At 38.2% G+C, this 130,851-nt stretch overlaps 17 protein-coding genes, 1 long non-coding RNA gene, 1 other non-coding gene and 1 pseudogene across 25 annotated transcripts; 10 read left to right on the top strand and 10 right to left on the bottom strand.

Moving 5' to 3' along the window:
- The first annotated feature begins 2,305 nt into the window (after window positions 1-2,305).
- On the top strand, window positions 2,306-3,238 carry LOC131317005 (S-protein homolog 2-like). The gene is made up of 2 exons (XM_058346587.1): window positions 2,306-2,709; window positions 3,232-3,238. The coding sequence occupies exons 1-2, from the start codon at window positions 2,306-2,308 to the stop codon at window positions 3,236-3,238; spliced, it is 411 nt and encodes a 136-aa protein (XP_058202570.1).
- A 4,726-nt stretch (window positions 3,239-7,964) lies between these two features.
- LOC131317004 (S-protein homolog 2-like) lies at window positions 7,965-8,585 on the top strand. Its single transcript, XM_058346586.1, has 2 exons — window positions 7,965-8,368; window positions 8,546-8,585. The coding sequence occupies exons 1-2, from the start codon at window positions 7,965-7,967 to the stop codon at window positions 8,583-8,585; spliced, it is 444 nt and encodes a 147-aa protein (XP_058202569.1).
- A 1,608-nt stretch (window positions 8,586-10,193) lies between these two features.
- Window positions 10,194-13,651, top strand: LOC131316424 (rhomboid-like protein 14, mitochondrial). Its single transcript, XM_058345779.1, has 2 exons — window positions 10,194-10,668; window positions 12,673-13,651. Exons 1-2 carry the CDS (start codon window positions 10,462-10,464, stop codon window positions 13,450-13,452), a joined length of 987 nt encoding a protein of 328 aa, XP_058201762.1. The 5' UTR covers window positions 10,194-10,461; the 3' UTR covers window positions 13,453-13,651.
- A 3,349-nt stretch (window positions 13,652-17,000) lies between these two features.
- On the top strand, window positions 17,001-33,554 carry LOC131316339 (protein BLISTER). Of its 3 annotated transcripts, none has more exons than XM_058345662.1 (14): window positions 17,001-17,501; window positions 20,745-20,864; window positions 21,066-21,426; window positions 21,518-22,113; window positions 22,214-22,333; window positions 23,129-23,194; window positions 25,069-25,179; window positions 26,339-26,415; window positions 28,144-28,211; window positions 29,059-29,169; window positions 29,345-29,538; window positions 29,790-29,858; window positions 31,339-31,494; window positions 32,983-33,554. In XM_058345662.1, exons 1-14 carry the CDS (start codon window positions 17,421-17,423, stop codon window positions 33,061-33,063), a joined length of 2,211 nt encoding a protein of 736 aa, XP_058201645.1. In that variant the 5' UTR covers window positions 17,001-17,420; the 3' UTR covers window positions 33,064-33,554. The 3 variants fall into 3 exon arrangements, with proteins under 3 accessions (XP_058201645.1, XP_058201644.1, XP_058201643.1); XM_058345661.1 differs by having other exon boundaries at window positions 20,745-21,426; window positions 21,518-21,988; window positions 22,061-22,113; XM_058345660.1 differs by having other exon boundaries at window positions 20,745-21,426.
- Window positions 33,555-38,206: 4,652 nt separating this feature from the next.
- On the top strand, window positions 38,207-39,432 carry LOC131316338 (uncharacterized). Of its 3 annotated transcripts, none has more exons than XM_058345659.1 (2): window positions 38,207-38,848; window positions 39,119-39,432. In XM_058345659.1, exons 1-2 carry the CDS (start codon window positions 38,446-38,448, stop codon window positions 39,361-39,363), a joined length of 648 nt encoding a protein of 215 aa, XP_058201642.1. In that variant the 5' UTR covers window positions 38,207-38,445; the 3' UTR covers window positions 39,364-39,432. The 3 variants fall into 3 exon arrangements, with proteins under 3 accessions (XP_058201642.1, XP_058201641.1, XP_058201640.1); XM_058345658.1 differs by having other exon boundaries at window positions 39,116-39,432; XM_058345657.1 differs by having other exon boundaries at window positions 39,113-39,432.
- Window positions 39,433-40,511: 1,079 nt separating this feature from the next.
- LOC131316337 (late embryogenesis abundant protein 7-like) lies at window positions 40,512-41,709 on the bottom strand. The gene is made up of 3 exons (XM_058345655.1): window positions 41,534-41,709; window positions 41,292-41,414; window positions 40,512-40,818 (listed from the first exon to the last, which is right to left on the bottom strand). Exons 1-3 carry the CDS (start codon window positions 41,579-41,581, stop codon window positions 40,723-40,725), a joined length of 267 nt encoding a protein of 88 aa, XP_058201638.1. The 5' UTR covers window positions 41,582-41,709; the 3' UTR covers window positions 40,512-40,722.
- Window positions 41,710-42,978: 1,269 nt separating this feature from the next.
- Window positions 42,979-50,727, bottom strand: LOC131316333 (beta-amylase 1, chloroplastic-like; annotated as a pseudogene).
- Window positions 50,728-51,469: 742 nt separating this feature from the next.
- LOC131316335 (bifunctional protein FolD 4, chloroplastic-like) lies at window positions 51,470-65,821 on the bottom strand. Of its 2 annotated transcripts, XM_058345653.1 has the most exons (6): window positions 61,813-61,984; window positions 61,535-61,692; window positions 53,736-54,061; window positions 52,728-52,964; window positions 52,430-52,597; window positions 51,470-52,209 (listed from the first exon to the last, which is right to left on the bottom strand). In XM_058345653.1, exons 2-6 carry the CDS (start codon window positions 61,662-61,664, stop codon window positions 52,039-52,041), a joined length of 1,032 nt encoding a protein of 343 aa, XP_058201636.1. In that variant the 5' UTR covers window positions 61,665-61,692; window positions 61,813-61,984; the 3' UTR covers window positions 51,470-52,038. The 2 variants fall into 2 exon arrangements, with proteins under 2 accessions (XP_058201636.1, XP_058201637.1); XM_058345654.1 differs by lacking the exons at window positions 61,535-61,692; window positions 61,813-61,984 and adding an exon at window positions 65,700-65,821.
- A 328-nt stretch (window positions 65,822-66,149) lies between these two features.
- Window positions 66,150-68,020, top strand: LOC131316336 (uncharacterized). The gene is made up of 3 exons (XR_009197074.1): window positions 66,150-66,352; window positions 66,990-67,097; window positions 67,687-68,020. It is a non-coding gene; the product is annotated as an uncharacterized LOC131316336 (long non-coding RNA).
- Window positions 68,021-69,674: 1,654 nt separating this feature from the next.
- Window positions 69,675-74,790, bottom strand: LOC131316332 (beta-amylase 1, chloroplastic-like). Its single transcript, XM_058345652.1, has 6 exons — window positions 74,217-74,790; window positions 73,081-73,373; window positions 71,761-71,971; window positions 71,002-71,112; window positions 70,052-70,892; window positions 69,675-70,012 (listed from the first exon to the last, which is right to left on the bottom strand). The coding sequence occupies exons 1-5, from the start codon at window positions 74,544-74,546 to the stop codon at window positions 70,095-70,097; spliced, it is 1,743 nt and encodes a 580-aa protein (XP_058201635.1). The 5' UTR covers window positions 74,547-74,790; the 3' UTR covers window positions 69,675-70,012; window positions 70,052-70,094.
- On the top strand, window positions 72,639-72,746 carry LOC131318238 (small nucleolar RNA snoR100). Its single transcript, XR_009197571.1, has one exon. It is a non-coding gene; the product is annotated as a small nucleolar RNA snoR100 (small nucleolar RNA).
- A 3,427-nt stretch (window positions 74,791-78,217) lies between the features above and the next one.
- Window positions 78,218-90,895, top strand: LOC131316331 (uncharacterized). 2 transcript variants are annotated; one of them, XR_009197073.1, is made up of 16 exons: window positions 78,218-78,562; window positions 79,759-79,908; window positions 80,065-80,181; window positions 80,298-80,382; window positions 82,141-82,249; window positions 82,352-82,419; window positions 82,506-82,631; window positions 82,705-82,804; window positions 83,141-83,819; window positions 84,110-84,313; window positions 84,398-84,458; window positions 86,265-86,378; window positions 88,097-88,210; window positions 88,304-88,390; window positions 89,286-89,362; window positions 90,317-90,895. XR_009197073.1 is itself a non-coding variant. In XM_058345651.1 (15 exons), the coding sequence occupies exons 1-15, from the start codon at window positions 78,444-78,446 to the stop codon at window positions 90,338-90,340; spliced, it is 2,157 nt and encodes a 718-aa protein (XP_058201634.1). In that variant the 5' UTR covers window positions 78,218-78,443; the 3' UTR covers window positions 90,341-90,895. The 2 variants fall into 2 exon arrangements, 1 of the variants encoding a protein (XP_058201634.1); XM_058345651.1 differs by lacking the exon at window positions 89,286-89,362.
- Window positions 90,896-91,615: 720 nt separating this feature from the next.
- Window positions 91,616-94,651, top strand: LOC131317003 (pentatricopeptide repeat-containing protein At5g16640, mitochondrial-like). The gene is made up of 4 exons (XM_058346585.1): window positions 91,616-92,336; window positions 92,419-93,557; window positions 93,653-93,744; window positions 94,542-94,651. Exons 1-4 carry the CDS (start codon window positions 91,728-91,730, stop codon window positions 94,649-94,651), a joined length of 1,950 nt encoding a protein of 649 aa, XP_058202568.1. The 5' UTR covers window positions 91,616-91,727.
- Window positions 94,652-95,284: 633 nt separating this feature from the next.
- Window positions 95,285-95,935, bottom strand: LOC131317001 (uncharacterized). The gene is made up of 2 exons (XM_058346584.1): window positions 95,696-95,935; window positions 95,285-95,602 (listed from the first exon to the last, which is right to left on the bottom strand). Exons 1-2 carry the CDS (start codon window positions 95,933-95,935, stop codon window positions 95,285-95,287), a joined length of 558 nt encoding a protein of 185 aa, XP_058202567.1.
- A 1,082-nt stretch (window positions 95,936-97,017) lies between these two features.
- On the bottom strand, window positions 97,018-97,552 carry LOC131316330 (S-protein homolog 5-like). Its single transcript, XM_058345650.1, has one exon. It carries the CDS (start codon window positions 97,546-97,548, stop codon window positions 97,123-97,125), a length of 426 nt encoding a protein of 141 aa, XP_058201633.1. The 5' UTR covers window positions 97,549-97,552; the 3' UTR covers window positions 97,018-97,122.
- A 5,499-nt stretch (window positions 97,553-103,051) lies between these two features.
- Window positions 103,052-103,609, bottom strand: LOC131316329 (small acidic protein 1-like). Its single transcript, XM_058345649.1, has one exon. It carries the CDS (start codon window positions 103,504-103,506, stop codon window positions 103,318-103,320), a length of 189 nt encoding a protein of 62 aa, XP_058201632.1. The 5' UTR covers window positions 103,507-103,609; the 3' UTR covers window positions 103,052-103,317.
- Window positions 103,610-104,796: 1,187 nt separating this feature from the next.
- Window positions 104,797-109,084, top strand: LOC131316581 (uncharacterized). Its single transcript, XM_058345998.1, has 2 exons — window positions 104,797-105,142; window positions 108,226-109,084. The coding sequence occupies exons 1-2, from the start codon at window positions 104,864-104,866 to the stop codon at window positions 108,721-108,723; spliced, it is 777 nt and encodes a 258-aa protein (XP_058201981.1). The 5' UTR covers window positions 104,797-104,863; the 3' UTR covers window positions 108,724-109,084.
- A 1,787-nt stretch (window positions 109,085-110,871) lies between these two features.
- LOC131317000 (uncharacterized) lies at window positions 110,872-111,303 on the bottom strand. Its single transcript, XM_058346583.1, has one exon. The coding sequence runs from the start codon at window positions 111,301-111,303 to the stop codon at window positions 110,872-110,874; it is 432 nt and encodes a 143-aa protein (XP_058202566.1).
- A 1,588-nt stretch (window positions 111,304-112,891) lies between these two features.
- LOC131316999 (S-protein homolog 24-like) lies at window positions 112,892-113,329 on the bottom strand. Its single transcript, XM_058346582.1, has one exon. It carries the CDS (start codon window positions 113,327-113,329, stop codon window positions 112,892-112,894), a length of 438 nt encoding a protein of 145 aa, XP_058202565.1.
- Window positions 113,330-121,887: 8,558 nt separating this feature from the next.
- LOC131316998 (S-protein homolog 29-like) lies at window positions 121,888-122,355 on the bottom strand. Its single transcript, XM_058346581.1, has one exon. It carries the CDS (start codon window positions 122,353-122,355, stop codon window positions 121,888-121,890), a length of 468 nt encoding a protein of 155 aa, XP_058202564.1.
- Between the last annotated feature and the right edge of the window lie 8,496 nt (window positions 122,356-130,851).

The raw sequence follows: 130,851 nt of genomic DNA, 5'->3' as shown, positions 1-130,851 counted from the left end.
TGAAAATTGATGTGGGGTTCGGGTTTGTTTGACAAATCACCGAGGTGTTAATCTCTTTGATCTTGTGTAGGTGGGAGTATCGCCTACCCACCACACATGATGCTTAGAACTCTGTCGCTCGAGGTATTTGTCAAATGAATTTTAGAGCAGCTTGGTTCGCAAATCATTTTATCTTCCGATTTGAGAACTATAATCAAGTATCTCAAATTGTGTAATTGGGTGCAGAGTGTGATTTAGCTCGGGTCTTGGGTGTTAATAATTCCTAGACCTAGCATATCTTTTCTCTAGTTAATTCGCTTTAATTTAGCCTTTTATTTCCACCGTTCAAAGTAAAACAAAGTTGGCTGACTAAAAGCCGAAAGCCCTTACTTGCATCTACAAATCCGATCAAGCCATATAATTATTCCCTTGGGTACGATCCCGAATTTCCGATTTATTATGCTTCAACCGACATGTTAAACCCTACGCTTGGGGTATTATTCCATAATATTGGAGCGAACGAAGCACCTAGGCTAGCCCACCCTTGGTTCCGCCCTTGCCTCCAAGCCTTAATAGGATTGCCAGAATAAAAATCAAACAAGCACCGAAAATAAACGGTCTACTCTTAAAGAAAATCGGAAGCAACCAAACGCATTCAAAGATAAGAACCCCTGCCTTTATCACCTGCAAAAAAAAACAATTAGAAAATTACAAGCAGAAGAAAGATACTAGCATAACGCATGAGTCCACGGTGTGCGGCTCTTGTTTACTTGAAAATGTCTCATACTCCATTTATACTTTATTTTAGATAATCACCCAAGAATGGCATTTGTTCCAGGAAAAATAGGGACCAATCATGTGTTCAAGATTTAGATCGTAGGGCCGTTCAAAAAAAAAAAAAATTAGAACGTAGGTACCAGAACAATAACGGAGGGGGGAATATGAGTGTTGTCAGCAAAGGTAAGGGAGGGTATTGTGATTTCAAAAAGCTCTGGCAAAGTCCTACGACTTGTCAGAAACATCAGGGGACCAGTATTGTCAACAAAAGCAAGGAAAATAACATTTGAGTTATTAAGCCGAACAAGCACCGCCGATTGGAATAAAGTTGGGGTTAGCCATGGCAATAAGGTTTTGTGTAAACCTTGGAATATCTCGGTAAAAATCTTGTAGATATGATGTATAAGGCTATTTGTCTTGTTTCTTTTGTGTTGAATCTCTGTGTAGTCCCTTTTGATTTTAGGGGTATGCCTCTTTATTTTACTTGTATTCGTCTCTTTTGGTAATAAAATCCTTCTTTACCAAAAAAAAAAAAAAGCACTACCCGATTGGTTGATTGTTATGTTTTCTACATATGTAATTGATTAGAATTTGATTCTTGAGATCAGTCGCAAGGAAATTACTAATTTTTTTTTTGTGAATTACCCACTCCAGTTGAGAAGCTTTTGACTAAACTGATGATTCGGATATTTGGTTATCAAAAATTAAAAAAAAAACAAAGCTTCCCCCCGCCCCCTTATTTATGTACAGAAAAATGTACAGAAAAACTTATTTACGGAGTTTTCCGTAAATAAGATTTACAAGGGCCCAATCTCACGCGTCCAAAGTGTTTTTGGATGCCCCTCCCCCCGATATGTACAGAAAAACTCCGTAAAGAAGATTTACAAAGGCCCAATCTCACGCGTCCAAAGTGTTTTTGGATGATTTAGATTGAAAATTAATTGTGACGGGTCATAATTGAAAACGAATTTCAGTCATTGATTGCGCAAATAGAAAGCTGAAATTGCTATTGCTATGTGAACAGAGCCTCCGTGACTCGTGTATGTATCCTTTTCTTGACAACCAAGAATCGAAAAACCCACGAAATGCCTGGACTTGCGAAAGCCCAGTAATCCCCAATTGGTACACCTGAGACAATTGCCTTCTCTAGTGCAGTAGAAGCACCAGCACCTACAGCAGCAGAAGAAGATGGAGGGAGGTGGGAGGGGGAGTTGGGGTTTGCTACCAGGATTTCTTTCTAATTAATAGCTTTACAAAATTACCAGGATTTCTTTCTAATTTTTAACCTTTATTTTAATTGGGAAAAAAAACTAATTAATAGCATTACAAAATTACCAGGATTTCTTTCTAATTTTTAATCTGGATCTGGATAAGCAAGCCCATGCTATCCATCATTAATGCACGTTTTCCATTATTGACAGATAAACTTTATCAAGTCAAGAATATCCAAATTAAATTCCCTTCAACAACACTTTATCCAGTCAAGAAAATAATCTGTATATATACCCATTGTTGTACGCACACAAAATTCACACCTTCAAATCATAAGATGGCTCTCTTCCTTCCATTTGCCATTCTAATATTTCTCCTCGTTTGCATGCAAACACTGTGTGAGCAAGGAGATGTGAAAGTTTTCTTTAAAACTACTGTTCACATCAAGAGCGACGTTGCGGGCCAACTACGGTTTCGTTGCCAGTCCGGAGACGATGATCTTGGAAATCAGATACTCAGCACCGGTCAATATTATGCTTTTAACTTCCATCCATCCTTTAGTACTCTGTTCTTTTGCCATTTTTACTGGAATTCCCTGGACGAAAGCTTTGATGTTTACTCTCAAAACTTGGAGAGCATTTGTGAACATAGTGTTGTGCATTATGACTGCTTCTGGCGTGTGACACCCATGGGTTTTTATTTTAGTAACAATGACAAGGATTACAGGTTCATAAGATCTTGGTAAGTGAGTCATTGTGTGTTGAATGTACACAACATTGAAATTTTAATATGATGCAAAAGAACATGTTTGTAACACCCCGAATTTTGGGTACGTTAAATAAGAAATTTTATTGAAAAATAAACTGAGTCGGGCTCTTTATTAAAACAAAGCTTAAAAGAAGTACTTTTATTACAAACGGAAGGGAATTAAGGTTCCTAACTACTGCTCCGCTTGTTCTTCCATCACAGCTAACTCCTCGGCTCCGAAGGCCTCCAAAGTATAAAGCTCACCCTGCTCATCTATGAGATCTGACATATTATACCAGCGTTGCCACCAATATAATATGCCAGGGTCACCAAAAAGGCAACATCGTGAGCTACAACGCTCAATAGTATAATCCAAACCCTCTAACCCTTAACTTATGAACAAGAGAATCATAAAAATAAGATATAAATCATGCGTAATGACAACAGTTAATCAAATTCACATTCTTTATTCAAACTAACGTTAACGTTAACGTTGACTTTTCTGACTCATCGTAGGCCATGACGTTATTTTCACCTTTCTTTTTCCAAACACCTTTCTAACTCACCCAACCTCGGTTCCGCCGCGCCGGGTTCCCGAGTATTCTCACAATGGTTCCGCCGCGCCGGGTTCCCATTGGCACACAATTGCATTGGCTCCGTACCGCGGATAACCAAGCCACACACCCCACCTCGGTTCCGCCGTGCCGGTCTCCCGAGTATCCTCACAATGGTTCCGCCGCACCGGGTTCTCATTGGCACACAAATACACACATCTCACATAATACCCTTGAAATGGTCATTATGTAGTTTCCAAAATATTTCCTCCCTCGGATAAACACATTTTCATCTTCGTTAACACACCCTAGGTGCCATGTCTCTACTTTCTTGGTTCTCGTGTCACGTTATCATGCATAGACTCCGTGGTGTAAGACTTTCCACATAAACAAGCATTTATCGAAACTCAAAATGAATCCAACAAGATCATCCAACTCTAGACTACTTAACATGCTTGAATCACCAATAACGAACATCATGCATTTCATACATTCCCAACAAAAGATAACCTTATCTACTTTAAATAAAATGATCAAGTTACTTCCTAATGAACTTATATTTAGAGTTAGGGTACAAAACTACTTTATACTTGGGATAGTAGATAAGGATAACTACCGTTCTTCTTGGCGGTGGTCGGCTACGAAGATTTGGTCGTCGGTTTTGAAATTCGGCGGCGTAACGGCGTTGGTTTGCTTCGAAAGGAAAAGAGATGTACTTTCTTTTCCTAGAAACAACTTACTAACTTTAACTAAGCTACTTTAAAGATCTAGAAGTGATTTTGAAAGTGGTTTGGTAGTTTTGCTCAAGAACTCAAGAAAAACTAGAACTTTGAAACAAAGAACTCTTGGAATTTCTAGAGAGAAGTGAGAGCAATGGTTGAAGGTGTGAGTTCAAAGCTTGGAGTGAACTTCTATTTATAGGCAAGCTCTCCCTCCCTCTCTCTCTTGGCCGGCCCTCTCTCTCTCTCTCTAAGTCTCATTTTTTTATTCCAAAATCTAAGCTTTCATGGAAGATCAATGGCTAGTTGCTAGGCTTGCATGGCTAGGTTAGTCCTTGAATTTGATCTTTAGAAGATTTTATGGTAGAAAGGAGGTTTGTACAAGATTCTTGTATTAAACAATTTGATACTTGTACAAAAGAGGACAATGGTGGTTATACCTTGGCTAGGAAGAGTAAACAACCAAGGATTTGAAGTACAAAGAAGGTCAATGCCAAGGTACAAATCAAATCCCTCTTCTTTCTCCTCCCCTCTCTCTCCCTCTCTTTCCCTCTCGGCTTCTCTCTCTCTCTCTCACGGCCTCTCTCTCCTCTCTCTCTCTCTCTCTTGTACTAGCTATATACATATATATGTACTACAATGCAAGAATACAAATAAAATATAGGTACTTTTGTACAAAAAATCAAAGTAGTCTTTAAAGATTAAGATTTTCTCCGTAAACTAATAAATTGGCACATGTGTACTAAGGCAATATTTAAATCATCCAAGTACTTATATAATATATACATGGGTACTAATGTACTCTAAGTAGTTCAACTTCCCATTAAACTAATCCAATTGGGTACAAAATTCCAATATAAAATAATAAAAAAGTACTTTAAGAATCTTAGGCCTTAAAGACTATTAAGTACTTACATAATAAAATAATATGTACTTCATCACATGGGTTTTAAGTAAAAGACTAGTTTAATAAATCCATGTACTTAGTTGAAAGAACAACCTATTACCCAATGGATAATAAATCTCCTAACTTTTATTGTCCAATGGACAATAGTAACTAGGAAACTTTTGTATTAAAATAATCAAAGTTGTCCTTTTAGAAAATTATAAAATTCCATTTATAAATATATATATATATATATATATATATATATATATGAGTACTTGATATTCTAACAAAGAATATCAAGAATATAAAATCTAGGGTTTCTATTGTCCAATGGATAATAGTTCCCCTAACATTTATTGTCCAATGGACAAAGAATAAAACCAAAATAATAAAAGAAAATAAATAAGTAATTCCTTAGTCTAGAGTTGAAAAGGTTCACAAGGTTCAAGATGGGTAAAATGGTCCATCTACGGTTAGGGGAAAGCAACTAGGTGGCTTCCTGGTTCGGTTCCTCCAACAAGCCGGTTAGAAGCTAACTAGGCTTGCTAAGTAGGGCTTAAAGTCAAGAAATAAATTTTTGATGGGCTAAAACGTAATTATGACAAATTACAGGAAAAATTAAGGCAATACAAGCAATTTAAATAATAACTTGAATAATAAATAACTTTTTATTTATTAAAATTCAGAGTTATTACAATGTTTGTGCCATCTAAACCATATATATGTCCTACACTTTTTGAATGTTGCGTATCTGACTTGAACACTTGTATATCTTGAAGAGTTTAAATTATTTCCACATTAGGTGGAAATCTGAAGGTTTCCACCCATTTTGTTCAATATGAATGAATATTGAGCAAAAATTAGACTACTGAATGAAGTACTTAACAATGGCGTACCCAACCTGTTGGTATCCATGGTCTAGTCGAATGCTTCAACATGTTCAAGTTGATTAAAAAAAAAAACAAATGAAAGAAAGAAAGAAAGGATGGCAATGTTTTTTGTTGTGAAACATGCAAAAAAAAATAAGTTCGATTGGCAAGTTGAGTAAAAAAAACAGAAAATGTCTCATATTATTTGTTATTTGATGGATCTACTCGAGATGCTCTTAAAGGCTTTTAAGCAATGACAAGGAATTTGTAGTTATTTCATGTAAAACTAGAACCCCACCATCGCAACTTAAATTTGGAGAAAATTGCAACAATACTTTCTCTCGCTTTTTTATCAAGCAAAAACGCTCTTGTTTACTTGAAAATGTCTCATACTCCATTTATACTTTATTTTAAATAATCACCCAAGAATGGCATTTTCCAGGAAAAATAGGGACCAATCCTGCGTTCGAGATTTAGATCGTAGGGCCGTTCAAAAATATATATATATTAGATCGTAGGTACCGGTAGAAGTATATTCCACATGAATGGTTTTACTTTCCTTGTCAATATGACAAAATGGAGAAAATTTTCGGTGTCGGGTGAGTATATCCCACGTGGTATCTACTAGGCACATTCGGGCCGTCCAACACTCTTTTCGATGGCTCGAATTGAAATTCTCTCTCTCCTTTCATCCCAACACTTTCTCTCTTCTTCTTTTTTCTCCAAATCCGAACCATCCAAAAATACAATGAACGACTCGAATGCGCTGAGCGGACACCATGTCGTCGCCACTGCAAAATTTTCCGACAAAATGAATCGGCAGGGATGAATGCTAGTGTTAGATAATGGTGACATCATTATGAATCTACAACTTAAGAATTCTAACAGAACAGTAACGGAGGAGGAATATGAGTGTTGTCGGCAAAAGTAAGGGAAGATAGTGTCATTTCAAAAAGTTCCGGGGAAGCTTGTCAGAAACATCAGGGATCTGTATTGTCAGCAAAAGCAAGGGAAACCCCTAGCCAATTGGTTGATGGCTATGCTTATATATAATTGTTTCTACATATATATACTAATTGATAAGAATCTGAATCTTGGGATCAGTCGCAAGGAAATTACTTTTTTTTTTGGTGAATTACCTACTCCAGTTGAGATGCTTTTGATTAAACTGATTCGGACATCTAGTTGTAAAAAACAAATTATGTATATATGTACAGAAAAACTTTTTTACGGAGTTTTCCGTAAAGAAGATCTACGGAGGCCCAATATCATGCGTTCAAAATGTTTTGGGACGATTCGGATTGAAAATCAATTATAACCAATAATAATTAATTCTGACCGATCATAATTAAAAACGAATCTCAGCCATTGATTGTGCGAATAGACTGTTGAAATTGCACTGCTCCATGAACAGAGCCTCCGTGACTCCTGTATGTATCCTTTTCTTGACAACCAAGAATCGAAAAACCCACGAAATGCCTGCACTTGCGAAAGCCCAGTAATCCCCAATTGGTACACCTGAGACAATTGCCTTCTCTAGTCCAGCAGAAGCACCAACACCAACAGCAGTAGAAGCACCAGCACCAACAGCCGGAGAAGAAGATGGAGGGAGGAGGAGTTGGGCTTTGCTACCAATCCTGGCGGTTCACGTCGTGAGCGAGTACAGGGGTTCTAATTAACCTAGTGTTTTATTCAATTTTTATCAATAATATTCTCTGAGTTTATCTGTGGATTTAAGAACTGCTCGTGGCTACAAATACCTACCTCATTTGAAATAGTACGCGAACTATTCTCTTCGTGAATTCTGCTACGTCATCTTTCTGGCATGTGTTTTGGCTAGTCAGCCAAAACAAGAAGGAAATCTTCATGTCTTATCTACATAACCTTTACTTCCATTGAAAAAAAAAAGAAGCTAATTAATAACTTTACAAAATTACCAGGATTTCTTTCTAATTTTTAACCTTTATTTTAATTGGAAAAAAAACTAATTAATAGCTTTACAAAATTACCAGAATTTCTTTCTAATTTTTAATCTGGATAAGCAAGCCCATTCTATCCATCATTAATGCTCGTTTTCCATTATTGACAGATAAATTTTATGAAGTCAAGAATATCCAAATTAAATTCCCTTCAACATACACTTTATCAAGTCAAGAAAATAATCTATATATATACCCATTGTTGTACGCACACAAAATTCACACCTTCAAATCGTAAGATGGCTCGCTTCCTTCCATTTATCATTCTAATATTTCTCCTTGTTTGCATGCAAACACTGTGTGAGCAAGGTGATGTGAAAATTTTCTTTAAAACTTCTGTTCACATCACGAGCGCCGTTCGGGGCCAACTACGGTTTCGTTGCCAGTCCAAAGACGACGATCTTGGAAATCAAACACTCAGCACTGGTGGATATTATGATTTTCACTTCCATCCATCCTTTCGTACTCTGTTCTTTTGCCATTTTTACTGGAATTCCCTGGACAAAAGCTTTGATGTTTACGCTCCAAACTTGGCGGGTAGTTGTGAACATGGTGTTGTGAATTATGACTGCTTCTGGCGCGTGACACCCATGGGTTTTTATTTTAGTAACAATGACAAGGATTACAAGTTCGCAAAATCTTGGTAAGTGAGTCATTGTGTGTTGAATGTACACAACATATTATGAAATTTTAATATGATGCAAAAGATCAAACATGTTTATGCCATCTAAACCATATATATGTCCTACACTTTTTGAATGTTGCATATCTAACCTGAACACTTGTGTATCTTAAAGAGTTTAAATTATTTTCACACTAGGTGGAAATCCGAAGGTTTCCACCCATTTTGCTTAATATGAATGAATATTGAGCAAAAATTAGACTAATAGATGAAGTACTTTAACAATGGCATACCCCAACCTATTGGTATCCATGGTCTAGTCGAATGCTTCAACATGTTCAAGTTGATTAAAAAAAACAAATGAAAGAAACAAAGAAAGGATGGCAGTGTTTTTTGTTGTGGAACATGCAAAAAATAAGTTCAATTGGCAAGTTGAGTTAAAAAAACAGAAAATGTATGTCTCATATTATTTGTTATTTGATGGATCTACTCGAGATGCTCTTAAAGGCTTTTAAGCAATGACAAGGGATTTGTAGTTATTTCATGTAAAACTAGAACCCCACCATCGCAACTTAAATTTGGAGAAAATTGCAACAATACTTTCTCTTTTTTTTATCGAGCAAAAATGCTCTTGTTTGCTTGAAAATGTCTCATACTCCATTTGTACTAATTACGAAAAAGACAACCAAAATAACCACCGATCGATGGAGTTTCCAACATCTAAATTTATCACTGGACTTGAATCCTTCATTTGATTTGGATGTGTAATTTGTCGCCAGTGTGCGATTGATCTTTTTACCAATTGTATTAGATGTACACTGTAGGTTATAATATTTTATATTAATGAATTTCTTGGTGGTTCATAAACAACAAAACAAGAAGGTTGAGACCAATTCCAAACAAAAATAAAAAAAGATGAATCTTCGCGGTTCTGAGGCTTCGACCCCGTTCCGCTAACAACCTTTTCTTTAGTACTTTTTGTTTTTTTTCAAATTTTTTTCGCGTTTGTTCATTTTGTGCCAAAAAATTTTAACTTTTTATTTTGTTTCGATAAGACGAATTGGATTTTTACTTTTTTTCAAATATTTTGGAAAATAACTTTTTTTTTGTTATTCTTCAAAATATTTGGATAAAAAAATTACTAAAATAAGTCAAAAAATTTTGACATGAAATTAACCAAAATAAAATCAAATCAAATAAGGACAGAAATAAAAAAGGCCTAAAAGCATTTTTAGTGCTTAGTTTAATATAATATAACATGGGGTCTTAAGTGGGTGTTCCACTTTTTAAAAATAAAAGATTTTAGAAAATGAAGGTAATTTTAAATTTAAAAATTATATATTTATGTAAATAATTTTTTTATTTATATAATCTTGTTTCATAAATCTCATTGAAATTTTTAATACTGAGAAAAAAATTAAAAAATTATTTTTATTTATTTTATATTTAAATTTAAAATTACTTTCTCTTTAAAAATAAAATTTAAAAAGAAAGCAGAACAGATAGCGGATTGATTGGTGGGTATGCTTTTTACATACTACTTCCTCCGTCCCTTTTTAAGTGTCCTGCTTCGTAACTCCAACTTATTAAAAAGACATCATCATTACACCTTTCACATCAACTTTTTCCTCCACTTTCCCTACTTACCCATCATCATTACACTTTTACTCACTAACTTTTCAAAATAAAATCTATTTTTAGGGACAAAATAGACAATATACCAACTTTTACCCCCCTAACTTTACAAAATGGACAGTTATTAAGGGACAGCCCAAAATGGAATACTGGACACAAAAAAAGGGACGGAGGGAGTAATATATACCAGAATTTGATTCTAGGATCAGTCGCGAAAACGAAGCTTCTCGACCGCTCTGGATCTCTCTCTCTCTCTCTCTCTCTCTCTCTCTCTCTCTCTCTCTCTCTCTCTATATATATATATATATATATATATATATATATATATATCCTTTTCTTGGCAACCAAGAATCGAAAAACCCACAAAATGCCTGGACTTGCGAAAGCCCAATAATCCCCAATCGGTACACCTGAGACAATTGCCTTCCCTAGTCCAGTAGAAGCACCAGCACCAGCACCAACAGCAGCAGAAGAAGAAGATGGAGGGAGGAGGGAGGAGGAGCAGGGGTTTGCTACCGATCCTGGCGGTTCACGCCGTGAGCGAGTACTGGAGGCTCGACCGGAAACCGCCGGTCACCGCCGCGCTCGTCGCCGCCAACACCCTCGTTTACTTGAGGCCCGGTGTCCTCGATCGGGTCCTTCCTACCATAGATCAAGTCTGGTTCAATCCCTACCTCATCCTCAAGGTACGAAATTTGTTCACTTTCTATTGTTTTATGGCCTAGGGTTGTCTTGTTCGTACGAATTCGTGGACCGGTTGTTTTGTTAGTGGAAATGCTGGAGAATGGAATTTGGGAATTTCGAATTTGTAGGAGTGCCTGTTCAATCGTTTAGAAAATGAGCCGAGCCGAGCCGAGCTCTGAAGTGTCCGAGCTCTGCTCGTTCAAAATTAGCTTAGCCCGTCCCCAAGGGGATGGCCTAGTGATCAAGCCTTGGATTCAGCGGTTTGCTTGGATTCGAGACCTCTCGGGTGCTATCAACTTTTTTAAGGCAGAGCATACGGAGCATTTGCTCCAGCTTCAAGTGGGCTCCGCAAGTAGACGGTGGATTTGTGGTACTCATGATTAGTCGAGGTGGGCATAAGGGACACCTAGTTATAAGAAAATAAAAAAACTAGCTTAGCCCGAGCTTGAGCGTGAGTCGAGCCGAAGTGATTGAGCTCAAGCTTGGTTCTTTTGGTATTGACATGTTCGAGATCGGTTCATTTACAAAAGGAGATGAGCCTCGAGTTACAGGCTTGGCTCGTTACCAAGCGAGCTTAAAACTCGAGCTCCACTCGTTCTGAATGGAAGCATGTTTTGAGAAAGGATCTTAGGGTGTTTAGGGTTGGGCTAGGAGGGTCTCTTCTTTTTCTTTTTCTTTTTTTCCCGAGGAGGGTCTCTTCTTTTTCTTTTTCTTTTTTTCCCGAGGAGGGTCTCTTCATGCCTTCCTTTTTCCTGTCATCCCTTTGTAACGATCATGGTGGCCATCAGTCCACACCGTTGTCCATGTATCAGTAGAAGATTCCACAGCTACCGCAGCCCCTGCTTATTCAGGTGGAACTCCTGGTTGAGTAGTTACTCGGAATGATGCCAAGATATCAGTATCATCCCCCCTCGGGAATGTAACTCTGTTCCCTGTCCCCACTTTCACTGAAAATGAAGAGATGAATTGATGTAATTTTTAAAAACCGTCGGGACTTATTGATGAGTCGAATCCTTAACGAGCCTTGAGCATCAGTTTATTGCAAGTGAACGGCCAAACCAAGGAATAATTTCTGGTTGATGTATGCAATCTTACCGCGTTACCGGGATGCATTTTCCATTACTTGAACTTGGGGAAGTTGATTATATCCTTGAGACATTGTGAAACTTTACTGGTAATTAAGGATTCTTGGGTATTTATGGTCAAGTGTTTGCTTGATTTCTAGAGTATGGTTTATAGGACTTGGAAACTTATTGTACACTTGCTAACAGTTTCTGTTTCGGGTTTGGTTTGGCACATGATTCGTGGGGAAGCAGGAGCCAACCTAGTTGCATGTTCTCCGCTTACGTGCTTGCTTCTCAAATCCATATTATGTCGATGTAATCATTTCCCGAGTTACTAGAATCCTTCTTTTGCCTTGTAGTCCAGCATCACAAACTAGTTTCCTGAAATGACTCCATGTTGGGAACAAACGTAGTCTCTAATAGCCTTTGGCATAAAATTACCGCTCTAGCCCTTAACCGAAAACAACTCTTGATTCGTAGTACATTGAGTCTCCAAGCAAATGAATATGGACAAAATTAATCATTTTGATCATCGAAATTGGATTCGAGCAAGCACACCCTCGGGAGGGTGAACAAAATTTTCTCATTGGGTACCAATCAGATGACAGATTTATAAAGCATTTTGCTTATGCATTCTTTTTTCTTCTATTGCTCTTCTTGCTTATTTGGCAACTACAGAAGTGTTCTGTAATGAAGGGTATAGGTAGGAAACGGCGTAAGGGGCACAGACCTCATGCTTGAATTACACGACACAAAACCCAAAAGATAGTACTAGATTTTTGCAAAAGGTCAAATTTGTTGTTGGAAGAGCTGTAGCTTTACTGAATCTTGTCTAAATATGCATTAATCTTTACGTACATTTGTCCTTTTAAGGTGTGATTATGAATGATATTTGCATCTGTTCCCTCATCTTTTAACATCTTCTTGCCTTTGGTTGAGCAGCACAGGGACGTCAAGCGCCTCTTCCTATCAGCATTCTACCACGTAGGTGAATCTCACTTGGTATACAACATGATGTCACTTTTATGGAAGGGGATCCAGTTGGAGAGTTCAATGGGGAGTTCCGAGTTCGCATCTATGGCAGTCACCCTCCTCGGCTTATCCCAAGGCGTCACTCTATTACTGTCCAAATCCCTTCTACTATTCTTTGATTACGGAAGACCTTACTACAGGGAATATGCAGTTGGATTTTCCGGTGTACTCTTTGCCATGAAAGTGGTCCTCAATTCCCAAAGTGATTACTCTAACATCCATGGACTTATCATTCCATCTCGTCTCGCCGCTTGGGCGGAACTGATTCTTATCCAAGTATTGGTTCCAGATGCATCTTTTATTGGCCACCTCGGTGGTATACTCGCTGGTATTCTCTATCTCAAGTTGAAGTCTTCGTATTCGGGTGGTTCCGATCCACTGACAGTTGTCATCCGAGGTCTTGTGAATGTGGTGACTTGGCCTTCAAGGTTTCTACGGCAGTTCGGTTTGTGCAGAAGGCGGCGGATTACGGGCAGAGGAACTGTGGGTAGAGATCGCGGGAGTGCATCCGGCGTGTGGAGATGTGAGGCGTGTACGTTTGATAACTCCACCTGGTTAAACGAGTGCGAGATGTGCGGTACAAGGCGCGGTGGCAATGGTTTGTCGTTCCTCGGGTCGTCAGATGACCCGCGTGTCGTTCCTTTAGAGGAATTACGGCGGAGGAGAGTTCAGAGATTTAATCTTCGGTGAATGCAATTCCACTGGAACAATTGTAATACTACCAAAAGATGAAATTTTTAGAGGGAGATAAGTAAGTCGTAGGTGTTATATTCCCACCCCACGAACCTGTCATGAAAATACCATATGAATAATGAATATCCAAGCTTTCGGATGTTTTTTTTTGAACGGCAATTTTTTTTTTATTATTAATTCTTGAAATTGTTACAAAGTTTTCGGATGTTGGTATTGCTTGCGTAACCATTCACATTTGAGTATGTGAATAATTGATGATTAAGTTGTTGCTTCACGCTATTCCACTAATGGGTGTTGTTGGCCCGATATAAGCCAATACAAAAGGGAGGTCTCTCATTCCATAACCCGTCACATTGAATAACCACTAAACAAGTGCATGACCTAAGCCACGTGATTCGTGAGCGGGAGTACGAATGCGAACATGAAAATGTTTTTGAAACACGTCTTAATCTAATAAAAAATTCGTGAGAGTGAGTGTTTAGAGTGTTAGACTGATAGCGCAAAATATTTTTAAAAATTATGAGACTAAGGGCATGATGTTGCCTAAATATACTCTTTCTGTTCCGGCCCATTGCCCAATAGGCAGAGTTCAAGCTTCTTTACTATTGAATCGCAAGGCCATTTTGATTATAGATTTAGGTCCTATATGGATTACACAATTTAATAATAGTCGACAACAATTGATACTCTTGATGATGAGTGAAGTTAGATTCTTTATTATCGCTTATTCTAGAGACGAGATGCAAGTATGACCCGTCCCACCCTTTTTTCTCTCCCATTCACACTAAATGGGTATGACATAAATTTAGGGGAAAATGACGGCCAATGACGTGTTTGATAAATAATACCCTCCAATGACATTTTCAGCATTAACAAATGTTCTCAGCATGTCCTTGGTTGGTATTAATCATCAAAACACGTCCTGGACCGTCATTTTCCATAAACATTTTTGTAATTACAAATAGAGGATCTTCTTCTTCTTTTTTTCCTTTCATATATTCCAGACTACTAGTAATTTGTGTAGTATCTTCTTTAAAATAAAATAGGAACATACTGGGTCATCAAGATAGAACCTGTAATGAACCCACTTTTGTGATTAAGCAGTACATCACTTCAGCCATTTTATGCAAAACTGTTCTCATTAATTTCTTTTATCTTCACTTGTATATTATTTATTTGGGAAAATAACCGAAATGGTCTTTGTAGTTAAGTGTTTGTGTCAACTTGATCCCTGTAGTTATAATTGACTCAATTTACACTCTGTACTTTCTATTTTGTTCCAATTTGGTCCAATTGCTAACTGCCGTTAGTCCGCCGTTAGTTCTTTTAAAAAAAGACAAAAATAAGCCAATAAAGACAAAAATAAGCCAATAAGTCAATTTTTTTGTCTTTATTAAAAAATGGATTTCGATGGTAATTTTTTACTTTTTAGGTTCCCCTCGTCATGACGAAGCAATAATCTCCGAAAATTGATAAAAAATTAACAAATGCAAAAAAAATTGAATAAGGACAAAAAATAAGCCACTTGACTTATTTAGCCGAACAACCCATTAGTTCATGTAATATTCTGACTTTTAGATATGGTTCTTTATCATGTTGTGACTTTTAGATTTATATCTTGTTGTGACTTTTGGACACGGTTCTATATGTATTTTTAGTACTATGCAGCAAAATAAGACATCTCAGTCACAAGTTGAACAGGTAGACAATACCAGTGGTTATGTTGCCTCATGGCTGATCATAAAAATGCGGAATTGGAGGGCAGCTTTTTGCAGAAAACTATAACCAAATTTCTTTTCAAGTGCCTCCTTATCAATGGAGAATGGAAGAATGAGTTGTGTTTTGATTCAAAGGTATATTAGGTAGGCCTGTGCAAAAAATCTATTCACCCGCGGACCCGACCCGACTTGACTCGAAGGGTCTCAGGTGGGGTCGAACATGTGGTTCGGAAGAGTACAGGTGTATTTTCTGTTAAAAATCAGATTTTGGTTCGGGGTCCGGGTTGGTGTGTTTCTTACCTGACCGGACCAATTCATAAAAATTAATTCAGTTTTTGGTCGGACTCGACCCGACGTAAAGAATCTGACTCGCGGACAGTTCTTACCCCTTTTCGATTCGGTTTGCGGGCCCAAAACATTTGTTACCTGACATGTTTTGTCGGGTTCGGGAGCAAACCCGACCCACCCGAACCATGCACACCCCTAATATTAGGGCAAGAGGGGAATGAGAGAATTACTATTTTAACCCCTAAAAAGGAGGCCATTTGATTTTGTTGTTAAAAGGACTAACGGCAAACTAACGGCGGTTAGTAATTGGACCAAGTTGAAACAAAATGAAAAGTATAGAGTGTAAATCGAGCAAATTACAACTACAGGGACTAAGTTGACACAAACACTTAACTACAGGGACCATTTCAGCTTTTTTCCCTATTTATTTTTATCTCGATGTATTCGGATAAGCTTAGACTCTGTTTTAGAAACCTTCTTAAAAATAAATAGCTTATTTCACATTTTCAAACTAAAAAATAATGTAATTGAAAAATAATTTTTTAATTTTTTTTGCACTGTTCAAAAGATCTCAATGAGATCTATCAAATAAGATCCATATTGCTAGAAAAATTATTTGCATAAACACATAATTTTTGAGCTTGAAATTATCTTTTTAAAAATATAAAGATTTATTTGTGTTTCTAGAACAGGGCCTTAGGCTCCGTTCAGTTGCCAGGAATATTGTACGGGAAAGTTATTCTCAGGAAAAGTCAAGTAAAGTGAAGTAAAGGAAAAAGAAAATTATTTTCCTGTGAGTGTTCATTTGACAAAAGAATTTTGCAAGAATAATTAAGGTTTAGTTGTTCATTTGTCAGGAAAAAGAAACTTTCGGGAAAATTTTGTGAGTGTTCACTCATTTTCTTTTTCCCGCGACGCAAAATCCTGTGTTTTTTGCAGGATCACTTTTGCAGGAAAGTAATTCCTGCAGGAAAACTTAAAATTATGTTTCCCACTACTTTCCTGCCAACTGAACACTACAAAAATCATGGGAAAGTTGATTTTTCCATCATTTTTTGTACTTTCCTGGCAACTGAACGGAGCCTTAGTGAACTCGACCAATCTCTGAGGACCTATCCCACTCAATTAACAGGAAGTAGGGCGGTAAACGAGGAAAAAACTTGAGCTTATGCTCGGCTCAAGTCTTAACGAATCGAGCTTAGTCATTTATTAAACGAGTCTTTTTAATCTAGCCGAACCATCCTTAACGAGCCGCACGGCTCGTTGAAACGAGCTGAAAACTCAAATTCGATTTGTTTACTAAACAAGCCAAACTCGCGAGCTGCTCGTTTCGTTTACTGTGCTAACGAGAAGGATGGATTTTTTCCTAATATTTTCCCCTTTCAACAATTTAGAAAAGAGAGGCTGTAATGAAGCCAAAGTAAAAACTTTTGCAATTAACCAAAAGGTAAAACAATTTGACCTGACACTAGTAGTCAAATAATTTGAGAGTTATGTGCATATGAGCAAATCTACACGTGCATTTATTTAAGACGCCCCCAACGTCACTATTTTTGTAACAGTCTCGTATTAACATCGAAAATTTACAGGAGGGAAGAGAAGAGAGAGAGAAAGAGAGAGAGAGAGAGGGATCTGTTCGAACTTCGAACAAACACACACGCATCGTCCACCGAGCGGGATCTTCTCTCCGATCAGATCGGGCCCAATTAGGGTTTTGTCTTTCCCAAATTTTGAATTTTTCCAATATTATTTCACTACGAATCCAAGCCTCGGTTGATATACTGGTAAATCAGATTATTTTGCATTCTTTTCGTTCGCGATCTGAATTGGATTGCGATATCTAGGGCTTGTTGATAGGGTTTTAGTCGGCGATTTGCTAAGTTCCAGGATTGATTTGTCGAGTTCGTCCAAGTTGATGATTTTGGGGAGCATTTGAGGGTTTGATTCGCATGCATTTCGATGGCGTCGGCTCAGGTGTTGCCCAATACCGCGGCGTCTTCCACGAGGAAGCAGGAGCATTTGGAAGCTGGAAAGCGGCGGGTAACGATTTACTCTCGTCTTTAGATTTCTTCTGTGTGTGCATAGTCTGATACGATCGTGTGTGCGTAAGCTAGCACACCTTAGTTATTTAAAAAAAAAAAAAAGAGAGGAAAAATGGGCATGTGTGATTATCCTTGGCAATGTTATACTGGGCTTGTTCTTTTCAATTGTTTCTATTTTTTTTTTATATGTTGGGTCCGTATGGTTATATGCAAAAAATGGGAAAACATCTATTTTGCATTTCTCTGCATATGTGTTTTGAAAAGTAAGAGCAACTCCAATGGTATGCCAAATGCATAGCCGAAGCCAAGATTTGGCTATTGAACGCTAAAACAACAGCTCCACTCTGACCCTAAAGTCACATAATTCGTGTGCACGTGCGTGACTAGAGCGGAGCGTCAAAGCGTCTTTAAACGTATCCCAAACTACTCATTATGCTCAAGCAAGGAGCCGGAGCATCAAAGCATCTTTAGAGCGTGAGCATAGAGTGAGGATTGGGAGTGGGAGCGAAGGGTCATACTGTAGGATTATGTGACTAAGCTTTGGCCAAAGACTCTAGCCAAATTTTGGTGAAGTTGTTTGGTGTGCCCGCATCACCACCAGTGTTTTTGATCTCCAATTCTTTGGATCCAACTTAAGTAAACGAAATGTTGTGACGAAATGACATTGAATCAATGTAGCAAGAATGCCATTTTCTGGAATTGTAATATAGTAGTAGGCAAAAAATGCCTTCGGTTAGCTTGATCCAATAGAGTTGCTCTAACTGCTATTGTGTTTATGTGGACGCTCAAGTCTACTGGGTAAGCTAACGGGCAGGCAAAGTGTCAGTTTTTCCACCTGCTTAAGTTTTTTTTGTACACTAACATATGTTCCTACAAGAAGGTGTGCATTTATCCTGTGCTACCTCTACTTGTTCAATTTCAAACTAAAGAAGTTAATATTACATTTGGACATAAAGTATATATTTCATGTGTCCGTGCTTCTTAGTCACGTATGTGAACTGGCACTATTTGTAAATGGCACTAGTTGTGGGAGGGAATACTCGGCTGCTCGCAAAAGAGAGAAAAATCCTTCTTCACGAATGGCGGCAGTGCTCTTTTCACGAACAACCCACCACCACCACCGTTGTTGCCGCGGCTGCCTCATGCCTTCTTCTTCTTAGTACGGCTAGAGCCGCTTCCATTGACATCAAAACCACCACAAATGCTGTCACCAACCAACCCATCTTTTCAATGATCCTTTGATGTTTTTGGTTCCATGAGATAGGGAGAGAACGAGAAATGTTTGTAAGATTCAACAGTTTCATTCTAGGGACTGTGGGAGAGAGTGCTACATAAAACAACTATTCTACTGTTAGTACACTTACAAGTCTCTTTATATTCGCTCGCAAGAACACACGCTTGGGGTACTGGGATTCGTTCCTTTTTGCTCCACCCCTGAGACCAATGCATGTTCCTTCAATCATGGTCACACACGTGTCTTTGCCGTCCTTGAAGGCCAAGCCGAGGCAGCTATTCATCTACTAGCTTATTGGCATCGGCTTCAGCTTTATTTGCACTCAGCGGCTTCAGCTTTGGTTCGTTACACATGGTTTTTTTCTTTCCAATTCAAGATTTTTCTCTTCCCATCTTTTACATAACACAATTTGCAAACACAATTACATGTGCTCAGGCACTAGTTACAATAAATAAATGTAAAACATAGGCATTTAAAAAGATGCCTTTTTTCGGTAAAAAATTCGGATTTTTTTCACTTCTTGAAAGTACCTATAGAAATAACGGAAAAAATGCATCTTTTTAGAGGCCTAGGTTTGCAGTCCGGACATTTATTGAGAGACGGAGGGAGTAGTATTTATTCCGTTTCTATAAAATGATCAAAGTATTTTTTTTTAATCAGATATATGTCATGAAAACAAAAGCGAGAATTTCATCCCCATCATTTCTAGTTAGTTTTTTTTTTTAATTAAATCAGTGAATCAAATGAGTCAACAAATTTCTTCGTCTCCAACAAAGTACGAAAATTTAGGTAGATCGGAACATAGATATACACCATGTAAAAGTAAAGAAGCTAGCAGGTTCGAAACCTCCTAGACATTGCAATTGAATCCTTCACTAACGAACGATGAAATTGATCCCAAAAAATTAATTGAGATATGTTAGTCTCGACATTCTCAGTTATTACCAGGAAAATGTAAAAATAGAGAAGGAAAGAAAGAAACCGTGTTTAACAAACCAAAACTAAAGCCGCCGAGTGCAGATAAAGCTGAAGCCGATACCAATAAGCTAGTAGATGAATAGCTGCCTTGGCGTGGCCTTCGAGGACGGCAAAGACACGTGTGTGTCCGTGTTTGAAGGAACATGCATTGGTCTCAAGGGTGAAGTGAAAAGGAACGGATCCCAGTACCCCAAGCCCAGAGGAGTGGAAAGTGTGTTCTTTCAAGCGAATAAAACGAGACTTATAAGCGTACTAATAGTAGAGTAGTTGTTTTATGTAGCAGTCCCTAGAGTGAAACTGTTGAATCTCACAAACATTTCTCGTTCTCTCCCTATCTCATGGAACCAAAGGATCATTGGAACGATGGGGTGGTTGGTGGCAGCATTTGTGGTGGTTTTGATGTCAATGGAAGCGGCTCTAGCCGTACGAAGAAGGCAGGAGGCAGCCGCGGCAACAACGGCGGTGGTGATGGTGGGTTGTTCGTGAAAAGAGCACCGCTGCCGTTCATGAAGAAGCTTTTTCATCTTGTGACGGACCCCAAAACGGATGATATCATGGTTGGGGGGGGGGGGGGGGGGGGGGGGTGGGGGGTGTTGGGGGGCGCGTGTTGGAGATGTGTGCACTTGATTGGGAAATTTTGGCCTGTCTCTGCAGACTGCCACTAATGCATATTTCATTATCTCACATCTGTTGGGAGATGGTGAGATGGACCTTCCCCATAAGAGGGGGCTCTGTCTTGTGGTTGTGTTGGGGCTCATTACGACCCCCTTGATTATTGATCTTTTGGTAGTTGTTGTGTTTGGAGGTGGACCAATCCCATGACAGAACGGAAAACTGGGATCAGCAGCACATTTTGTACTCGTCTGTTTATGTAATTACTTCAAGGTGCTTTGGATAGATACATTTTTTTTTATTCATTTATTCTCCTTTTTCCGTTTTTGGTTTATCTTTCATCAAGTAGATCGATAGATTTTGGCGAACAAGCCAAATTGATGAATTTAATGCGGTCTGCTTTATCTTGTCTTGCAGCTGGAAGAGTTCCGTAAGAAGAAAGCTGCGGATCGAGCCAAGAAGGCTGCGCCAGCAAGTCACCTTCATGGTGCTAATGTTGATCATCAACATGAGAAGCAACCTTTAGAAAATCAACATGTAAGACTTACGGATTCAAATGGAGCTGGTCCTTCTGATGGAGTTAGTGAAACAGTTGTTGAACCATGTAAAGAAGTTACTGATGATGGAAACAAAGAGAATATGTTTGTGCTGAACAATGAGCTAGGCTCTAATGACAAATATGCTAAACCACCTTTGCCTAGAAACTATTATAATGCATTTTCTGAAGATATTGCGCAGGCACCCCCAAAGGATCAAGAGTTTGATAGGTATAATGCATCACACTCTGCTGGATCGGTAAATGTGAAATATAGTCATCAGCCACAAGGGAAGAGTGATGACTTCAGCATTTCTGCTAGAGCCTCTGGAAGACATGCGTATGGGATTGCTAATAGTAACGAGCAATCTGTTGGTTTTGGTTCTCAAGTGATCCGGGAAAGTGATCATGATTCCAGTCAAACCAGTCATTATGGGTCGGAGGAAGCCCATTCTGCTTTATCAGATGCTTTTGCTTCTGATTTATCTTCTGCTTATTCTGGTGGTTTCCCAGTGCAAAACAAAAGTGCACAGACAAGTGGCCTGATGTCCTCCATAGATGAAGGTAGTTTCATTGTTGTTCTTTTTCTTACCATTTTTGCCCTTCACCTTCTTTATTTTTTGAGAAACTGACTACCGAATTTTCTTTGTGGTAGATTCTGTTCGCCCTCCCATGAAGACCACAATGTCTTCTTTTGGAGTAGGGAAAAACTTGCATGCTGCTGGGGCATCTAATGACTCTCTGACTTTCGATACGGGGGAAAGAAAGCTTGGGAATTCTGTTGGCCATTTTCCTAGTGGTAACAGCCAACCATTTTGGACATCTGAATCTCCATCTACGCCTTTCAATTTTGGTGCCGCTAGTTCATATAATAATGGACCATTGGATCCAGCTGTATCTGAACCTGCTAGTAGGAGATCTCGTCCATCTTTCCTTGATTCTATTAACATGACAAGAGTACCACTTACTGAACCAGGGACGGTTGAACCAAATAGTTCCGAAGTTAATGACATGGATGCTGTGACATCATCTTATTCTCAGACGCCAAATACTGATCCTGAAACCACTCTATCTTTTTCAAAGATGAGGGCTTCAAATGTACCTAATGCATTTGAGCATTCTATGACCTCATCAATTTCTGCTGGAAATGGGGGTGACTTTTACAGGCATGCTGTCCATGAGACCAGCATGGAAAGGAAACGTGACTCTTATTCACAAAAACAGGACGACGACTTTGCTGCTTTGGAACAGGTTGACACACACACGAAAATCTTTATTGTCTGAGGTGAAGCTTTGAAAGAATCCTAGTCAAACATTATCTTCTAACCTCAATTTTTGTTTTCCCTTTCAGCATATTGAAGATTTGACGCAAGAAAAATTCTCATTGCAGCGAGCTCTTGAGGCTTCACGAACTTTGTCAGATTCTTTAGCTGCCGAAAATTCAACACTCACTGATAGTTATAATCAGCAGGTTGGCTGTCAGTGATAGTTGGTGGATGGAGTTTTTTATTTAACATTTTTTAGGCGATTTTCTCAAGAGGATGTGTCATCATAAATACATAAACTGTATGGACAACACATGAAAATATGTGTTTAATGTTTATGGCACCCACATCAACAGATATACCACTGGTTAACTGCATTTTGTTGTTGTTAACGGGTATTATGTGAAAATGGAGTAAGGTTTTCTTAGGCAACACAGAACAAGGATCTATGTTCTTTTGATGATGGAATCTATTTCTGATGTTGCTTTCAACGATATGGGTCTGTAGCATGGCATACATGATAAGAAACGTTTGGAAAATTTTGATCAATTAAGAGTTCTAGGCACGGATTAAAAACAAAGAAAAAGAGTTCAAGCCACTTCAAGGCTGTTACCGTCTTAAGGATATCTGTTTGTTTGTTTGTAATATGTCTCCCGGAAGCTTAAAAACAGTTTTGTGATGCATGCTTGAATCTCAAATTCATTCAAAGGTGCATGCAGAACCCGAAACTGCGCCCAGCTAGTTTAGATATGGTCAATGCTCAATTAATGGCCTTTCAACCAGTTTGGAAGATAGCACACTACAGTTCTGGGAGCTTCCCAGATGCTATAGGGCTTCTCTTTGGGCTCATCATGCTGTCTCCTACATGATTCCTTCTGCAAATCTGTGTTCTTTAGTGTTTATGAATCTCCATTCTCATATATTTGCTTAGAGTTTCCATTAGTCCCTTGATATGACTTGAGGATATATGATTTTAGTTGATGTGTTTATTTTCTTTGTAGGGAAGTGTTGTCCATAACCTGAAATCTGACATGGAAATGTTACAGGAGGAAATCAAGGCCCAATTGGTTAGTATCAAAGATTTCATAACTTTAGTAAACCCATGGTAATTTGATGTTTTTCTTTTTATCTCCATTGGTCATGACTGATAAAAAGGATTTCCGGTAATCCTGATGAAATTATTCGTTGATCAAGTAAATTCTTTTTATACATGTACCTACATGATTTATTATTTCACCTTGAACGATGATGAATTACCTAGAGCTGTCCAACATCACAGGTACCATAGCTACAAAATGATGGATCAAGATAGTGTGTGTAAGCTTAAAAAATCGATTTTCGTCTTCAAAGTAAACAAACTGAATCATTTGCAATGTTCTAAAAAGCGCTCGGCGCTAGGCGGGCGGCCGACCACCTTCAAGCTTCGAGACCTATTGATCGGCCATTAATCGCCTTTTAGCAATTAGTCGGTTTTTTTTTTAAATATTCTACAACCTCCATACCATCAATAATCACAGTTTTTCTAGTTGATGTGATATATCTTCTCTACCATCAATACTTACTAGTTACTACACGTCTACCGGTCTACACGGCTACGGCCTACACCAAACGGTCCAAACCATAAATTTACAATACTGCACTACTCTGCTACTCAGACTCAAGTGTTAAATTTTGTAAAACAAAATACTACTCATTACAGAGAGAGGGGGATCAAGAAATTACAGAGAGAGAGAGAGAAGGAGAAATTACACACAAAGAGAGAGAGAGAGATTACAAAGAGAGAGGGGGATCAAGAGAGAGGGATCGAGAGTTACAGCAGTCAACAATGAGGCGCAGTGGCGGTGAATGGTGATGAAAGGCGTCGGCAATGACTAGCGTCGGCGATGACCGGTGTCGATGATGAGAGGTGATCGTCGATGTGCTGGCGTCGGCAGTAGGCGATGACTGGGTTTCTTCCCAGATCCAGATCGAATGAGAGCCCTAACACAGTAATTCGAAGCCCTAAATAACCTGGTATGAGTATAACAGTTACCCCCTTCGTTTTCTAAAAATTCAGATTTACCTTGCCTAATCGCCCATTAGCCGATTAATCGCCCATGAATCGATTAATTGCCTATCGCCGCCTACACGCCGACCAATTAAGCGGCGATTAATCGCCGCCAAAGTTCGATTAATCTTCTAGCCGCCTAATTCAACCTTTTAGCCATTAATCTCATCGGTCAGCCCAAATTTCCGATTAATCGCCCATTAATCGGCAATTAATCCCGCCTTTTAGAACACTGATCATTTGAGGGAATAAGGATTTATGGGGTTTGTCCCATGCTGAAAAGCAACAAACTTCAAGTATGCTTAGCTATCGAATGCAACAAACTTCTCGATATGCAGAGCTATCGAATGCAACGTAGTAGGTCTTCTTTTTATCTTTTTCTTTTTAATCATAGCGATCGAACGTCTTAGATGTTGATAAATGAATCCCTTATTTGGTGCAAGTCAAAACATTATTAGTCTGTGCTGATCATGTACGTTTTTCTGCATTGGGAGGAGTATTTATTTTTGTCAGATGGAAATTAATATCTTGGTTTCTTGTCTTTTGTTTCCAACATTGTTTTTCATTTTTGTAGCTTGTTGGCATGCTACAATACTTCACATCATATGTTCTACCTTCAACCATATTCTCCCCCTTATAAGTCCAACCATCGTAGGTTTAATGGTTTTTTTGGATAAGTAAATTGCTTAGCAACTGTAAAGGTTATTTATTCTGTCATCAAGGAGAACCTGAATCCTGTTCATCATGGATTCTCTGCAGCATGTGGGTAGGCTGGGTAGGCATATAGCAACGTAAAGCATAGGTTGTGTTAATCGTTTACATCTGGTAACATTTTTTCTTTTTGTTAGTTTTAATTCTCATTGTTTCACTATGTGGTTCATCTCGATGTTGCAGTTGGAACTTGACTCTTTAAAAATGGAATATGCAAATGCTCAACTAGAATGTAATGCAGCTGATGAACGTGCCAAGTTGTTGGCTTCTGAAGTTATTGGCTTGGAAGAGAAGGTAGTTTATATCTGCTGTAAATCTATCTGCGCATGTATATGTGCTTTTCCTGTGTCTACCCAATAGTATTCCACTTTGATGAAAGTTGAAGCAATTGTATGTATTAGTTAATTTTATGTCTCTGTGATGTTTTCTATGGTGATAGTTAAAACACTTCACATCTTTTTTAGCAGTAGTTAAAAACACTCCACAGTGCTAATCTTGTGGGCCTGATATGTTTTTCCCACTTTTGGTCTGTATTCTTCTTGTGTGTGTGTTAATTTGAGCATATGTTTTCCAGATATGACTGAATGTTTTGTTAGCTGGTTTGCTTTGCTAAAAAAATAAAACAAATTTATGGTGAGATTTTTGAGTGTCGAAATATTCAAGGGAGGAAGGTGTTATGCATAGACTTGTGGTCTAAAACTTAGTTGACTTTCCCTAATCGTTCTACTAAAGAATTAATGTATGTCTCGCTGTTCTTCTTTGTGCCATCTAGAATAGATGATTCATTTGCCTCATGATTATTGTGATTTCTTAAAAAGATCGATTTTCCAAGTGATCAAATATGAATAAGAAAAACTGGAATCTATAGATACATCATAAATCTGCTGATAGAAAAAAATATTATATGGAACTCAGACAAATGATATGAATGATCTTCCCCCCACAAAAATCTTCCAAAAAATATTCACTTACTACAACACACGAATATGTATAGAAAAATGAGATAGGCATTGAGTAAGAGTTCCCAGGGGATCGAGAGTTGCCCCAGTTAATTTTTCGGGAGTCCCAACCATCGTGCGGAACCATGTTTCAGGGAAGCATGCCACCGAGTACCTCTTCAAATGAAACCTCTACACTCATTTATTGGGCAAATTATTTTTCTAGCAATAATATTCCGCCAGAAAGCCCCTGTTATATTTTGGCAGAGAAACCACCCAACTAATCAAAGGATCTTTCTTCCTTTTGGTAAGTAAACGTGGTGAAGCATGCTGAACTAGGGAAAGACTCTGTCCCTTAGATCTCATTCCCTTTTCACCCATCAAGCCTCTTGCCAATTTTCTCGACTGGATTCAAGCCTCTTGCCAAGACTTTGTCCAATAGATTTCATTCGCTTTGCACATATCGTCAACTTCTCAATAACTTATTTACTTCGGTATCTGATTATTTTTGGCAGGCACTCAGACTCAGGTCTAGTGAGCTAAAACTGGAAAGGCAATTGGAGAACTCGCAAGCTGAAATTTCTTCGCTCAAGTATGACTTATTTGTTTGATAGAAAATAACAATTTTTAGATTCTCCATGTTTAATTTCACTTTATGTTTGTTTTTCTTTTTCGTTTGGTTTAGGATTCTGTTGTCTACTATGCATCAATAAGCTACTGTTTTCAATCTGCAATCTGGCAAATTTTTTTTTTTTTTTTTTTTTTTGGGGGGGGGGGGGGGGGGGGGGGGGGGCGTAATTTCAAGTATCCTGTTTATCTATTCTTAAATACTTCACCAAGAGAACTATATGGGTCTGCTCGAGTGAATGGAAAGTGCTCAGCTTCAAGGGTATATATGTTGTTACTTAGGGGGAGCTATATGCTGATTTGGTTGAATGAGATTACAGTGTACCGTGTTACTACTTGTCAGTAGAAAAATATGGTTATTGGGGTTATTAAGCATGCTTTTTAGGACAATTCTTTGATTGATACCATATCTTGTTAGGAAGTGAAACGCAAGGTTTGTTTGAAATTTGAAGGTAACGAGCTTGACCCAGGTTCAGTTCATGTGAAAATGGAGTTGAATTTAAGGAAGTGAAAATACGCAGACCGTTATTCCAACTCTGTTTGTTCTTTTTCTTTCAAACCATTTTACAGTCCAGTAGGACATCGTCACTGCAACGAACATGTTAGGTCTTCCACCATGATAACTGCAAGACAACCAGTAAACACTATGCCTTTTTCCTTTTAATTTTCTATCTGTCTTCTCTGCTGTTTCTACAGCTTTCATTGTGTAACTTGTGTTATACTTACATATATATACTGGAGGCGAACTCCTCCACACTCCAGGTCTGTTTTTGGCTTCAACTGACCATCTTTAATGTGTTTGCCACATTTGCTCTATTCTGAACACCATCTGTCTCCGCTTGCCCTTGTCGAATACACGTCCGGACCATTAAAATATATATTTGATACTTAACGATGAGATTGAGACAATGAGGAACCCTGGTAGTGTATTTTACAGTTTTCTTTTTGCTACTATCATTGGTTTTGGAAAACAGCAGCAGTGTGCTGCAGGCTACATTCTTTTTGACAATGCATATGATTCATGTTGGTTAAATTATCCACAATGTTCTAAATGGCGCTTGGCACTAGTAGGGCGGAGACCCACCTCCAAGCGCCAAGCCGCCTAGGCGGCGCCAAGCAATTCGGCGTTTTTTTTTTTTTTTTTTAAACAAACCATTATCCAATCAAACTATATTCTATGTATCCATAATGCAAGTTCAAAGTTCTACATAACCATAATGCAAAGTTTAATGTACAAGCCCAAATGAAATTAAGTAGTAGCAACTAGCAAAATAAGTTGAATAAGACAATAAGTAGAAATAAACGAGATCGGAGATCCCTAATGCTAGGTTCAAAGTTCATCTCCTTCCTCAAACTCTTCTCCTCCATACCCTTCCAAAACTTGTTCTCTATTAGTTTAATACTATACATTTTAGGCTGCCAAAGGCCTCCAAAGACGCCGCCGCCGCCGCCAAGGCCGCTAAGACTGCCATGGCCACCTAGGCGGCCGCCAAACCTCCCTGGGCGCCAAATCAAACGCCAAGAGGTATTGGCGTGGCGGCAGGGCACCTCCAAGTGCCTAGGCGGCCTCGGCGGCCGCCATTTAGAAGACTGATTATCCAGCAAGAGAACGTTGGAATTTGCTGTGTGTTCTATTTTCTAGCAAGATGTCTTTAGCATGATAATCATAACCTTTACATGTCAAATTTTGCAGGAGGAAAATGTCAAGCATTGAGAAAGAGCGTCAAGATTTGCAGTCGACCATTAATGCTCTGGTTGAAGGTTAGCATGCTTTTTGTGCTTTGCTGTTTTAGTTCTTTTATCTTGAAAGTATGAAGAGAAGTTGAGTTGTGCACATTACTACACAATGTAATGTCTGAGAGGCAATGTATCCCAATCTTCATACCTTCGCACATAACACCTCACATGGGTACTTCATTTACAGGAGTCCCTGTGACACTGATAATGGTTTTGGAAAATAATGAACGACAATGAATTAGATAGTTTGGTATTGTTTCAGCTAACGTTGTCATCACAGTTTCCTCTCGATTATCTGGGAAGTGTTGCGAAAGTGGCATTATGTTACATCTTGCCACGGCTGCCAAGTTCTCCTAACCTTCTTAACATCCGCTATTGTGATGGTGTCTTGATTCAATTTGAAGGAAAAGCAGAACAATAGCTACTAAATAAACATGAACTGAGGTTGATTGAACCAATGTGATTGCCCTTTAATCATGGAGATATTTTCAAAGAGCTGATTAGTGAAGATGGACACATGTAGCTAGCACTAAAGTAGTTGTGTTGAAGGTTTGAATTGAGCTTTTAGAGCAAACAATTTATGTAGATATATAAGGCAAAATAGTCTGTATTTGGTTTTAATTCTCCAAAGTAGTATGTTTCATGCTCATCAAATATTGCCAAGAATAACATTTTCCCACCGAGTGAAATTATTGTTTGTTGCATATCAGATCCTATTCCTTATCGTTAGTCTGCCATAGCTTCAAGAAGATTTTTTTTTTTTTTTTTAACTCTTTACAGTTGCAGTAATCTTAAAAATTAAAATAGATCAATAGATGTTATGAGAGTGGCTCTATTTTGCTGTTTTCTCACTGTTATTCCCTTCGGCCAGAGAAAAAGCTGTTGCAATCTAAGCTACGCAAAGCTTCTTCAAATGTATCCGTTGGTGTTAGCAAAAATCATGCTGACCGAAAAGATGTTTCAACTTCTACAGAGGATTTAGGTAACTGATTCTGTTGCTTTCTATTTTTATAATAGGTATCTTTCAGTAAATATTGTAATTCTGTAATTTTCTTTACCAATTTTAAGTTTCTTTGGTCTAGATATACTTTCGATTTTTAGTTGATTTCATGATATCAATTTGATCACTTTTTTGGATGTTAATATTATTAATGCAGTTGATGAGGCTGATACGGAAACTGCAGAGGTCTCAAACCTGGAAATGGACAGCACAGCACCACATCTGCGAAGTGATGCATCCGGTTCTTTCTTGCTTCCTGAAGGAGGACAGTTCGATCTTCAAGTTTCGTATTTAAATATTCCTCCTGATCAGACAAGAACAATCCATAACATTAACACATTAATTTCCGAGGTAGGGTCTGTTTCATCAGTAGATTCCAGTTTTCTGTCACAAAAAAGCAAGAAGAAGATAGATTTCAGTTTCAATTTTTCTTACAGGACTCAAATCTTTTTCCTTTTCTTTTCTTTCTGTAAGCTCCTGGCTGCCTATAACATATTAATATATTACCGATGTGGTACTTCTCAATTTACTGTTTGATTAGTTGAATTATATTACTGAGAATAGTTTTAGAAACACCAAGTTCTGACTTTATTCATTTACAGTTAGCATTGGAGAAGGAAGAGTTGATGAAGGCATTGATGGCTGAATCATCTGAAAGTTCGAAGCTGAAGGTAATTTTGATCTGCACATTACGTTATGTAATGAAGTTTCTCTGGCTCACCTGTGGCGGTATCAGTAGTGTAAGATGATATCAGTAGCAATGTAGGGTTCAGGTTTCTGGTATTTGTAAGCTAAAACTACATCCAGGGTTACCGGATACTATGCACGAATGCGATTAGAGTCTGTGGTTGTGGGTATGTTGTTCTTTGAGCATGTGTATTGTGGAGGAAAGCATTTTCGTTATAAGATTTCCCCATCTGAGGATGGATAAGTGATTTTAGTGCTCTACGGTACCCAAAAAACTTGCCCAAAAAGCAGACGTCTAGGGCCTCTAGGCATATCATATCGTATGCTTTTATGGTGAGCATTGGGATCCGCCTTTAAAAGTGCCCAACTTAAGGAACAAGTACACCCAATGAAGGATCTGAACAAGTGCAGATCTTACTCACTTGTATTCAGCTCTTGCAGTTTTGTCTTCTTCTTTCCTTTATCATAAAATTGTGCATCAGATGATGGGTTCTTCCCATCAAATGGATTCAGAAAAGAGGAGTGAGATTTTGCGTTAGAGTTAACTCCTGGGTTCTTTCCACAATGGATTTGGAAGAATGAGTAGATATTTATGTCGAATGACTACCTCTCTCTTATAGCACCAAGAACAACACGCAGATATAATTATGCAATCTAGGGTCGAATAGCTTATTTGTGCGGTATGCTAGATGAATTCCTCCAACTTAATGACTGTTGGTCTGGGGAGCGCCTCTAGAAGGGGGTAACAAGGCTTTGCAGGGAGCATCCTCTTTACTTCATATGGTGTTTCTTGAGGGAGTGCACCAATTCACTTTCAAGGATTGTGAAATGGCTATGGAATGGATAGACGAGGATGTCTTTGCTCTGCTGTTTTCATTGAATTATGTTTTTGTTTGGTGAGACTTCTTTTTCGCTTTCATAGACTTTATAGTTAATATGTGATTCAAAGTTTTTCGTCAACGGTAAAATTGTTGTGCTAAAAATATGTAATAAGGTACTGAAATCAGAAGATATGGTAAAACACTAAGCTTAAGTTTATCTTTTAGTAGGGAAGTAATCACATTGTTGAATGCATAGATTCCATTATTTTTTGCATTAAGATACTCTGGCTTCTTAAGCTGGGGATTTATGTGCATTTGATTAGTTATTGTATCCATCCCGCATTGAATGATATGTTAGATGTCAGGAATGTTATTTAACTCGTAATGTTCTGAAATAATGAAATTGGCATGTGCTTAATTTTTCTCACATGCATATTCATACTAAATCTTTTTCTTTTCTCCTAGGACTAGGAAATGTATTCTTATGTTTGAATGGAGTCATAAGTAATTGTTTCTACTTTTCAATTTAAGTCCTAATTCAGTAAACTCCAGCAAATTTCTTTGTTGGTTCGCAATTATTGTTGGAGTTTGTTGTATTCCATGGCTTTAAGCTAAAAATTTCTTTTCTTTCTTAAAAATGAAGGATTTAAACACAGAGTTATCCCGAAAACTTGAAGCCCAAACACAAAGATTAGAGCTTTTGACTGCTCAAAGTATGGCAAAGGCAAATGTTCCAATGAGACTACCTGATCCTCGCAGCTTGGACGACAACACTCCATTTGCAGATGAAGGCGATGAGGTACCCAACTTATTTGCAATTGTTTTGCATTCTGACCTCAGAAGGTTTGTGATTATATCATCCATTACAACAACAAAAACAGAAACCATGTAATCCCCAATCAATGGTGGTATGGGTGGGGGAGGAGTGGGCACATACCTAAGTCCTAACCTTCAGCAATATCTGCACAAAGCGATTAGGTTTTGTGATTATGTCATCTCTTAGTATCCTGCAGATTGGGGTTAGCACGATTCCTTGGCATTGTTAAAACTGTCAATGGTTTTTTTTGCTCTTACTTATGATGAGTTTGTATCTAGGTTAGCTTTACTCCGTTAAAAAACTATCATTTTAGGAAATTATAAATGGCTTGGTGATGACTACTGTAAAGAAGTGACGAAGAACACAAAAGGCTTAAGCATGCCCCTGGATGGATTGCTCAATACCTGATTCTTTTTTTTCCTTTAGTGCTTAAAGCGTTGCAGCAAGTCTCTAGGGGAACTCCACCACTTTGTGGATTGGAGATATCATGTACAAAAATAGAATTGATTTGCCTTGGGACTTGATCAAGGTTTCTGAAAACAATAATAAGGTTGAATGTGTGAAAATGATGTTGAATTAGGTTTGAGACTGGAATTTGTATAAACCTATTTCTGGCAAGGGCTGAAGGATTAGTTTTTGCCTATATTACATGGACTCGGGTATGGTTTTTGGGTGCGAGTGTCTAAGTGTCAGATTCAACGAATTTTTCCAGTCTCACGGACACAGGGACACTATAATATTTGTAGTTTTTTAGTCAGTTTTTCTGATGAACGGTGTTTAGAACTGTCTTGGAGCATTTCGTGCACATTGCACAATATAAGAGTTCTATGCACATTTCATGGAAATCCGATTTCCAAAATATGCTCGCTAGTTGACTGACCAACTTGATATTTTGGACATAGATCCCACACCCTTATCTGAGTATTGGGTGACGTACATAGGCATAGTGAGTCCATGTAACATAGGCTTTTACTCTTTTTGTTTTCCAATAATTTAGATGTTTGACTTCATTTATACTTTTGATGGGTGTGGACTGTATGCCTCAAAAAATCACAACCCATGAACGATGAGTTAAGTTGGGTGAGATCCTAGTTCACATGAGTAATGGTTGGAAGTTTTTCCACTATTTTTCGAAAGGATGCCCTTATGGTGTTTAGGTCTTCTTCTCTGCCCCCTATCTTTTGCCTAGGAGCGGCTTAATTGTACCATTGTATATGAAGTTATGAACTATTACTTTACTTACTTTATCCATCAATTGGTTTTTGCATAAGAGCTAGTTTTGAGTTCATTTTTGGGTCATCCGCTCATCATCTACTTATCTACTGAGGAACACCATTTAACATAAACAAAGTTGCATATTTTGTTTTAATTTATTGATACTGATTATCTTTCTTCATACTGATTCTAAACAAGATCTCTCTCTCCCTCTCTCTCTCTCTCTCTCTCTCTCTCTCTCTCTCATTTAACTAGGTGGTGGAAAGGGTTTTGGGTTGGATAATGAAGCTATTTCCAGGCGGGCCATCTAGGCGGCGACCCAGCAAGCTTCTTTGATTTACGAGTCAATACAGCTCTCCGATGAAAAAGTTTGTTTGCAGATCCCAACCCACCCTTATTTTTGGTGGTACACAGAAGGTCGCAATCTGTATATCGCGAGTCAATTATCCATTCTTTTTGATAGAGGAAAATGAGTTGTTTTTTGAGAGGCCTTATTGTCGTCAATTTGGAGGATGCAATTGTCATCTCTCATCTGTGGAAATAATGGCTCCCTGTCGCTTTTAGCAGTAACTGGGGAGTTTGTACTTTTAGTGATTTTTTTTTTCTTTTTCACATGAGGAAAGTTACCAGAAAGAGAGGAAGAAAGAGAACACATTTGGTGCAATTGGACATTAGACTGTAATTTGTTTGTTATATAGGTTTTGTCATTTATTTGTGTGTTGTAAAGGTTGGGGCTTAGGCCCAATACATGCAAGAAATGGTTATGGCAATTTAACCTGTAAACATCTATTCTATTATTCTTATCCAGGAGAAACCCTTTTCTTTTTTGGGGGATCTGTTTTTTTCTTTTTCTTTTTTTTCTTTCCCCAAGTAGGAACTTGGGCATAAGGCTCGGTTTGGTTTTGTTTTTCTTTCCCTAAGTAATAGGATCTGGTTTGTGATTTGTATTTAACACTGCTGTCTGTCAATGAGAAGAAAGTTGTGCCGGCTTAGTAGGAACTTGGGCATAACTGCGCTGAATAGTCGTTCGTAAATTAGCAACTCTCTCTCTCTCTCTCTCTGTAGAATGACATTCTTGAAGTCTTGTTTGTATTGTTGCTTAAGGGAACTCTCTCTCTCTCTCTCTCCCTCCCCCCCCCCCCCCCCCTTTTCTCTCTCTCTCTCTCTCTCTCTCTCTCTCTCTGTAGAATGACATTCTTGAAGTCTTGAAGTCTTGTTTGTATTGTTGATTAAGGGACCCCCCGCCCTCTTCTCTCTCTCTCTCTCTCTCTCTCTCTCTCTGTAGAATGACATTCTTGAAGTCTTGTTTGTATTGTTGCGTAAGGGACCCCTCTCTCTCTCTCTCTCTCTCTCTCTCTCTCTCTCTCTCTCTACTGTGCTGATGATATTGTACTCTTGAGTATCATTTTTGTTCTCATTCAATTCATGATACTGTATTCTAACCTATCGAGAAGAGAGGAGCATTGCATTAATGGCTATTCACTAGAAATTGGACCTACATATTGGAGGGTAGTGCGTGAAAATGAAATGTGATTGAAGGACACTGCAGGTTTCCATGTTTTATTAATCTCACAAGTCTTGTACCTAAGGAATCCTATGACTTTTTTGTTGTTTTGATATTTTCTGGTGAATTCTTGCGGATTGTCCTAATTTCATAATTTGTGGGCTGTCAAATAGACGAGGACGAATGAGATAGGATGATCTCATGTGTCCCTCTCAGAGTACAGAGAATGGATCCTTCAGAGTTCAGAGGTTCATTTTGATAATTCTAAGTCGTTCATTTTGTAGGTTGTAATGCGTAAACATCTATAGGAACGGTTCTCGAGTAAAACGAATGTTCTAACTCACTTCCAAAAAACTAACTATTTAAGACACTAAAGTGATTTTTGAACATACCCACAAATGGACTTGACAACACGGTTCAGTTCTTCTTCGGAACTAGAGAGGATCTGATTCAAAGCTGTGTGGAGGGGCGTTTTGGCACTAATCTAATTTAATTGGATTAGGTATTTGTCGGTATTCAAACAACTTGATAATTTATAACACTAATGTAAAGATCGTGATTTGGAAAAAGAATGGTTCGGATCATGATAATAATTTGTCAATAACTTTTATTGAAAACCACAAAAGAGTTGGACGAAACTTGATTCTTTTAACAAACTTCACATTGGCCCCTTCAGGGTAACTTTTCACCGTCTTTTTGGCACCGTTTTTTTTTTAATCCTAATTTTTACTAGATGTTGGTATAATTTTTACTTCACTTCGTTTGTCTCAACAGAGGGAATCGAAAAAATATACTATAAATAAAGGACAAACTTGAAAAAAGATGACAAAACTAAAAAGACAATCTTTGTACCATAAAAATTATAACCAAATCTACTAAAAATTAGAGAAAACAACCAAAAAGACGGTTTTCAGAAGACAGTGAAAAGTTAGCGCAACATATATACAACAACCCAAGCAGACTCTTATTGAACAACGTCGATCCGGAATCCCAATCCTGTAACTTTTCCGATGGCATATAGTATATGAAAACCATTGAGAATGCCCAAAAAGGCCCAAAAACTTCTCATGGAGCCGGACAAGCAGGAGTTAATTGCATGGTATATTCTGGGAGCACAAGGCAACCTACCATACTGTACGAAGATATGAATATAGGCAGCATCAAAACGTGCTACTGTTAGAATTTCTCATGTTTTTTCCCCCCCGCAAAAGGATGCTACTGATGAATTTACCACAGTGCATTAATTCCATGGCCTTGATCCAAAGGAATCCAATGATGTATATATATCACCACGAAAATAGCAAATCTCTTGAAAGGAACAAATTTTTTTTAATCCAAAATTTCACCCCCTTCCTCTCGGGACCCGGTAATGCTGTCAAGCAGCTCCGTGCCGAGTGGGTGCAGAGCGGTCGATCCGGCCGTTCGTCTCCGTACGGACGGCTCCGATCAAATCTGGATGCATACAAATCGCACACAAATCTGATCCGTCCATTGTTCGGTTAAGATCGGAGTGGTTCATTGCCGAGATGAGCGGCCGGCAGTGCCAGCTTACAAGGAAAGCAAATGAAGCATGGACTTTGGGCCTTCACAAAAAAGCTAAAAAATGAGAGCCCCAAAAATTCTAGTACTTTCTCCGTCCCTTTTTAAGCGTTTCCACTTCCCTAAGAAAAGACGTACAATTTTTGGATCAACTTAATAAAGTACTTGAGTGCATAATGTTTTCAATCATTTTCGCACCAAATTGAAGATCGCAATACTTTATTTTTTGATGGAAAAATTACACTTCATTTCCTAAGGAACAATTAAAAAGAAATGGAAGGAGTGGTTTTTGAGACATTCCCCAAATAACCTACAAGTCATCAATCCGAGATTCCGTGTTAAACCCATTTCCCCTTCCCCCTCCTCCTCCTCCGGACCCAACAGAAGAATTATCAGAAAATTTAATCATTGCTGTCGTCAACCATACAAATTGATTGTGGGTAGAATCACCTCACCTGCAGACCTCTGTCTCTATGTGGAGAGATTTTTCCGCCATTAAATTGTTATGATTTTTTTTTATGTTTTAAATTAAACGGTTGGAAAATTCTTTTTTCGGCACAGAGAAATAAGATTAGTTTTCGGCACAGAGGATCCTGCCTCATTGATTTTTTTTTTTTTGTTTTTTGATCCGCAACTCTTATGTAAGGAATCAAAAGCACATGTGTTTCCGGCACAGAAGATGCTTCCTCACTGATTTGTTATTTTTTTATTTTATCCCAATCTCAGTGATTTGTTCATATGTGAGAATATGGCAAGTGTGGTCCAAAAGTATTGTCCAGAATTTGAGACCTAAAGATGCTCCTAGTCCTAGGATCATGTGGTCCTTTTCCTTTTTCCATTTCCATTCCCAAGGAATTGAAAGGCTTAATTTATGGAAAAATCAGTAAACCATTCCTTCCCCTCTAGCATTTGTTGAGATTTGAAACATATGTTCTAAATATAAAGGGAAATGATTTTGTCACTCTCTTTTTTGTTAACGTCATTTTCATGTAAGTGTATTTTTGCACAAAAAATACACAGGGGAGTAACGTTAACAAAAAAGGAAGTGGCAAAAATAGCAGCCAATATAAATCATTGGAGTATATATTAATAATAAGACTACTTGAAATTGTATTGGAGCAGTCTCTCATTCCACGAAAAACGAAGCACTTTTGACCTGCCTTTTATACCTAATAATACCGAGCTTTAAATGATGCCGCAAGTGAACGATGAAATCAAAACTTTCAAGATTAATTGTGGTGCACAGAAGTTGACCTAAAACCGTGAGTTAGAAAAAAAATCTCTCCCAACTTCCATTCCCCTTCTTGGCTTGCATGTCTATATCATGGATGCCTTTGCGCGTGAAATATATACTAATATTCAAGTTAAATTTTTTTAGCACAGTTTGCACCCTAATCATTCATTGTCCATTCCACTTTTAGCATGAGTGCAATTATTCTTCTATATATCTGCATTAATCTGTATCTAAGCAATATAATAGAGGTCAATATCATTGAAATGACCTACCACAAAGCTAGCACCGACCATTTTGGCAGAAATTCTATGGCAACCATACGAGAGAAACTTATTCGTGGCTCAGCCATGAACAAGTTTTTTATAGCAGCAACAAATCACGTTTTGAACGGTTCGAATTTTATTGAAACTTTTTCGGAGAAAAGTTTAACTCTTTTTCGGAAAAGTTTCATTAACATCCGGACCTTTGAACGGTTGCAATTGGCTCCGTAAACAACTATTCACGGCTCCGCCTTTAAAAAGATTTTCTCCAAGCATATACTTCTGAACATGTGATATGAATTTCCTAACTACAAAATGTGTGGTTGATACTTACATAGATGCAATTGAATCACGACCGTACATTTTGTATTCCGAAATTAATTTCAGGATTTACATATATAGGTCAAGTGAATCTCAACTGTACATATCAACAATTTATAAATCATGTGTTCAAAATCTACAATAACATGGATCTCAAAAAAAAAAAAAATCACAATAACAACATATTAATGGTAGTGAAGATATCTCTACGTGTGAGACTTATCGCCGAGTATGTGTAACACCAAATGAACATGCTATCATGTTATTGAGAAATTGACCAAATCAATACACACAACGCGAAAACAACAATCAAGAAAAGAACGCAAACAAAAAATCAAGACAAATTTTGCGTAGCTAGGCATAACTTTGTACATTGATATCCACGGTTCAAACCAATTGCACCTATGTATCGAATGAAGAATGCTTATAGTGTTCAGAAAATATAGTCCAATATCATATGAATTTGAACACTAATTATCGTAATAGGTAGCGCACTAAGTGGCGAATCAAGACTGAATCAGATTTCATAGACTCAATACTCTAAAACATCGATCCGGACTTGTAGTGACAGAGCACACGATTATTTCTCCTCCTCACGGGCCTCTTTGTCACTTTCGTCTGTCAAGTTAACTGTTAAATGACAGCCCCCATAAAATAGTCCCTTTGTGTATGAAGGAAGAGCCTCTGCAAAAGAATTTATGCGTTCTCATCCAAAATTCTCTCTCTCTCTCTCTCTCTCTCTCTCTCTCTCTCTCTCTCTCTCTCTCTCTCTCTCTCCAAGGAAAAGCAAACAAATGAATGCAGATATATAAGCACCAAGTTTGAGTGAGCCAAGGGATAACATAAGCCAAGATTGAAGGATGGGGATCTTCCAAAGCAAAAATAAGAAAAACCCAAGTGGGAAAAACATGATCAAAGCCATGAGAGAGAAGCTGAGGCATTTGGAAAAGGAGGTGAGTGAGATAATGTGGATGAGAGAGAACGAGAGCGGAGCTCATGAGAGGGAGAGGGTGGTGCACGCATTGAAGGAGGGAGAGTGGAGGAGGGAGAGGAAGAGGTTGAAGGAGGAGGTGAGGAAGTTGAGGAAGAGGTTGGAGGAGAGAGAGGATGAGATGGTGATGAGAGAGAAGAAAGGGTGTCTGGTGTTGGAGGAGCAAATGAGGGAGGAGAGAGAGAGGAGGGATGAGGCTGTGGAGAAGTGGAAGAGGTTGTACCTTGCCATCAAGTTTGAGCTTGATGATCTCATTCAGAGGACACACCAAGGTAACAAACTTTGGACGCCTATTTTGGCCTAATAAGTCAAAATGACTTCTTCTTTTTTTGTCGGTTTTTCAAATTTTCTTCGCATTTTTTAGTTTTTCGTCAATTTTTTTTGAATTAATACTTCGTTATGACGAGAGAAATATAAAAAGTAAAAAATTTCGATTGAAATCCAAATTTGAATGTGATCCCACTATTACATATCTGGATTTGAATTATAAATTTCCAATTTGAACCACTCATTGATTTTTTTTTTTTTTTTTTTAGGAGAAGGATTGTATTGGAGGGCAGAGGAAGAAGATATAGTATTGGAGGAATTACAGCAAGAGCTGAGGGCAAAGGAAGAAACCATTGAAAATCTGCACACAAAATTAGCTTCAATGGAGCAAGAAAAATCCAAGAGCGAGAGAGAGATTGATATACTGAGGCAGAGTTTGAAAATCATGAGCCACAAGAAGAAGCCCAGCACCTCTCCCCAAGAGCCTCTCAAGAAGCTTGCATATGTAAAACAGACATGAGGAAAATTAGTCACTATATGACTTCTCTGTACTTTTTGGATCACATAATTTAATCTTGTGTTCTGTTTTTGTGTGATTAGCATTTCCCTATATATATACACACACAAGATCAGAGCCAATCCCGAGGTAAGACTTCGGACTTGGGCAATATATCCCCACTATAGGGCAACCAAAAAAAGAAAATTTGATTATGATCATTTCTTGATAAAATTCAAGCCAAAAAAGCACAATGTGTTGGGATTTGTCCCACATCGGTTAATTATCTCCTCCAAAATTAGTATATGAGCCTAGACAGCCTCTCCACTCTTTGCCAATTGGTTTGGAGTTGGATGCTTTAACATGGTATCAGAGCTAGACTTTCGGAGGCTTTTCCCCTTTGTTTGTGCCATAGTTGCACTTTGTTTCATTGTGATCCGTGTGTTCCGGATCCTTTGTTAACCTCTCCACGTGCGAATTGGGGTCACACGTGCGGGGGAGTATTGGGATTTGTCCCACATCGGTTAATTATCTCCTCTAAAACTAGTATATGAGCCTAGACAACCTCTCCACTCTTTGCCAATTGGTTTGGAGTTGGATGCTTTAACACAATGCAAATATTTTTTTTTTTGACTTGCATGTCTTTTGATTTTTTATGGCTTCATAGTAAGTGAGCAATCAAGTTTGGAGTCGGTCTTGGAGCAATCCAAAGATCGGAGCCAGCACTGTACAAGATAGAACGTGAAATTACTAATTAAGTTTGCCTCGATTGAAGGATATCCCCTTTCATAAATTTGTGTGGAAAGAAGTAAGAAGCTAATTGTGGGTCCCTGTGAGACCTCTTCCTTCTGCCTTGTATGTTATGGCCCGATTAGATCATCCATAGGGAGGGGGATTATTTACGCAATCGGAAGAGGGACCATTCCCAATGTATGCCAGCAGCCCAAAAGGATACCCGAATTATTTATGGCTGAGATTATTTAATCCGGCTGGTGGTGGATAAATTATGGACAGCTCTCGAGCTATCCATAATTAGCTATTCTTAAGAGTATTAACGAAATTAATGAATTTTCAGCCGTATACGTCAAACCAAATTTGTAACAAGCATGCAGATCTTAAGTCACGGATCCGAAAATTCCCTCCGAAAAAAATCAGATTTCGAAACATAGATGAAAAACAAAAACAGATGACATTGTTGAATATTGGAAGTAAGATTCATAGTTGCTGCGAATTGCTAACAGCTCTTATTACAACCTGATAGATAAGAGTTCTTCTCTGCATGGAAATCTCTAGATTATTGAACTTCAATTAATAAAAATCTGAAATGCAACAAACTACTACGATAACACCTCCCACGCGACGATCGAGAGAGGAGAAATTCTTTCACTTCTTTTCATGATGAGTGTTTTCATTGATTCCAAGTGTGCTCTTCACACCATCTATGGCACCCTGCGCCATGTTCATCACTTGCTCACCAGTCTGTCCAACAAGCAGGAAATTTCCATTATGAAGTAATGCTACATTAGGGAAAAATTACAAAAGAAATTTTGGATTGTACGTACTAAAACCTACTAAAATGACTTCTAGATGCCAAGACACTATATTAAGGCTCCGTTGCGCTTTTGATCTTTAAAAAATAAGTACTCATTTGCAAGTTTTAAGCTTAAAAATAGTAGGCTTACTGAAATATATATATATATATATATATATATATATATATATATATATATATATATATATATGTAATATGGATCTTTTTAACCCTGCAAAAAAAAATTAAAATTTATTTTTGTAAATCCATTATTTTAAAGTTTGAAAATAAGTCCTTATTTTTCAATTACTTATTTGAAAAAGCAGAACGGGACCTAAGTCATTTTGATGGAAGATTCTACATATAACGTACAACCATTCTATATGTAACTTATTTTATGGCCGACGGGCCATGTTTGTACCTGTTGGATGATTCCGGCACTCTGCTCTTTCCCTTGCTGGGCCTCCTCTTTGGAATCAGCCGCCTTGTCGCAAGCCTTATTCGCTGTACTCTGGGCCGTCTGCACCCACTCCTGAGTCTTGGCCTTCCCAAGCAAAATACACAAACAAGCACACACACATATATGCATAATCACTTCAGTAATCAGAGGCCGAAACGGTCAATGAAAAATCATAAACCACCAACTTGGTGAATACTACTAACCTTGGCCTGACCCTGGGCTTGGCCTGCCTTTTGTTGGGCACTCGACATTGTTCTTTTCCTTCTGAAACTACGAACACGGGTCTACAAAAAAAAATATAAGTTGTTCTTGATCTCAGAATGTATTCAGGCAATTGTGATCTGTTTGAAGGTTGTGAGATTGAGCTGTATTTATAGCTCTCTTGAGTTCTATATATAGGATGGGTATATACAGGACATGAGAAGTTCATTGTAAAGAAGCTGTAGAGAACGTGTATTGAGGCTCTTGACTTGGGATTTGGGCTGGTTGTTGTGGCCTTCTCCTTAAATCAAGCATCTCCAAGCATTATAAAGCTTCCTAGAAATGGGTTTTCCTTAGTTAATTAAAGAAAATGTGACTCATATTTTATCTCCATACAATTGCTGATAATATGTATGAATTTTAGGTGTTGTAGGTCGTACCGAGAACAAATCTAATTCTTGGACCTCATGCTATAGAAGAGTTGGTTTTAGGAACGAACTATATGTCCGTAGCATGGTTTTAAATTGCGGTATTGGTTAGCGTAATGGTCGCGGTCGCAAGTAACGAATATCAGGAGTATCGGTCTATGTGTAATAGAAATCGGATACTGCACTCGTGAATTTTTTTCAAGCACTAGCAAGTGCTGAAAACTTCATAGGTACACATGCTCTAAGCTTATTTATGACTAAACTGAATGTTTTGAAGCTATATTTTACTTTTACAAGCAATTTTAAGTAAGACTTGATCAAATGTTGTGTTTTAAGAATGAAATTGAAGTTGTTTTTTTCTCATTCTAACAAGAGTTTGGTTCTCAAAATATTACTTTAGCACATAAAGACATCTCAAAAAGTTATATGAAGGTCTGAGAATGGAAAAAAAAAAAAAGAATAGTTGTTCTAAGTGTTCTGTAGGCGCAACGGTCCTGTAGTGCATGTAATGACTGCTACACGATACATAACGGCCATAGTGATCGATATGTACGTGAATTTTTGTAATGCCGTTATTTTCACCCATAACGATATCAGGCCTTCCAAAACTTGTTCCGTAACGGAGCGACCGTTTTTAAAACCCTACGAGACGATAGTTTGGGGACAAGATGGAGGACTCCGTTATTGTTGTACAAGACGATAGTTTGAATGAGAAGCCAAGAAGTCTTTGGCCTTCATCCTTAAAGTTATTCGCTAGTAGTAGTTTATTTCAAACTATCAATTGCAGCTATCAACTAGAGACGGCAATCCAAATCAGACTTAACATGAAGGGTGAAATTGACATTTTGTAACATAAAGCCATAACCGAACACCATCGAAAATTGAAGTTGAAGCTGCACAAATCCTAAATTGAACAAACACTTACATAACCACATCTCTCTCATGAACACAAATCAAGAGAGCAATTGCCATTTTTGAGCCCAACACTTCACAACAGCCAGAGAGAGAGAGAGAGAAAGAGAGTAAAAAAGATGGAGTACATGAATTATAGTTATGCGTAGTTTAACTTCTGTGCCATTCTTATCTTGGCCCCATGAAATAGTACATACAACACCGGTGATAGTACCCATGTAATTTCTAATCAACGTGGTATAGGCGAGAAGAACAGGAGACCCACCTAACCTTTAACAAGCGGCAGCTCTTAGAAACTAGCAGTCCTCCTTTTACCTAAAAAAAATAGAGGAACTAAAGGGACATTGTTTACGCTGTAAAACCATAATCCAAATCAAAGTTGGGAGAGGCTAGAGACCCAATTCAATTTCTCTGCTCATCACCTTGCTTACATGAAGCCTTCAATGGATAACTCACCTATTTTTAGTACAGAATACACTAACCCTAAAACTTCTATTGCATGGGAGCAACAGCTGCTTCCCGCACCAAAGGCCGTGTCACATGCACGAAATGCTCCGCCTCCCTCTCCACCTCCTCCCGACACCGGTTCGCACCCTTTCCTTCCTTTATCTTCTTCAAAAACACCACAAACCGCCTCCAATTATCTGGCTGATACATGTGTGGATTCATTCTCAAATACGTGAACGCACACATATCTGTATCTTCTCCATCGATGTTCATAGACGATGCCTGTAAAATCTGTTCGTGTGCAAACTCATTGTACCGAGGCAGCGAGTTTTCCCCGGCAAGCAGGACTTGAGCTTCCCGAGTGGCCAGGCCCACTTGCCTGACCAGCTTCTCGGGCGAGCATTGCACATCCTGAGGCTGCTCATGGTCCCGCATTTCGATGCAAGTGAAGTTGAAAACGGCACCGTGGCATGCTAACATCAGAGCGATGGAAGGTACCCGTCATGGAAACTGGTGTTGTAATACCCCGCTGTGAGCTCAGGTGCATGGGATCGGGTCCCGTAATGCCAGTGAATGCCTGCAACCTTAACGGAGATTTTGACACCTGTATTATCGAAAATGGCCTTGGCACTTGGCAGAGGACAGTATTCTGTCGCCGTGGTTCGGAAGCATCTGCGAATACCAAGTGGGGAAAAAGTCCCCATAAGGGCTGTTCCAACCGCCACCTTCCTTTCGGAAGAAGTTGGTATCTTCTGGCATCTGTTGGGCCTGTGCTTCCCCATTCTGGCTTCCCGGCAGCTTCTGCCGCAGCTTTTAGGTGACTGAGCATGTACTACATTACGTGACAATAAGCAGAATTTACAAGATTAGGGGATCACAAGCAAAGGGAACATTATGAAGGAAAATAGGAAAACAATGGAAAGACAGAAGAGAGTGAGTACCTTGTCATAAGACTGAAAGGCTCCAATTCCAGGAAACTTCCATGTTCCATTTTGCTCGGGGTATGAAGGGTAGCGCAGCTCACCTGCCGGACCCATTCCAACTTGGATTTCCTAAAATCAAACAGAAAAAAGTCAGATCAATGATCAACAAAATTTCTCACGATATTAATGCTTAGTTGGCACGAGTACAGGGTCTATTGGCCTTTTGGTTTTCTAAGTTTAAATGCACAACCAGTGGAACATAGGATCGCTCTTTCCACATAACCACAAAACTAACATTTGCCGGAAGTAACAAAAGGTAAGCCATGATTATGCGTAAAAAGTATGTCATAGAATCCTACACTCAGAGAGCATATATTCATGCCTTAGTAGAAAGATCCTTCTAAAATGGGTGCTCTCTCAAGATGGGAGCTTGACGGGAGCTCGCTCCCCTCGAGACGGGAGCTTGCTCCCAACTAACATGGGAGCTTATTGGGTGTGGTTAAGGCAACTATTCTCTTATTCTTAAGGGAGTTATGCCATTGTGGAAATAAAAATATGAAAATCTTATCACTCAAGAAGTTTTGCAAATTGAAAATATCTAACTTCCTATAAGTACCCTTTAAGATCACGAAAATTCTCATAAGTAATCACTTTTTTCCTTCAATGGTTAAGTATTTAAAGATACTTTATATACGTATTTATATGAAATCTATATACGCTTCTTAGGCGCCCAACCTTAGGAGCTTCTAGGTGCCTCCGCTCCCCCGCACCCGCACCCGCTCCCACCCCCGCTCCCGCTTCATGCTACTAAGATCTTAAGTGACATCGATCCTGGGTACATTGACCCTTCAGTTTTCATCAGTTTATATTAGCATCAGGTTTATGTATACTCTATCAAGTTCCACCATCTCTCCTAAAACCAATGGGATGTTAGGAAGGGGTCCACTTATGTGTTTCATGGCATTCCATATTGCACCTGACAGTCTGCTTTTACAGCGCTTGCATGGAGTGACATTATGTACAAAAAAGATACCCTTTACATCGAACAGCAAAAATGCAAAACTAACGATTGTCAGGTTAACGGAAGGTACGCCCTGGTTGTGCTTAAAAGGTATTCCAAAGGATCCATGCATACAGCTGTACTCAGAAGCATATATCAAATAACTAATTCAACAATCAATTATGGAAATACTACAGATGAGTAATTACCACAATGGTATCCCCCAGAAGGTGATCAAATTTGTCTCTAAAAGCGAGCATGAAGTCACCATAACACTGGATAGGAGTGAGTCCCTTGAGGACTGGAAGAGTATCACAGCTAAGTGATATGCACTCATAATTTCTCCTTCCCCATTGATCTGTGTAGGCAAGGTCAGGGTCTTTGTCAATCTCTTCCACAGCCCCCTTGGGCAGAGGGATCCGGTATATAAAACCCGGGGTATATAAAACCCGGACTAATCGATGTTAGGAAAAGGAACATAATCCTACAACATCCACACACTGGAAATTCAGCTTCACATACTGATTCAACCACTGGAAACTAGTAGATGAACAGCATAAAGCGGAGAGATCAAAAGGGATACCATTTGAATCTGATATGGCCTGCTATTCTTGCTTTCTTGGACAAGTGGGGTAGTATTTAATTTCTGGTGTCAAAGACAAAAGACTCAACTGGCTCCATCCCCTTTTATCTTAAGCTACAGGTTCTATTTCCCACCATTTTCTACTTACACTAAACAATTGCTTTTCAACAAGAACAAAGGTACGAGTATGATGATAAACTGCTTCAACTTTTGAACAACCAAACGCCCTTTTATCTTAACGGTCTTGTTAATCTCCGCCCATTAGGCGGAGGATAAGCATATAATGACAAATAAATTTGGATATCAATATACATTTCACCGAGATCAATATACTGATATCAATACACTTTTGCGAATATCAATACGCTTTCTAAACATTATCCTCTATCTAATGGGCGGAGGTTAGCATTTTCCTTATCCTAAACTACCAACACAAATTTTCAACTTTTTCAGACCTTTAACTTTATCCCATTTATTCTATAACCAATTGCATTTCAACTAGAAAAAAAAGAAGACTCAATAACACATTACTCCAATTTTTCAGCTACCACAACCTTAACATGAAAGGCATATGCAAGCAATAAAAGAAGCAAAAAAGTCGAAACAGAAAAGGGTAAGATAAGTTGAGAGAAGCAAAAGTACTCACGTGCAAGAGTCCCCAACGTTTCCTCCACACTGGTGAAACGACATGACCGCCTGCACCTTGAGCCCATGCTTCTTGGCCATCTCCAACAGCTCAGAATACCCTCCCCAATTGTACTCCCCTGGTTTCTCTCTCTCCACCAGGCCCCACCACACGTCCATCATCACCCCTTCCACCCCGGCACTCTTCAGAGCCTGCAGGCTCGCGTTCATCGCCTTCCTCCGGTTAATAGTGTTCCCCATTGTCACGCTGTCCAATGGCATCATAACGTAAACTGGCACCCCCTTCAACTTATCCTGCGCATAAGGGCAGATGGTGTAACATACAAGAGGTGTCTCTCGCAACAATATTTGATAGTTTGCAGTCAAACTCAAAAAAACAAATGAGAGAAACTACAAAATGGTAAAATGGAATCCTCAAAAACCTTCTATGGGACTCAAAAATGCAAAGGGGTAATTTAGAAATACTTAAAAAGATATGCAATTGATATGTCAAGATTCAAGAGTAGGTTATAATATCTACATGACAATCAACCAAGACCATACTATTTTCATTTGTCCAACTTTTAGTAGTTCCCTGGGTGGAATCCTTCTAATTGATTCACAAAACAACACTCTTTGGCTTAGTTAAAAATTGTGGCTGAGACGCTGAGTGATATATTCGCAATCATACAGCACAAATGCAGAACCAAACATCCTTGTTGGAACCTTAAAATCTTTGGTGTTCTTCACCCCTGGTTTTTCCAACTGAGCCAATCAGGTTGATTGGCAGCAACCCCAAATGCAGTATATTTAAGGGTCCATACAACATGGTTCCAACAGGAAGCAAGTAGCGTGACTTTTAGACTTAGGCATGCGATCACATGTTTCTTTTGAAACCATGACTAGCTTTCTGATATTTGGCTGTCCAATAAATACCATTAAGCATGCAACTGACAGTATCTGACTTAAAACTCCGCAAAGAGTGAAATTGTCAACACATAAGTTGGATTAAAAAAAATGAAAAAAACTTGTAAAGATACTCAAACCCACCTGTGGAAGGTCTTTTTCATCATCTCAGCCTATGTAGCACGGACACGACACGACATTGACACCCCGACACGCAAATTTTCAAAAAACAGGGGACACGACACGTTGGGGGACACGTTATATAGATTAAAAAATATTCAAATAAGATAAAAGTTTAATAATATTATAACGAGATAGCCCTAAATTTGATCAAAGAGAGAAAGAAAGAGAGCACATTCAAACAAAGAGAGTGACCCTAGAGTGTCCTTCCGAAGTGTCCCTAAAGTGTACACTTTGATCCATTTTAAAAGTCCTTATAACTGCATGTTTACCCCTAAAGTGTCCTGAAAGTGTCCGTAAAGTGTCGAAAGAGTGTCAGACCCCAAATATTAGAAAAAAAAATAGGACACTCCGGGAGAAGTGTCGGACACGTGTCCGGAGAGTGTCCGGGAGTGTCGGTGTCCGAAAAGTGTCCGACACCAGTACGTGAGCTCCGACGAAGTGTCCGTGCTACATAGATATTCTCAGCGAAGAATGTTCCATTTTCGCCCTCATTAACATAATCAAGCTCCTCAAAGAAACGGGCAGCCCATTCATCCACCAAACCAACAACATCAATAGAAACCTGAATAATAACAGTTTTATGAAAGGAAGCATCAGCGAAACTACAGTTTTCCCTTACAAAATGACAAAAAAATCCCTTCAGGACAAAAAATAGACTGCAAGACTTGTGATTTAGGAAAAGTACCTGAGGGAACTTCCGAAGAACCAAGCCCAAGTTCCTTATGACGAACAAATCAACTGTCACTGTCTCGAGGACAAATGGCCTCTGTACTTTACAGCAACCAAATCCCCATTCTCCTTTAGCCGACCCTTGTACACCTGTCCAAGAGATGCTGCCAAAAAAGTTCATGAGAAAAATATATGTATTAAGCAACAAGGCCAGACATTTTGCGGGTACGTTTTAGGGACAAGTATTTACCAGTGTACAACTCAAGGCTCATGCAGACTCTACTTATGAAATAATAACCGAACAACCAAACGGTAATTATAATTCACTATTTCAACTGGACATCCCCATGCTCTAAAATAATGTTCACTCAGGTAACAATATCAATTGTGGAGATTACCAGCCGCTATTGGTGAGGAAGTCAGCTCAGAATAGATGTTATACCACAGCTGACCAAGCTCCTCCTCTATAAGAGCCATAGCAACATCATCTGGATATGAGGGAACCTTCAAAAGTACGAAGAGAGAAACAATAAGTCAACACTGAAAGTAGAAAATTCATGTTGGTTGTTGCAGGTGTCCAAGGTTTACTCTGCAGGGATGAGTCCACAATGGAACCATAATCATACAGAGAAAAATTATTCTTGGGATACTTCTTGTGCCCTTTGTTACCAAAAAATTGAGCCACTACCTCTACATGCAACAAGCTATTATAATGTTCAGTTTATCACTAGCAAACCAAGTTAAAATATTAGAATCCCATCCATGGTACTTCATGCCGCCTCAGTGACTTCAAGAAATAGCAATTAAGAGGCAACCACTTTCCAAATCTTCCAATTTGCACATCCTCATGTCCTATTTATCTCAGAACTTCCTTATCTACTTCCGAACACCCTTTTGTTCGGCTTCTTTGTCCTTTTCATTTTCAGATACTCGTAACCATCACCAAATTACAAACAGAAGTTCATTACAGAATTAAGATAGAGATGCATTAGGCTATTTGAAGGAGCATTCCTAACACGGATAAAAAGAGAGAGCATTCCCTAAGTATAACAGAGCAAGTCCAACCTGATTTTTAGAAAAACAGTGAAACAAATTCAGCGACCTTGCAGTTGAATCATATGTAGTTTTAGTGGATGTTGAATTGTTAAATGAAAGGCCACTCATACCTCATCACAGAGCTTTTGCAGCTCAGTCATTGCAGCAGGTGACAGTATATCTGGTCGAATGCTCAATGCTTGCCCAAGTTTTATGTATGCTGGACCCAAAGAGGTGACAATATCCCTTAGCCCAATAGCTCGAGAAACTTCATTCTAGTTACCGGAAAATCGAAATAATAGTCAATACTAATAGACAAGGAACAATGGAGAAGAAAGATGGACATGTATAAAATTTTAACCCCTAACACCCTAAAGTAGGATAGCTAAGTCAATTTGTCAGTTGCTTGTACCAATGGAATTCAAAAATCCCAGCTTATCGGCCATCTCCCCCAGGCAAAAAGGGAACAAAAAACTACGAAGTACATTCACAAGATTCACTCCCCTAGACCTATCTTCCACCCCTCCAACTCCCTGCCAATTTTCTTCAACACTGGAGCCCAAAAGAACTCCACCATACGTTTGTCACCTAAGGATAACCAAAGTACTTAAAAGGTGAATTCTCAATGGAATATCCATATATCGTCTTTCATAAGCAATTGGAGTTTAAAGTTTAATGATCAAATTGACGCTTGTGAATATCCTACCGTCCAGATTAATTACAAGGCAGAAATAAATATATTTTGTATTTTGTTCTTCAAAGTCATGAGTAATAGAACAAGACACACCTAACAAATTATTGGTTTATAGAAGTGAATTTCAGAGCAACTTGTAAACAGATGATCCCAGTAATTTATAAACGTTCACAACATGTAGAACAAAAACCCAAGAAAAAACCAAAGAAGCATCAAACCAAAGAAACTTGCATATTACTTTTATTCGTACCAAAAGCTGGTGCAGACTATTAAAATTATGAGACAGTCAGAAACTCACCAGTAAGTCCAAATAGCAAGTGTAGGACTAAACATTACCTCTTTAACCTTTTTGTTTATCACATCCCAGGCAAGACGGGAAAGAAAACCTCCGGCAACTGATAGCACTGTACAATGCGTGTTGCAACAGCACGTGGTCTCTTTCCCCAGTATGCAGATATGCTAGCAGGTTCATACACCAAAGGCAAAAACTCGCTGCTTTCATCAACCTGAAAAAGCACAAAGAAGCAGAAAACATGACCCTCAATAATTGGACGAAAAAGGGAGTTCCAACCTAAGAGCTCCAAATATTTATGAGTCTATGACAACCTATCTAAAACCTTGACCTTCACGAAATGGATTTTTTTATTGGTAAAATTCCTTGACTGTACTTCTTATGAAATTCTGCAGCCACAGGCTTAGGCTTTCCAGTCTACTTTGCGATACGAAACCAGTGAAGCTCACTGATAACGACAAGACTTTGAAGTTTCATGACATAATAAGTTACAAATGCAAAGCTCTACTTGGTTAGTTGGTTTACCATATAAATTAATACTTCACAAAATTGTGCTTCAAAGTCAAAACTAGCTGATCTGTAGTGACACAAAACTTGTCACCTTCAAACCCGGCCTGCATGAATCTTATAGCATGATTAAAACTTGGACGAAATAGTTGTCATCAATGTAGCACGGACACTTCGTCAGAGCTCGCATATCGTTGTCTGACACTTTTCGGACACCGACACTCTCCGAACACGTGTCTAACACTCAAATCTGATGTGTCCTTTTTCTCAATGCACGCCTTGGCTTACCATCCTTGGTTCTTTTATTACAAGTGTATTGATTGGAGACTGTCAAGAATTTTATTAATAATACTGACATTATAGTACCAAGAACTATAAGTCTACCGTAAAGAACTGACGCTAATCATTGTATAAGAAACTTATTGCATAGAAAACAGTGGCAAAAGCACACTATCAGTCGCCTCCATTGATATTATCAACAATAAGAAATCATGTGACGATAGGAAATGGGACACACATGCACTAGTGAAGGATAACAAGGCAAGGGTCCCGATAGAAATTTCCATGCAACCTAAAAGAGATAAGCTAAATACAGTGATTCCGCCAGCAATCTCTCCACAAAAATCTTACCCATAACAACCTATGTTGAGCAACCTAGGTAAACACATGCATCCAAAACAGCCCTTTTTGGCAATCCGTCAATAAGAAAATGACACCTACAATGAGCAAAAAACCCAAAGAAGATTCGCTTGCCCACCATCTTATACATTTACTGAAAGAGTTTTATATGAGTATGACCATTCTTATACTGGAACTCGAATAATTATTTGTACAGAAGAACATAACTTCCAATTCTGAATCATGCCATCAGAAAATTGGCATAGCCTTCTTTATAGTCAATATAAAAAATACAAAATTGTGAGATCATAGTATGTAACAAAGAGTTCCTGTGTACGAAATCGATTCCCCTGCGGACCTTTTCTCTGGAAAGAAAGCACCGAGTTTGCAAGCACTTACCTCGTCACCTTCTCTTCGATCAACATATTTACGAAGCACCCAACCTCACATGAACTACTACCCTTGTCTAGCCTATGCCAATATTCAGATATTGGAAACAGTAAACAGAGAGAAATCAAAAGGCGCTCACGCGAGGGCTATGTTTGGATATAAATTTGCAGTGGCCAAAAAATATTGTGGAGATTTTCTCAAAATCAGTTAACAAATCCAAGATCCAAGCACTGTCTAAACAGGTGCTTGAGGGGAATAGGTAGTAGACTAACTGAACGACAATGAATCCTCCTCCCTCATCTGTAGTTGTGAAATCTCTTTGCTGAGCTGAGAGTATTAGATAGAAGCATTGCAATAGTCATGGGTCCAACTCCCCCGGGAACTGGAGTAATTGCTGAAGCAATCTTGCAAGCCTCCTCATAACATACATCTCCAACCAAACGATACCCTTTTGCACTTTTTGCATCCTGTCACATAAAATGCACACAGAATCAGCTCAGTGCTACTAAACTCAAACTGCAAAGCAAACTCTCAAACACACCATGTAAGCATGTGAACATTGTGGAGAAGCCAAAAAAAACCCAGCTCACCTCAACTGGATCTCTCTCTCTCTCTCTCTCTCTCTCTCTCTCTCTCTCTCATGTAAGCATGTGAACATTGTGAAGAAGCCAAAAAAACCCAGCTCACCTCAACTGGATTAATTCCAACATCGATAACAACAGCACCAGGCTTTATCCAACTACCCCTCACCATGTTTGCTTGCCCTACAGCAGCAATGATGATATCTGCTTGTCTTGTGATCTCCTCCGGATTATTGGTTCTGGAATGGACAACGCTGACAGTAGCATCTTCTCTCTAGAAATTAGATCACATCAAGAAGTTAAAAAGGGAAAGAAACTAAATTAGATAGAGAAATAACATTCAGTTTGGTGAAGTAACTTGGACAGAGGCTAACATAGTAAAAATCCAGGAACCATAAGATTACCTGCAGCAATAGAGCAGCTGGTGTTCCAACAATATTGCTCCTGCCAATCACAACAGCCCTCCTTCCCTTGATATCCACGCCATATCGATGTAGTAGCTCTATGCATCCTTTAGGTGTACATGAAACAAATAAGGGCTCTCTACCACGCATGGCAAGGCGCCCAATGTTAAGTGGGTGGAATCCATCCACATCTTTCTCAATGCAAACAGAATTCAAGATATTCTGCTCATTCATATGCTGGCACAGAATCCATGAACAAAATCAGAACTGTAGACTGTAGTCTTAATGACAGTTATAATCTATGTACCACGGACACGGCAATTCTAAAAAAATAGAGATGCAGACATGGCGAGGGACACGCCACGTGTATATAATATAAATATATATCCACACACACACACACATATTTTTTCTTTTCTTCCATGTCCGTTGACGAAGACATGTCCTATATGAATGTATGAGATTAACATGGTTCAAGTAAAGACATAATTATAGTTTAACCCAAATGTTTTGAATAATTCATATTAACCCCTCAAAATCAAAAATATGTTACATTTTGACTCTCAGCCGTGTCCTCGGCATGTCCCCTATCAAAAAATAATAAAAATTATTGGACACGCCACGTGGCATGTCCATTACATATTTGGGCGTGTCCCCGTGTCCAATACATGGACACAGCGCCATTTTGGAGTGCCAGTGCTTCATAGGTTATAATTAAAGGTTATAATTAAGGCCTTACCATACACTTGCCACAACTTGGTTTATTTGCAAACTCCATGCAGTGTTGGCTACGCAAAAGATATAATCTCACTGCAGAATAATGCTTTAGGGCTAACCATTTATTGACCATACCTTAATATCTTTGTTTACTTTGTGAATTTCTAAAAATGCACATACCAAACATAAATGCATGTTTTCTATTACCGTTGTTTCCTTTAAAAGGTATGCTCTCATAACAAGGTTTAGAAAAAAGAGAGTAAAATGCAGTACATAGAATAAGGAACTCACGGAAGGAAGAGGTAACTGAACAAGAATTCTGTGTACAGAGGGATCATCACTGAAGCCTGAGATATGCTTAAGCACTTCCTGTTCTGTGGAGTCTTCAGACAAGTGCACTTCATAGGAATTGATCCCCACAGATTCACAAGCTTTCTTCTTGTTGCGTACATAAGTTGCAGAATCCTTCCTGTCACCCACTAGAATAACTGCTAATCCTGGAACAACACCAACCGTATCCTTCATCCTCAATATTTCAACAGTTATCTCATCTCTGATTTGCTTTGCAATTGATTTTCCATCAATGATCTTTGCAGAGGTTCCAGCAGCCATTGCAGCTGCACAACAAATCAATGGAATTTACAAACCAAGAATACCTCATACAAAAGACAAACTACCAGTTCCAAATTTCAATGGAAAAAGCCAAAAGAATACAACACCCAAAATGCTCCCAACACAATAAAAACAGAATCAGATATCAAAAGAGAAACTTTTTTCCTATTTTCTCCTTTCCCTCCAAAAAGCCCATTCGCTAAAGCCACTTCCCGCTTTACCAGAACAAAATATCTCTAGGTGTTTCAATATCTTAAGCATTCCAAATTGGAAATGAAAATAGTGAATACTTCTACCCATTTTAGTCTTCGATGTCAAATGTGTCGTGCCGTGCCATTCAACTTCTGTGCCAACCGTGCTTCGTACCGTGCCGTGCCCGTTTACTTCATTGTGCCATGGCGTGTACTTCATCGTGCCTTGCTGGGCCATTTTACTTTATCGGGCCGTGCCTTTTTTAAATCGTGTCGTATCATGCCGTGCCCAATTAATTAATCATGACATGTAGTGCCGTGTCTTTTTTTGTCGTGTTGTGACGTGCCTTTTTTGTCATGTCGTGTCGTGCCGTGCCTTTTTTATCATGTCATGCCGTGCCGTACTTTTTTGAATCGTGCCGTGCGAGCCCATTTACTTAATCGCGTGCCGTGCCGTGCCAAGATTAGACCGTGCCTGTGGCGTGCCGCCTTGAAACGTATCGTGGCGTGTCGTGCCACCTTGAAATGTGTCATGCTCGTGCCGTGCCCTTGCCGACCCGGGCCATTTGACACCCCTAATGTTGGCAGGTTGTGATTCTAGTGGGTTTTTTTTTTTTGCTGTACTATCATTTAAAGGAGTGTAAAATAGTAGGTTTTCAAGATGTGATCAAGTTTGATTGAGGAGCTGAAATGTAATGATCTTTGGCACTAGTTGTTAGATAATTGCAGGAAATGTAAGCTTTTAATCTCAAATCCAACACCCAAGGGAAATTCTTTTAGGACAGAAGGCCATTGGCTGGTTCTCATCATCTAAGCTTTTGATGTAAATGATTGCCCCAATTTTTTTTGGCCATCCTGATTACGACCAAAACCTTAAACTGGCATCTATAACTATACTTTCATTCAAAGGTTGACAATCATCTTCCTTCTTTTTCCTCCTGTATCTTTGTTTTTCTTTTTTCAATCTTGTGGGTTGGGGATGGATGTGAAGTTCCTAATACCAACCAACTCTTCTCCTACATGTATACACGAAAAGTTGAAAACCCATCTCAACTTCTAACAAGGAGAAACACTGTTGATGAAAAAGTATAGAACAATGGCAATTCTGAATCAAGTCTGATAACGTTTAGATACTGATTGCCATTGTGCACTGCATAAATTGAGCCATAGAACAGAGTTGCGCAAAGTGATACAGAGCAAGCAGTAAACAACTTATGGGGAGTGACGGGAACATGGCGTCCGAGGCTCGTTTCTCACTTCCGATGGCTTCTGTGATCCCTGGTAAAGATTTTGATTCTTGTTTTCCTCCTTTGGGGTTAAGCTGCTCTACTTCTGCTTCGAAACTAGGGTTTTCTACATCGCTGAAACGTGATAATCTGGTTTCCACTGTTGTGAATTCTGATTCCGACCTTGTAGCTGTCTTAGAGAAGGATAAGGTTTTGAATACTGATGTTAATCATAAGGCATTGCCTAGGGCAAATTTGTTTGATATTTTGGAAGCAATTACGGTTCCTAACAATGTTCATCTTGAGAAACAAGAGGGTGATACTCCTCCGGTGACACAGATCAAAGGCCTATCGAAGGAAATTATTGCTCTCCGTAAGGAGCTAGATGATAAAAATAATTTGATTGAGTCTCTGCAAGTTCAAGGTAATTCGACTCATGGTGGTCTGAACTCTGGGGTTTCATGGAAGGATAAGGTTGTTCCGCCTGGAGAGTCCCATTCTAGGATGAATCTACATTACTTTCCTCCAGAAGTGGATGGCGAGAATATTAGGGTCTCACCTCCTAAACACATTGAAGTCCATGGTTCTAAAAAATGGAGAGATTGTATAGTTGGCCACTTTGTGGATAAAAAGCTGCCATTCCTATCGGTTAAGTCAATTGCATGTAGAATTTGGGAAAAATATGGAATCAAGGATGTTCTTTGTAATGAGAAGGGTTTTTTCTTTTTCCTATTTGGTGCTGAAGGTGCATATAGGAAAATTTCTGAGGTTGGTGCTTGGCATTTTGCTGGGCGTTTGATGGTACTGCAGGAGTGGCACTCTGAAATGGACTATGAGAAGGAGGGAATGAACAAATTACCTCTATGGATTCAATTGCATAATGTTCCCCTTCAGTACTGGACTGAGGAGGGCCTTAGTTATCTTGCAAGTGCAATTGGGAAGCCCCTGTATGCGGATGAAATGACTGAAGCTACTAGCAGGATTAGTTATGCAAGAATTTGTGTAGAAGTAGATGTTCAATCGGTCTTACCTCATTCCATTGATCTCATTACTTCATCTGGGAGGTTAGTCAAGATTAATGTTAAATATCCTTGGAGACCGTTGAAATGTGTATCTTGCAAAGTCTTTGGCCACACTGATTGTAGTCAGCAAGTTAAGGATCCATTGCAGGTTGATACTGTGGTTCGAGCTCAGGTTCCAATGAAGCCCAAAGTCTGGGTTGTGAAGAGTGGAAGGCCTGAGGTTGGTATTAGTGTTGTTCCTGAAAGTTCAGGGGTTCCGGTTGCTTCTAAGGTGCCTGAGGTGGATGTTCCGTGTGCTAACCAATTTTTGACCTTGCAAAACATGGAGGTTCTGGTTTCTGAAGTTGATAGCACAGAGCAAGGGCTGCCTGCTGATCTTGGAAGTTCCTCTTTAAGTATAGGAGGTAATCTGGTTACCAATACAAGCAGCTATGAAGGGCAATCTCCTGCCCCTCCTTCTATTGTTGATGAACAAACTCCTAAGGCCTTGGGCTCGAGCAGATTTGGTAAGGGTACTGCAGTCCCTGTTGACTTTGATTTCCTCCCAGATAGTCTTGGCGTTGGTATAAAGGACCCTGAAGCAGTGTTCAAAGCCTTAAATGTTATGGGCTCTTTGACGAAGGCTAGTGGGGGGAATAACCCTGGGGCAAGGAAGAGGGGCAGGAAACCTAAGAAACGATGATCAAGCTGGCTTCTTGGAATGTTAGGGGCTTGAATAACCCCATTAAGCAGGCTGAAATTAGAAAATTTATTCATGCAAATAGTTTATCTCTTATAGGGATTGTTGAGTCAAAAATTAGAAAGGAAAATATGGATCTCTCTATGAAGCATTGTATTCCTGATGGTTGGGATTATGTTCACAATGGGAATATAGGGTCTGTCGCTAGGATTGTTGTGGCTTGGAGGAAACAAGGGGCTGTGGTAAGTAAGTTGTTTACATCAGATCAAATGATCCTCCTCTCTGTTGATATAGATATGAAGTCTTTTTTTGTCTCAGTTGTCTACGGTTCTAGTCAAGTCAGTTCTAGGAAGCAACTCTGGATTGATTTAAGGAGCTGTTTTGGTTTAGTAGGCTCCAATCCTTGGATCCTAGTTGGTGATTTCAATACTGTCCGAAGACAAACTGAAAAATCTGATCCCAGTCACTTTGATGCAAGTGCAGCTTCTGACTTCAACAGTTGCCTTGAGGACATCGAAATGGAAGATCTTAACTCTAAAGGACTTTGGTTCACATGGTCAAACAAGAGAACAGGTCACGATCATTGCAGTAGTAGACTGGATAGGGCTCTTGTCAATTCTCACTGGAAAGATTTGTACACAGAATCTGAGGCTGCTTTCCTTGTTCCAGGTATATCTGATCATAGCCCTTTGGTTGTTTCAGTTCTCCCTTACCGAGGTGGGAGGAAACCATTCAAATTCTTTAATTTCTGGATGAATCATAAGGGGTTTGTTCCTCTTCTCCATCATTCTTGGGAGCAACCTGTCGAGGAACTTCTATCACCCATGCTGATGCTTTATAAAAAGTTACGTAGACTAAAACCTTGTTTGAGATCTTTCAATAAGGAATTTTATGGAGACATTCAAAAAAGGGTCTTGCATGCTAGGGATGAGCTCCTCACTATTCAAACTCGTATTGCTAATTCCTCAGGAGATCCAATTCTTTTAGCTTATGAAAGGTTATGCTTGCTTAAATTCAATGAGCTTAGTGTAGCTGAAGAGGCCTGGTGCAGACAGAAATCTAGAGTGAAGTGGCTTGAGTTGGGTGATAATAACACAAGTTTTTTTCACAAAAAAGTTGCTAGTCACAGAATGAGGAACAAAATTTTATCAATCTGCAATGAGGCTGGTACTAGATTGGAGGATCCTAATGATGTTAAAGGAGCAATTTTGGGGTTCTATCAGAAGTTGTTGGGTACTAGCTTTGATCACAAGATGCAAGGGGAGAGATTAGTCTTCACCAATACTGTTCCTCCATCCTTCCAAGATCAGCTAGTATTGCCTGTAACTCCTGAAGAAGTGAAAGTGGCTATTTTTTCTATTAACGGTGATAAATCACCTGGTCCGGATGGATTCAATGCCAGTTTCTTTCAAAGGAATTGGAGTTTGGTTGGCCAAGAGGTAACTGATTCTGTCATTCATTTTTTTCGATCAGGTTATCTTCTTAAAGATGTCAATGCCACTGCCCTTACGTTAATTCCTAAGACCAGCTGCCCCCATACAATGAAAGACTACAGACCTATTGCTTGTTGCAATGTCCTGTATAAAACTATCACTAAGATCTTAGCTAACAGACTTCAGCCCATTCTACCTCTTATTATCAACAAAGCTCAGGCTGCTTTTGTTAAGGGCAGATCAATATCAGACAACATTTTACTAATGCAAGAGCTTGTTAGAAATTATCAAAGAGATTGTGGTCTTCCTAGATGTGCAATAAAGATAGACTTAATGAAAGCCTATGATTCAGTAGACTGGGAATTTTTGTTTGAAGTTATGGTAGCAATGGAGTTTCCTGCTCAGTTTATTTCCTGGATTAGGATATGCATCTCTACTGCTATGTATTCAGTGGTTATTAATGGGGAACTTGAGGGCTTCTTCAAAGGGGAAAAGGGGCTAAGGCAAGGAGACCCTATTTCTCCTTATCTTTTTTTGTTGGTTATGGAAGGCTTGTATGCTATCTTGCAAAGGAAAATTTCTCAGGGGCAGTTTACATTCCATCCCAAATGTAGTGAACTCTCCATTTCCTACTTGGCATTTGCTGACGACTTATTTCTCTTGTCTGGAGCTGATTGCTCCTCTATTGGTATTATCAAGGAAGTCTTGGATGAGTTTTTTCATTCTTCTGGGTTGAAGCCAAATTTACAGAAGAGTCTTATATTCTTTTCTGGTGTTAGTAATGAGGTTAAGGATGACATTCTTCGATTACTTCCCATCCCAGAGGGCTCATTGCCTGTGAAGTATCTTGGAGTGCCTCTTATTTCTACTAGATTGAAGTATGAAGACTGTGTGCAGTTAAAGGAGAACACCAAGCAAAGAATAGAAAGCTGGACAAATAGATCTCTTTCTTTTGGGGGCAGAGCTTTGCTAATCCAGTCTGTTCTTTTTAGCATGCAAACATATTGGTGCTCATTGTTTGTCCTACCACAGAAAATTGTGGAAGAGGTGGAAGCCATGCTTAGAGCATTTCTTTGGTCTGGGCTTAATCTAAAGAAGACAGGGGCTAAAGTGCAGTGGCTGGATGTTTGTTCTCCAAAATCTGAAGGTGGTTTGGGTTTCAAATCCTTGAAATTGTGGAATAAAGCATCCATGATGAGGCACCTTTGGGCTCTAAGTAAAAAGGAGGACACTCTGTGGGTTCAATGGGTTCATACCTATATTATAAAAGGCGGCAACTTCTGGTACATGCCTATTCCGTATGACTGTTCTTGGACAGTTAGAAAGCTCATGAAGTTAAGAGATTTGGGGCATAAATTTGTAAAGCACACAATAGGCAATGGGAAGGCCACTTTCTTGTGGTTGGACAATTGGCATCCAAATGGCCCTCTTTACAAACTCTTTGATGACAGAACTTTATCCAGGCTGGGCCCTTCTCTTTATGATAAAGTCAGCTCTGTTATTGCTAATGGTGCTTGGCATTGGCCTAGACCTCGTAATAGGATTATTCAGCAGATTCAAAATTCTATTCCTAACTCTTTCATCCCACATGACGATAGGGAGGATGTGATTACTTGGATTATCTCCCCTACTGGCAGTTATTCATCTAAGCACACTTGGGAAGCTCTGAGAAATAGGAGACCCAAGGTGTGTTGGTCTTCACTTGTTTGGTTCTCAAAAAACGTCCCCAAGTGGGCATTTATTTTGTGGATTGCTTGCTTAAGGAAGCTTGCCACTAAAGATAGACTTAGAAGGTGGGGACTGCCTATTGACCCCCTCTGTAGTCTTTGTTCTCAGCATAATGAATCAGCCAATCATCTATTCTTTCAATGTAATTTCTCAAGACAGGTTTGGCGTTCAGTTCTAAGCCGATTTGAAGTTCACAGAAGCCCAGGAAATTGGGATGACGAACTTATATGGGCTATGGGTTATTGTAAAGATAATTCCTTTCGAGCACTCCTCTTCAAGCTGTCTTTAGCTGCAGGGGTGTATTATATTTGGCTTGAGAGAAACTCTAGGGTGTTTGGGGGAAGGCCAATGAATTCCGATGTGATTTTTGCTCGCATAGAAGACAATTTGAGACTTCGAGTCAGCTCTTGGAAACATATTCCTAATTCAATGGAAAACCAAAGATTTTGTCATCTTTGGAATATCTCTCCTCGAATTCTGGGTATTACCACTTGTTAAGAGTGGTTTGATTCTTTTGTAGTTTGTAATAGGTTTTTCTTTGTACAGTTTTTTTCCTGTGTAGTGGGTTATTCCCGTGGTTTTTGGTTGGTTGGTTATAAAATGCATCATTTACCCAAAAAAAACTTATGGGGAGTTTAATTGAAATGCAGTACCTAATAAGCAAATTTAGATTACTCCAACATTATAAAACAATAAAAATAAACTACGTGCCAAATCCCACAGAGAATATTCACAGAATAGATCCCAACGTGCAGATTTAGATATACACATCATTTCACTGGGATTGGGGGTCATAAAGGGGTCGAACAGTTAATTGTTCAAGTTTGATTTGAAACTTAACGAGCTTCAAAACATGTTCAAGTTTATGCTTGTTTATGTGATGAGCCGATCTCGAACGAGCTTTATCGAGCCATAGACGATCTCGAGTATCTCGGAAATTTTTTATACATCACAAGCCGAAGGAGCGAGTAGTGGCTTTTTTGAGCTTGCTATGAAAGCTTAAATGAGCTTTAGAAAAATGTTCAAGCTTGGTTTATCTATGTACCAAACTGATCTTGAACGAGCTTTTAAGAAACAAGCACAAGCTCTAACTCGAACTCGAACTCGAGTAGCCTGGGTCGTTTATCAGCCCTAACTAGAACGAAACCAATTCCAATTCATGATGTATAAAAATCTCCACTAAGAACTATCTACTTTACCTGTCGCGAAACCCACAATGGTTCTGAACCTCGGTAGTGACGACGGAAGAGCCGAAACACCCATTACGGAAATCGTCCCTTTTTTGCATAAAACTGTGGTATTGATACTTGTGTGCTGCAAAGAAGCCATTCCAGCTGCCTTTCCTTCCTTGTATCCACTAATTTTTTGGCCATGGACAGTGGGTAAGCAACCAAACGTATCGGAGAAGATGATATGGAGAGATGCGAAAAAGATAAACCTCTCGTAATTATGCAAAAAAATTGTTCGAAATGGGTACCTGGTAGTACTGCAAGAGATGATGAATGATGCAAAACTGAAGGAAAATGGGGAGTTGAGTGGCTTAACTTGAGAGACAGAGAGAGAGAGAGAGAGAGAGAGAGAGAGAGAGGTTGAGAGTGAGAGAGAGAGACGTTGAGATGACAGTGAGAGAAACCGAGAGAAGAGAGTCAGCTGCTAGGACATTCGCTTCTCTATCTCTTTCTATTTATAGTAGTGCCTGATCGTGTGCAACAGTCGCGCCATAAAGAAAAATTCTCTGTAGAGTCCTGTAATGCACCACTTGAATTATATCATTCGTGCGAAAAATAAAATAAATTAGTGAAAAATAAAATAAATTAGTTTTCATTATATACTTGATTGCACATAAAAAAAATTCTCTATTAATGAATCTACATCCCGATGAAAGGGCTTCAAAAATTTGATAGATCCGAAAATTTTGCAAGAATGATTAAAATACCAAGAACAACAAAATAAACGGTAGAACAACAAAATGAACAGTATGGATCATCATAATTGTGTCGCAATCGTGTGGCTAGCATACATTAGACTATAGCGGAATACATTGGTTTAGAACCAGATCAGTTGAGTGTATACATTTGAAAGGTAGCAGCAGACTTATTTTTTTGAATGTTCAATCTAAACTGTTACTCCCTCCGTCCCAATTTGTTTGTCTAATTGTCGAAATACGTGTTTTTCAAAAATATACTTATATCTTACAATTTATAATATTTTTTATGATTTTGAAAATTTTGTATAATAAAACTAATTGAGATCTATCAAACAAGATCCATATTGCCTATTAAAAACATTACGAATTGAAAATTATAGCCAATTCTTTGAGGTCAAACGCTCTCAAAAAGTCAAAAAGGGGACAAACAAACCGGGACGGAGGGAGTACGATTTAAGATCTTATCAAATTTATCATTTTCCCCCAAACAGATGATAATCGGATGTCAAAAACCATTTGATCGGATTACATTTGGTGCTGCCAAAGGCGTTAAAGTCCTATAATGCACCATTTGAGGGCTACCTGAGCTGTTTTTTGAAAATCGGAACCGTCTACCTTTTATGTGGGAGTAATTATATCATTCGTGCAAAAAATGAAGTAAATTGGTTATCGTTATATATTTGATCATACATAACAAAAAATTTCATATTAATGAATTTACGTCCCGATGAAAGGGCTTCCAAAACCCGTTAGACGCGAAAAATTTGCGAGAGTGATTAAAACACCAAGAACAACAAAATGAATAGTATGGATCATCATAATTGTGTTGCAATTGTGTGTCTACCGTAGAAGAGACCCATTTTTATAGAATAGAATTATATAATATATAGTAGTTGTTCCAATTATAAGCTCAACAAGATTGTTGGCCTCGGTGGTTTGAGATTTGTATCAAGTCCTCAACAACTTGGGTTCAAACCCATAGAGATTAATTTTTTCAAACTAATTTTTTTTATTTTTTATTTTTAGTTGTTACAAGTAAAAAACATAACATGACTAATGGCCAAGGTTTTTTCTTTAAAATTAGTTTTTTTTTATTTTCTATGTATTTTTTTAAAAATCTTTATTAGATAAAATGCAATGTATATGTGTGGTAATTGGTATATTATCATGTTTGAATTTTGATTCAAATTTTCTTAATTATATAAAATATTTTAAAAGTTTATTTTAGTTAAATAAATGGAAAAGATTAATAAATTATTAAATTATCAAAAAATACATAGAAATAAAGTAAAATATACTGTAATCTAAAATCCCTTGTTTATTTAATAACTTTTTTTTTTTGGTTTTTTCATGCCTTGTGTCGTGCTGTATCGTGTCTTGCCGTGCCTGACGAGAGCCGTGTTGTGTCGTGCCATGCCCGTCCTACTTTCGTGCTCATGCTCGTGCCCCATCTCACTTCCGTGTTGTGCCCGTGTCGTGCCGGGCTAACTTCCATGTCATGCCCATGTCGTTTCCGCTCACTTCTGTGCCCGTGTCGTGCCGCATGCCCACTAAGACCATGTCGTGCCAGGATTAAACCGTGCCTGTGGAGTGATGTGCCGCCTTTAAACCTGTCGTGCTCGTGCCGTGCCAGTGCCTACCCGGCCCGTTTGACACCTCTAGGCTTCCAAATCAAACTCAAGAGATGTACTCAACAAATGTGCCCAACAAAGAAAAGTAACGAATTTTTTATCATATAAAGAAAATCTGTTTAACCGACTCATTTACACTATTCAAATGAGAGAAGCATCTGAGATTAACAAGCCATGGAACTTCTTAGCTTCCTAGAGAAAATACAGCTGGATTATCCTTAAGGTCTGAGAATGAGTATAATTCCATACAGGCACCGATAATCTGGACGTATTGAAGTTCACTTGACAAAGTAGTGTGAAATAGCCCATACATAGAAGCAAATGGTTACTTATTTTCCTATGGGGTGACCAAGCTGTTGGGTTTGTTGCTTTCTAGGTTTTTGATCATGTAATATGTTTGTTCTTTTGGTTGCCTATATGTTTGTTCTTTTGGTTGCCTCATGGGCAACTCTGTATGTTTACTCTTCCTCTCTTGGGGGGCTTTGTGGGCAAGCGATTGTTGTGGGGTTGAGTGCCAACATAATTGGGATGTTGTCTCATATTATGATGCCTTTTCTTTGCCTCCTTCTAATCTCTGTGTGCTGAAGCTTGTGATCAATAAAATCTCTTCTTTCGGTGTTCAAAACAAAAAACAAAAAAACCAATACATAGAAGCGGGATGGCCAATTTCACTTGAGAATCTTGTGCAAAGTATTCCATTACAGAAGCAAGATGGCCAAATTCAATTGATATGAAGATTTCTTTTAAAATTAAAAAGCCGTCTAACAAAGAATGTGAACAAGATTTAACTCAATATTGTCACATCACTTCTTGTTCATACTCTCAAGGAGACAAGAATAAAATATCATACTTTCATTTATGGATTCAATGGGATATCTGACTAGTAGGCTCTAATGAACACCTTACATATTGTGAGCCATAAATTCTAGTTATGGAAGAGAGGCATGTCATTTTCTTCATCTTCCTTTACAGATCAGGAAACAACTTTATAGAGAAAGAAACTCAATCCTTAATCAGCACTTGCTTTATGAAAACAATGACCTGTGGTGTAGCCATACAAAGATTTGAGGGGCATCTATGAGATAACTCTTAGTTCAAACAGCTGAATCTCATGCATACATAAACCTTTTTTGGTAAGGGGCAAGGAATCCCCTTTCACCCATGGGTTGTACAGAGAACTTGAAACATTCAACTTGTTCGACAAAATGCACTATCATTCATTGGCGCAAGCACAACTAAATGAAACCCTAACCATGGATACAAATTACAACATTTCACGTCCACGAGGGCAATATCACTTGTATATAAATTGAAATTGAAACACATAAACTAGTGGAGAACAATGCCAAAAAAAAAAAAAAAAAACATTAAATTGTAAGTGTAGAACTACAACTAACACATGCCCCATAAAAAGCGTGAACCCGCCTTCCCTCAATAGAAACAATGATCAGGAAACTTCTCTCAAAAAAAAAAAAAAACCCTCCAGCTTTCACATGGATTAGGAATGATAAACGAACCAAGCTACTTGAGTATAAGCTTGTGTTTGTACGCTAAAAGCTTGTTCAAGATCGGCTTAACACATGAACAAATTAAAACATTTTTCTTTGAAGCTTTCAAACCAAACATGGACAAGCTTATGATGTATAAAAAATTCAAACAACTTGATCAACTAATTTAAATTTTCAAACCAAACTTGAACAACTAACTGCTCTGCTCATTTGACCGGTTAATCAGCCCTAACACGGATAACAGGGAGGATTTGCTTTATTCAAAACAAGAATGGAAGCAATTATGAAGGAGAAGTACCAGTGATGATAGAGGGAGAAGCTCATGCATGACTGATGGTGGCGGTGGTCCTGAGCAAGATAAGTTTAACAGGTGCGAGCTGCAGGGGCATCGCCCGGAGAGAATGAAGGACGCTATGTCAGTGTAATACCCAAGATGTTTAATTATGCTAATCATGCTTATTTAAGTATAAGTTAATCATAGATGTTAAATTATGTGGTTTTAAGTGCTTACGTGTCCTTTATGTGCTATGAGACACAAATGAATTATGTTATGCCATGTATATGATTTATGTGTTATGAGTCAAGTTTCCTAAGACAAAAAAAAAATAGAAATTCATAAAACAAGGTTATGGGTCAATGTGAAAATATTATTGGATCCTTATTTAAAAATAATGTTATGTGAGGGTTCATGTGATAATTAGACCACCATTCTTCTAGACAAATCTAGACGTAGGAGGAAGAAAAAAATAACAGCCCCCACCCTCTCATTCCTTCCAACGTCCTATCTCTCTCACTCCTCTCAAGAAAAAAATCAAGAAGTCCCCCCATCTTCTACTTCTAAGGTTTTGGTTCTAGGGTTCAATCAAGTTCTTGGAATAAGATTCAATCTCAAATCCATCTCTCACCCAATTGTTTGAAGCTCTCTCAATCCATGGTTTAAACCTAAAAGAGGTAAGTTTTCTTATAGTGAGTTTGAAGAGAAATCTGTCCAGAAATTTACTGGAATTTGTACCCTAAGCCACGAATTTTTAGACATAGTAAATCATCTTCAAAAATTACGAAATTTTTATGAGATGTTTCTCAATGAGTCTACAATGTTGTGTAAAAATTTGGGATTAATATTTCTTAAAACGAAGTCTAGAAAAATCTCGCACTAGACTGCACTCTGTTTTACTGCTACTGCTGAATCTCTGTTTTGACCTTCGATTTTTGATGTGTTTGACCTAGTTTCTCATCACGTTATTTTCTGAAATTTTTATGTGAGGTACCCATATGTGTCTAGTGTATTGTGTCCAAAAATTAGAGTAAAACTCAAAGAGAATAATTTTAAACAATTAGTTTATTAAGCTGCGTTCTGTTTCGAACAGTGCTGAATTCTGCAGTCTTAGTCTTTGTTCTTTTAATTCAAGGGCACAGTTCTTGACCTTGTTAATTCTTGACTAATTTTGATAGCATATGCATATAAGTGATCTTTATGTGGTAAAAGTATTAGGACCTAGTTCTGTATGGTTTGTTCTCAATAATTCTTTAAGTGAAAGTACGTTGAGTTGTCATTTTAGGAATCATGCATGTGCATTTTTGTTTTCAGGAATTCTTTGTGTAAATAATATATGTGCATATACAATACTTGGGATTTGGTGATCAAGCGAAGGATACAAGAGATACAAGTTGATGTTTAGTTGAAGTGCAAAGGAAGGTGAGTAACCTCATACTTTGAAATGGGAAATTTTATGAACTCTTTTTTTTTTTTTTCCCTATGAAGTGTGACTTGATTTTCTATGTTATGAAGTGATATGTCTAAGTGTTTTGAGTGCTATGTTATGATGAAAATGTTCCTTAATGTAATTCCTAAAATGTTTGAAGTATGTATATTACAAGTTTTGTTTTTACGAAGTATGTATTTCATGCCCCTTGCTTTATAGTATGTGCCCGTTGGTGGGTTCCATAATAGCCAGCATTATGTGCCCTTCTAGAGGGTTCTATAATATCCAGTATGTGCCTTCCTGGAGGGTTCCATAAAATCCAGGTATGTGCCCTTGCTGATGGGTACTAATAATCGGCCGGAAACCCGATATGTGTCAAGTATGTATGTGTGTGATAAGCTTGGCGATATTGGCTATGTAAATGTGTTTGAGTACTTTATGCTTTCATGTAAAATATCTTTTGTATGTCTTTTAAATGTTCGTAACTAGTGTGCTATATATGTGTTGAATATTCAAAATCCAAATTAGAGTATGGGCTTTACTCACTGAGCTTTCAGCTGACGGTTTAATTACCAATTTCAGGTGATGAAGTATGATAACTTATAGGTGCAATGTTTTGTGCAAGTTTGGGCTTCATGGAATCGTTTTGCATATAGAAAGGAAGTAGAAAGAAGACTTATATTTTTGGGCATGTTTTGTACTTGTTTCCCTTATGATCAAGGATGTATATAATTTTTGCAAAGTGATGTACGTAAGCTATGTAATTTAGGGAAGGCTATGGATATTCATGCTAATGTAATTATGATATCATGAAAGTTATCAATGTATGGATGCTCTAGACCAAATGGGTTGTGCTCATTTTGCTTAAACTTGTTTATGGTTACTTTTATCAATAGACCTCATAAATTTAAGTGAAGTTTTCTTAATTGCTTCCTCAAATGTTCTTTTTTTTTTAATTTAGAGCCCTTTTTCTGAGCCTATTTGGTTATGTAAGAGGGCCTTGTTGGCCGGTCACGGGCCGTGGTTCCCTTATAAAGGGACTAGGGGTAGCGGGTCGTGACAGTCAGACTCTGTTCTGTATCTGCTTGAGGGAAGAAGAAGAGTCGCCGCCGCCGTAGATGATGAACAGTTGGTGAACATCACCGACGCCATTTTGAAATAGTAGGATTCTCAGTCCTATGCTTAGAAAAAGTAATGGCAACGGTGATGAACGGCACCTCATGGGCCCCTCTTGCGGCTCGTGCGGCAAATTTAGAACTTTATCAATGATTATAATAAAAGTCGCTTTATCAACAACCTACTAATTTAGGGGACTAAACAACAATGTTAGGACCACACAAACACTTACACACACTCATAATAGGGTAGGTTTCAGAGTGTGTAGGGCCTATCTCTATTGTTGTGAGTGTGTGTAAGTATTTGTGTATTTGTGTGTAGTTCATAACTTATTGTTTACTAAATAATACTCCGTCTGTCATAATTTACTTGTCTCAATTCTATTTTAGCTGGATAAAAAAATTAGTTATATCTTTAAATTGGTAATAAATTTTATATCAAATATATATCTTGTTTGATAGATCTCGATTTGTTCTAGAAATTCAAACAAAATTATTTGATTTTGAGACCTATGTCTAATTATGGCTTAAGACATTTTCAATGTCATTATTTGACTGATTTTATCATTTCTGTAATTATGATGGTATCGAAAAATGTCTTCAATTTTTGTTATTGAATTAAATAAGTAGTCATGCACAACATTGGAAAAGTACATAATTTTATGTAAATATTAAAAAATAAAAGGATCTTAATAATGTCAACCCAAATACGATATGATTTTAAACAGGTCGGATTAGCGTTAAGATATTTGACATGTTTATGATAACATGTATTTTAACACCAACCTGAAAAGACAGTAAATCGACATGACATGAGGCCCACTCCTAACTACCCCTAACTATCCCTATTTATACTACTCAATCGATGGATCTAGATCTAAGATAATCTTCCCACCCCTAACTATCCCTATTTATACTACTCAATAGATGATTCTAGACTTAAGATATTCTTACAAAGATATTTTTGTGGTAATTCAACATCTGGCTAATATCTAACTATTCCAAACTAATATCTAGATATTTTCCTTTAGAACATTCTACACATATATTTAGAGTCTTCTACACATGGATATTTTTAGAATATTCTATAGATTATTCTAGAACATTCATCCTTAAAGTTATTCACTAGTAGTAGTTTATTTCGTTCTTAAACTTTCAATTGCAGCTACTTTGTTCATAATATTTCTAATTTCAGCTCATGCGTCTAACCAGGGACGACAATCCAAATCAGACTTAACATGAAGGGTGAAATTGACATTTCGTAACATAAAGCCATAACAAAACACCATCGAAAATTGAAGTTGAAGCTGCACAAATCCTAAATTGAACAAACACTTACATAACCACATCTCTCTCATGAACACAAATCAAGAGAGCAATTGCCATTTTTGAGCCCAACACTTTACAACAGAGAGAGACAGAGAGAGAGAGAGAGAGAGAGTATAAAAGATGGAGTACATGAATTATAGTTATGCATAGTTTAACTTCTGTGCCATTCTTATCTTGGCCCCATGAAATAATACAAACATAAAAGATGCACAAAAGAAGGTGTATCTACCTATCAACTAGTACATACAACACCGGTGATAGTATCCATGTAATTTTTAATCAACTTGGTATAGGCGAGAAGAACAGGAGATCCACCTAACCTTTGACAAATGGCTGCTCTTAAAAACTAGCAGTCCTCCTGTTACCTCAAAAAAATAGAGGAACTAAAAGGATGTTGTTTATGCTGTATAACCATACCCCAAATCAAAGTCGAGAGAGGCTAGAGACCCAACTCAGTTTCTCTGCTCTATCACCTTGCTTACATGAAGCCTTCAATGGATAACTCACCTATTTTTAGTACAAAATAAACTAACCCTAAAACTTCTATTACATGAGAGCAACAGCTGCTTCCTGCACCAAAGGCCGTGTCACATGCACGAAATGCTCCGCCTCCCTCTCCACCTCCTCCCAACACCGGTTCGCACCCTTTCCTTCCTTCATCTTCTTCACAAACGCCACAAACCGCCTCCAATTATCCGGCTGAAACAAGTGTGGATTCATTCTCAAATATGTGAACGCACACATATATCTATCTTCTCCATCGATGTTCATAGACGATGCCTGTAAAATCTGTTCGTGTGCAAACTCATCGTACCGAGGCAGCGCGTTTTCCCCGGCAAGCGGGACTTGAGCTTCCCGAGTGGCTAAACCCACTTGCCTGACCAGCTTCTCGGGCGCACATTGTGCGTCTTGAGGCTGCTCATGGTCCCGCATTTCGATGCAAGTGAAGTTGAATACGGCACCGTGGCGTGCTAACATCCGGGCGATGGGAAGGTACCCGTCATGGAAACGGGTGTTGTAATACCCCGCTGTGAGCTCAGGTGCATGGGATCGGGTCCCGTAATGCCAGTGAATGCCTGCAACCTTAACGGAGATTTTGACACCTGTATTATTGAAAATGGCTTTGGCAGAGGACAGTATTCTGTCCCCGTGGTTCAGAAGCATCTGCGAATACCAAGTGAGGAAAAAGTCGCCATAAGGGCTGTTCCAACCGCCACCTTCCTTTCGGAAGAAGTTGGTGTCTTCTGGCCAGTTGTTGTATTGCCCGGCATCTGTTGGGCCTGTGCTTCCCCATTCTGGCTTCCCAGCAGCTTCTGCCGCAGCTTTTAGGTGACTGAGCATGTACTGCATTACGTGACAACAAGCAGAATTTACAAGATTAGGGAATCACAAGCAAAGGGAACATTATGAAGGAAAATAGGAAAACAATGGAAAGACAGAAGAGAGTGAGTACCTTGTCATAAGACTGAAAGGCTCCAATTCCAGGAAACTTCCATGTTCCATTTTGCTCGGGGTATGAAGGGTAGCGCAGCTCACCTGCCGGACCCATTCCAACTTGGATTTCCTAAAATCGAACAGAAAAAAGTCAGATCAATGATCAACAAAATTTCTCATGATATTAATGCTTAGTTGGCACTAGTACAGGGTCTATTGGCCTTTTGGTTTTCTAAGTTTAAATGCACAACCAGTGGAACATAGGATCGCTCTAACCACATAACCACAAAACTAACATTTGCCAGAAGTAACAAAAGGTAAGCCATGATTATGAGTAAAAAGTATGTCATAGGATCCTACACTCAGAGAGCATATATTCATGCTTAAGTGGCATCGATCCAGGGTACATTGACCCTTCAGTTTTCATCAGTTTATATTAGCATCAGGTTTATGTATACTCTATCGAGTTCCACCATCTCTCCTAAAACCAATGGGATGTTAGGAAGTGATTCACTTATGTGTTTCATGGCATTCCACATTGCACCTGACAGTCTGCTTTTACAGCGCTTGCATGGAGCGACATTATGTACAAAAAAGATACCCTTTACATCGAACAGCAAAAATGCAAAACTAACGATTGTCAGGTTAACGGAAGTTAAGCCCTGGTTGTGCTTAAAAGGTATTCCAAAGGATCCCATGCATACAGCTATACTCGGAAGCATATATCAAATAACTAATTCAACAATCAATTATGGAAATACTACAGATGAGTAATTACCACAATGGTATCCCCCAGAAGGTGCTCAAATTTGTCTCTAAAAGCACGCATGAAGTCACCATAACACTGGATAGGAGTGCGTCCATTGAGGACTGGAAGAGTATCACAGCTAAGTGATATGTACTCATAATTTCTCCTTCCCCATTGATCTGTGTAGGCAAGGTCAGGGTCTTTGTCAATCTCTTCCACAGCCCACTTCGGCAGAGGGATCCTGTATATAAAACCCGGACAAATCAATGTTAGGAAAAGGAACATAATCCTACAACATCCACCCACTGGAAATTCAGCTTCACATACTGATTCAACCATTGGAAACTAGTAGATGAACAGCATAAAGCAGAGAGATCAAAAGGGATACCATTTGAATCTGATATGGCACGCTATTCTTGCTTTCTTGGACAAGTGAGGTAGAATTTAATTTCTGGTGTCAAAGACAAAAGACTTAACTGGCTCCATCCCCTTTTATCTTAAGCTACAGGTTCTATTTCCCACCATTTTCTACTTACACTAAACTAATTGCTTTTCAACAAGAACAAAGGTACGAGTATGATGATAAACTTCTTCAATTTTTGAACTACGAAAAACCCTTTTATTTTAACGGTCTTGTTAATCTCTGCCCATTAGGCGTGGGGTAAGCATATAACGACAAATAAATTTGGATATCAATATACATTTCACCGAGATCAACATACTGATATCAATACACTTTTGCGGATATCAATACGCTTTCTAAACATTATCCTCTGTCTAATGGAGGGAGGTTAGCATTTTCCTTATCCTAAACTACCAACTCAAATTTTCAACTTTTACAGACCTTTAACTTTATCCCATTTATTCTATAACCAATTGCTTTTGTGCATACCGATGGTCTGGACTATCAATGAAGGAAGCATGGTAATGTGCACAGAAAATGATTTGGGTATCTAGGCCTGCCCTCTCTGATGCCATTTGCCTTTGATTTGGGGGCATAGTTTTACAACAAAACATCCTTGTAGTTCCTCAGTTCTTGGAGGTTTAGAGGGGCCACTGTTTTAGTGGTATTCTGAGAACAGCCACTTTGTGCATATATTGCTAAAGGTTAGATCTATCTCCAATCATCCCCGCCCATACCCCCAATGATTGGAAACTAAATTGGTTATGTTGTGTTGTTATTTTATAACCAATTGCATTTCAACTAGAAAAAAAAAGACTCAATAACACATCATTCCAATTTTTCAGCTACCACAACCTTAACCTGAAAGGCATATGCAAGCAATAAAAGAAGCAAAAAAGTCGAAACAGAAAAGGGTAAGATAAGTTGAGAGATGCAAAAGTACTCACGTGCAAGAGTCCCCAACGTTTCCTCCGCACTGGTGAAACGACATGACCGCCTGCACCTTGAGCCCATGCTTCTTGGCCATCTCCAACAGCTCAGAATACCCTCCCCAATTGTACTCCCCTGGTTTCTCTCTCTCCACCAGGCCCCACCACACGTCCATCATCACCCCTTCCACCCCGGCACTCTTCAGCGCCTGCAGGCTTGCCTTCATCGCCTTCCTCCGGTTAATAGTGTTCCCCATTGTCACGCTGTCCAATGGCATCATCACGTAAACTGGCACCCCATTCGACTTATCCTGCACATAAGGGCGGATGGAGTAAGATACAAGAGGTGTCTCTCACAACAATATTTGATAGTTTGCAGTCAAAACTCATAAAAAAAAAGTATCTAAATTGTCTTAACTTTCTTTAAAAAGATACTACAAACATTCTTTTAATTTCAAGAGCCAATGTGCTATCACGATTGAGGCTATTATTGAGGCCGTTAAATAAACCAAGCTATTCGAGTGTGAGCTTGTCTTCGTTTGTTAAAAGCCCGTTCAAGATCGGCTTGTCAAATTTAAATGCTGAATGTACAGAGAACCATGCCATGTGATCACCAACATCTGCAAAGCATTCCTTCCATTCAAAAAGAGCACATTTTTTTTTTCAAAATCAAGCTCACTGTTGCTATTGAGAGGCACTTATAAGTTATTTCAGGGCAAAATAATCCATTAGTATCCTTCGAAAGGTTCAAACAAAGCTTGAGAAATTTTTTTTTTCAACTCGTCAAAGTTTCAAATCTAGCTCAAACAAGCTATTACTAGCCTCGTTCGACTTATGAAACCTAAAAAAATTCAATCTACAGGTATACGTTCGCCTTGCTTAAAGCTCGTTTGAGTACAACTCGTGTTACGAATGAGCTAAGCTTAAAAATCTCATTAAGTTTCCAAACTAAGCTTAATCAACCACCTGCTGGGCTTGTTCAGTTCATTTGTCACCCCTAGCTATCATGCATCTATTGCGAAATATAGCAAAGCTCTAGGATTAATTGTAAGAAAAATTAAAATTTTTTTGATAGGAAGATATAAAATTGGATTTATCCGTACATATTTAGCTTATAATTAAGTTCAATATTAAAAATCATGCTCCATCCTTACCTGCGCACCGCCTTTCTCCTTGTACTCCCTCACCACCGCCCCCTCATTCTCCTCCTCCGCCATCACCGGCGGCGCGTCCATCAGCGCCTGGCACGCAGCCGAGAGATCCGGCCGCATCCTCCCGATCCTCGGACTCACCGGCGGCGACAGCGACGCCAATCTCAACCCAATCTCCGCCGCCGGTAACCCCTGCTTCCGCGCCGCGCACCGGGGGCTCGTCGCCGGCGATCTCCTCGCCGGACTCACCGCCGCTCTCACCGTCGCCACGGAATCCGACATGATGGCGGTTCCCGTCAGGGCTCCGATCTGGTGCGGCAACGTCATCGCCATGTCCCGCTACGTACAACTGAATCAATCCGAACTCGAATGCTACTATACAAAATGAAACGGCTGTGTTTACGTGTACGTATATACGTGAATATGCGTAATTGAATACTATAGATATATATATATGTATGTATGTTTATACACAGGTACGATATAGAGAGAGAAAACTGTTCTTCGCTGCTTCGTGTTGTGAAATTGAAGAGAGAGAGAGCGTTTCGAATGCGAAGTTTTTGCGGAGGAGATGATGGGAGGGAAGTATTTTCGAGTGTGGAGATATATAGGATTTTAGATCCAGATAAGGTTAAAGATAATGTGGAATCGAACCGTTAATTAGTAGCCATGTGGGTGCGGGACACGTGTTAGGCCAAGAGCGACTGCGGAGGTGACGGTAAAGATTGATGGGATCACGTGAAATAGACAGTGGGATATCCGCGAAAGTTCCAGCGCCAACTCGCTTGGACGTTACTAGCATTTTGGTTGGAGAGAATATTCAGTGCTTCTGATTTTTTGCTCTCCCGTGGAATTCACGAATCCTGGGGGCATGTTGTGCACAACATGCGTGTTGTGTACGATCCAAACCGTCAGATCGTACATCTGATCGCTCAGATTTCATCTTGGTTATGGATGATCAGCAACAGTTCATTGTCGAGATGAGATTTGAGCCGTCGGATGCAACACTCCCAATTTGGAATTCACACGGCTAGTTATTTCGGTATTTTTCTGCTCATGTGTAAAAGAATTAGGATGTTGGTTTTTTATTGTTAAATTAGAATGTCGAATTCCACCATCTCTCTTAAAACCAGTGCTAATATGTAAAGATATTGTAACTATGTTGTAAGCCTAATATCTTTGCTAAGTAAGTTATCTCGCTATTAATTTTAGAGCAAAGATACGCACACTCCTTTAAGATAGAATGACAAATACAAATGTGTCTGGAGCTGACTCCAGAGACAATTTGTGTCTGAAATTCTGTTTTAAAGGTGTGTGTGAAGACTTTCTGTTGATTTTTATGTACTACTGAAAATGAAAAACGAAAAAGCCGTGGAACACATTTCGGAACACTGGATAATTTTTGCTTTAAGTTGAGGGCAAATCGGGTGAGGTCACGCGTCCTCCTAAACTTTCGGTTGAAGCTGTCGTTTTGATTTCTACGGCTGCTTTTGCGTCCACGAAAGGAAGAGCAGGGTCACGTCAAGTGACACGTTTAGGCCCAAAGATTGATGTTGTGTGATTCATCTTCTTGGCTGAATCGACAAGTTTTTGGGTGTCAAGCGATACACACGTGGTATTTTATTGGCGATTCCAGTTGTCCAAACGCATTTTGAACGGTTTACATTTTAGATAGAAAAAAGAAAGAGACAGAGTGATTGGGTGAGGGGAAAGAGAGAGGGAATAAATCTAGGCCCTCTAAAATAAAATCGCGACGGACACTGCCAAGTAGTACTGGTTCGACACTCAAAAAATTTTGGGAAAATAACGGTCAATGACGTGTTTTGATAATTAATACCCGCCAAAAACATTTTCAGTATTAACAAATATTCTCAACATGTCCTTGATATTAATTATCAGAATACGTCATCGACCGTCATTTCCCAAAATTTCTCAAATCGAGTAGTCTGATTTTTGATGATCATGTAGGCCACCAATGAATTCTAATAATCCAATTTGAATGCCCTACGATTGGCCTCTTGAGAATATCTCCAACCCAACATTGTGGAACTCTATTTAGGAGGATTAAAATAAAATTTTCTATCTAATTTGAAAGAATTCTACCGGATTGGTCCCTGTATATCCTTTGAAGCTTGAACGTTCTTAAAATTTCTCGCGCGTGTAAAAAAATTACTAAAATTTCAAGTTATCAACAAAAATTGATCGAACATGTAAAATTTAAAGACGATTATATTTATATATGCACACAATTTCGTTTCTTCATGTAGAAATACATGTCGCCAGAGCTCCGCTAAATACAAATTATGAACCCGACACTACTACTTTTGATGTTGATCAATCATTTGGGGTTAATGGCACTTTTTTTTTGAATAATTAGCGGGAGTTAGTGGGACGTTGGTCAACGGAGGACTCAGAGACTATTCATTACCCTGAAATCCCAAATCAAATCCCTTGTGGAGTTCAAACCTAGGCCACCTCAAAGGAGAACATGAACTTTATCAATTGTGTTAGCTTGGCACTTTACTACCTTAATTTTCATACAATTGCAATTTCATTCTAAAAATCAAAATAAGTAGAGGATTTGCACGGTAACTCGCTTAGTCTGGCAACTTAGATCATCTCCAATGGGAGATGTCAATTATATTCCTACGTGGACGTCCTAAAGGTAAAAATTGACACAAAAATTCAATCCAATCTAACAGTTTTCTTTGATGCCAAATACATGTAGATTTGAAGAGAAGCCTTCTCATGTAAACTTTGACAGCCACCCTCCTCCATGCCAAATTTCAAAAAATGGCCATTTGTATTTTAACATAAGAGTTGGAGAGAGATAATTTGATGTCAAATAAATAAAATTTAACATAAGGGTTGGAAAAGAGATTTTAATGTCAAATTGGAGATGCCAAAATGTCACACCAGCCTTCAAAAAAAATTGAAATCTCCAATTTGATGTCAATGGTCGGAGATGCTCTTACTATAGCAACTGCAAAAATGCGAGTTTGATACTAAGTTCGTTGGTCATGGAAGTCGGGGGTTAGACTAGTCATTTTTAGCCTCACTAAATTTAAGCCAAATTATAGACCACTTTTTTTTTTAAACTTTAAATAGTCACATTTTTCATATTTATTTTATCGGGCTCTTTACGCTTTAAAATATTTTATTTGTTCATGTCTAAATTATTCTCCTTTTGTTGTTCAACAATCACGGGAGAAAGAATAAGACTATAGAGGACACCTGATAGAAAATGGAGGATCATTTGCCAGGTTTCAATGGGAAAGGCCTCACACTATTAAAAAAGAACTTGATCGGAGGGCATTTCGGTCCAATCAACTGAACGTGATATTCGTATTACAAAAATGCCCAAATATACAATCTTGACATCATCAGAAGGCAGAGATATTTGCCATCAAAAAATCTACACACATATCAATACATAAATTCAGATTTAGAAAACTATGGATGTTTTCTAAACCGTTTGATATTTATAGTCTTACATTAATCTTATAAGCCTCACGGGCGGATAATTCTCCGGAGTTGTTTAGCTTAATAAGTCAAATGATTTTTTTTTTAGATCTTATTCAATTTTTTTTTGCATTTGTTGGCGTGAATTTCTTATGAATTATTACTTCGTCATGAAGAGAAGAATCTAAAAAGTAAAAAATTACAATTGGAATCCAATTTTTTTTGAATAAAAATAAAAAATAGACTTATTTTTGTCTTTATTCAAAAAAATTTAAGTTTCGATCGTAATTTTTTATTTTTTAAATTTCTCTTGTCACGACGAAGTAATAATCGACAAAAAACTACCAAATATGATTTTTTTAATAAGGATAAAAAATAAACCATTTGACTTACGAGACCAAACAATTGCTCAGACACATTTACGTCCGAGTTTGTACATTTATTTTTTGTATTTAGCATTGTCATTTTTTATTATCCAAGAAAAGAAAGAAGGAAAAAAGAGGCAGCCATTGATAAATCGCCAAGATGCCCTCTCGAATCTCCATGTTAATCTTCGGACATTCTCTACTTCTACTACTTTCCTCTTTCCCAATTTGCCCTCGTCTCCTCCCCTCGAGAGATCTCTAGACATCCTCCCAGTCTAAACGATCCATCATTTCCCTCTGTCCGAACAATTACAGCCGTCTCTGTCCGAAATCTCGAAACTTTTTCATTTTAACCAAATCAAGTCCTCGGAAAAATCCCGCGAAACATGGCAGCACGAATTTGATGCCCCGATTTGTGGAAAATTTTAAAATGAGGTCTTCGTTGTGGGCGGACGATTCAAGCGATCCATCAACCTCAATTACGCATCGAACTTCCTCGGGTCACCTTAATTCCAAGCACAGGTGCGATTTCGAGACCCAATTTGTGATCTTATCTCGTGTATTTCATTTGATTTTGTGCAATTGGCTTTTTGAAGGTGTATATGGCGCGGGTAGCTGGGATTTTGTTTTTTTGTGATAAAGTTTTGATCTTGAGCAAATTTATCGAGGATTTGGTGTTTGAGATGAATTTAAAAAAAAATTCAAGTGGGAATTAAGGTTTGATCTGGGGTTTGAAACCTACGTTGAGTCGTTGAATCCCCGCTAGTGGAGGGTGGGATTGGGTCCCGGGAATTAGCTGAGTTGCGTGTAAGCAGGCCCCCACACATGGGTTAATAGAAAAAATGATTGCTTGTTGTTTGCCTCAAGGTCTTGTGTGAGCATTTGATGTTAAAATTGGTGTTTTTGATATGCATCGGGCTTCCTTCGGTCACCTCAATTCCAAGCACAGGTGCAATTTAGAGCCCCAGATTTGTGATTTTTCTCGTCTATTTCGTGTGATTTTTTAAAATTGGGCTTTCTGAAAGTGTAGATGGGGCGGAGAGCTGGGTTTTTGTTTGTCTTTGTGATAAAGTTTTGATTTTGAGCCAATTTGTTGAGGATTTGATTTTTTTAGATGGATTTTGTTTTGAATTCAAGTTGGAAATAAGGGGTGATCTGGGTTTGGGAATGTGTGTTAAATTCCTGCTGGTGGACGGTGGGATTGGGTCCCCAGGATTAGTTGAGGTGCGCGTAAGTTGGTCTGGACACCAAGTTTAAAAAAAGAAGGGAAAAGGATTGCTTTTTCTTTGCCTCAATTTGGTAAATGTTGATTTAGGTCTTGTGTGTGCTTTTGATGGTAAAATTGGCGTTTTCGACAGAGGTAGAAGTTTTGAATTGTAACGTATTGGCTGCTCGTTGCAATGGAATCTCAGCTATAGATTTTGAGAAATTCGAATTTTGTAATTATCGTGCCCATAAATCCACTGAAAGTGTTATCGGCATTAGAATTCGGCTTCGTCTAGAGGTTTACTCTATTTGGGTTCTTAGAAATCATCTTGGGCATTATTGGTCTTTTGAATGGAGCAACATCGAAACTTTAATTTATATGCAGGTTAGATGGGGTTCTTTTTGGTGTCTTCTATTCTTCGAACATGAGATTTTGTATTTACACATCCTTGTATTTCAAGTCTAAATGGAGTAACTATCTCATGCACTCACTTAGCCTGCTTTTAATCCAGTGGTAGCAATGTCTTCCGACTACTCGCACAAAGAGAGGTATCTCCTCGAACGAAACGTTGTTCGAAGAAGTTTTGTGGAGCAGCTTCCAAGTTTCATGTTGATTCGAAATGTGAAGCAGCAGGAGATGCAAGACATGGTCTTGTTTCATGGTGATTTTGTTAACTTGGATCTCCATGATATTTTATCCATTTTTGTGAAGCCATGTGTGATTATAAGCACTTCCGTTTTGGAATTTGGGAAAGAGTATTGGCTTTTTGCAGTATAAAGCTAACTGCAAGTCTTTTTAATTCTTTCTGTTACATTAGGGTGGAGGCTAAGTCATTGCGGCATTTGTCAGCCATGTATTGTCCACTGCAGCCTCCTCCTAGGTCAACTATAGCAGCAGCCTTTAGTCCTGATGGGAAAACACTTGCTTCAACGCAGTATGTTCCATTCTTGTATTTTGATTTCGACAAAGAGCTTAGTTGACTAGTGTGGAATTTTATTTGCACCTAAAGGGGCTAGTTTCTGAAACAATCTTTTGTTTCTGTACCTGCAGTGGAGACCATACAGTGAAAGTAATCAATTGCCAAACAGGGAAATGCTTAAAAGTGTTGAGTGGCCATCGGAGGACACCTTGGGTGGTAAGCCTGTGTTTGTTGAAATGTTCACGTTATCCCTTTCACGTAATTTTCCCGTTTTGAATCGGTTCTCGTTATAGTCAGTACGCTTGTTATTTCCCTGTAATTTTAACTAACTGTAAAATTCCAACTTTTGTTTTTGAAAAGTCGAAAAAGTTTTGTTTTTTAACTTTGCCTCTCGTTGACAAAGAATTAATGAATGGCTAGTTGATGCTGAGGTTGTTTTTAGGGTTGCAAATGAACCGAGCCGTTCAAGAACTATTCGAGGCTCAACTTGGCAAAAGTTCGTTCGAGTTTGATCCATCTGTTAAACAAACTGAATTTGAGACTCAATTTTAGGCTCATTTAATAAATGAGCCGAGCACCCAAGCACAATATTCGGCTGGATTAGGCTCGCAAACCTAGAGTATATGTACACAACGCAAATTTCATGTATAAAATATTTATACATAATAAAATCTTTATGTTTTTATATGCATAACCTTTTGCATGTGCTATAAACTTATGTAGAATTTTAATAAATCTTAGGGTGCATTTCCGCTATATTTTTTGCTTCAGGCTAATGACAACAGTCAAAAGTTTTTGCTAAACGGTATTTTAGTTTATGTACGAGGAGAATGAACTGTCTAGAAATCCGTGAAGATGTGGGCTTTAGTCCATTAGTGTAGTTGAAACACCCCTTAATAAGCATGAACTTATTTACGTCCACAATAAAAATTTTATTTGCAGCTCTAGAGCTGTATTTCTTTGGCCAGTGAACAAGGTCGAGCTCGACTCAAGCCTAGGCCAATTCAGCTCGAGCTCGGCTTGTAAAATTTTTATTGGACTCAAACTCGAGCCCAAGTTCGTTAAAAAGTTAACAAACAAAACCTGAAAATTCTAAAGCTTGACTCTGTTTGGTTCGTTTGCAGCGCAAGTTGTTTCTTATGAATAAGAGTTTCCTGAACTCTTAAAATATCTTGCCATATATATGCAGTTCTTTCCTTTTTTTCTTGTCTGTGTGCATGTTTCCTTGGGTTGGAAAAAATTGGATTATGCCTTGGCAGTGAAAGAAATAGTAGAAACGACATAGAAGTGAAAAATTGTCATTGGTTTCGCTACTGTAGGTAGTTGCCATAAGGATTCATAACATGGATTGGTATTCAATAATCTTGTATTCAAAGCATGACGGTGGGAGAATTTATTCTAAGTTGCGGGTATTTTAATAGGAGTTCGGCTGTTAAAAAAACCATTTTGCTCTGTTCCTCTGCTCTGTATCTTTACGAGCTGAGGACACTTGAGAGTTGAGAAAAGAAAAGGAAAAGAAACCCTAATTCTTCTCATGAAAGTCCATAGAAGAGGTTTGATAAGTAAGAGCTCCTGACATGATCATTCTTTTGTTGGCTTGTATGTTGTATTAAAAGCATGGATATTCCCTGAAAGACCCTTTTTCCTTTTCATGGTGTTTAAACTGCTTTGGTGTCCAATTATTATACCTTTAACGGGGTTTCTGCTTGTTTGGATTCTGGCACTTTCTTAGCTTAAGTTGAATTGAGTCATGAGTTATGAAAAATGAATGAATGTTAAACCTATAGTTCCTTGTTATCTTGCTTTAAATATGTTCAGTCTCTTGTATTGCTTGCCTATTCTTCTGATCTATCTCTTTGTTTGGTGCAATGCCATCTGAACCATAATGTGTATGTGTAAGACACTATTAATTTGTTCGAAGTGAAGTTTTTTGAGCTGCTCATTACCAATGTTTTAGCGATGGAACTCTTGCAGGTTAGATTCCACCCTTTGTGTCCAGAAATTCTAGCAAGTGGAAGTTTGGACCATGAAGTTCGGTTATGGGATGCAAATACTGCAGAATGCATAGGATCACGTGACTTTTGTAACTACTTCTCTGACTTATGCCTACATTTCTGATACAAACTTCTTTTCTTTCCAATCATATCTAGAATATCTGAGTTACCAATTATGTTCCTCCCCGCAGATCGTCCTATTGCATCTATTGCTTTCCACGCCCAAGGGGAACTTCTGGCTGTAGCTTCAGGCCACAAGGTGAAGAATCGCCACTCGAGCATGTTTTTTAGATTCGTATTTGATGTGCTATGATGGCTTATGGCTTACCTTGGAATCTGTGGTAGCTATATATATGGCACTACAACAGGAGAGGGGACACATCCTCACCAACCATTGTTCTGAAGACACGTCGTTCGCTTCGGGCAGTGCATTTTCATCCACATGGTGCCCCTTTTCTATTGACTGCTGAGGTAACTTTCACATCTTTAAATTAATAGTTTTCCTCTCCTGCCACGTATTTCTCATTGTTTTCCTGATTTGCAGGTCAACGATATGGACTCAGATTCCTCAATGACACTCGCAACATCTCCTGGTTATTTGCACTATCCTCCCCCTACTGTATATTTGGCAGATGCTCATTCTGGTAATCATTCTAAGTTGGCAAATGAATTGCATCTTGTGTCTCTACAGTCTACCCTATGGTGTATTTGTCTACTAGATGAATCTGTCTTCTCCATTCTGCTCTTCAATGGCCATGTAAACCATTAAATGTACTTAAATTGTGCTCCTTTTTTACAACTAGCATCCTATGTTAATTTAAACCTTCCCCTCTACCAGCATTGGCGTTACCATTGGTGTCTTAGCTGTTGCATCTATTGCGTCTTCTGGTGTCCCAAACCACCTTAGCCTGTGGATCCACATATGAATATTGGGATAATCTAAGTTAATACTGACCCAAATGTTGGTTCAACTAATGCAGCTCATAGAGTGGGTCCTTCTACTTCAGTTAGGCTTCTCACATATTCAGCTCCGTCGGGGCAGTATGAACTTTTGTTATCTCCTATGGAACCTAGTACCTCCACTGTGCCAGAAGAACAACAAGCTACTTCTAATTTTATGGAAACGGAAAATGCTGTTCCTCCGCCTGCAATCAATGATGCTATGGAATCTGCTGAAGCGGAGCCTGAAGATAGAAGTAATCAGTTATTTTCATTCAGTGACCCAAGATATTGGGAATTACCATTCTTGCAGGGTTGGTTGATTGGCCAAAGCCACGCTGGCCAAAGAATGAGACGTCCTCCTGATAGTGGTGCTTATGAAAATTCATCTGCATTTAGTGAGATAGAAAATCCTGCTGTGATGGTTCCCTCAGTTGTGCCATCTAGGGTTGGCCAATCTAGAGTCACCAGTGGATCGGATTCACGGCACCATTCTTCACATGCTCGCATGGTACCCGTAACTGGATCTAGTGAAGGTGTTTCTTCTAATAACACTACTCGCATCCAGACAGAAATCGCCACATCATTGACTACAGTAGCTGCGGCTGAGTTACCTTGCACCGTGAGGCTCAGAGTTTGGACACATGAACTTAAAGACGCGTGTACACCTCTTGATGCTGATAGATGTCGGTTAACGATATCACATGCTGTGCTTTGTAGGTATGGAATCTTACTTGCTAAATTTGTGTCTCTATTTGTATCTACTCAATTTCTAATACCAATCATTAGTTTCCAGGTGTAACGAGATTTGTTTAAATTTGTTTGGTACTTCCAGTTTCCAGAATGTAGGTCGTGTGAATAATCTCCCAGCTTTATCATGTTGATATCTAAGCTATTGAACGTCTCTGGCAGTTACACCACCTTCAAGTTACAAGATAGATTGCATAGTTTGTGATCCAACCTCTTCGAATGCTTATATGTAAGGTTTTTTTTGTTTATTTTTTTGGCAGCGAAATGGGTGCCCATTTTTCTCCTTGTGGCAGATTTCTAGCAGCTTGTGTTGCATGCGTACTGCCTCATCTGGAAGGCGATCCTGGTTTTCTCAGCCAAGTCCACCATGATGTCATTGGAGCTTCAACATCTCCTACGCGGCACCCTATCTCAGCCCACCAAGTCATTTATGAGCTTCGGATATATTCCCTAGAGGAAGCAACGTAAGCTTAAACTCCTTACTTTCTCTGGGTCTTTATCATAGATATTTTCAGCTCCCTTATTGACTTTAATTTTCATGTATGTAGTTTTGGTTTGGTGCTTTCATCAAGGCCAATCAGGGCTGCTCATTGTTTAACTTCTATTCAGGTCGGTTTCTTTATGGAGTTTTTTGTATCATTGCTTTACAGTAGAATTCAAATTTCTAATAAGCTAAGAGAAAGTATTGTAGCTCCCACTGGGGAGTCAACATTTTTTGCCAACAAAAGCCTACGTATGAACAGTTAGATGCAAAATTCTACACCTAAGCGGTGTGGTAGGAAACCCCAGTTCAATATATATATTGTTTTTTTTGATAAGTAACACCCCAGTTCAATATTGAGCGTTTCCCAAAAGAGATGCTTACTCTATTGACAGTCATTCTGCAGCTATACGGGATAAAAGGAACACTCTAGTTCACATATTCATTATTGGAACACGTGAAGTTACAAGGCTTGGCCTTTTGAGTAGGGTATGAGTTCCAGATAATACATATTTTACCTTGGTATTGGTGATGGGGACTCTGTCAATCCCATCACCCATTTAATTGGACTTTAACTTTGAGTCCTCTTAGTCTATTAATTCAAATTGCATGGTGGCTCGCGATGGTGGGTGTTTTGTCTAATAGCAAAGAGTGTTGGGAGAGTAATTGAGGAGAATTAACGGGAGCTTTCGATGGTATGTACTCAACTATTTCGGGTGCAAAGGGAAGTGCAAAAGGGAGTGATAGTTTAAGATTTAAGGGGGCATTAGTCTATTGTTCCACTCACACAAGGGTGATTTGTTGGAACATGTGCAGAGTTAAGAGTCCAGCATCAAATAGAAAGAAGACTAGCCCTTAATATTTATTGGATGGACTCACCATCTACAAGGCTTGGCCTTTTGAATATGAAGAGGTCTGCATAATGTGTGTTGGACCTTGATATGATGACTACCTGTGAGCCTCATCAGTAAAGAAAACATAAGCATATTAACTGGATAGATTTCTGGTGAGAAATAGTAAGTTCCCCTATGAGGACATTAGTCTTTTTGAGGTTCACCATCGAGAATCTTGAGGCTTGCCTATCTCTGTGGATTTCAGGTTTAATTGTATGGCTACAAAAAAAGGGGTAGAAGAAAGGATAATGAACCCATTCTCGAGAGCTTAATTAACCAGAGAAAAAGCAGAAATCTTTGTAGCAGCGGGGGTCCCTGGCTTGTGATGAGAGATTGCTACTTCTTCAGCCTCCTTTCTTATTTGTCTTTATGCTTTATTTGAGTATGGAGTCTAGTGGTTGAGAGTTCCAAAAATTTGTTGGCATCATGGATAGGTGGGATACCTCCCAAAGGGAATTATGTTGGATGTACTGGTCATAGGTGGGATACCTCCCGAAGGGAATTATATTGGATGTACTGGTCTTGTTGCTGCCCTTTGTTATGTGAGTAGCAACAGAGCAGATAACTTTGATATCTGCATATGTCAGTCGATGCGGTAGTTAAGAGGAGTGATGACGGTAGATGGTAGTAGTAAGGGAAGAGCCAAAATTAACCTGAGAGGCGGTAGTTTGAAAGGACCTAAGTTTTATGCATATCATTGAACACTATGCCCTCAACAGAACTCAGTGGGGAAAGTAGATTCATGTAGCCAACCCCAATTAATTTATACTTAAAGCTTTGTTTGGTTTCTTATGTCAATGCATAAAAACTTAATCAGCAGTTAGAGAGTGCCAACTAGTTTACGAGAACATCCATCAGCTAATCGCTTACAAAGATGCCTTTTAGCCTATCTCAAAAGGCTTCACCATCATGAGTTTATCAACTTTGTTCAACGTTGCTACCGGTTATGCTTATGTAGGAGTGTTTTGCATTGTATATAGAAATGGGGCATTGATCCTACTAATTTTTTTTGAACTTTGTATATTTATTTTGTTTATGAAGTTCTCTCCCACATCAGAGCACTTGTTACTAGCCTATGGCCGTCGCCATAGTTCACTTCTTAAGAGTGTTGTGATTGATGGAGATACAACAGTACCAATCTACACTATTCTGGAGGTAAGAATCCTTTCCTATCATTTTGATATTTGACGTCCTGTGGCCTAGTGGTTCTGAAAACTTTTATATGGAAATTGAATTTTGAAGTGTTAAAAAGGAATTGAAATTTTAAAATGCTTGTTACCAATTATCTGTGCTCATCCAGATACTAAATTTGATCCTTTGGACTTGAATTGAGTGTTGCTGCTTTGATTCTCACATGACATATTGGGACTCTTTGTTTCTTATGGGGTGTTTGGTGCTGAGTATTTTGTTCGATAGTAGATTCTGGATTGTAAATTCTGTTCTAGATTCTAAAAGCTCATAATTAGAATCTGTGAAAGTGTTTGGTGAATATATTAATTATTAAAAGTAGGTTATGGATCTTGAAAATGTTTGGTGATTTAATCAGATTACTAGATAGTGGGTTAGAGGTGGGACTCCCTTAGTATTGTTTCTTATTTTAGAAATATAGCTTTGCAAACATTTCAAAAACTTTGCAAACATTTCAAAAAATTATTCAAATGACTCTATAAATGACTATGCTTAGGTAAATGTATTTACATAGTATGATCATATTAAAATTGTTCTTATAGTAGTATAACAATGAATAAATTTAATGCTCAAGCAAATGAAGCAATTGCCTAATATATATATAACACTCCCTCTGTGGCTCCGTCCCAAAAAGGTTGTTTGCTCCACAAAACAAGAACTTACAAAAGATGCATTTTTATCAAGAAAATTTCAATTGCTAAGAAAACTCACTTATATTTAGTAACTAGTGGCAAAAAGTTTGAACTTTTTTCCAACAGAAATGGTTTAGTTTAAAGTTCTCGTTTTGCAGACTAGATAATTTTTTTGGGACAGAGGTAGTACTTAAATAAATAAATAAATAAATATATATATATATATATATGTTTATGCATATTCTGTGAGACATTTACACGAGGCAAAAAGTTTACGCATACACGTATGTATGTTCATGCACATAAATGAATACATATAATATAGCTGAACAAAATATTCATACTCCGGTATAAGTGTATATGTATTTACCATATAAATGCTCTGTAGCTACTTTTCAAATTGTGGCTCCTTAAGCCTGTTTTGAGAATGGTTTCTCAGAATCTGCTCCAAACAGTTTCGGAATGCAAAATCCGCATCTAGAATCCATAATTACCCTAAAAAATTTGCACCAAACTCCCAGTTAATGTTAAATGATTACCAATGAGTCCCTTGTAGAATAGGCTACAGAGCACATTTAATTGACATAAGCAACGTGGACTCTCCATTTTCTTACTTGCGATGAGGACATCTGGTACTACACTAAAAGGCTGAATTTTAAGTTAGAAATTCAGCGATAATTTTCTCAAAGCAGAACCTGGGATCTTATATTTCCAAATATGTCGGCACATTAAGGGTGTTTTTCCCAGGGGCATACTTAATTTGGTTCCCTATTCCTCACCATTAGTTTTGAGATTGTAGTTGACTTTGATAAATTTAGACTGCAGTAAAAGGTTAGATAATATACTCTGTGAAAACATTGTTCTTTTAAGAAAAAATCAAAGGGTTGCACTCTTGCTGCTCCTGATCCATTTTAGTTGTTTCTAATGATTGCGCACTACAGACTAGATGCAGCAAATAATCGAGAGGCAGCACCAAAAATGAATTTCATTTACCAAAATTTTAGCAATCAGTATCTTTACTTCCACAAAACTCGATCTTTTTCTGTCATTCAGATCTACAGAGTTTCTGATATGGAACTTGTGAGAGTGCTTCCTAGTGCAGAGGATGAGGTTAATGTAGCTTGTTTCCATCCTTCAGTTGGTAGTGGCCTTGTCTATGGAACCAAGGTTAGCACATAACTATTTCTTTTCTTTACAAACACAATTTTGGTTTGTGGAAATATTTTGGACTTCAAAAGGTTGACTTCTTATAAAATGCAGGAAGGGAAACTCCGGGTACTCCAATACGAAAATTCTGAGAGCTTGAATTGCACAATATCTGGTTTTCATGATGAGAACATGCTTGAGGTATAGCAAAGCCTGAAGGACCAAACTTTATGACTTTCATTTTTACTTTATAATTCGTATTCGTATACAATTGCTTGGCTGTTGTCATACATTTTATGCATAGCTAGTGCTTTGCAGTTAATTGAGAGAATATTTTTTGAGTTTTCTGGCATTAGAAATTTTAATGGAATATTAGTAGCAGAAAGTGCAACATTGGAGGATGGTGAACTGTGAGAGACTAAAAGCACAGGTAGCTCAATGGAGCAAGTGTGTCCAGTGTCCTTTGGGCACCGACACTCATAGTCTCCTAATTTAGTGTATGGAACACTTTTATAATAGGTCTTGATTTGAAGAATTACATATTCGAGACATTTGAAGAATTACCTTTGCGACGCTCCTTGAAACCTTTGAACACAAACTCTATAATAAATCTCTTCGTAGTAACATTGTTTTGCTTTCTTTGACGCAACTAACTTAATATATTTCTGAACATGTGTAAGATGAACGCATTATGTGTAAGGTTTATCAATAGTTATCATTGTATTATGATACAATATTCTATGGATAATATCTTAATGTTTAAGTGATAGACTTTATAGTTTTAATTAGCGTCATGTTGCTCTTTTTTAATACCTTTGAATAAACTATTCTCTGTATGCATATCATATGTTTGCAAAAATATAAAAATTTTAGTGTCTCGAGTCTGTTGTGACCTGTATCGTCCCTGTTAGGAAGGGATCCATACAGAAGTGGTGACTTGTTATTGCTTTAGTCGTTAGGTAGTTGCCCTTCTGTGAGTTCAAAGATCACGGTATTATCCTTGGTTAGCATAATACTCTAAGGACGAGGTACCGACCAGTTCTAAGGATCACAAGAGTCATTTCATCTAATTATTTTTCTTCTTTTTTCCCTGTAGGTCCCAACATATGCTTTAGAATGCTAATAAGGACCAATTGCTGTCAATGTAAAGGATGCATTAACTCTGTCCAAATGGTATCTTCTCTTTCCAATGATCCTTTGTGATGTTGATTGTTCCTTTTTTTATTCTTGCATACTTACATAAATAAATCACTATAAGTAGACAGCTGCCGTTAATGCTTGCATGAATTTGAATGATGTAGCATCACCTGAGTTTTCATGGCCCGTTTGGAGATGCATATAAATCCAACTGTTGTTGAATTGTGAAGTTTGGAGAACCTAAACTCCTAGTGTCAAGCTTGCTTCTTTATCAACAAAACTTGTTTTCTTGTACATAAAGGAAGCGAAAAGGTGGTTAATGAGAAAGTTCATTTTGGATTGATGCCGTAAGGGTTTTTATGACTGCATTAAAAGGAAGAGGATAAAAGAAGATGATCTGGATCTGGAGTATCCAGAGAGTAATTTTCTTGAACTATGGTAGTAATTTCTTGAACTGTTGAAGCCCCTCAGGACTTGTACACACTCCATCCTTAGAGAGGATGGTAGGTCTTGCATTTGCGCGTGACCTCAGAGAATAAGTTTATCAGTAGTGAGTGGAATTTTGACATGAGATTTAAGTCTCAGGAGTCTTGTCTGTTGTCTAGGGGGTAGTTTTTGTTTCCTTTTAAAATTAATTGTTCTTCAATTTGGTGGTTCTTTTTCAATGTAAAGTAATTTACCAATAAGGTTTGATCATCTCCTGGATGTAGATACTCTTTCAAGCAATTTTTTGTGTCATGAAGACTCGGAGCATATTGAAGCTTGTCTTTAGAGAAAAAGAGTAGTGAAACTTGTTTCTCATTGTAACTGTTGTTGGCTTTGATAAGCTTCTTGAGAGAGACCCTCTCTGCAAAGGAAGCATATTTCCATATTCGTAATATCCATCATTTTCATTGAGTTTCACCTCATATATCTGTTTTCCCGCTGTTTTTTTTCGTTGTATTTCATCCATCACTCTTCAAACATTAAGAATATGTATCTTTGTCCCAGGGGATGATCCAGAGGGCATACTGAATACTGGTTGAGGACTTGTTACTGCCAAGTGCTGCAATTCTTAATCGGTGGATCTATCTAATCGTTAACCCAAAATCATGCCCCCCTTTTTTGGGCTTGTTTTAAAGCTTTCTAGGTTCTTGATTGGTACTGAAATAAGAGTTTGTATATCTTGAGGTGTTCTCAGATTTGTTTGTTGTAAACAATTAGTAGGAGGCATTTCCTGTTGAAATTTGAAGCTAACTTGCAAGGAGATGGGCTCGATGCAACTCGGAGTCACAAAACCGGACTTCCCAAATCGTCAGAGACGAGCTGATGAACTAGCCCGGTGGCTTGGCATCTCTACTCCCACTGTATTAGTTGTGTTTCAATCCATACCCGCATCTCCCAACAATGTATTTAGTTTTTTTTTTTATGATCAGATGAGATGTGAGAAACGGATTGAAGTTTTAATTTCACTGACTTTAGCAGAAAAGACTGGTATCTGCTTCTTGTATCTAGTGTATTCTGCTCTTCATCGTGAAGAATGTGGATTTGTATATCAGGACTTGCATTGGGAAAATGAAAAAAAACAAAGAGAGGAAAATTTGAAAAGAATATTTGGATATTGACCCTTTTGTCTTCAATCATTTTACATCTATCTTACAACTAGAAGAGTGAATGCTATCTGCTTATAGTTATGTACCGTTTTGCATGAATTTGCGCGGGAAAATTAAGCAAATCTAAAGTTGCAATTATTATTAATTTTTTTTTTTGTCTTTGTAGCCTTTTCGGCTTGAATCAGTTGTTCATATGGATTGGTTGTTCATATGGATTGGTTGTTCATAACTATCTTTCTAAGCCCATTTTAGCGGCTGTTTGGTTGCCACATTACTAGCACACCCTTCTCATCAACGAAAAGTCGGTTTTTGCAGACAAACTAGACATAGATAATGCACAGATTTCTTGAGGGGCCTACCTGGTCCCGTAAAGATCTAAACCGATTATTTTTTTTAATACATCTTTCATGCGTTTTTATCTTTTTTGTAAAAAAGTCATCTTAATCGAATATCAGGAGTGGCTTTTTCAATATTCCTAGAGTGAATAGTTTCTTAAGTTATGTTATTATAGATTTCCGTAAAAAATTTATCCCAATCGAATATTGGTAAGAGTTTTTTCAGAATACATTGGGCTAATCAGTCATAGATGTTTTAAGAAAAATGAACAGTTCGGATCACTCTGGTTGTTCGGATCACTCTGGTTGAACCTCGTGTTCTCAAGTGCGATGTTTCTGGCCGACGGAACGATGCCGTTTTCTCCGTTTTGTTATACTCCTTTGTCATTTTCCCATGGTGGTTTGGTTTTGTTCGGTTCAATCACACGATAGAGGCTTCTTGTTGGCTTCAAAAAGAAACTCTTTCCGATCAAGATGCGAACAAGAAGAATGGCTGCTGCTGCTTTGATTTTCAGCCCAACAACGACAGCATGTAACTATCCAAAAGGTAATCCATTTGTCCATCATCATACCCTCTTGTTTCATAATACCAATTTTTCAACAAACCCTAATCCCCCTGATGTCATTGCTATCACGATCCGGCAGCAACTACAGAAGTTGTTGCTGGAGAAATCTAAAACGGGTTTTCACAAGCTAGACCATGCTCTTAGTTTGTTCCATCGAATGGCCCAATTTCGAACTCTGCCTTCTGTGATCGATTTTAATCAGCTGTTAACTGCTGTTGCCAAGATGAAGGAATATTCATCCGTCATTTCTCTGTATAAAGAAATCCGCGAGTTGAGCATTCCAATTGATGAATATACGCTGACTATTTTGATCAATTGTTGTTGCCGCTTGAATCGAGTGGATTTTGGATTTGCTATCTTGGGTATCTTCTATAAGTGTGGTTATACTCCAAATGTGGCTACCTTCACCACTCTGATAAATGGGTATGTTTTAAAAGGTAAGACTTCTCAGGCTGTGAATTTGTTTGTAAGGTTGATAAAATATGGAGACATCGAACCAATGAAATCACCTCTGGGATGATCATAAAAGGGCTTTGTAAAGTAGGAGACACTACAATGGCTATACGTTTGCTGAGGAGTATGCAGAAATGCAACTATAGGCCCACTGTGTGATGTATAACACAATCATCGACAGCCTTAGTAAGGATGGGAACATAGATGATGCTTTGTGGCTCTTATCGGAGATGAGAGGCTGTGATATTATGCCTGACGTGGTGACCTACAGCTCTTTGGTTGATGGCTTATGCAAATCAGGTCGAGGGAAGGATGTCGCAAAAATATTGAGTGACATGACAGAGCAAAACATTTTCCCTGATGTTATAACCTTCAATATGTTGATAGATGCACTTTGCAAGGAGGGAAAGACCGAAGAAGCGGAGGGCATACTCCAGATCATGATTCGAAGAGGTGTGAAACCCAATGTTGTCACTTATAGTATACAGATGGACGGATATTGTTTGCAAGGCCACATGAAGAAAGCAAAAGAAGTGTTCAACTCCCTCGTGGATAGGGGCCTTAAGCCTGATATCCGTAGCTATAATATCTTAATCAATGGTTTGTGCAATAAGATGAATATAGACGAAGCCATGGATCTCTTTAGAGAAATGCCTCGTAAAGGGTTAAAAGCTGTAACTGATACTTGCAACACTTTGTTAAAGGGGCTGTTACACGCAGGGAGATGTGATGCAACAGATCATATATTTCATGAGATTATGTGTAGCGGTCAAAATCCGGACATTGTAACTTTCAGAATCTTGTTAGACGGATTCTTTAAGAACCAAATGATTGACAAGGCAGTAGAGGTGTTTCGTTCAACGCAAGATCAAGGAATAGTTCCTGATATCGTTATTTATCTTATCATCATTAATGGCATGTGCAAAGCTGGAAAGATTGAAGATGCTCGAAAAGTTTTTAGTACCATTTTAGCTAAAGGATTGAAACCCAATGTTAAGATCTACAACACGATGATTAGTGGACTTTGCAAGGAGGCTCTACTAGATGAAGCTGAGGAGTTACTCTTGCAAATGGAGGGAGATGGGTGCCCACCAAATGATGTGACTTACAATATTGTGGTCCAGGCATTCCTGAAGAGCAGAGACAAACACAAGATTAAGATACTTCTGCAAGAAATAATCAACAGGAAATTCTCGCCAGATGAATCTACCATGTCCATAATAGTAGATTCATATGGACATGGTAGATTCATCTGGCGAGAATATCTGAAGGTTATGTTTTCCAGGTTTGCTGAACTGCCATACAAGAAATTTCCTCTTGAGTGCATCAATTCACAAAATGCACTTCCTCTATAGTTTATTTTATTCAAGAAAAGATCAGTGTTACTCAAACTTTGGATTGTGGTAAGAACAAGTTTGATGTTCCTGCCATCCCTCCTCAAGCTAAGAATAGTGCATACAGGATCTTGTCAAGTATTTTCCCACTTTATCAATGGAACAAAATCGAGGGGTCGGTGACCTTACCTAATTGACAAGACTATTCTTCTTATAGATCCGTGCTTATGTATATTTTTGTAGCACGCCTCTCTGAAAATTGTCCATGTCACCGTTGCATTCAAACTCATGTTCCAAGATACATCAAGTATTCACTTTATTGGGAACGGTAGTCCACTCTACGACTTGACTTAAGTGAGGAAAGTCCTAAATGGTTGTTCAAGACAGTTCGAGAAGAGCATATCAGGGAATGAAATGCTCCATAAGGTATAGGTCATAGCTTGCATGCTCGCCATCTCTTATGTTTTGCAGATGATTTTTTTTTTTTACTTTGTTCATGTCGAAAGCTGCTGAACATACTGTTTGCAACACTCTTTTTGCGTCAGTTTTTTCGTTGCATATTTGGGCAGGTTTTCTAAAAGGGGATATCTGATGATTTCTTGAAATGTCGTTGCTTTGGTAGTTAGGTAGTTGCTGTTCTGTGGGTTCAATGATCGTGGTATTATCCTTGGTTAGCATAATACTCTAAGGACAAGCTACTGACCAGTTCTAAGGATCACTACAGTCATTTCCTGTTGAAACCTGCTGAGGGCATACTGAATACTGGTTGAGGACTCGTAACTGCCAAGTGCATTCGTAATCGGTGGATCTATCTAATAGTTAACCCAAAGCCATGCCCCCTTTTTGGGGCCTGTTTTTAACTTTCAGGTTCTTGGTTGGTACTGAAATAAGAGTATATATCTTGAGGTGTTCTCAGATTTCTTTGTTGTAAACAGTTAGTAGGAAGCATTTCCTGTTGAAATCTGAAGCTAACTTGCATGGAGATGGGATCGATGCAACCCGGAGTCGCAAAAAAGGACTTCCCAAATCGTCAGAGATGAGCTGATGAACTAGCCCGGTGGCTTGGCATCTCTACTCCCGCTGTATTAGTAGTGTTTCAATCCATGCCCGCATCTCCCAACAATGTATTTAGTTTTTTTTTTTTTTTATGATCAGAAAAGATGTGAGAAATGAATTGAAGTTTTAATTTCACTGATTTTAGCAGAAAACACTAGTATCTGCCTCTTGTATCTAGTGTGTTCTGTTTTTCATCGTGAAGAATGTGGAATACAATGATGGTAACGATGATAATGCATTGGTGATGATTTCACTTCAAATTATCGAGTGCCCCTAATGCAAGGCCCTCCTCCACTCCATCTTGATGTATTAGGCCTTTACCCTCATTGAAGAAACTACACCGAAAGCTCCTGTCGAAGGTTGGTATACAAGGGCACCGACTACGTGCTCAGCTCAAAGCATTGTGTCATCAAGCGAAATTCTTAACTTGAACATCTCACCTTCGACTTTAGTAGTATTTTTTTTTTTTTGTTGGAAAAAAGGCGAATTTTATAAAGGGACCAAGCCCGAAAGACCAAGGAGATAGCCTTGGGACAGAAATTACAAAACTCTTACCAAAACTATGGCCACCAGAAAACCTAACTGCTCACAACAAAAGAAAAGCACAAAACACCAAACCCTTCTAATTGTCTACTCCGAATTGGATCCCCCAGGCCTGACAAACAGCAGCATCAAAATCAGAATGTATGGATAGCTTCATTGATACCAAGCAAGCTCTAATCTCTTCCTCAATTCTCTTAACTAGGGTGTAGGAATCTACTCCAACTTGTCTAAATATTCGAGAATTTCTCTCCCGCCAAAGGAAGTACACTAAGGCTGCTAAACACCACTGGTAAATAATAGTTGAGACTGACTTGGAACAATGTTGAGATCCCCACTGGACTTCAGCCAACAGACTCAAGCTATCCCCATGCCTACAACACTTGAACTTGATACTAGTCTAGACCAAGGTAGCATATTGACATTCGAAAAATAAGTGGCTATGAGATTCCTAACCTCCATAATAGAGGACACAGTTCTTAGCATTAGTTACCCCCCACTCCATCAATCTGTCTTTAGTGGATAGACTACCCAGAAGGGCCACCCATAAAATGAAAGACCAGCGAGGAACATATTTTTTATGCCAAACCATATGAGCCCAATCCACAGTAGGGGCTTTATTTCGAAGGGCCATCCAGGCAGATTTTGCTAAATAACAACCATTTGGAGTCAAAGTCCAAACAACCTCATCCTCTTTGGAAATATCAGTTGCACAAAGGCCGCAAATTAACATTTTACCATCAGATAGACTTACAACACTCTCATGCGTAAGCCCCCGTCCTGTATAATATAACGATTGAGAAAGCTTTGTCTACCCCTAGGCCCTATATATCAGCATACTCGGGGTAGTACGACTACTGCTTACGAAGTGATTGCGATTTACTACAATTTCAATTTGATATGGGTTCCTTTGGTGTCTTCTTCCCCTTTTACGACCGAATTGGAGGACAAGGAGAAAGGAGAAGATATAACCAAACCTCTCAACATTAGACTTCTACAATTAGATATTATGTCAGAATCTTTTGAATGCACAAACTAAGCCAGGGCCTTACTGCGATACTATATGCCACCGCAATCAACTCTTAGGGTAATCTGAGAGAGGTTCAAGTTCAACGGTCATTGAACTCGGTTATTCTCCTGCAAAAGCATTAAAGCGATGGTTCCAAGTTCAACCATCATTGAACTCAGTTCAAGTTCTTGATGCTTGGATGCTAACTTGTGAGGCAGATCTTCTCAGTCACGGTTACAGCAAACCTTCGATCTGTCTACCAGACAATGTAGTTCCAACTTTATGAGCTCAAACTCTTTGACAGAAAATGATCAGTAGAGGTCAAATCTTTAGAAGTTTGCATGCTATTTTTGGGCAAATTACACTACCAGACTATGAGTTCCAGCATACTCATCAGAGTGGAAACAAATTCAGCGCGTAAGTCACTTCACAGTTCACGGTTGGCAGCAGATAAAAGTAGATTACTTTTATGGGGTCATTATATGGATATGTGTCTTTAGTTTTGAGTATGAGAGTATTGAACAATTTAAGCGGCGTGATATACAGAGGATAGAACCAAAACCGTTTTTGTTGCACCTAACCCGCCGAGTGATCAGGCAGAACAGCCACTAAGCACAACCATCCTCCACTTTTATTTTCTCAAGTAACAACTCGAATCGCCTTGTTCGTATAGGGGGTAGAAATTGAAATCCAAAGGGATGAAATATAACACTCTATCTCTTTGTCTCTCAACCTCCTACTCGACGATCAAAATCTTCACCATTGTGTAGTCAGAACTAGTAATTTGGTAAAGAATGACGGATCGATGAAAAGGAGAAAACAGTAAAATTTTATTGCTCCATATATAAATGGTCTGGTACATAGAGTAACATCAGACAACTAAGGGTACTTACTATCATATGGACTAACCATTATGCCCAATCATTTATTTTTTTGTAGTTCACGTTATCATTGCTAAAATAGAACCCGTCAGGACTCACGCGAAAATAGCAGTTGAACTCACTTTTTTTGTTTTTACACGAACCATCAATTTCCTGATTGTAAACAACAAAGCTTTTGTCCTTTGTCTCCCAGTAGAAATGACAGAAGAAGAGAGTCCTGAAGAAGATATGGGGATAAAACTTCCAAGAAAATTCTTGACCATCGTTGAGTGTGCGCAACCCAAGATCACTGTCTTTGGATTGACAACGAAACTTCAACAGCGGATTTGGAACGTTGCTAACAATGTGAACCATGCGTGGGGCGTAAAGATGGATCAATTCTTGCTGCTCGCACAGTGTTTGCAAGCAAACAAAGTGAAATGCGATGATAGCTAATGGAAGGAAGAAGCGAGCCATTGTTTTGCTTGGAATGTCAGTATCTAATGCATGTATTTATAGATGGAAAATTCTAAAATCAGTCCAATGGGCTGACAATAGTAATTGTGTGAATGTGTATTAAAGGGTGTAAAAAGTACACATAAATACGTGTTTGCCTTGTCTTCTAGTGTGCTTATCGTCAATCCAGTGGGCTGACAATAGAAAGACCGAATAATTCTTCTTGTGGAAGTTTAGAGAATCTGCAAACATATATGTAAAATCTGCAGATAACTTAAGATTTTGAGATTTCAACAATCCTTTTTTTTCCTTTTTTCTAACAAATGGAAGTGCGGATATGGTACTTTGTGACTTCTGTCAAGGAGTAGTGTCCCCCACAGCACACCACTATATGTACCACACCCAAGTTAGGACTGAATCTAAAGTCTGACACACAATATGTGGGTGGTGTTGAGAGTACGCTTAGTGCAATAAGGGGCTATGAGAACTTTAATTTGGGCATCGTCCAACTAGTTTATGAGTTTTCACCACTGAACCAACTCCTTATTGGTAGATTTCAACAATTTTTAAATGGGCAAGATTGTATTTATTGTTTTTCTACACAATCTTACATGCATATCTTTGATTTTGACTTTTAAAATTTAGGATTTAAACAATCCGGTTATGTGAGGTTGGATTCATTATTTGTATACCATCTTTGTTTATCTTTCTTTTGGCTTGTGGAAAGTGGGAGAAAAACAACAAAAATGGTTAAGAAAGAAAGTGGGAGAAAAACAACAAAAATGGGAAAAGAAAATGAAAGGAAATTTTTACTGTGCTTTTAAACTCTATTTCCCATTTTCTGTCATCTACTTTCTCAAACCAAACAATGAAAGGAATTTCTTTTATTCCCCTTCTTTGAGTATTCTAACTTCACTTCGAGTACTTTTTGTTTGATATGTTTTGGCTCACTTTGGCCAAATTTGAATGGATCAGTAGGGGTGGTTGTAGTACCAAGAGGTGGTCTTAGGCTCCGTTTGTTTCGACGTAAAATGTTTTACGCTTGAAAATATTTTTCATGTAAAATAATTTTTTTTAAAATAAAGTTTTCGTTTTTGTTTTCCAATGTTTGGTTAGTAGTTGTAAGGGAAAATTACAGGTCACAGGTGTTGACCCGGATTAATCCCAAAATCATGGTCTGCACTCTTGAAAGTTTGAAACTACCACTCTCACGACAAGAGGAAAAATATTGACTAATACATGGTGTGCCAACTTGAAATGTCTATTTTACCCTCCTTTATATATCACTTATTAGCCCTAAAACTCATTCCTCCCCCAATCTCTCATCGTTCAACACACCAGGCCACTCCTCACACCAAGCGACTCCTCTCTCACTCTGGTATCTCTCTCTCTTAGGTAAGCGCAATTAGCCTCTACTGATTTAGGTTTTGGTTGGAAAAAATCAGAACTAATTTGGGTTTGCCTTTCAAAAAAATTTGGTGGTGGTTGCTATAGGGGTTGAGGGGTGATGGTGCCGGAGAAGGGAGATGGTGGTGCGGTGAAGAGATTAATGGATTTTGTGGTTTGTGAATAACAGTGAATTGGGAGTTTTCAAATTGAGTAAGAGAGAGAGAGAGAGAGGTGGGAATGGCTGGGGGTGGTGGTTGCTATGGAAGTTGAGGGGTGCCGATCCTGTAGGAGATGGTGGTGGGCCTGGTGGCGGTGAAGAGGAACAGGAGAATGGGAGATGACATAGTTCAATAAAAATGATGGTCTATTTCAATATAATAAAACGTCTGTTTCATATATTGATTTGCCCTTTTCTGGATGAATAAGGTTGGTTGAGATTCAATGGGAGATGACATTCATTGAACAAGATATAACTTGGTCTTTATCAATAAAAATGATAGTCTGTTTCAATATAATAAAAAGTCTGTTTCATATATTGACTTGTCTTTTTTTGGCCCAAAGAAGGTTGGTTGAGCTTGAATGGGAGATGGCATTCATTGAACAATATATGACTTGGTCTTTATCAATGAAAATGATGGTCTGTTTCAATATAATAAAAAGTCTGTTTCATATATTGACTTGCCTTTTTTTGACCAAAATAAGGTTGGTTGAGCTCCAATGGGAGATGACATTCATTGAACATGATATGACTTGGTCTTTATCAATAAAAATAATGGTTTATTTCAATATAATAAAACATCTGTTTCATATATTGACTTGCCATTTTTTGGCCCAAATAAGGTTGGAGCGGAGCTTCTGATTACAAATGGTGCCGTTTTATATTCAGAGGCAAAATTGTCCCAACTATTTCACCGGGGTTATGGTTACCATGTACTCCCTCCGTCCCTTTTTAAGTGTCCTGCTTCGTAACTCCAACTTATTAAAAAGACATCATCATTACACCTTTCACATCAACTTTTTCCTCCACTTTCCCTACTTACCCATCATCATTACACTTTTACTCACTAACTTTTCAAAATAAAATCTACTTTTAGGGACAAAATAGACAATACACCAACTTTTACCCCCCTAACTTTACAAAATGGACACTTATTAAGGGACAGCCAAAAATGAAATACTGGACACAAAAAAAGGGACGGAGGAAGTATTTGTTATTAAAAGTTTCCTACCATGTATGAGTCATTTCGAAAGTGTAGCCCATAAAAGTGGCAATTAAGTCTTTCGTACTCCACCTGCCAGTCATTTTCCCTGGTTGTAAGATACTTTTCCAATGCAATTATATTTACCCCAATCGATTAATGGGAGGATTTGGAATATTTTTTTAATTCATATTCCCTAGTAAAGGATATATGTGGGTGTATATAAGAATATGTACATTGTACACGTTAGAGAGAGAGAGAGAGTCATGATGGGCCACACGGCCCACACAAAGAAGACATGTGAGGGAGGGGGAACAAATTTGGTTGGTTTAATAACTGCTCTGCTGGTTCGGAGGGCCGATCATCGAAACGGTAATTAACTTATGGAGTTTTTGCCGGTAAGTTATTTTACCTCAATTGAGGAAAAATATTTTACTCGTAAAACATTTTACTCATATTTTGTGCAACCAAATAGTGGAAAATAGGTGTAAAACATTTTACACAAAAATATTTTACGGTCATACAAACGGAGCCTTAATGTCTAAATAAGTCTAATGCATTTGAAAAACCTTGTACTCAACCTTTTTTTTTTTTGAATGCATGGGCTGCAAATGAACCGAGCTGCTCGCAAACAGCTCGTCACTCGGCTCGTTAAGGTTCGTTTAGTAATCGAGCCGAGCTCAGCACTCGAGTTGGCTCGCAAAAACTCGGCATGTTTTATAAGCTCGGCTCGTCAAGTAAATTAGCCAAACTTGGGCTCGGCTCACAAAACTCAGCATGTTTTATAGGCTCGGCTTGTCAAGGAAATTAGTCAAACTCAGCTCGTTTATCGGATGACTCAAATCCCAGGTAATAAGGCACATGAATTCTGACCAAATAGGCTGGAAAGCAGCTCTTTTTTTATATCACCAAAAGCAACCCAACAAACGGGCTTACACAACAGAAACATCTGAAAGCAGCTTAATTATCAAGGAACCTTTTCAAGGCAGAACCACATTAGACCAAGCAAGTCCCGAATAAACGCAATCAGTTGACTCCACACGCGTCACCAGAAAGAGTTTGAACCCAAGGCTAACAGTCGGCAACTTATGCAGAATCAAAGAGAGGAACCAATGACCTAAACCCCGAGGAAGAGACCGCCATGGTGGCCAACTGGGCTACAACGTACAACACCTTCAAGAACCATGCAAGCAAGAAACAAAGTCCTAATTGAGCCAAAATACCCGCATTACAAAACAATCAATAAGTAAACATATCATAGACCACACCAAGTCTTCCCTCAAGGTGTAGCACCAAGAGTCTCCAAACCAAAACCAGACAAACACCAGAGCCATAGTGTTTATAAACACGAGTTGGCCTGTTTCTAAGCTGCATACACAAAAGGCTGTGATTACCATATCCCTACATCACCGGCAGAGCAATGTGAACTAAAGATTGACTGACCAGACCATCATCACACATGAATTTCGGTGAAACAAATAATGCTTAAAATGTCAAGATTGTTATCTTGTTTCATCAGACTCGAAAAAACTCGGTAAACCATATAAGACAATAGAAAACACAAGAAGAAAGAACCATTTGATCGAATCATAACAATCAACAGGGGTTCTTTAAAACGTACGCGGAAAAAGGAACAGAGAACCAAAATACAAAATCTGGAAGCATCAAATGCTTGGTAACTTAAAGGGAGTAATATCGTTGCTGAATATACGCGAAGATATGCAACAATATCTGCATTTCTAAGTTACCAATTGCATCAAAGGTTCCCCTTACTTTGGTTGAGGTGATTCAACCCCCCCCCCCCCTAACAGATATATTTTTTTGTTGTTGCTAGGCCTCCCCTAACAGTAACAGAATTGTAAAGAGCACGAGTGAAAGACCACAAAGGAGACAAACATTCCACATTTATTCACAGCAACATGGGTACTAAGTAGCCAACACTCAATAAAATGGTGCAAGATTCTGCACACCACCATCAGTATCCAAACAATGCTTGATACCAGGTAGCAATTTGGGCAAGCATTTACCACACATCAGAAGATACTACAAGATCAATCAATTCTTTAACATGGGGGAAGAAACAACTAGGCAGGAAAACAATATTGTCTTGATCTTCATTTAATCGACCTTATATGAACAATTATACATACAAATAGCCAACCTTATATTGTTGTTTATTCAATAGAAACCCATAGTATTGTCGAAATCAAATTCTGTGAGATTATACAACCGAAGCCATAGTTGTTAAAGACTTACCATATGTATCGTCCACTTCCAAAAAACGATATGCATCGCATCCCATTTCATTTTTGCATAGAAATCCTACGATATGATGACGTATCCAACGATACATTTGTGTATCCCGATTCAGTATGCATCCTATGATTACTTACTACTTACTGAAGAAAGTCATACCATGTTTTAAGAAGAACAACACCAGACGTGTTCTAAATCGTTCGATCTAATGATGGAGACATTTAAACCATTTTCAGAAACCCAAAAATCAATCCATTGGAGCTTGAATTTAAAAAAAGAACACATTTCGATCATGTTTTGCATGAATCAGATAACGGTTGTTCTCCCCTTCCCTTGAACAAGGCACCATAAAGTCTCAATGTGATAGACTCCACTTCGCAGACTTGAAAATTTTCATCCTAAAAACTTATTCTCCATAGAATAAAACACTTATTTTCACAGATATCTCAGATTTCAAGATTGAAATTAGGTATAACTAACTTTTAATTGTATATTAGCTTTTGTTAATGTATCCTACGGTAGGCGACACGTATCCCGATGCCATTCCTAAAGTGGAAAAAACAATACACACGATACCCGACTTGAAAACACCAAAGCATGTTTAATTCGGATCATCAACATCTACCCAAAAAACAGGATATATAATCAAATTTGACATACAATCCAATGCGATACTGATATCCGGTCAAACAAACAGGGCGAGTCATTTTAAGTTTTAACAGTACAATATGAAGAACAGATACACAAATTTGCCCAAGGACAAAAACCAAACAGCTAATTCAATCATAGCTTCGCATCAAAATCGACGCGACAAATTGTATCTGGTTATGGATTCCTCGTACGTTCCATCAAAACAACCATACGTAAAAACTTGAAGGAAAAAAAAAAAAAACGAAAAGTATACCTCACATCCGAAAAACACTAGAAAGAGGACTATGTGGAGAGTTCAGTTGATATCGGTGTCGTCGAAGTCGTCTTCGAAGGAGTTATAGAAGTCGGCGTCGGCGATTTTGTTGTCGAAGGAAATCGGGCCTTCTCCGAACATTTCTAGGGCTTCGCTGTCGTCAACGTCCATGGCCATCGACGATCCATGGTCCTCCGTCTCTGCGAAGTAGTCCACCGGCGACGGCTTCATCTCCTTCTCTCTCTCCGTCGGAAGCGTGGGCTCGCAGTAAACAGTTTTTTGGTGTCAACGAGAGCAGAATCCTTTGTGACGGCGTTGGGTATTTATGGCCAGAGGATCGGGGCAATCCATGACATCTGGACCATGAAAATATTCACGAAAGTATATGAATGGTTCAGATCCATAATGCTGAATCCGAATCAATTTAAACCATTTATTTATTTTTATGAATATTTTTACATGACCTGAATATCATGGATTCTATTATTTTTATCATACGTAATATATCTCGGAGTTAGTTCGATTGATTGTTGAGTTACCTCCCTACACAATTGATCATGTTGGATACTTGAGGTTATGCTACTGAAAAATTGGAGTATTTTTATGAATTTTTAGTCCCAGCGTGAATGATGCATTTGATTGGCACAAAGAGCGAAATTACTTGAGCTGAGTATAGCTTGGCCCGGACCTCTATAATGTAATTTTTTAATTCTGATGTGGATGGTCTGCATTTGACTGGATCGAAAAATGTGATGAGGTGCGTGAAAGTTGGTCGACACCCCTTCTGTTAGAACCAAAAAAAAAAAAAATTTTATGCTTAACCAAAACATTTATTTTTGGGAAATTTATAGAAATGGTCCTCCTAGTTTCATCTGAATCTCATTTTCGTCCTCCAAGTATCAATTGCAACTCCTTTGACCTTCAAGTTTGATTTTCGTACTAAATCGGTCAAATTAATAACTTCTATCAGACAAATTTGACAGAAAAAATTACATTGATCGCAGTTTGTACATTGCAGTTCGTACCAAGTTGGTCCAATTGATAACGTCTACCCTCAATCTGATTTTTTTTCTTCTAGTTTGGCTGACAAATATTATCAATTGGACCAACTTGGTACGAAAACCAAACTTGGAGGTCAAAAGAGTTGCAATTGATACTTGGATGACGAAAATGAGACTCGGATGAAATTAGAAGGACCATTTCTATAAATTTTCTTTTATTTTTGAAAGTGCCTAACCAAAGAATTTTCACGCTTGGCTCTAAAAATTATGCCTAACCAAAACATTTATTTTTGAAAGTGGCTAGCCAAAGAATTTTCACGCTTGACTCGTTAAGTGCTTGGCTAATTAATGTTCGAGTCGAGATCGACCTCAAGTTTTTGGCTCCTTTATTAAATGAGTCGAGCTTGAATTTAATAAATCTCGACTTGACTCTTTTACAGCCCTAAATGAAAAGTGAAATAATCAAGGTGAGCTTAAGTTGACCTCGACACTCGAACCATCGAAACAAAAATTATGAAAAAAAAAAAATATGAACCTAAAAATACAGGGAGCTCAGCACGGAGGATAATTGAAAAGAGCTCGCCAGGATGAGGAGTGCCACTGCTTCGGTCTCTGTTCTTACATTCTCTCACCAATCTCACCTGTGCCCCTTCACAATCCCCATTACCTCTCTCTCTCCTCCAAACCCTAATCTCTTTCCTCACTTTCGCCGCCCCGTTATACGGACCAGGTACCGTCGCCGGGACTCAAATGCCGACGATGATAAAGAATTTGGCCCGCAGAGGCGGTGGTGGTATGATTACTCGCCGCGGGACCAAGGACCTGGGATTCTTGAGGAATTCATTGATAGTATTTGGATTATTAAGGTAATTTTTTCATTGTATTAATTACTCAAATTTTGCTTCATCTCATGGTTATGATGTGCTTTGATGTAAAAAGATACAGACTTGAGGTTATATGCGACTAATAAGATATTAGTAGTAATTTAAAGTCTTGAATTTTATCTGTTATTGCCTTATTGGTAATTTTTCACCGTATTGTTATTGTTGCCAAGGTTTAAATAACGGTATCAGGAGGTAACGGTCGCGGTGTAATGATATCTTGAGTATGGAACGATACGTAATGGGGATCAGTTGTATCGGTAGAGAATTTCTTGAAAATTATTTTTCACGGAATTCGGACCGATACATAATGAGAACCGGCCAATATGCATGCGATTTTTTATTCAACCGTAATATAGGAGTGTAACGGTATCAGAAGGCTTGAAAACCTTTATGTACGTAGGTATTTAATATTGAAGTATAGCTACTTGATTATGTTTTTTTCATTTATAAGTTGCTATTAGAAACTTTATATTCGACTTAAGATTTGTTGAATCTTTTTCCATAAAAAAGATTCTTTGAATCTTTGGGCTTTTTTTCGGTAGTATGATTGTTGACCCTCTACATGTTAATTGGCTATGATTTCGTTCTTTTTCCATAGTACAATTGCTGAACCTCTTGAACTTGAGTTGGATATGATTGAGTGGGTAATTTAGGGAAATCACTGGTGACATTTGAATATTTGAAGGCGTGGAGTAGAAAATGTTGGTCTTCTAGCAGTTAAGGATCTCAAGCTGAAAAAGGTATTAAGTATGAACATGTTTGCCAGAATACATTGAAGAAGGAGTGATGCAGTGGAGTTAAGAGAGAGATTGTACAGAGAATAGGCAACTTCATGTCTCGCCCTTGTTTGTAGGAGAAGAAGACATGTATAGGGAGATGGAACAGTAGAGTCAGAAAGTGGTTGGGGATGCTGAAGGGTTTCTTCTCTGACGGGTCTCCTTTTGCTGCTGTATATTGAACAATAAACAAGGGTAGCATTTATGGACATTTCACGTAGAGAGGCAGCTATGAAGGAGGAGACATTTGAACATTTTATTACTATGGGTTGGGGTGCTGGGGACAAGTGTGCCAGGCCTCTTTCCAAATACTCTGCACAGAGTGATTCCTAACCTTGCCAAGTGTTTGTTGCCTGCGGCTAATGCTTAGCTAGTTTCTATCCGAGAAGCAGGCATATGGGGGGGGGGGGGGTGCATGAAGGAAATGTTATTGCTCAGTTGACCAGGCTTCAAAATTTAGCTTTCATGCTTATATTGTCTCCTCTTTGGCAATTTTCGATCGCTAGATTTGTGTGTCATTTGACGAATTTATAAATCATTTTTACTGGTGGAGAGAAGCTGAGAGGTTTAAACTTAATGTTACCTCTCTTAGCAAATGGTATGAGTGGGAGAGGATTTGAAGTGGATTATGTTAGGAATGGTGTTGAATATGCTTTTCTAAAGATTTCAGGTAGAGATATTGGTATATGCAATGTATAGGAGACCTACTTCTGTCGAACTTCCAGCTAACTAAAGAGAAAAGAAAAGGAAATCATTAGAGCTTAGAAATGAAGGGTGGAGAAACATGCATTCTGCTAATTTTGTTACTGTGTAAAATATTGTTGGGATTTAGTGCCTTGGCTTGTTTCATTTCTTGTTGTTTTCAATTATTTTTAGGACACCAACCACCGCCCCATAAGTAGCGGACAACCTCGAGAAAACTGCATAAAGTGTTCAAAAAGAGTGAAAAATGTGTCAGCAATTGTAGAAGTACTCTGGAATCACTGAAAAGTGTATTGGGATGCAAGGGCGCGCAGATGAGTGAGACCTGCGACACCCATCCTACAATATCTGCTTATCCACGAACCCCCTGAATGGGATTCTTGCATGTTACCGTAACTGGTTAGCAAGACCGATTATTTCGTTGAAGAAGTTGTGACCTTGCGCAATAGGAAGTGTCATCTGGCATGGCGTATGGATATGTGGTGGGGGTTTGAGTAATCCGAATCAAACACGCCACAAAAAAATTGCGGAAAAGACTACCTACCTACTACTCTCTTAGACCCTGTTGTAAGTGGGAGCGCTGTGAACTGGGTATTTTGTTTCTGTGGCTCCTAGCCCTTTAATTTGGAGAATATGGGGTGATGCTTTATGTTGATTTGATTCAATTGCCAATGGCTTTCATGATGTTTCTCGTTTCTGATGTTTCGTTGGCTATAATGTTGCATGGCTTTGCTCTTACAACTTGCCAGTGTTCTATATACTCATCTTTTTCAGCATGTGATGTAGTTGGCTTTTTTTCTTTTTCTTTCAGGATATTGGGTCGGTAAAACTTCTAGGAAAGCTTTTTAACTGATTGAAAAATCTATCCTTTCGCCTTCACTACAATAGTTTTTGTCATGCTTAAAGAACTCACTGTTGGTCTGCTGTTTATGTTTCATAACTACAACAATTTTGCACTTCTTGGATCAGATTCAGCAACAATAATATGCAACTAGCTTTGTATTCGTGCTGCCTTTTTCCTTCTCTGTCTGTCTTTTTTCTTAATTTCATCCTTTTCCAAGTGCCTTTTTGGAGTACAATTGTTCTGCTGAAGTAATTGAGCAACAATAATGTCTGAAAAAGAATGCACTTCACTATTGTTTTTCTTTCTTTGCCCGCCTCTTTTCTGTTCTTTAGTGCTTGATGAAAAATGCTAACGACTTGCCCACTAGGTGGTGGATACTAGCGAAAAAGTGCATTGAATTCTGTTAACCATGTATAAAAATCTGCGACAACATATTGATATCTTTGAAATATGCATTGAAATTTTGATTGTTTTATTTTTATGTCCATTATCCACTGCCAACTGGGTGGTGATTAGACAGCCTGGTTGGCTAGGTATAGTACTTGACGTTCCATGCCGAGGGCATAACTCAAATTTGCTAAATGTAGGAGAAGCCACTCCGACCATGCTCCATACCGAATTGGGGCTCTAACTTGATTCTCCTGAATAAGGAATTTCCTCAAAATATGGAGAATAACTTGTAAAGAGCTGGAAAAGGGTTTGAATAACTGATATTTCTCGATGTTTCAAATGGGACAGTGCAGGTATTCGGATCTTATTTCCCGTTGCTTCCAGCCTTCCTCGTATCGATGCTCCTAGCAACGGGTCCCACTGCTTTCCTCCTGTCATTAGCACTTCTCATTGTGCAGTCAGCATTTACTTTCGCATTCAAGAAGTTGTGGGGCGAGATACAAAACAACCCCAAACGGAAAAACAAATCCAAGAGAAAGGTACGTGTCAACACTGCTAGCAAAATTGAATTCGAGGAGGAAGAAAGCAAATGGGCACAAAAGGGGAGAACGGGGTATCGATCATGGGTTGGTAGAGATGATTTTCCAGTTAATGAGGAGCACCAAAATCCCTCCACTTTTGGGGGGTGGGACGATTTGGATAGAACAAAGGAGTTTGATATGAAATATTCAAGAAGGTCAGCGGTGAAGGGCAAGTTTAGTAGAAGAGAGAGAGAAAGGGAAATGCCGTTATTGTTGAGGTTGCTGGTTGCTGTTTTCCCGTTCTTGGGTTCGTGGACTAAGATGCTATAGTTTTGAGCGCGACTTGGCTCAAGTTCTTGCTTCCATGATTGCAGGTACTCATGGTTTCTTGTTTGTTACTTCTCGTTTCATTCTATTCAGTCTAATCGTGAACTTTTAGCGTCGGAATCAAGAAAAATCAATATTCTTCCACGAGAGCTGCTATGTTTTTGTACCTTAAGCATCACCTCATTGTATACTGCTTGAACATAAATCCTTCTTGTTTCAGATATGGTTTCTGATGTACTTTTGAGGTATCTGTATAACGTATAGGTGTTATTTTTCATACGCAGCCCTATACTTGCGTGTAAAGCAGAACAGCGGCTAACGCAAAGTGCTTTTGTTTGAATATATTTCGGAATTTTCTTATAAATATATAAAGGTGCTTACGCAATTTTTTCCTTTTTTTCCATAGCAAACTAAACAAAATCATTACTCATATAAGTAGGAGTGAGCAAAAAATCCATTAAACCGCGAATCCAGTCCAAACCAATCCGAACTGAATGATTTTGTTTGGTTTTTTAGTAGTGTGGTTTGGTTTTGGTTTTAAAAAATTAGAAACCTCGTTAAATGGTTTGGTCTGTGGATTTACGTTAATGGTTTTGATTCCAAATTGATCCGAACTGTGTATATATATTACTCATTTAATTTAGATATACTTGGTATACGTGGGAGTTATAGTCAACTAATTTCCTGAATTAATAATCTATACAATCCACTGTTCTATTCAATATTCATTAATTACAAAAATTATTTAGCATAAACTTTTGTATATCACAATTCATTTCTATAATTTTGGTACACCAAAAGCACATGGTATAACATTCAGTGAGTAGTAATTCCACGGCTCAATTAATTCCTAAATTGTCCTATATTTCTATAAATGGAAGCCAATTCTTAGTTTATCTCCACAATTTTGAGTACTTTAAATAGTTTACGAAGATGATATATTAGTTTCAAGTAAACCGTAGTTCGAAACCGAAACCAAACCATAGTTTAATGGTTTGGTTCTATACATTTTATGAGTTGGTTTGGTTCTCTAAATTCGTAATCCGTACATAGTGGTTTGGTTCTTGGTTTACTATAAAACCGAACCAATCCCAGTCCATGATCACCCCAACATATAAGCTTAGGAAATCTGGATTCCAAATTTGTCACATACCAACCCCACTCTCCATCAATCGCTTTGCTTTACATTTGTGGCATTGCATTTTGCTCGACTGCCCTTCATTGAAATAGAACAGAAGACGAGGTTTTGTTGTCGCTGACTCGCCATTATTCTAGCGTCGTGCCTCTTCGTAAGAAAACCTAAACGTGATCTTTTTTTTTTTTTTATTGTCCTGTGCATCGAACGGCCACAATTCTAGTATGGAGTGGATTCCACATATGTGTAGGTCTCACCCCATGTGGAAGGAGCATTGCAAATAATGTTACATCTAAATTGTTCTCAAATGTGGGTGGATTGATGAGATGCCACATAACTTTAAAGGAAAATAGACAATACTAAAAATTATTGGTTTTGGTTTTGGATAATGATTGTGGAGAGAAATAGGGGTAATAATTGGGAGATAAGGGTAATAATTGGAGAGATATAGAGAGAAAAAGTTAAAGTAATAATTGAAAATATGGGTAATGATTGGGAAAAGATAGGAATAATGATTGAAAACAAAAATGAAAATGAAAATGAAAGTTAAAAAGGAAACCGAACAAAGGCTAGGTAACTGAAATCTACTGGAAATAGCTGGTGAGGTGGGAACGTGGGTGTCAAATGAAGCTAGTTATTCAAGCTTGGTTTGAAAATTTATCGAGTGTCAAGCTTAGCTTTTTTATGAGACGAGTTGATCTCGAACGAGCTTTAACTGAGTCAAACATGATCAAATCACAATTAGTTTGAATTCTTTAAATACATCACTAGCCGAATAAGCTGAGTAGTAACTTGTTTGACCTGGTTTGATAGTTTATCGAGTTTCGAAAAATTGTTCAAATTTGGTTTTGTTTATACAACGAATCGAGTTTAAACGAGTTTTTAACGAACAAACACGAATTCAAACTCGAAGCAATTAATCAGCCCTACCTCCAAGCAATCACTAAAGAAGCACGATATCTCATACTAATAACACAGTCTCAGATGACTTTTTATTGTTCTAAATATGATTTTTCTTAAGCCCAACCAGCTCTTCTACGATAATCCATGGCGTCATTGCTAAAATAGAAACCATTGGAAGCCACAAACCAATAGCACTCATATATGTCATTGTGCTTACACAAAGGATCTAACTCTATATCGTAAACAACCAATGTTTTCTGCTTCGAACCCCAGTTGAAGCGGCAGAAATAGATAGGGTTTCCCGAAGTGTTGTAGGGATTGAATTGCCAGTAGAGTTCTTGACTGTAGTTGAGCGTGTACGTCCCGCGATCGTCGCCTTTGGCGAGGCAACGAACGTTCAACGGCGAAGTGTTTGGGAGAGCGCTGAAAATGTGAACCACCCGTGCTTGGAAAAGAACGGTCAAGGCGCCTTGTTGCGCGCACAGTGTTTGCATGCAAACTAAGTGAAGCGCGACGACAATGGCGAAGGGAAGGAAGCGAGTCATCGTACCCGTTTGGAATGCCAACATGTGTATATGTGGGTTTATACTTATATAGGAGTAAATGTTGAAGGTAATTAAGTATAGTTTTTTCATTCGATCAAGTTTAATAGGGAAAAGTGATTTAATTATGGACAGTTGGCTTAATTATCCGTGTGGAAAATCATAGAAAGAGGTCATGGTAATCTTGTGCTAATATTTAGCTTCTATACTATATTTTTCTCTCTTTCCAAACTTGAGGAGGGAGAACAGAGTCTATACCAGTCTTGAATTAAAGAGACTTATTCACGGCGCAGCCTTGAACAAGTTATTTGTGAAAGCGTCAAATCACAGTCATCCGTTTTGGCAATCAACGGTCTGAATTTTAATGAAACTTTTCCGAAGAGTTTAATTTTTCTCTGGAAAAGTTTTATTAAAATCTGGACAGTCCAATTCACTTTAGACATGTGCGATCTAAGCTTCGTAAACCGTTTTTCACGGAAACGACCCCAAAGAAGTTTTTCTCCTTGAACTTAAGGCATACATGCAAAGTCTACAAGACTACAATACACAGCCCTTAAAAGGTATTAATTTACCCGTAACTTTTCAAAAAATAAAATTCATAATGTTTTCACTAGGAAGTGTAATATTTCGGTGCGTTTGGTAACATTTATACTAAAAACTCATTACTTTTCAAAATAGAATTCATTACATTTGCATTAAGAATTGTAACATTTTGGTGTGTTTTGCAACTTTTATGTTAAAAACTCATAACTTTGTAGCAGTAAAATAAAGAATTGATAAAATGCTTAAGGATGTTAAACATTTTTTTCATTTTATTTGCATTAATAATTAAATTTCTAGCCTAACCCTATACCAATGTGCTTCAAAATTGCGCTAGTAAAAACATTCAGATCGTCAAGCTCAGATTGCCGGAATTAATCCAGTAACTTCTTGACTTCAATTCAACTGATGATGTAGGGAAGTGAAAATGTCAAAATTGTTTTTGTTGGTGCCAAAACTTCAATAGATAAATGTTTTGTACATTGCACATGGTACAAGCCTTTTTGTGCACTAGAGTTTTGGCGCTAACAAAAACATTTCTGGCGTTATCATTTGGATACTGCGAAATGAAAAATGAAGCTGAAATTAATCGATTGAAAGCATCCTTAATTTCAAGCAGAAGGGTGGTAAATAGAAGCAAAAATATGTACTACTCTTTCTATCCCTTTTTTAGAGTCTAGTAGTATTTTATTTTGATTTGTCGCTTAATAAGTATTCATTTTCATTTTGCCCATAAAAATAGATTCTATTTTAAAATTAAAAGTTATTGAGTAAAAGCGTAATGATGACGTTTCATAGAGGGTAAGTAAGGAAAATTGAGATAAAAGTTGATATAAAAGGTGTAATGATAATGTCTCATTAATGAGTTAGAGTTACGAAATTGGACACTTAAAAATGAACGAAGATCATTTGCAAATTGCAACGACAGCTTTAAACTTTTTATTGAAGTTTGACTCATATGATCCCACATTTTTTCAAAATGATTAATAGTTTTATTACACCCAACATAGTATACATTAATACATATATCTGTCGATGCATATAATTACGGTTATGCCCAACCAGCTATTTTACGATAATCCTTGCCAACATTGCTGAAAAAGAAACCCTGTTCACTCACAAACCAGTAGCATTCATGTTTGTCGTTGTTTTTACACGAAGGATCTACCTTCGCATCGTAAACGACCAAAAATTGTTTCTTCGAGCCCGAGGTGAAACCGCAGAAATAGCGCGGGTAATCCGTCGAGTTGCTGGGAACGGTCACTTCCCAGTAGTATTCTTGACCGTAGACGAGTGCGTGCTCTCCGAGATCGTTTTCCTTGGAGAGGCAATGGATTCTCAACAGCTGAGCATTCGGAACAGCGCAAACAATGGTAACCACCCGCGGAGGGACGAGGCCGGCAGAAGTAGCTTGTTGCTGATCACACAATGTTTGCAAGCAAACTAGCAAGTGAAATGCGACAATGGCTAACGGAAGGAAGCGCGCCATCGTACTGTGTTTGGAATGCGAGCAGGGGGTTTATATACATGTCTGAGGTAAGTAGATTTTGACTCGATAAAGTTCAAAAATGGAAAATGAGTTAATTAATTATGGATAGTTGAATTAATTATCTGTGTAGAGAAATCATAGAAAGAGAACATGGGATGCTACTATTTAGGTAATTGGCTGATAAAATCAAGGTTAATGGACAAATCATAATTCAATTACCTTTCGCAATTGGATTTCCAATCAATAATTAATAATAAGCATCTTACATTCATAGGCTTTTATGCAAACTAGCGGTTGGGGCACACTCTCCGGTGTGCATGTGTAAAGTGAGTGGTTGAGTTTGAATAATTTTACTATTTCGACCTAAAGTTAATTGTTGTGAGAAATCATGTTCGGTGAGATGGTTCGACAGGTTTGTTCATGTCCTCTCTCCGTGGAGACCAAGGTTCGAGTCTCACGAGAGGTGGGGTTTGGAGTTCTAGGGCTATGAATAGCCTTTGAGACTCTCCGTTGACTAATTTCCCACTAACTATAAAATATTGCAAACTATGGTTGTCGGAGTTAGGTCTTGCCTTCTTGTGGTTGGTCCTTCCTCTGGTTTGATGCCTTTGCTTGGAAATCTTTGTAATCCGTTTTCAAAAATTAATAAAATCTTTTTTGGTATTTAAAAAAAATATAAAATATGGGCAAAAAAAATGAGAGATGTACTTGATTTAGAAGATGTGGGGTCCACTAAATTTAGTTATTTGCAAAATGTTGCTAGGTTTGATTATCCAATGGCCAAAATTTGGTTAGTTGCTAAGAGGTTGCTAATTTTTATTATTCCAATATAAGCACTTTTTTGAGTAGATATTGTTAACCTTTGCAACCTTTTGATTTTTTTTATGCCATTATGGATGCTCTTAGGCTTTGCTCCGCTAAGTTTTTGGGGTTTTTTTTTTTAGAGTTTTGTCCTTATAAAAAAAAATTGCGTTTGTTAGTTTAGCGCCAAACTTTTTTTTTTGTGGATTATTGATTCGTTTTGATGAGAGAAATTAAAAAAATAAAAAATTATTTTACCTAAATATTTTTGAAAATAACCAAGATCAAGCCCAAAAAGCCAGTTTTGGGGGCTTTATCTTGGATATTTCTCAAAACATTTGGGTAAAAAAAAAAATAATTGGGTTTTTCGATTTCTCCAGTGGAGATAAATCAATAATCTCCAAATGTTTGGTGTGAAGCTAACAAAAGTGTATTTTTTGAATAAAGAATGCCCAAAAAGCTTACCGGAACAAGGCCTTACTATATATAGATACTAAGAGAATGTAATTACCTGAAATTAAAGGAAGCTCTATCCTTAATTCCCTTTTCAACATGAGATGTTTTTCATTTTTTCATCTTTTTATTCATTGTTCTATTTATGTTTCCATGTACTTTACTCTTGAACAAATAAAACAAAGCTTCCAAACAAAATCATTCCTTCTCTTTCCATTATTTTTGACAACTTACAAACTCAACGACTCCTATTGTTTTTTGTATTGTTCTTTGATTGAATCAGCTTGAAATTGCTTGATTAAATTGGCCAAAATGTTCGATTTCGACAGACAGAAGATTATATATATCGAAATAGAAATTGCGATGCAATTGTGTTTAGAATCGGTCAATCTTAGATGATTTTTGAGATTTGAAAATATGTAGGTTCTACTTTGATAGATTGTTAAACTACTTTTATTCTATTTTGATGATAATCAATCTTGAAAAATGTATTTTGGCTTATCCTTTGACTATGGAATGCATTTATATTGGTAGTTTTTTTTTTACTTGTTTGTTGAATAAGGAATAGAGAGATGTTTGACGTTAATATTTTTTCCGTTATGATTTAGCCCCTTTGGGATTCTTAATACTAGCTCCTCCACTGAAAATATATACTTTATTTTGCATGAAAAAAGGAATTAAGTTCAATCAATAACATACTAACAGATATGGACTTTATTTTGCTTGAAACTTATCTTATTTATTTCTTTTATTGTTGTGGAATTTTCGTTTTTGTTTTTGGCAAGAATATACGTGTGTGTGAAGGAAACCAATTCTTTCAAAAAAGTGAGTGAATAGAGAAGGGAGTAAATTTCAAAAGTTATACATGTCGACCTGCTGATGCATAGGACAACAGGAAAAAAGTTGTCAATGACCCTTTGCATCGAACGCACACAGGAAAAAAATTGTCAATGACCCCTTGCATCGAACGCACACAACGCTAGTCGGTAAATAAAAAGGAAGTTGAGACGAAGGAGAAAACCATAAATCACCCATGACTTCTTGTTATTACGAATATGAGTTGTTGAGTACATCAACCATGATACACATACGTGGATGCAAGGGGTTTTTACCATGGAGTTTTATATAATTCGTATGAAACACCATTGTTGCCTAAAGCGAAACCTTTATCAGTCACCAACCAGTAGCAGAAATGTTTGTCAGGGCGCAAGCACAATTTATCGAACTGCAGATTGTAAACAACCAAAGTTTTCATCTTCAGCGTCCCAATGTTGAAATGACACAAATAGTTCGGGAACTCTTTCGTAAAGTAGGGATATATTAAAGTCCCAATGGAATTCTTGTTGATTGTAGAGTGTCTGCGGTCTAGTACCATCGTATTTGGATGCGCAACGAAAATTTAAAGGCCCTGCGAAACCTATGAATTTAATCGAAATTCGGTGCGGAGGAAAAAGAATGACCAGATTATCTTGTTCCTCGTGACACAGTGTTTGAATGCAAAAGAAAGTGAAATGCAACAATGGCTAATGGAAGGAAGTAGTACTTCATTGTACTTTGTAGGTACTGTTTGGAATGTCAAAAGATGTGGTATGTATACTTGAGGAAGCGGGCAAATTCGATTTTTCAATTGATAATTAAGTGTACCAAGTTAAAATTGGAAAAGTCATTAGTTGTGGATATTTGAATTTAGTGTTTGGGATTGATAGCAAAGAATTAGAAAGAGATTATGGTGTACAATCTTCTTATTTGTTAACCTAATAATTAGCTTTTACTACTATTTTTTTTCAAGAAATTAAATAAAGGTTTTGTACGAGAGCCGTGATCTCAAGTTGATTCCTTAACAATTTGTGAGCTAAGTTACAGATAATTGTCGCGGGGTAAGGTGCCAACATAGTTGGGATGTTACTTTTGCGTTGTGATGCTTTTACCCCTAAGCCTTTACTTGTACTCTCCTTTCTTCTTTTATTAATGAAATTCTTCTTTAAACAAGTTACACTCTCTCTAACCCATCCCTTTACCCTAGCAACCTTTCACTTTCCACAGCCTCTTTGGCACATTGCCTATCTCACTTGGAAATGACCAATACGCCGTCTCGTGGTTTTGGATTCTACTTTAACACCGTTAACAGAATCAAATGCCCCTAAATCTTCTTTTCGTTTTTCTCGGTAAGTTATCCAAATTTCAGGGGAATCGTGTGTCGTAGAGGAATTGGAACAGATGAAGGCCGTGTGCCGTGTACACGCGGCAGCCCAACCAAGCGAAAGCACGGGCAGCAAAAACCGAATCACGACACCACCAAAACACCCCCGCCAAGAACCACAAAAACATGTACACCAGAAAAAAAACATGACTAGCAAGATCCACTGCAAAAGATCACATCGCGAAACACACACCACACCCGCAAAAACCCATAAAACTACGCCAAATTTTGGCTTTACCGGCGATAGTATTACCGGCATTAATTTAATGCCGTTAAAAGACACTTTTAGCGGCATTAATAAGACCGCCGGTAATAATTACCCTAAAACGGCGGTAATCCAAAAACTGCCGTTTTTAGTGATTTTTACCGGCGGTTTTTTAATTATTGCCGGAAAAAGTAGAATGTACGGTTATTTTTATTACCGGCGGTTTATTACCGCCGTTTATAATAAAACCGACCTGTATAATATAAATAATATTATTTATCCTAGTTGAACCATAATGCGGGTTAGCCGAGTTGGTCGCACACGCGTTCAAAGATCCGGAGGTTCCGGGTTCGAGTCACAAAGAAAGCAAAAAAATTTAACCACTGATTTTATTGCCGGCGGTTCTTTACCGCCATTTTTAGTATTACCGGCGGTTTTCTAATGCTGCTTTTGTTTTTCTGACAATTGTTTTCCCGGCGGTTTATTTCCGGCGGTTTTTGAACTATTACCGACGGTTTTGAGTATTACCGGCAATTTTGGGACTATTAACGGCAGTTTTCTCATGCCGCTAATGCTAAAATTTGGCGTAGTTATGCGAAATAGCCCCGGCTGAAATAAAACCCGACTCTCAAAAAACAAGAAATGCCAAAAAATACATGACCCCCAAAATCCCTTGCTGTCATTTTTGATCGATGAGTTTCTTATATGTTTTTAAAAATATGTGCTAAATAAATCAATTGAGTTTGCTTGTTGGCCACGAATCACGATTGTACACTTTCATAGAGGAAAGTTAGAGGGTCAGTACTTACCAAGTAAGATAATTATTTCCGACGGCAAAATTAGTTCAATGTACACGTAAGCAGGTCTGGATATCTGAGTTATCAGAATCATCATGTTACCAAATACATTTGAGTGTCTCTTTTACTCTTGAACAAATAAAACAAAGCTTTAATTCCAAACAAAATCCTTCCTTCTCCTTCCATCTTTTTTGACGACTTACGAACACAGCGTTGCTTTTCGTGTTGTTCTTTGATTGAATCAGCTTGAAATTGCCTAATTAAATTGGCTTGAATGTTTGATTTCAGCAAAGAGGTGATTGTATATATCGAAATTAAATTAAATTGCAATGCAATTTAGTTTATCTCAGATGATTTTCGAGATTTGAAAACATGTTGGTTCTACTTTGATAAATTGTTAAACTACTTTTGTTTTATTTTGATCATAATCAATCTTGGAAAATGTATTTTGGCTTATCATTTGACTATGGAATGCAAGTACATTGGTAGTTTTTTTTTTACTTGTTTGTTGAGTAAGGAATAGAGAGAAATTTAACATTAAATTATTTTCGTTATGACTTGGCTCCTCGGGATTCTTAATCCTAACTCCTCCACTGAAAAAATATAATTCATTTTGCTTGAAAAAAGAAATTAAGTTTAATCATTAACATAACAGTTATGGACTTTATTTTGCTTGAAACTTATCTTATTTCTTTCTTTGTTTTTCCTCTGTTATTGTTGTGGAATTTCCCTTCTTTTCCTTTTTTTTTTTGCGAAAATATAAGTGTGTGCGCAGCAAAACCAATTCTTTTAAAAATGCGAGTAAATAGAGAAGGGAGTAAATTCCAAAAGTTATACATGTCGACCTGCTATGCATGTAGGAAAAAAGTTCTTAATGATATTTTTTTTCGACCCCGTGGATCGAACAGACACAACGTTAATCGGTAAATAAAAAGGAAGTTGAGACGAAGGAGAACACCATAAATCACCCATGACTTCTTATTATTAATTACGAATATGAGTTGTTGAGTTCATCAAACACGATAGTGCATCAAACAGGATACATCTCTGTGGATGCATTGGGTTCTTACCACCCAGTTTTATATAAACGGAATGAAGCGCCATCGTTGCCCAGAGCGAAACCATTATCACCCACCAACCAGTAGCAGATATGTTGTTCGCCGCGCGTGCACAATCTATCGAACTGCAGGTTGTAAACTACGAAACTCTTCTTCCGCGTCCTAGTGTTGAAATGACACAAGTAGTTGGGGACCTCTTTCGTGAAGTAGGGATTGAACTCCCAATGGAATTCTTGTCGAGGGTAGAGCGTCCGCGGTCCGGCACCATCGTACTGGGATTCGCAAGTGAAATTTAAAGGCCCCGATGGACCTATGAAATAAATCGAAATTGTGCGTCGAGGAAAAAGAATGACCAAATTATCTTGTTCCTCATGGCACAGTGTTTGCATGCAAAGAAAGTGAAATGCAACAATGGCTAATGGAAGGAGGAAGAAGTACTTCATTGTAGTTCGTAGGTACTGTTTGGAATGTCAAGATGTGGTATATATACTTGTGGAAGGCAATTCGATTTTTCTATTGAAAGAATTAGAAAGATATTATGGGTATTTGAATTTATTATTTGGGATAGAATTAGAAAGAGATTATGTCAAGATGTGGTATATATACTTATGGGTATTTGAATTTATTATTTGGGATAGATAGCAAAGAATTAGAAAGAGATTATTCAATTTTTCTATTGAAAGAATTAGAAAGATATTATGGGTATTTGAATTTATTATTTGGGATAGATAGCAAAGAATTAGAAAGAGATTATGGGAATTTCTGTTTGACCGAAAAAGAAAGAAAGAGATTATGGTATATAATCTTCTTATTTGTTAACCTAATTAATAATTAGCTTTTACTCTCTCTTTTTCAAGGAAATTAAATAAAGATTTTGTACAAGCGCCATGAAGATTGTCATTTTAGTTTTTCTTAGTATTGAGCCAGCCCGGCAGGGTAAGCCCCACAAAGCCCCCGTGCGGGCTTGGCAACCCTCCATCATGGGACAACAAAAATTATTTTTTTGCAAACCCAACAAACTCTCGACGACTCGACCAGAAGTCTAGACATAACTGGGCCCGTAGGCCGTAGCCATTCGACACTTATGAACCCATGTGCATCAAACAACTCTGGACGCAACTGTGTCCGTATTGAAATTATGTGGAAGCGTTGAAACTACTCCTAGAAAGGGGTGAATAGGAGTTTTGATTAAAAAAAAAAACCAATTTGAAAGTAAATTCACTGATTAAAAATTAATATAGATGAATGGGTTGATTATCGATTAATCCAAACCTAAACTCAAGTAGTGCAGTAAAATAAAATTGATACGAGAGACGCACGATTTACGTGGAAAAACTTAGGGTCTTAAATAAAAACCTCTATTAGTCACCAACCAGTAGCAGATATGTTTGTTGCCGCGTGTGCACAATTTATCGAACTTCAGATTGTAAACAACCAAAGTTTTCTTCAGCGTCCTATCGTTGAAATGACACGAGTAGCTCGGGACCTCTTTCGTAAAGTAGGGATTAAAGTCCCAGTGAAATTCTTGCTGATCGTAGAGTGTCTGCTGTCCGGTACCATAGTATTTGGATGCGCAGTGAAAATTTAAAGGCCCCGCAAAATCTATGAATTTAATCGAAATTGTGCGTCGAGGAAAAAGAATGACCAAATCTTGTTCCTCATGACACAATGTTTGCATGCAAAGAAAGTGAAATGCAACAATGGCTAATGGAAGGAGGAAGATGTACCTCATTGTACTTTGTAGTAATGTTTGGAATGTCTAACATGTGGTAGGCATATAAAAAAAGGTGCGTATATATATTTGTGGAAGGCAATTCGATTTTTTTCAATTGATAATTTAGTGTACCAAGTTAAAAATGGAAAAGTCATTAGTTATGGACATTTGAATTTATTATTTGGCATTAGCTCGCAAAGAATTAGAAAGAGATTATGGTGTATAATGTTCTTATTTGTTAACCTAATAATTAGCTTTTACTATTATTTTTTTTTCGGGAAATTAAATAAGGGTTTTTTTGTACAAGCGCCATGAAGATAGTCATTTTTGTTTTTCTTTTGGATAGAGCCTGCTCGGGTAAGCCCCACAAGGTCTTGGGCGGGCTTGGCAACCCTCCCTCCTTGGACAACAAAATTGTTTTTTTAAATCCGACCAACTCTTGACGACTCGACCACAAGTCCAGACACAATTGGGTCCGTAGATCGTAGCCATTCGACGCTTGTGAACCCATGTGCATCGAACGACTCTGGATGCAATTGTGTCCAAATTTTTGTGGTCGAGATTTGTGTACGTAACATTCTTTAAAAAAAATAGTTTCAGAATAAAAGAAAGCCCCTTCAAAACTTAAGAGAGAGGAAACGTGAAACCCTTTGTTTGGTACCTATGGAAATGAAAGGAAATTAAGAAGGAAAGTGTGAGGAAACGCATGAAGGTAAATACAAATAAACTTTGCTAAATATTTTACCAAAAAAAAAATTCGCAAAATACAGTGGGCCCACTAGCCAAAGGGCACTGTTAGTTTCAAGTCCTGATTTTGGAGTCTTGTTTTTAGGCACGTTTTGGGTTTATCTGTATTGGGCTTTTAGTTTTTTTGGAGTCTTTTTGGGTTGATTCCTTATCTGATTAAAATCCTTTTTTTTCATTTGTATCTCCAAAATCCAAAGGCAATATAGTGAAAAACATTATTCCCACAACAATTTTCGATAACTAATTGATATCATCGATAGACAATAGAGAAAATTAGCCGGATAGAGTTTCGTTACAAGTAGCCCGAACTTGCTAGATTCCTTCCAATTTCGGAATTGATGTCAAGAAATATGTACTCCAATATTACACCGAACTAGCTCTCGTGTAACTTCAATTGCGGATTACATTACTCGATTATCAAAATCAAAACCATTGTATAAATCTAAACTAAATTGATCAAGAACGACGACAGATGAGAAGGATCAAACGGTAACTTATTGTAAAATTTTATTGATGCATATATAAATGGTCTAGTACATAGAGTAACGCCACGACCATTTGTTTAGGGTTCCTATCATATGAACTAATCGTTGTGCCCAGTAGTACTAGCAGTTTTTTTGGGTGGGCCCCAGTCATTTATTAGTTTGTAGTTTAAGTTATCGTTGCTAAAATACAACCCGTCAGGTTGCACACGATAATAGCAGTTAAACTTGCCGTTATCGTCTTTACAGGATTGATCGATTTGCTTACTGTAAACATCAATACTTTTGTCTTGCAAACAACAGTAGAAATGACAGGAGTAGCGAGTCAACAAGAAAAGGCCGGGACGAAACGTCCAAGAAAAAACTTGACCCTTGGTGATTGTTCGATTCAATAAGTCATAACCTTTGGATTGGCAACGAAACTTCAATGGCGGATTAGGAACGTTGTTGATAATGTAAACCGCGCGTTCGGCGTAAAGATGGAACCATTGTTGTTGCTGATCATCACAGAATGTTTGCAAGCTAACAAAGTGTAATGCGACAATAGCTAATGGAAGGAAGCGAGCCATTGTATTGCTTGGAATTGTCACATTTTGAAATTTTGTATACAATGCGTGTATTTATAGATTAATTTTCAACTCTTTTAAATCTGCAAATAACTTTAGAATTAATTTGAGATTTCAATAATCTTTTTTTGGTTAGGAGAATTGTTTCTCAACACACACACACACACTCTCTCTCTCTCTAAAGAAGCCGTCGCTCCGCATCTCCTCATTCCCCTCCCCCAGGGTTTTACACCTTAATGGGTGACAGGAGGGAAATGATTTTTCTCCCTTGTGGAGTTTTTTCATCTCCTCATCTTAGATCTCGAAGGTTTTTTCTCCTTCCCCCTTCACCCCCATCCTCCTCCCCAAACCACCATCTGCCACTTCTCCACCTCCTCCGCCGTGCAGTCCGACGACTTTTGGAGGTAGTGCCTTGCAGATCATAGTCGCTGAAGGCGTTCTCCCTGCTGGAGTGGAAGATCTAGGTTGGTGGATACAGTTTGCTCCGATATGGCGAACTACGTCCGGCTCCGTTACCGATTTTTTCTATTTTTTGTTCTTTCTTTGGTGTTCACTTTGTGGGATTCTCCCCGTTTGTGGGGCTTCTATCACCCCTGTGTGGGTGTTTTTGGTTGTTTTCTGCAATGCTCCGACTGTTTGGAGCGATGGGTTTAGTTGAAGTTGAATATAGTCTTTGGATTGAGTACCCACCTGTTTGGTTTCTTGATCTCTTGTTTAGGGATGGAGTTTCCTCTTGATGTACTGTTTATTGGATCTACAATATTATCTGTTATCGTTTTGGCAAAAAAAAAAAATTGTTTGGCAAACAAATGAAATTGCAAGTATGTATCACCATCATCTCCGTCAAGGAGTATTGCCGGATAAAAAATAAACTAAATATCATCAGTAGAGAAAAGCCGGATAGAGTTTCGTTACAAGTAGCGTGAACTTGCCAGATTCTTTCCAATTCCAGAATTTGATGTCAAGAAATATGTCTCCAATATCACGCCGAACTAGCTCTTGTGTAACTTCAATTATGGAGTATGTAACTCGATGATCAAAATCAAATTAAACCCTTGTATAAATCTGGACAAATTGATCAATAATGCCAGATGAAATGGCGAAACGATAACTTATTGTGAAATTTCGTCGATCCACATATAAATACTCTAGTACATAGAGTAACACCAGGACCATTGGTTATAAAGGGTTCCTATCATATGGACTACCAGTTGTGCCTAGTAGTATTAGTAGTTTTTTTGGCTGGGCCCCATTTATCTATTAGTTTGTAGTTTAAGTTGTCGTTGCTAAAATAGAACTCGTCACGCTGCACACGGTAATAACAGTTAAACTTGCCGTTTTTGTCTTTGCAGAATCTGTTAAGGAAATGGAAGTGGAATAAATGATCACTTAATAACATCTGGGACCTCTCCAATCATTGCCAATTAGTTTTGAGGTGGATATAAAGTTTCTATATGGTATCAGAGCGGAGCCCGTTCCACCCCACATTTTAAAAATTCACAATTCACACTCCACCATGACAGACTAGCGAAAAGGCTGCACGATGATAGGACTCAAAAAGAAAGTGGCCACACATGACAGACCTCAAATGCGGCTGCACGTGAGGGGGAATGTTAAGGAAATGAATCTCACATTACTTGGGAGTGGAATGAGTGATCATTTAATAACATCTGGGACCTCTCCAATCATTGTCAATCCATCGATTTTCTTACTGTAAACGTCAATACTTTTATCTTGTGAACACCAATAGAAATGGCAGAAGTAGAGAGTCCTCGAGAAAAGACCGGGATGAAATCCCCAGGAAAAGACCTGACCCTGGTTGACTGTTTGGGTTCTGACATCATAATTTTGGATTGGCAACGAAACTTTAACGGCGGAATCGGAACCTCGTTGATAATGTGAACCGTGCGCTCCCCGTAGAAATGGAACAATTGTTGTAAGGGGAGAGAGAGATTTATTTAAGAAAAAGTGATCTAACGGCCGGTTACAATCTTAATATAAAAATATGATCCAATGGGTGGGTTTAGTTACTCTACTTTATTGTAGAGTTCAAAATATTAGAGAGGATCAATTTTTAAGACATCATAAAAATTTGAGTCTGTCACAAGTTTTTTTTTTTGGTTAACCAAGTGCATGTATGAGCCAGTTTACGTGCATTTTGACTGACCCTGAGAGACCATAAACCCATCGTTCACTAGCAAGGGCTACACTTGAAACTGGAGCTCTGGCCTCAAAGGAGTACGTTAATAGTATCTGGGAGGTATCAAAGCTGAAATTTCAAAAGTGAGCAAACGCCTAAACCTCAAATCTTGACCACCAGGCTAACCCTTGGATTTGTTTGTAACATTTTTTTCAATGGAAGAAATAATTGTGACAATCCTGCTAATATTAGAAACCAATTATCTTCATCCTATAACGTTTGGATCCTCTCTCTCTCTCTCTCTCTCTAGAGACAGACTTCATTTCAATGCACAAGTGATCGATATCACATCTCTAAAACCCAAAGGCAATATAGTGAAAAACATTTTTCCCACAATAATTTTCAATAACTAAATATCATCGATAGAGAAAAGCTGGATAGAGTTAGCGAGAACTTGCTAGATTCCACCCAATTTCGGAATTGATATCTAGAAAATATGCACTCCAATATCACACTGAACTAGGTCGTGTGACTTCAATTCCGCAGTTCATAACTCGATGATCAAAATCAAAACCATTGTATAAATCTAAACAAATTGATCAAGAACGACGGACGAAAGGATCAAACGATAACTTAATTGTAAAATTTCATTGCTGCATATATAAATGACCTAGTACATAGAGTAACACCGCGGCCATTTTTTAAGGGTTCCTTTCATATGGACAAATGGTTGTGCCCAGTCTTAACTGTAGTATTAGCAGTTTTTTTTGCTGGCGGGTTCCAGTCATCTATATGTTTGTAGTTTAATTAAGTTATCGTTGCTAAAATAGAACCCGTTAGGTTGCACATGATAATAGCAGTTAAACTTGCCGTTACCGCCTTTACATAATCGATCGATCTGCCTATGTAAACCTCAATACTTTTATCTTGTAAATGCCAGTAGAAATAGCAGGTACAGACATTTGAGAAGAAAAGGTTGGGATGAAAACCCCAAGAAAAGACTTGACCCTCGGTGAGTGTTTCGCAGTAAGTAATCATAACCTTTGCAATAAAACTTCAACGGCGGATTTGGAGCTTTGTTGACAAGGAAAATCATGGGCTTGGCGTACGTAAAGATGAAATTTTTGTTGCTGGTCGCAGAATGTTGGCAAGCTAACAAAGTGTAATGCGATGATAGCTAATGGAAGGAAGAAGCGAGCCATTGTATTGCTTGGAATGTCTCATGCTGAAAATTTTGTATACAATGCGTGTATTTATAGAGTAATCTTCAACTCTTTTAAATCTTCAGATAACTTTAGAATTAATTTGAGATTTCAATAATCTTTTTATTTTTATTTTTATGAACAAATGAAGTTGCAGGTATGTAGCCTCGTCATCTCCGTCAAGGAGTATTGCCACACTTACAATATCACACTACTATCTGGATGTAGGGTACTACCCCACTGTACTTGTGTCTAGAACCGAAACTGAAGTCCGACCACATATGAACTGGTTTTATGAATATGTATAGTTCAATAATGGGCTATGGGCCGGGACTCGAACATTGGTCTTGTCTAACTAGTTCCTGAGTTTACAACACTGAACCAAATGATCAATCGTAGATTTCAACAATCTCATTATGTATGATTTCGATTACATGTGGGGTTACATTCATTAATCGTATGCCATCTTACTTTTCTTTGTTTTGACTTTTAAACTTTTCAGATACCAACAATCTGATGATGAAGATTGTTCTGATTATGATCGCAAGTTACTTCGTCTATGTAAATTTTCTGAAAATCCGAGCCCAAATTATTACTGGGTTGTACATCGATGATCACATCCTAGTTTCATGTGCTCATGCCAACAATGTGAAATGCTGCAATGACTAATGGAAGAAAGAAGCGAGTCCTTGAATTGCTTGGAACGTTAATAAACCTGTTGCTGGAATTGGGAGTTTATTTAATTAAAGAGAAAGATATGAAATTTCAAAGATTTTATTGAAAAATTAATCTTATTTCTTGTATCTATATAAGAAAATTAAAATAATCATTACAGTTGCATTATTCTTGCATATTAGCAACGTATAACAGATTTCTTTGGAAATTTTGGATTTTATAAATACTTTTATCGGCTAAAAAATGGTTATATCTTTGAATCCTTAATGAATTTTATATTGAATATGAATCTTGTTTAATAGATCTCGATTAGTTCTATAAAATAATATTTTCGAAATCACATAAAATATTATAAATTGAAAGATATAATCAATTGAAAAATAACACGAACTCCAAAAAAAAGACTATTAAATCCGGACGGAGGGAGTGCCATTAAGCAAGAAGTGGATCACCAATAATCCACTTACCATCTACATCATTTCTTAATATAAAAATACATTCTAATCAACAACATAAACACAAAATCAATTAGATTTTTATTTTTATTTTTATAAGAGTCATTCATTCATCACAAGCACATTGGGCAAACAGATTCTAGAACAGATACAGAAAAGAACCAAAACAACCTAAACGTCGATCTCAAGCACCTACTGCCGAAGCAGGCCCCACGATAACACCGGTACATAAGAACCAATCTCGATCTAGATAACAGAGGATCTAAAGAGATCCATAGCTCAAACCCTAAACAATTAAACATCGTTGAAATCTGAAGGCAAAACAACAACAAATCAACTAAAATCTAACAGGTCTCATGGACAAAATCACAATGGTCACCGGCCAGAACAGGATAAGAATCGAACACCACCGGACCACGGCGACCAAAGACCAGTCTTCTTCCAGCTGAAACTGCTGCGCAGCCCAATCAAACACCACCAGACCACCACCAACCCCAACAACACCAGCGAAACCCACCAGCCCCAAAACAGACATCCAGAGACACAAAGACGACCAACACTAGACCATTCCTCAATAGGTGCCGGGTTATTTGCCCCCCACCATCACCCACCGAACATCCAGACTGGTAAAAAACCGGATGGGGGAAACCCGCCGATAGAAAAGAAAAACGGAAAATAGCAGATGAATAATGGAAAACTCCCTTACACCAATCGCACACCTTATTACACTCATCGCCGAACCAGGAACAACAGATCTGGAGACGATGGAAGAGGAACGGGCCAGAGGAGCCACCATCCGTCGGCGGAGCCGGCCTGAGGAACCCTCGCCATCCTAGCAAACCGCCACATGAAACCTGGTAGTCATGGAGAGCACAACAAAGAGAGAGAGGATGGGGGGGGGGGGGGGGGGGGGCGGGGGGGGCGGGCTCCCCCCCAACAGCAGCCGATGTTAGGGTTTTTTTTTTTCTAGAGAGAGGCTTACTAAAAATAAATCAATTAGATTGGCGTTCAAAGCATTACAATGACTTGCTTCTTCCTTCTCTTTGTGACCCTAACACTTCCTTTCGTTTGCACACAAACAATGTGTGACAACGAACAAGGTTTCTAGTTTTCCAAAGTGGTTACGGTACACATCATCATCAGAGTCCCGAACACTTCCTTTCGTTTGCAAATCAAAAGACGATGATTTCGATCGGAACACATAACCTACACCTACACACTGACAAATTAGGAATTTGGTTGGAAGTTCCGACCCAACTTCTCGCAAACCACACTTGCTTCTATAATTTTAAGTGGGATTCCAAGGACAGAAGTTTCGCTGTTTACGATCGTATATGTAGTGTAGAATAGGCCCCGTTCTAATACCATGATGAAATCCTGAAATATTTGCAAACTAAGGAAAGAACTTTATTAGAGAGAGAAAATGTGACTGAAGAAGATAGTGAGAAAAAAATGTACATTGCTTTTTCTGTCCTGTTCAATTATTGGAGAAACTTGGGCTTATACACCCCAAAACAACAAAACCAGCTTCCACTACTAACTAATCAAGATTCCATTTCTAACTAATCAAAAATCAGTTAGAATAAACTCAACGAGCTGAGCTGGCCACTTTAATGACCTTAGCTGACATCACTTAATTACATTTGGAATCTCTTCACTCATAGTCAATTGATTTTGAGATAAATATAAATTTTTTACATAATATCAGATTGGGGCCCATTCCATCCCAGATTTTAATAAAACAGCATATTAGTCTAAAGTCTAAATAAAACAACCTCATAGGAGCTTTAGTCTAGCCTATATAAGTTTCTGTGATGTGTAAATTACATTAGTAAAAATATTTTAGATTTTAGAGTCCATGAAAAGACAAAATTGTATTTAATGAGACAAGGACTTTGTTTGACTAACACAAAAAATATCTTTTTTTCATTTAAATTGTTTTAAATGAGACAAGGCCCTTGTTGGGCTAACACAAAATATGATTTTTTTCGTGTTTTTCAATCTTGTTGCACTTTCGTATGATACCATAGGCTTTTAGGCACTTTCATATGGTACCATAGGGTTTTAGGCACTTTCATAGGGTTTTGAGGTGCACTTTCCTATTATAGGATTATTTTAGCAGTTTGGGCACTTTCATAGGGTACCTTAAGGTTTTAGGCACTTTCATATATAGGGTACCCTATGATTTTAGGCACTTTCAAAGCCAATCAACCTTGGTCAACACCGGTCAACCTTAGGAGGGGTTTTTTTTTTGTAAATCCTGAACAAAATGTCCTTTAGACTTTAGGGGAAAATATTTATGTCTTTACTTTAGCAAAAACTCTTATAGTATGTCCTCCTACTCAATTTACCCTTTATAAAATTCACAATCCACCCAGGATGATAGACCAACGAAAAAGGCTGCACGATGATAGACCCAAAAAGAGGGTACACGTGACGGACCTCAAAATGCAGTTGTACGTGAGGGGAATGTTAAGAAAATAGAGTCTCACATTGCTTGGAGTTGGAATGAGTGATTACTTAATAACACTTGAAACCTCTTCACTCATTGCCAATTGATTTTGAAATGGATATAAAATTTCCACGACATTTTCTCTCTCTAGTTCTTGAAGTTCTCCCTTAGTTTGCAAGGAATTGAGAATTTCATCAAGTTGCTTCCTTTATGTAAATTTTCTCTTAATCCATACCCGACTTGTTACTGGGTCGGTTTCTATATATATCAGCAGTGATAAGAAAACTTGGACGAGATTAAGCGAGTGGGAATAACTCCCTTGTAAAGTGATTTTTGTTTATATCAAAAGAAATTTTGAGGAGGGCTAGATTTGGTTGTTAATTAGAAGGATAAAGTGATTTCTGTTTTCCTCGCGAGTTTGCAGTTTCCCACTTTTTCGAGGGAAACAAAATCTAGACAAATTGATCATCAAGAACGCTAGATGAAAAGGAGAAACGATAACCTTATTGTAAAATTTCGTTGCTGCATATATATAATGGGTCCAGTACATAGATGTAGTAACACCACGACCATTTGTTAAGGGTTCCTATCATATATGGACTGATTTTGTGCCCGGTAGCATTAGTAATTTTTTGGGTCCCAATCATCTATATGTTTGTAGTTTGAGTTATTGTTGCTAAAATAGAACCCGTCAGGTTGCGCACGATAATAGCAATTATACTTGCCTTTACCGTCTTTACATAATCGATCGATCAACCTACTGTAAACCACGATATTTTTTTCTTGTGAACCACGGGAGAAGTAGCATTTGTAGAGCTCCGTCAAGAAAAGGTTGGGATAAAACCCCCAAGAATAGACTTGACCCTCGGTGATTGTTCGCCATACGTAATCATTACCTGTGCAATAAAACGTCACCGGCGGATTTGGAGCATTGTTGACAAGGTGAATCATGCGTTTGTCGTAAAGATGCAAATGCAATTTTTGTTGCTGATTGCAGAATGTTTGCAAGCTAAGAAGGTGTAATGCGATAATAGCTAATGGAAGGAAGAAGCGAGCCATTGAATTGCTTGGAATGTCACATTTTGAAATTTTTGTATACAATGCGTGTATTTATAGATTAATTTTCAGCTCTTTTAAATCTGCAAATAACTTTAGAATTAATTTGAGATTTCAATAATCTTTTTCTTTTGGTGAACAAATGAAATTGCAAATGTGTACCCCTGTTAATTGTCATTTCCGTCAAGGAGTGTGTAAAAAAACTAAAAAGGTAATCAATTGAAAAGGAATGTGTATATATTACCTACAATAGGTCAATACATAATTGAAAAGATTAGAAAACATCTCCCTAAGTAGGTTTATAAGGAAACATTAATTGATCAAATGGCTAGGATTAATATGTAAAGGCAATTCGACGGTTGCAGAGGATACTAAGTTTGTATGCCTAGACAAAAAATACTCTATTTTATAATATAGATTTTTCTACCATTGGGATTTTAACAATTAATATTCCGATTACATGTGGGGTTGCATTCATTATTCGTATACCATCTTGCTCTTCTTTCTTTTGACTTTTGA

This window comes from Rhododendron vialii, chromosome 2a, assembly GCF_030253575.1.
Source record: "Rhododendron vialii isolate Sample 1 chromosome 2a, ASM3025357v1".
Classification (NCBI taxonomy): Eukaryota; Viridiplantae; Streptophyta; class Magnoliopsida; order Ericales; family Ericaceae; genus Rhododendron; species Rhododendron vialii.
The sequence above is the reverse complement of the archived record's forward strand: the minus strand, read 5'-3'. Positions and strand labels throughout refer to the sequence as shown.

What these genes read in the sequence shown, in the direction of transcription:
- LOC131317001 (XM_058346584.1), bottom strand. Translation starts at nt 95,935, where the DNA reads ATGTTAATTTGCGGCCTTTGTGCAACTGATATTTCCAAAGAGGATGAG. An exon ending in ACAGATTGATGGAGTGGGGG is followed by an intron (nt 95,603 to 95,695) that starts GTAACTAATGCT and finishes ACCTTGGTCTAG; the next exon opens with ACTAGTATCAAGTTCAAGTG.
- LOC131317005 (XM_058346587.1), top strand. Translation starts at nt 2,306, where the DNA reads ATGGCTCTCTTCCTTCCATTTGCCATTCTAATATTTCTCCTCGTTTGC.
- LOC131316424 (XM_058345779.1), top strand. Translation starts at nt 10,462, where the DNA reads ATGGAGGGAGGAGGGAGGAGGAGCAGGGGTTTGCTACCGATCCTGGCG. An exon ending in ATCCCTACCTCATCCTCAAG is followed by an intron (nt 10,669 to 12,672) that starts GTACGAAATTTG and finishes TTGGTTGAGCAG; the next exon opens with CACAGGGACGTCAAGCGCCT.
- LOC131316337 (XM_058345655.1), bottom strand. Translation starts at nt 41,581, where the DNA reads ATGTCGAGTGCCCAACAAAAGGCAGGCCAAGCCCAGGGTCAGGCCAAG. An exon ending in AAGCCCAGGGTCAGGCCAAG is followed by an intron (nt 41,415 to 41,533) that starts GTTAGTAGTATT and finishes TTGCTTGGGAAG; the next exon opens with GCCAAGACTCAGGAGTGGGT. An exon ending in GTGCCGGAATCATCCAACAG is followed by an intron (nt 40,819 to 41,291) that starts GTACAAACATGG and finishes CTTGTTGGACAG; the next exon opens with ACTGGTGAGCAAGTGATGAA.
- LOC131316338 (XM_058345657.1), top strand. Translation starts at nt 38,446, where the DNA reads ATGGGGATCTTCCAAAGCAAAAATAAGAAAAACCCAAGTGGGAAAAAC. An exon ending in CATTCAGAGGACACACCAAG is followed by an intron (nt 38,849 to 39,112) that starts GTAACAAACTTT and finishes TTTTTTTTTTAG; the next exon opens with GAGAAGGATTGTATTGGAGG.
- LOC131317004 (XM_058346586.1), top strand. Translation starts at nt 7,965, where the DNA reads ATGGCTCGCTTCCTTCCATTTATCATTCTAATATTTCTCCTTGTTTGC. An exon ending in TACAAGTTCGCAAAATCTTG is followed by an intron (nt 8,369 to 8,545) that starts GTAAGTGAGTCA and finishes TTTTCACACTAG; the next exon opens with GTGGAAATCCGAAGGTTTCC.
- LOC131317000 (XM_058346583.1), bottom strand. Translation starts at nt 111,303, where the DNA reads ATGACTCGCTTCCTTCCCTTCGCCATTGTCGTCGCGCTTCACTTAGTT.
- LOC131316339 (XM_058345660.1), top strand. Translation starts at nt 17,421, where the DNA reads ATGGCGTCGGCTCAGGTGTTGCCCAATACCGCGGCGTCTTCCACGAGG. An exon ending in GATGTCCTCCATAGATGAAG is followed by an intron (nt 21,427 to 21,517) that starts GTAGTTTCATTG and finishes TCTTTGTGGTAG; the next exon opens with ATTCTGTTCGCCCTCCCATG. An exon ending in ACTTTGCTGCTTTGGAACAG is followed by an intron (nt 22,114 to 22,213) that starts GTTGACACACAC and finishes TTTCCCTTTCAG; the next exon opens with CATATTGAAGATTTGACGCA.
- LOC131316329 (XM_058345649.1), bottom strand. Translation starts at nt 103,506, where the DNA reads ATGAAGCCGTCGCCGGTGGACTACTTCGCAGAGACGGAGGACCATGGA.
- LOC131316335 (XM_058345653.1), bottom strand. Translation starts at nt 61,664, where the DNA reads ATGGCTTCTTTGCAGCACACAAGTATCAATACCACAGTTTTATGCAAA. An exon ending in CAGCTGCTCTATTGCTGCAG is followed by an intron (nt 52,598 to 52,727) that starts GTAATCTTATGG and finishes TCTAATTTCTAG; the next exon opens with AGAGAAGATGCTACTGTCAG. An exon ending in TTGGAATTAATCCAGTTGAG is followed by an intron (nt 52,210 to 52,429) that starts GTGAGCTGGGTT and finishes TTTATGTGACAG; the next exon opens with GATGCAAAAAGTGCAAAAGG.
- LOC131316332 (XM_058345652.1), bottom strand. Translation starts at nt 74,546, where the DNA reads ATGGCGATGACGTTGCCGCACCAGATCGGAGCCCTGACGGGAACCGCC. An exon ending in AGGAGAAAGGCGGTGCGCAG is followed by an intron (nt 73,374 to 74,216) that starts GTAAGGATGGAG and finishes CCTTATGTGCAG; the next exon opens with GATAAGTCGAATGGGGTGCC. An exon ending in AACGTTGGGGACTCTTGCAC is followed by an intron (nt 71,972 to 73,080) that starts GTGAGTACTTTT and finishes TTTTATATACAG; the next exon opens with GATCCCTCTGCCGAAGTGGG.
- LOC131316998 (XM_058346581.1), bottom strand. Translation starts at nt 122,355, where the DNA reads ATGGCTCGCTTCCTTCCATTAGCTATTGTCGCATTACACTTTGTTAGC.
- LOC131316331 (XM_058345651.1), top strand. Translation starts at nt 78,444, where the DNA reads ATGCCCCGATTTGTGGAAAATTTTAAAATGAGGTCTTCGTTGTGGGCG. An exon ending in CACCTTAATTCCAAGCACAG is followed by an intron (nt 78,563 to 79,758) that starts GTGCGATTTCGA and finishes CTTTTAATCCAG; the next exon opens with TGGTAGCAATGTCTTCCGAC. An exon ending in AAAACACTTGCTTCAACGCA is followed by an intron (nt 80,182 to 80,297) that starts GTATGTTCCATT and finishes CTGTACCTGCAG; the next exon opens with TGGAGACCATACAGTGAAAG.
- LOC131317003 (XM_058346585.1), top strand. Translation starts at nt 91,728, where the DNA reads ATGCGAACAAGAAGAATGGCTGCTGCTGCTTTGATTTTCAGCCCAACA. An exon ending in CAATGAAATCACCTCTGGGA is followed by an intron (nt 92,337 to 92,418) that starts TGATCATAAAAG and finishes ATGCAACTATAG; the next exon opens with GCCCACTGTGTGATGTATAA. An exon ending in CTGAAGGTTATGTTTTCCAG is followed by an intron (nt 93,558 to 93,652) that starts GTTTGCTGAACT and finishes AGAAAAGATCAG; the next exon opens with TGTTACTCAAACTTTGGATT.
- LOC131316330 (XM_058345650.1), bottom strand. Translation starts at nt 97,548, where the DNA reads ATGGCTCGCTTCTTCCTTCCATTAGCTATCATCGCATTTCACTTTGTT.
- LOC131316999 (XM_058346582.1), bottom strand. Translation starts at nt 113,329, where the DNA reads ATGGCGCGCTTCCTTCCGTTAGCCATTGTCGCATTTCACTTGCTAGTT.
- LOC131316581 (XM_058345998.1), top strand. Translation starts at nt 104,864, where the DNA reads ATGAGGAGTGCCACTGCTTCGGTCTCTGTTCTTACATTCTCTCACCAA. An exon ending in ATAGTATTTGGATTATTAAG is followed by an intron (nt 105,143 to 108,225) that starts GTAATTTTTTCA and finishes GGGACAGTGCAG; the next exon opens with GTATTCGGATCTTATTTCCC.